Genomic DNA, 119,130 nt, shown 5'->3' with positions numbered 1-119,130 from the left:
TGTTGTTTTTTCGATCTTTCTTTTTTTGCGCTATAACCTTAACACCACATTTGGAAGCGCTGTTCCCATGGCAAACAACAAATCTTCATGTTTTCATAGATTTACATGTATGTTTGTATGATTTTATGGGGAGGGGGTATGGCAATGTGGTTATTTTCCAATCTTTCTGCAAATCTCCGAACCCCAACCACCACTAACCTACCAGTCCTAGAAACAGGAAGGAAATGCTTGCGCATGGTATACTCCAGACGTTTAGATATTGGCAGAATATCCTGTTTTATTTGGGAATTTTTAAATGTATTTTTCACGATTTCCCTCTGTAACCGTATGCTCTATTGGCTCCATGACCCACTTGTAGCATGTTTATATCTGTTAAATAATGCTCGTTTTCAGCTGTTCGCAGACAAATTGCCGGAGATAACACGGTTAATGTTTTTCGAAAAGAAATAAGCCCAGAGAAATTCGCGCTGCCCGGCACATTAAAAATGTAGTAGAGGTCTAATTGTGAATGGTGCCGCCATCAGACGCGGAGATTCACAGTCGTTTAATGTCTCGTAAAGTCACTCTATCGAATTAGATGCGAACTTTGGGCAGGAATATAATTCGAAACGATGTTAATTCCTCGGATGAGCAGGTGATGATGAGGATAAGACGGAGGAAGAGCCCGTGCGTTGATGGTGTATGTGTGACAAGCCTTTCACAACGAAGCACCCGCCCTCAAACATTGTGATTAATTTAGGCCCGATGCAGAGATGCCCCCGTAATTTGACACGAGGACCAAGCTCTGATTAATGGGGTAGAGTGAGGCGCCATTATCCTCTAACTCTGGTGCACTTTGGAATCTCGGCAGTTGATGAATATTGACCCCACGACGTGCTCCGCGAAAGCGAACTGCCCATTCGGATACCCCTTAAGGGCATCGGCCCCTATAAAGCACTGGCAGCAAGCATCAAGAATCCGGCATATACATCTTGTCGTCATGGAAACGACCAGGGAGGCTCCCATCATCTCTATTTCATGCCAGACTTTGAATATTATAATATCATGTGGATGGAGTGTGCGAGTGGTGAATTTGTGCTGTAGCTTTGCATTTTTGAAAGGGGATTAAATTTGCACTGGCAAAGGAGTAGATTGGAATGCTTCTTCCCTCGTGGATGATCGAACGAGGCGTCTCCAAGTGACTTTAAAAGATGATATTGCCTGGAGAAGCACATGTCTTATCAAGTTTGTCGATATATAATGCATAGCCGATAGTTGTGGTGATAAACCTTGTGAAACAGATTTACTGAAACTTGAACTCGCAGCGAGTCAAGCTCGGGAGGAAAGCCACACAAGCTTGTATCAGTACCGTTTTCCTCATTATCAGTTCGCTTTGTCATGATCAGGCACGTTTATTATTGTGCCTCCGGTTTTATCCCCCCCCCCCCCCCCCCCGATATGATTTAATGTGATTGATGGAATCTCATGAAATGACATATTTAACCGTTAGAAGCAAACGTTAAGCGCTTTAAGAATAGCAAAAAAAAAAATCTTTGGAGAAAAAAGTTGTCATAATAAATGAAGCTTTGTTAAAATGACTCTTCATTTTCTTTATCTCTGTCAATCTGTTAAGTGTTAAAATGACGTATACATCTTTCCGTGAGTACAGAAACATGTCAATTATTTATACTATGCAATACGCATATAATTAAACATATACCATATGCCACTTATACTTGTATCATTTTGTGTAGAGGCATTGCATGCGATTTTGCTCTTTGAGTGTTTTCTTTTCTGGGTTTACTTTCGGGTTCGGTTTGTTTGTTGTCGGTAGTTCTTGTTGTTACTTTGTAGGGCTGAAAACTTCAGATGAATTCAACCGCCAGACCTTCTGTATCTTGCAGCATGTATAATCAACCACATTTTTATTTGAATGAACTGCTATCGAGTCGCCGCTATTTCCATGAATAATAAATGTTCTTTTTGTGCGGCAGGCCTTTTCCGATGCAAATGACAATATGAAATGATTGGTGTGGTTTATGTAGCTGACCAGAATGCGACCAAAATTACAGCATGCAGATTTGATTCTACAAGTACACGCTGTTACGGCCCCCGCACACCCAGCACGGTAGCGGTAACGGTCCAATTTCTTCTTTTATGTTTGTTTGTTCGTTTTTGTTTGTTTGTTTGTTTGTTTGTTTATTTATTTATTTGTTTGCTTTGGCGCGCCAAAACGAACCATGTCTAGTTCTATTAAAAAATACTCTTATGTCAAAAAATCAAGAGCAGCAAAATTATCAGTTTGAATAATTATTTTGTAACAAAATTATTAGTGGTGAAGTGAAATGAACCAAACATGTTTCCCGTTTGGTGCATCATAGCAAAAAACCTGACCGTTGCTGTGATCCGTGTGCGGATGCCTTTACTCTCACTAGCGTTCTGTTTTGGTGGATTGTTTGCTTGTTTTCAGGTTCCATTCATTGTTTTTAACAGGCGTTTTGCATTTATTGACCTCTGTCAATTGGGGTTTTGTGCATGTAAAAATGTAGCATTACAACACCAACAACACGTGCTCCTGACAAGACTAGTGTCGGTTGTGCTGTAATGGTATACAGTTCGTTCTTCCGAAGGTTCGTTAATCCGAAATGAAATAAGGTTCGTTATCCCAAAGGTTCGTTTAACCAAAAACGGAACACGATTCTTAATTCTAAAGGTTCGTTAGTATGCACCGTCGGAGTATCTATATTCTCTCGGGACCCCATGGAGGAACTGCAGTATCCTTGTCCATACAGCCTTAGGCAATCAAGTGGACAATCTCCGGAATAAAATGCTCATTTTGGGAATAACGACCCACTAGGTATATGGAAATAGTGTGTTTCGAAATAACGAGCCTCCAGAAGAACAAAGCTTATTTCACTCTTTTATTAACGAATCTTCTTAATGACGAACATCATCCGGTTTTAACAATACAATGCCTTTTGTAAAAACCCACGTTGTTTCTTGCTCTGTCACCACTATTCTGGTTGATTTAAATACTTCGAGCCTACCATGCATAAAGTCGATTCACTTTCTACTGTGTAGTAGAGCTCATGTCGAGACGGAGTCACAACAGTCTTGTTCCCTTCGAACCTACATTATGTTTGATGCCGCCATCCAAAAATTTTGAAGTAGGCCTACAATGTATACGCCAAACTCGATTGCCCAGCTCCACAGATAGGAAGACAATGGATTCACGTCTCTTTAAGGAAGGCGTATAATATGATGGTAATTACTTTTCGCAAATCACCTATTATACCTATAAAAGATGAGCGGTACACAGCGGTAAAACACGGGGATGCGCGAACAGAAATTGGACACTAATCTGACGTATTAATTCACAAAGAACTATACTTGATTTTTTTTCCATATCAGTTCCATTTGCCTGAATCGGGTTCAATAATGATTAAAATAAGCTTTTCATGAGGGTACAGTTTTAAACACTTTCACAACGTACAGCTCAAATTGACACTCTGGCAGATACTTTTGGATGGGATGGACTATTGTATTATATGCTTTATCATGAGGTAACATTCAGTTTCATTTTACAAATAAACAAGAAAAATATACTTGGAATTATGGTAGCGTTCAAAATAAATTGTCAGATTGCTCAGCAAGATAGCGGCATCGAACCTCGGTCGTCAAAATCACAAATGCTCCTGTGGAATTCTTTTGTGCATTCATAGAAAACTGACGGCTGCTTGAATGGCCTAAACCAATCACTATAACACACCGCAAACATGCAAATGCAATAAGCACCAGACAAAACAACGAATAATCATCGACCCCCTTATGAGCAGCAGAATTCATGCTTGCGGCCGAGAAACAAACTATGAATTAGTAATACCCGGATATATGAATTCATACACATCTACATCTAACAATACAATTTATGCTTTTTTTCGTCTTTGTTGTACACCATATTCACATGTAGCACTTTTACATACACAAACAGCGAGACTGTAGATTTCGATTTTGAGCCAGACAGTAAACACTACGGATTGCCGGATGCGGCATCTTCTAAGCTGGACTAGTTCTCTGGTGTTTCCTGGGGCAATGTAATTTGCATGAAATCCCAGCGGCATCGTAAGATGGAGGTCGTACGAGAGTTAATGTCATATTCAGTGAGGCTGGTTACACGGTGTTTCGCCTGCCTGTCAGTCGGAGCAGAAGAAGCGACCTCAATGAGCGGTGAACACTCGCTACACTTGCTCTGTGGTTTTCCACATGTATTCATCTGACCACACTGTTTCAAATTATCAGACGATGAGGAAAAAACAAACACAACAAAAACAAGTGAACAGTGCAGAAAAGAGTGAAGGGAGTTGAAATGCAATTGTACTTCTGTGCAGGTCAATAAATTTAGTTCAGTTTGAATTGGTCCCTTTGACACAAGTTAACACTGACTTTTGCTAGTTTGATCTCTAGCTTGAAACTGACTAAACATGAAGTTTACCCTTCTGATGCATAAAAGGGAATAGTACAACTTTATGTTCAAGACAGCATAACAACATTTGAACAAAAGCGAAAAAGGCCGTAAAACACTTACCCGTTATGGGAAAGTATACAGTAATTTTACTCCATCAGTCAAGACTACCACACACTAAAAGCGTTCCAAATTTAGACCAGACATTCAAACTCACAGTGATGATTATAGTAACGAGCAGTAGGAGGTTTTGCGCCAAATGCTGCCATGGTAGAAGTCCCCGCGTGGTCGGAATGTATGCCCCTTGAGTGCAATCATGAAAATGGCGCCCTGTAACAGTCGCTCGTACATGTCGTAAACCGAACGCGGATGTGCTTAGCAGCTAGCACGTGATCTTCAACCCATGTGTCGTTCGCAGGGACATGTTGACTGATAGCCATCTACTAGTACATGTCCCCACGAAATCATGAATATGGCGATTTTCCTGATAGGTTTGGTCTCGCCATCGTACCCAAATCTGGGGTTTTGATGGCTATCATGATATATATAATTATGGTATTTGGGGATAGTACATAATGTAGGTGCCTATGATTTTTTTCAAGGTTACATATAATTTTTTTTTTTACTTTTCATGCTTTCATAAATAATAATAATAATAATAATAATCTGCTGCCATCAATAGTCCAGCAATCAAAACTTTAAGGATAAATTCATGGGTTTCTTCTTTCTCTCCGTCCTTTTGCGAGATGTTTTTTTTTTTTTTTTTTTTTTGGTCTTTTAAATTTTGCTAATTTTTAACTCTGTGCGTGTGCCCTTAGTACCGATCGGCAACCCTATAACGATATGCACACTGTCCACAGTCTCCGGCGCTTGGCACAGAAAGGGGTGTTGTAGTATAATACACAGTATAGTACATAATTCCTTGCACATATATGTCTGAAATTTCTGATTTTCTCACTGGCCTTTCGACGATGTTCTTCTACGCTGATCTTTGTGACGTCACTGCAATGTCACTGCATGTCTTGAAGAAAGTGCGCAAACAACTCCGCAGTAGTCACGTATACCAATTTCTGTAGGATTACTCGAAGTCTTGGGACCAAAATGAAAAGGGGAAAAAGTAGCTGTCTGGAAAGCTATTTGCCAACTTTGGCAGTGTTTACGAATGAATGTCAATCCCACTCAGCAAACTTACTTTTAAGAGAGCCAACCTGAACTAGAAGAATTACTCAAAAGCTGGGGCCGGTATCAAAGTCTTGCCACATAATTATGAACTTTAATGATGTATAAGCTTCAAACTATAGTCTTATTCTGCAAGACATTCGACTCCATTTAGTATAAGTCCCCCTCCCCCCCCCCCCCCCCCCACTGCGGTTTGGTAGAAGTCCACAAGCCATTATTTCAAGTTTAAAACGAATGTTTTAAATAGACAAATGAAAAACGTGACAGTGCAAACAGGTCCGTAACTAGGATTTTTATGGGGGAGGGGGTTCAGAATTGGAAAAAAAAGTAGACCTTTTTGGTTCAAGTTTATGTTCATTTCCATTATTTAAACATGTACCGATCAACAGCAAGGAGGAAACGGGGGGGGGGGGGGCGTCCGCGGAACCCCCTGGATACCCCTTCCCCCAAAGAGCCTGGTGCAAAGACAGCGTTTCCAATGCATCTTCTGCTATAAAATAGCATATACCGGCCGGTCTCTTACTGGTCTTCACTGAGCCTGAGGTTCCCGGAATCGTCATTCGCAGCGCGGTCGTTAATTACTTGTCGATTTTCGAGGGCTTTTATCTTATGAAGATTGCGCACGCACGAAGGATAAACTTTCGGCTTGCTCCGGGTGGATGTTTCTCCCCGGCAAACATGGCTGCGGACTCCGGATTTAATGGAACTCTCCAATCTCCCGAATTCCCACCTCGAGGCTCGTGTGTGTATTGGTAAAGCAAGCGGACTTCCTGCAATGTTAACACACTCATCATATCATCGACGTAGTCGCTCAAATTAGGAGACAGTTTGGTCACACAGAGTGCGTTTCGAGGAATAAATGTGTGCATTTGTTTTGCCTCGACATTAATGACAGCTTATATAGTAGCTGTCTTGATTTTCTGCACTTTGAATCACTCTTCGACGCATTATAAAAGCAACCGATAATGTGTGACGTGTTGACCGGGGAACAACTGACAAAATCAATGACGGTGTATTTATCATCTGTCAGTACGGGGATGTACAAATTCTCTTTTTTGCATACTACGGGATTTGTACGCATCTGAGATGCTTCCGTGCATGTATAATGTGTGTCCGTGAGCGCTATGGGTATATAAGACGGCGTCACGTTCTCCCGAAATTGACACAGGATGGTCATACGAATATGGAATTCTCAATTTCACCCAAAGTTGGCCCCAAACTTGGTTAAAAGCTAGTCAACAGCCGAAGCAAATACGATGCCTGTACAAGATGACATGAACATGTGAATCTCTATTGTAAAAATGTACCTTCGCAAGATGGTATGGCTATTTTTTTTCCTTGCCTTTGCCAAAGATTTTGAAGCCACTCATAATTTTGCCGCCAGATCCTGAGAAAATCCAATGGCAGTTATACATTAGCTTAATAAGATGCCCTCACAAAAGGCTAATTTTATACGATTAGAGCCGAATTTGAACTTTTCCTTACCATGTGCCCATCTTTGCTCAATTCCGGGACATTGTGTATAGTGCAAGTTGATCTGTATTTCAGATTGCGTTTAGTTCCTTCTCTCTCTTTGATACCGTCATTTCTCACCACGTTGCAAGGGAAATAAAAGTATCATGTAAATAATTTAAATGCTTTAATCAATATTAACACGTCATTATTACTCCTCAGTACCTTATCATCAACCTATCCTAGTGTCACCATCTTTCTATATATGGATTTTCAAAGCAATAAATGTAACCAAACAATTCACGTATATTCTGTCAATGCTTTTGATTTTAATGTAGAATGTAAAATAAAAAGCTGTGTATATATTACTATGTCTTATGTACCTGTGCCATAGAGCTCTGATTAGGATATTATGTAGATTGTTAATAAGTCTGATGCGTTGTCTACAACGGCATTCCTGTTAAGACACTTTTCCTGAAGAAATTTTCCATTGACAAAAATGTTCGCAAAATATACAAACAAATGAATGTTGTATGGTCAGCAGCATCTCACAATAGTGCTTTAACAACGTCCTTATTTTTTTTTTCAAGATATCAAATATGTAGATTCGTCACTATTGATTCCAATTGGCATTAAATTTGTAAACACATTTCTTGCAGATTCCGTGTCTTCGTCCGAATTCTTTTGGAGTTTCAAATGAAGGGTTTGTTTGCAAAAACCGATAAGTCCATTTTTGAAGATTTTGAAGTACGATCTCTGTCATAAAGTACAAAATAATACCTTTTAAATGATATATTAGTCACTACATATAAAGGTATATTTTTCAAGTTATGGTCAAAAGAAGCAAAAATTTTCTTATTATTCTCTTTATTTTTCTCGACCTTTAATCGCAAATATCTCCATTTGGCAAATATGGACTTATCGGTTTTTGCAAAGAAACTCTTCAAATATTGTTCATAAAACTGATTCGCATGTCCGACAGTCACCAACCGTTCGGGCACCATGAAAACGCACACAAACACAAACACACACACGCACAAAATAACCCTGCCACTTAGCTTTCTCCTGTCTTCTCACTATTCGTTTTATTTCCCTATGACGTCGAATATACAAAAATCTATGTAAATATCACAACATTTCTAATTTGTACTGTACAAACATTTTACGTCGATGTAGGGCAATTTGTCAATCAGTTGCAATGAAATTACGTATATTTATTGTTATGTAGGCCTATCATGCACAGGATACATGAAAATATTTACATGAATGAATAATGTAAGGGAGCAAACACATGAACATAATATTATCATCCGTCTCACCAGGAAATACTGCGAACCATTTATATTTTTTCATCAAGAACATTCATAAGTATGTCACATTATTGAAGAAAATGAAACAAAATTTGGGTTAAAAGTGCAAATCTTCTCAGAGTTGTTTCTGATGAAAAGAACAACCCAAGCACACAAGGTAACACAGAACACAGTATGCTCGGTAATTTAAACCACATCTGATACCAGGGGGCTGTTTCATAAAGCTGTTCGTAAAGTTACGAACAACGTACGAGCGACTGGTGATCAGTTCTGATGTGCTATACTTATCAGAATTTCCAAAATTCAGCACAAGAACTGATCACCAGTCGTTCGTAAGTTCTTGGTAACTTTACGAACAGCTTTATGGAACAGGGCCCAGGTACAATCATATGAGGTAATCATCCCATCCGGATTTAATAACATATACTCATTATAAAGCCATCATAAACCGACCCTTTTTTGATCGTTTAAAAAAAATTGTGAGATGAACACATTTTCGCTTAGCTGTATAGTAAACACTGCATTAATATCACTAGGAAATTGTTTGCAGTAGTAACATTGTCTCACGTGACATAGTCCCAATCAGTGTCACTTTAATCCGTGGCTGTGGGGGGCTCGTAGGTTGTTCAATGACCCTATAGAACAGCTTACAGCCTATAGAAAAGCTGAAAGGTTTTCTTGTTTCAGTAAACCCCAAATGACGACAAATCGAACTTCGCTTTTCCTTTTAACCCAGAACTTATTCATTTTAGAGCAGTGTCTTATAACCATCAGGAAAAACAAAATAGCCAAAGTTAGCATTCATATATTGATCAATCGTGCGAAAAGAGGATAAAAGCAATTATTGCACAAAGAATCAACTTCGGAGCTAAGAATTCTATTGTCAAAATGAAACCTCTTTGGTGAGGAGTGCGAGAAAATGCAATCAAATAAATGAGTAATAATTTAAAATTCTATTCGCTGTCCTTAGATTAATTCAATTCATCGAATCGATCCAGGGGTTCATCTACAGTGGCTCCTTATCTATTGCGCAACGTGTATTCTTTGTCAATACTGGAGGCGAGCTTTAAAACACGGGTTTATAAATGCAGAGTACGATTTCCGAATGGTTGGAGAATCTACGGTGACGCACTGTCGTGACTGTCCTGTGCTTGGTAGCGAGGGGAAGGTCAAGATCCCAGGACTGAATTTTCAAGTATCCTCTTTCACCACGAGGTGGAAACGCAGAATTGCTTTGCGGAATGCATAATGATAGGAGTTTGAGTGTGAAGGAAGAGGAATCTGAGAGGCCACTAGCTGAGCGTCTTCTTTTGTTTCGGTACAACCACGACAACGCATTCTCATGGCTATTACTGGACTCGGATTTTCATTTCGTTTGCGTCCGTCGGTGTGGAATATTAAGTTATCCGCGTGAAAGTAGGACAAGATTATTAAAACGGATCCGATTGAGCAGAGGCTGATCATTCCCCCTTTCATCCTCTCAGTTATTCATTCTGGCGTACGAAGGCATCCCACTCTTCTTTACTCGCCGCGCGAAACCGTCGTCGACACGTGACGCTGTTCTTGAGACTCGTATATGTCTGGATGAGGTATCCAGCTTCGACGGCCGCCATGTTGGACCACTTCGGCGATCCTTCCACTTCTGTCTCGACGGCTCGAACCACCAGCGTGTCGTCGACAATTTCGGGTATCTTGACCTCTTTAAAGCCATGGGCACTAGAAAGAATCAGGGAGGAAGAGAGAGGGGAGATGTCTCTGTGAGAAAAAAAAGAAGAGATACAGATATATAAAGTCATGTTGTGTGTGTGTGTGTGTGTGTGTGTGTGTGCGTGTGTGTGTGTGTGTGTGTGTGCGTGTGTGTGTGTGTGTGTGTGTGTGTGTGTGTGTGTGTGGTGTGGTGTGTGTGAGGGTGACGGGGGAAATATTTCAATCACTTTATATCCCACAAAGGAATGTTATAACACAAGCTTCGTCGGAGAACTCGTATACGGAAAATCGATAAACAGACAGAAGGACAGACAGAAAGACAGGAAGAGAGAAATAGAGAGGGAGAGAGAGAGAGAGAGAATATGTGTGTGTGTGTGTGTGTGTGTGTGTGTGTGTGTGTGTGTGTGTGTGTGTGTGTGTGTGTGTTTGTGAATGTGTTTGCTTTACGCCTGTAAGGAAGACATCGAAATACACAAAGTAGGGCCTTTTTAGTATCCAGATAATGACTACTCAACTCGGGACGCCTCCAGCGATTGGAAGCGACGTTTTAAATTTTTTTCTGCCACTCTGTCTTTTCCTCGCTAATAAGTAGGACCCAATTAGGCAGCGTATCAGGCCGATCAAACTAGTACAAATAACATGTATCTCATAAATATCAAAACTTTCCCCAAGGGCTCCGTCTCTCGGCCAACTTAAGCCTTCTTCATAATGATACTGGAAGGCAAAATACATCGATGGTCGAGGCAGTTATTTTGTCGATTTGTATTTTGAAAATGACAATCTTTGACAGTTTGAGATACAAAAAAAAAAAAAAAAATCAGTCTCGAAAGGAGCTCGTTCCTAAATTTCCAGGTTTTTTAGACTGCCCAATAAAAGGTTTACTACATTTTGGCAATGCAAATTTATATTCGCAGTGTTGGTATATATCACATGGTACAGTTTTTGTCACAAGAGCTAAGATTATGTGTAGCACCGTATAGAAACGTATTCTAAAAAATATACGCATTTTTGGATCTTTATTATTATTCGTCACGTGAAGTACAATAGCCCTCTATGATACCCAAACATTATTATTATTATTATTATTATTATTATTATTATTATTATTATTATTATTATTATTATTATTATTATCATTATTATTATTGATTATTATTATTATTATTATTATTATTATTATTATTATTATTATTATTATTATTATTATTATTATTATTATTATTATCATTATTATCATCATCATCATTATTACTATTATTTGGATTCCGTTCAAATAGGAGAATAGCAAATTCTTTTGGGGTTTCCCTATTTGACAATAAATGGAAACGAGAATACTGTAGTAAATCATTAGAGGGGAATTTCCCTCTTTAGAGCAGACGATTAGTTGAGTATCAAACTAACAGTTAAGTGAAAGTTTGCGGGCAATCGGATATTTTATGACGTCATCAGGAATATTGCTAAGTAAGTATTGTCCCGACATCAGCTCTTTGCACGAGTGGCCTTCACCGTCACGCCGCTAGCGAGCGATCCTCGGTAGCCAAGTGTGCGCAACGGACCACATTGAGTAACCCCCCCCCCCCCCCGCTCTTAATTCAGATAGAGGAATCAAATTTCGTCTGATTTCGAGGATGAGACAAAATATCCCTTTAATAATAATGATAACCAATATTTATATAGCGCTTTTTCTAAACAGACACAAAGCGCTTCAACAATTGTAACAAAATACAAAAGTATTTTGTATTTACAAAACAAAACAGTATTTACGAAACAGTATTTACAAAACAAAACAGTATTTACAAAACAAAACAGAGAAAGAACAAGCAAAACAAATAAAAAATGACTTTACACTTGTCAGATCACTAGCAGTGGAGGCCTTACTTCTGGAACAAATAAGTTTTCACTTTCCACTCAGGATATTGAGCAGAGGCATTGAAATGCATGTCTCTCTCTCTCTCTCAAAAAAAAAAAAAAAATCTAAGATTAAGAATCATTTCGATCACTTTACAATGAAGCGATTTGCGTGAGCTGCGTCTCAGTCCTGTGTATGCAATTTCGCGTGACATACTAATTCTCCAATGGTCATGTCTTCTTCGACAGTCCTCCGAGTTTTTAGCTGCTGACGTATTGCTATTTTTTCCATTTTATTTTACAGTAAACATGAATGCTTGTTTGGTGTTGCCGTTTATTTTCTCTCCAGGTCCTGATAGCTTACGGGGAGAGCAAAGAAATAGATCTATGCAAATTTGAGCGCACTACAGCAATGAACGTAATGACATGTAAAAGGACAACTAAAGAAAATCTGGTCGCATTATCTTTGTACGCGTTACATTCATGCCTCTTTGTGTTATAGTAACTTAGACATCGAGATTGAAAAACAAAACAAACACAAGCAATTAAACAGAATAGTAAAGTTTCATTTAAGATCGGACATGAAATAAGATTGAAATGATTGATTTGATTGAGCAATATAGTCATGATAGTCATCTTCAGAACTGCCCAAATTTGAATTGAATTGAATTGAATTGAACAGGTTTTATTAGAAATCATGTCTGGCAGCCAAAGGCTGAATTGCACATGTTTTACAATCATAGTTATAAAAATAGACAGATTATTTCGGTGCTCTGTACAAACAATGATATAAGGACATGACATAAAAAAGAACATATATTACAGTGGTCACATGTGGTAAATCACAAGAAGTGATCAATCTATGAGGGTACCAGCCCAATCAATTCTGAAATTGCTTTTACAAAAACGAGAAGAAAAAGGAGATAAAAAAATATCCTGTCAACATGGCAACACTGCTCAACACTGAATAAAAAAAAAAAATCATTACTATTACAACTGATAATAAAATCAGTGAGGGTACCAGCCCATCAATACTCAGATTACTTTTTCAAAAAGAAAAGAAAAAAAAATGAGGAAAAGGGAAAAAATTCACTGTCAACATATCATTACACAACTAGTCATTAAAAAATTTCCATTACTATTTCATCTACATATATTGATTTTGATTTTTTAAAAAAAAAAAATCACACCTACACATCACATTAATCACGTGTGCCAAATTTCAATAAAATAAACAATATTTCTTTCTTTTCTTTTAAACAATTGTTATCATCATGACAGCTCATCCTTCAACGTAAATAAAACATGTATATCTTTTAGGCCTACATATCAAAAAACTACATCCATCAGAAAAAAAAAAACTATATCTCAAATCAAAATCTGAAATGAAAAAGAGATCAACTCAATCCACACTCATTGTTTTTCTTTATAACAAAACAATATCCGAAATTAAAAGAAAAGAAAAGCGAAATCTACCCGTCTCTGCTATAACAATCATAAAAATTATGGCTCAAAAACTGATAAGATCAGTGAAATTCTCACTATTACTTGGTCATTATCAGAAATAAAATTGGCCCAAGTTTAGTGCCCTGGGGGACACCTGCATTTATGTTTTTCCAGTCCGATAGCTTTCCATGGTACTTAACACACTGAGAACGAAATTCAAGAAAACTCACGATCCAAGAAACAAGGCAGGGTCTTACACTCATGTCAAGCAACTTCTGTACGAGGATGTTATGGTCTATGTTATCGAATGCTTTAGAAAAATCGGTCAAAACAATCGTTGATATCGCCTTTGAATTTTCAGCATTTGTCAGTATTTGGTGAAGCAACTGGATGAGGTAGTGATTTGTTGACAGGCCTTTCCGATTTCCGTACTGGTTGGGATCAATATGCTGAGCTATGTCTTCAACTAACCATTTAGCAATGAACGATTCCGCAGTTTTTGCAAAGTAACTCGTGAGAGCTATCGGGCGCAAATCCTGTACAGTGGGGGATACACACTTGGGGATCGGAACTATTTCAGCACATTTCCACTGATATGGTACTACACCCTTTCGGAAAGAAGCATTCAAAATATCAGCAAGGGGAGAAGCTAATTCACAAGCGAATTCTCTCAGGATCCGTACAGGTAGGTCTCCTGTAATGCTCGCCTTTCCCTGGTTTAATGTGCTCAAGATTTTATACACCTCCCAAGGCCGTACTATAGGACACTGATGTTGGGCTGGAAGGAAGGCTGGTAACCTGCTTCTGTCCAGTGAAGGTAAGTCAGCTGCTATCGAACAGAAATATTCATTGATATAATTGGCAATTGACACGTCATCAGCTGTATCATTGTCTGGAATGTGGATGGTAGTATCATTTTGCGCACCATGTGTGATGAGTTTTATTTGTCTATACCATGATGCAGGATCTCTTGCCTTCAGATCGCGAATTCTGGTGTTGTAATAACGATTTTTTGCTTTTGTTATTTCTCGTAGTGTTTTGTTTCTTAGATGGCGCCACAGAGATAATTGTTTACTAGCAAAAGCTATCTGCCTGCGACGTATAAGAGTTTTGACTTTAGCGGTAACCCATGGTTTATCTAATTTGTGCAGCCGGATGGTCTTTGTTGGAAGGTAAGTGTCAAGACGAGAGCGAATGTTTTCCAAGAGCACATCACACTTTTTGGAAAGATCATTAATCTGCGCAAGTTCTTCCCAAGTATGGTGAGTAATCCAATCTCCAAAAGACCTCAATCCACTATCTTTTAGGGGACGTACGACTCTTTTCTTTGTTGTATTTTGTGGACGTGATCGGTTGGCTGGGATCCAAAGGACACAATTATGATCGCTGGCAGCAATAGGAGAGATAACTTGAACATGAGAGTAAAGATTGGCATGATTAGTCACGATCTTATCCAAAACATTGTTTCCTCTGGTGGGTTCCATCACTACTTGGGTAAATTTGTTATTAGCGAGGATCATTTCAAGATTCAAATCGTTGAAATCCCCCATGAATGATATTCCCGCTTCAGGATACTGTAACATCAGTGCATCACTTGTAGATATCAAATGATCAATATATTGTTCAGCATACGGGTGGCGAGGGGGGTAGTATACGACACAGACGATGAGACTAGATAACTGCCGAGGTAAACGTGGCGGTCTCAGATGTAACCATATAGTTTCAATGTTATCTGGTATTTTGACAGACAGAAGACTTGGTTTAAGATGGTGCTTAGCGTATATTGCTACTCCACCTCCAGGTCGTCCACTCCGGTGATTAGAGAAGAGAGAGCAGTCAGGTAAGGAATATTGCTCAAGAGGTGTCAGTGGGTCAAACCATGTCTCTGTCAGGGCGATAACATCTGCATTATTATATGTGGCCACAATCGTGAGATCATCCAACTTATTATGTAGAGACCGCACATTTGACAGTAACACTGTAGGCAGATCATATCCTTTTACACAAAACTGATGATGAGAGTGGTGAGTATCAATATTAGTGAGGAATTGTTTCCTTTTGCGGTGTTGTTGAGGGGGATAGCTCTTTCCTCCTCTCGGTCTATGGATCACTGGAATCTTTTGGCCAACATCGAGACTTGTGTACGAGATTGCGCACAAAAATATCAAACTCATATGTTTTATGGGGCTTTTCTTTTTTTTTTTTGGGGGGGGGATGATTGAGGGAAAACCTCTTTCCCTAGTAAGTTATTATCACCAGGTTATCACAACGAAACGTAGGTTCACTACTAAGATTTGTTGTGAAAGATTGTTGTTGTTTGTTTTCTTCCCGGTATAACTAGAAATATCACTAACGGTGATTAAAAGACCCGCTCCCGCAACCCAGATTCCTATGAAAAAGAATTGAACCAGGGTTTGATTGTGTGTGTGTGTGTGTGTGTGTGTGTGTGTGTGTGTGTGTGTAGTACCTTGTTAGTATCTTTTGAGTTTGACTTCTTCACAATTGTGGAAGCAGTTCACTCCGCAAGATTTTCAAGAAGATATACTGTTACCATGGCAACGCCTTGTCGGTACAAACACAAAGTATGTCTTGCATAACTACACCTGTAGATCATTATACATACCAAATTTGAAATAAATTGCTTGAACACTGTGGAAGTAGTTCGCTTCACAAGGTTATTTTTTTTGGAAAATTATGGTTACCATGGCAACGCTTTCTCCGACAAACACATACACACACAAAAACATGTCTTGCTCATTTACACCTCAATGTCATTATGTACACCAGATTTGAGTTCAATTGCTTCAGTTCTTTCAAATTCATGAAATTCTTCGTCTAGATGTTTGGTTTTTTTTTTTTTCATTGCAACTGCATGGCAAATTGCCCTATATCGACGTAAATAATCACGAACTGAAATTATTTACGTCGATGTAGGGCAATTTGTCAATCAGTTACAATGAAAAAACATCTCGACGGAAGAATTTCATGAATTTGAATAATTACGCAGTACCCGCTGCATGTTATAAGGATTAGAACCAACACTTGCTGTCGGACAAAGGCTCGGTGGTCTATAGTGGAGATGACGCCTGTCCGGTGATCAGGAGGTCGTAGGTTCGAATCTACTATTAACCCTATAAAGGCCCAAGGGGGGCACTAATGTGCCCCCCACCATATTTTCGTTTGCCACTCCCACACCCTTTACCCGATTTCAACCAAAAGTTTCCTAAAATCTTATTGCAAACATTTTGATGTATAATTTAGCTATGTCCGATATTGCTGGTTGCCATGGCAACCGTAAACTGACAACCATGTTCGTCGGATTTTGCATGATTTTCTGTTTCAATTTCAGTTAACAACATAATAATGGATGAAATGGGGGTTTTCTTGGCTGTAATTTGCTGAAGGACCAAAATGTGAAGTAATTATGGTTGTGAATTACCCTGAAACGGTCTTCTTATTATTTCCTCCATTTATTATATGACATTGGTATTAAACAAAATATGATAGAAATAATCGAAAATACAGCATTTTTCAAAGACTAACCTTTTATTTTGTGTTATCGTGACACAAACTTTGCCTCTAATATCATTTGTTTATCATATTATCAATTTGCAAACACAAAATTCAATATTTTGGAAATATGAAATGTGATACCATTATATGTACCCGTTCCAAGCAATACATCATAGGTTGTATTTCTTTATAATTGTAATGAATAGCGCCCCCACATGTTGACTTGAGAAATTTCATTCATAACTAATAGTGAAGGTTGACTTCCTTTTCCTTTGTGGAGAATATGAAAATGATTGATATAAAATTAAAACATATATACCGGGGATAAATAAGTAAAAAGAAAAAACATGATTTTAGCGTATTTCCTAAGTATTTCTTTATATTTTGGTAAATAGCGCCCTCAATGGATGACCTTGAGAAATTTCAATTGTTGGTTCATGTAGGGTATGAGTTGCTCTACCCATGTGCCAACTATGACTGTCATAAATCATTAATAAAGAGGTTATATAGGGGGCACAATGTGCCCCCCCCCCCCCCCCTTTGCGCCTGGAAGGGGTCAAATAGCTTGGTCTTTATAGGATTAAACACTGATCAATTCAGTGCTTATTTACGTCGATGTAGGGCAATTTGTCATTCAGTTGCACTGCTTCAGTTCACTCCACAGGGTTTGGGGAAAATTGTGGTTACCATGGCCACGCTTTCTCCGACAAACATAAGAAAGAAGGTCTACACATTTACACCTCAATGTCATCATGTACACCAAATCTGAGTTCAATTGCTTCAAAATTGTGAGAGTAGTTCACTCCACAAGATTTTCAAGAAAATATGCCGTTACCATGGCAACGCCTTGTCGGGTACAAACACAAAGCGTGTCTTCCATAACTACACGTATATAGATCAGTATACATACCAAATTTGAAATAAAGTGCTTAAATACTGTGGAAGTGGTTCACCCCATTAGCTTTTGGGAAAATTGTGGTTACCATGATAACACTTTTTCCGACAAACATATAAAACATGTCTTGCACATCTACACCTCAATGTCATCATGTACCCCAAGTTTCATCAAAATTGCTTCAAAACTGTAGTAGTTCGCGACGCAAGATTTGCAACGGACCGTCCGACCGACCGACCGACCGACCACACGCTGATTCCTATATACCCCCTTGTACACTTCGTGTATCATGCGGGGGTATAATTACTTTAAGAGAAAAGTTTGACAGGTTAATGTTAAATTTGTAAAGCTGACATTCTCACGTACCTTCGTATTCTTTCATACACATGGTTGTGACAAAAATGACACGGAAAATAATTATACGAAACCCTATACAGTCCGATAGCTTTCTTTCTAGGTTTAGTTCTAGTGACAGTTTTACCACTTTTCCTTCATAATTTTACTCTGTTTATTACACTCAACTGGAAAGGGGAGAATGGGAGTCTTTCATAAGGAAAAGCTAAGGCACAACTTCTTTTCCCTGAAATGTGTATAACCGCGCGGAATCACGTACAAAATGTATCTATCTGGGGCCCGTTTCATAAAACTTGTCATCAGTGATAACTGCTACATTTCTATGACAAATTTGCTCTCAGCTAATTAGATGCAAGGACTTCAGAAGCTTGTCACATATATGACAATTTGTCACTGATGACAAGTTTTATGAAACGGGCCCCTGGGCTTGCTTCCTTGAGCTCAATGAGGTTTGCACATTATTAGAAGCCATCGGCATGATTTTTAACCGGTAATATGGAACTATGGGGGAGAAATAATTATTCAAGGCGACAGCAAAAACGTGAGTCCCCAATGTCGTTTATTTCTGGTCTGCCATACCGGAAACTTACAGAACTTTGATCATGTCGAACAGTGTTTGGTGTTTTTCTTCTACAGTCAAGGTGTGTTTTTTGCTCCCTTGTCGAATCCAGAGCAAGAGTGTGTGCTTCAACATGTGACTAGATAGCTCTGCCCACACACAAACAATCCTTGGCGAAAGAAATGAGAATGGCGCAGTTACTTCCTCCTGCATTTTAACTCAGCCAACCCTTTGCGGAATCTCCACATATCTCAATATATACCCCTTGGACAGTCTGAATTCTGGTCCCCGGATAACAACGATCAAAGATGCAAGATACCATCAGGAGTCGAAACGACTAACATTAAATCTCTCGGAGCTTGCCACAGCGTATGCGCGTGTGACGACTCATCTTGTGCATGTTTTACTGTGTTTGTTTCATTATGGTACCATTATATCATTATATCATACCATTTTATATCATTATATCATTATGTCATTATCAGATCATTATATTATACCAAGCATCAATATACAAACAAGAGTACTTACGGAGTATTTAAAAGAAATAAATATATATAGTTACGCGAATATTCATACAAACATAGGTTATGCATTTCATATTATTTTTAGAGTACAGGTGGAGGGGACCGTTATCAATAAGCAGTTTGTTTGACTGGTATAATGACCTCGAGGATATCATTATGGTTTCTTATAATTCTGCATATGTTTTCTTTACTGAAGGAACATTGCCCCCACAAACAAACAAACAAACACACACACACACACACACACATTCACTCACAATAAACCACTCGAATCTTAGGAACCTCGAGTCTTGCTGTTGTCATTCTTGCGGTTGTTAAGGTTACGATCTTTAAAATCTCACAAATCATACCTGTACAAGAATGGCTGACCAATGGTAAAATTCATCTCTTTTGGTTCTGTCCCTTCCTTCCAAGATCGTACCGTCACGTTCTTCCCGCTGGTCTCAATGAGCAGGTAAGGCGGGTGGCTGGTGTACACGGCTATCATGCTTGGAGACACACTAAGATCCTGCAGGTATTCCTCGTAGTTCTCTCCGTCCACAAAAATCCATCTGCCTTCAAACGAGGATGCACTTTGACCCATAATACCGTCTAAATCTATCAAAGCACGACGACGAAGAGAAAGAGAAGAACTAGGTAACACTATATAGCACTGTATTGGCCTAAATGAATTTCTAGCTGGTGTTGTAGAGCACTGGAAGTTTGTGCTGATCCTTTTTTCCCCTTCACACGTCGCATTTAACACTAAACTTGTTTGCGACACATTCTATGATTCTCTGTTAGAGGTATAGCTCAGGCATGTTCATATCAGTATAGGAAGTCGTAATGCTATGTATGAGATACTGGTAGATCATGCCGTAGTTATAACTGAGGCAGTTTCTTTCTTATGACATGGACATATTTATACGGGTATGCGTTTCTTTGTTAGATCATGCAGCTACACAAAAAAAAGAGAGAAAAAAAAAAGAGGTAGTACTTTCCACTTCTAAATAGCAGCACCTTCTACACGGAAGGGCGGTCATTTTTTTTTTTTTGTCTTCTTTTTTTTTTACTCAGTCGGCAGCGCGTCTGCTTCCCAATCCAAACGACTCGGCTCTGATTCCATTCGATTCTATAGGTGAGCAATGTTGTGTGTAATTATCCCGTCCCCTTTCTGTAAGAGGCAAACTTATACTCTCTCTTTCTCTCTCGGATAGGACATTGATATGTAACTTACTCACGACTCACTCACGTAAAAGACCCTACTTTATTTATTCATCGCAAAGAACAGGGTGCCAGCCTGGTGAAGTGGTCCCCCCCCCCCCCACACACACACACACAAAAAAAAAAAGGCGAATCATGCCAATCCCTCTTGGTTCGCCCCAGGTGACTGGCAATAGTCAGCAAGTGGTAGCTATATACTCGGCACATTGTGACATACGAAAACAAGAAGTGAAAAGTTTAATCGTAAAACGAGTTAACTCAATTTTTGGTTAAAATGAGATATTGATGATTAAAGCTGATTTGACAAGAAAAAAAATCAAGAAAATGATAAGAAAATATGGAACATCTTTAATCATAACTTCAGAAATGTTCCTTGTGATGTCATTCGTGAGGCATCATTGGAAATGTTTTATCTTGCTTTATCTGATGATGAAATTATTTTGAAATGTTTTCAGTGGAACACTGTTTTCCATCGTTGTGATTATTTACCATTTTTGTTGCCATAGCAAAGTGCATTGTTTCTTTTTTTATGACATCATTCGTGCATATACTTTATATTGTATTTGGAAAAAATGCCCTTATCAGACGAATGTAAGACAAACTGAAAAATTGTACCACTTTGGATCATGTTCTCCTTTTCTTTTCTTTTTTGATGATGGAAATAGATAAACTATTGAATTGAATTGAATTGAAAAATGTTTAAAAATGGCGCTTAACCCGTTTGCGATAAAACTCTTCAATTATACAGTCATATTACAATGTCATGTATCACCAATAGTGCTAACCAGTCGGACTCTGTCGATTAATAAGGTCAGGATGAAGCACTCCATCACACCTAGTACAGTCTGACAGTATGTTTAATAAAAAAAATGCAATCGGATTTTCGCACTGATAACTCAAATGCTACTTCGTGGTCTTAAAATATAACATCTCAGCTATATTTTTGCAGAAAACGCCAGCCAATTTGGTTAAGTGTTCACAGAGAAATGTGGATCGTTGTAAAGCATGCCAAGGGTCTGATTCTTCCAAGTTTAGCACTTGGATGCTCTTGGAACATAATGTGTGATGACAATCTATAGACAGAACTTGGAGGGAAGGGATTCTTGACATGCTCTATAAAACTCATCACTTCTCTTTAACCACTGAAGCAAATCGGACGGGATTTTCTGCAAGATGTGGGTAGTAAGTTCTAGAGTCATACCCTGAAATTTTAATTGGATTGATTCCCCATTTTCAAAGTTGTCATTGCGGAGGGTCCCGTTATATAGTTATATTATATACATTTTTTTAGACATACGATACAGAATGATGTTTTGCAAGACTCACGTAACACGATAGCTATATAGAGATATTCCCATGCTAATGACATAATTATGATAGTAATATAATTCTTATGAATTACAAGTAAAAAGAAAAGTATCATGAGTAATAGTATTAGCGATATTGATATTAACAATGCTGATTATATTGATAATGATAAAAATTGTAAAATTATCACCATCATCATAATTGTCGATTGTAAAGATTGTGATATTGATTGTGATCATAATTATGATAATGTGACTTATATTGCACGGAATTCATTCTGTAGGCTGTACATAATTATTATGATGATAATAATAATGTCAATAATAACATCAATGATGGTCGACTTTTTAAACTGGTTTATATTTTTGGCATGTCTGATCTTAGCAGATGAATAGCTTAGATAATAATTAATCCATTGATATATCTATGGCCTGCCTGCCACTATACAATGCAATTGTATATGTTTCCCGATGGGAACAAATCATAAAGGGAGAGTTTCTTATGCTAGCATTGCTTTAGGCTCAACAGTGCAGCTAATTTAACATCAATGGCTGGACGTGCACGAAGAACCTTGGAAATCATTTGAATTCTTTTCATAACTTTCCTGTTCGATGGAAAGTGAACAGGAAAAAAAAATAAAAACAATTTGCATGTCACTCAAAAGCAAGAGGATCGAAATCCAACAACATGAAGACTGCTTTGCTGTCATGTACAGCATGTATAATACATTATCAGAAATAGAAAATTACCTCATAACAATGAATAAACTGAGCAATGAACTCTTTCCATTATAATTTGTAACTCTAAGCAGATAACAACCTGCAAACACGCAAAAACAGTGCGAGAAAAAAACCCGACTTTTGATTTTGTAAAGAAAGAAAAGTTAGACAAAATGAAATAAAAAGAAATTACTAAACGAAATCTGGTAACACCGTAGAATATGGAGCCCATCACCATGATTACCGTGGGATCACGTGCTCCAAAGCCACGCACACGTTTATTGGGACAGATGTGAAAAGATAACCTAGCTCACCTATGACAATGGCTGACGTCAGTACAAAAGAGGGTGTTTCTGTTTTTGTTTTGTTTCTTTATTTCTTTCTTTCTTGGCTGGGTTGGTGTTCTTCTCTGAGGCCAACTGTGTACCGTTTACTAATGCGCTCAAATTTATGGACAATTATTTTCCACGCCCTAGTAAACATTGTTCTGTTCTTCGTTACCATGGTTTAATGCCTCATTCATTAATCATTCATTACCTGTTGTCTTGCATCAGGTAGGATATTTTTACGAGTTCTTCATTTGCCAGAAACATGAAATTTCAACCTCGATAACTCTTGGTGCGATTATTCTGGGCCAGTGTCCCCACTTTAAAGAAAAAAAAAGCAAGAGAGAGAGAGAAGAATTGGGGTCCTAAACAAATAATTTGCCCCAGACAATACTACATAACACAAACATTATACATTTAAGAGATATTAAACAACGATATTAAATATACCATGTCTCCACGAGGGAGCTCATAATGGACGTCTCCACAAAGGAGCTCATAATGGATAACCCTAGTTTGGAGACGGCGCTTCTCCACAGCTGTTAAAATATCCTCGAGAAACAGTGTCGAAATCCACATTGTCTTCTACAATGCGACAATTCTTCGCTTCAATTCGATTAGTCATTAAGATCCACAAAAGTGTAAATATACAATTTGTGTACAGAAATATAATACGCTAATGATTAATTATCATTAATCGTGCAGGGGTAAAGAAACCTTTGATAAAGGGTTTTTCCAACATTTCACTGAAAACCAACATCCTCGTTAGAATATGGCATTAACTTTGTCCAAAGATTTAGACATTGAAATCGTTTATGCAGAAACGTGACGGACCTGTCCGATATTGTTATTGTTGCTTTTTTTTTGTATTTTGTTTGTGTTTTTGATTTTACTTTTGTGTGTGTGTTTGTTTGTTTGTTTGTTTATTTGCTGTTGTTGGGATTATTTCTTGGGGGTGCATCAATTGCATATCACGTTTTCCGGTGCAGAGGATCCTTAAAAGCAATACAACTTTCAAGCTTTCCAAATTTGTCTCAGATTACAAAATCGAGGCGCTCCCAAGGGTGTGAAACATTAAGATAAATGAATTCAGTCTCTTATCGTGATCAGCTACATATTTATTTTCAAACTACAGATAACTATCAAAGTTCGGGGCTGGAGCATGAAACTCTGATCGTTTTGTTATTGTTGTTAAAAGCTCTAGTTTAATGGCTTTGTTATTGTTGCTGTTAGAAGCACTCAGGTTTTGTTATTGTTGTCGTTATGATCGTAATCATTGTTGTCGCTGTTATTATTTCGATGGTGTGATTTCTGTCTGTCCCTACTTCTAGAATCGCCTACGCCTACACCACTGGGGGGGGGGGGGCAACTGCATGGCCTCGGCGCTCAAACATGTGATCTCATGGTCACATGCGAAGTGGAGATCGTTATACGGAGTCGGATTCCGTCATCTAATCTAATACCGCACTCACTGCTTTGGTGTCTACAGATAGAACGGAGATGCTATCTCGTGAAGTGACCGGCGAAATTGAAGTGCTCCTCCCGATATTTCCGGAATAACGCATTCTGCGACTCGCGCTGATCACACTAGTTTAAAAGCAATAGCAAAACAACTCGACAACATTAGCAGGAAACACAACAGGGCAAAATATTGACACAGAAGTACCTAAATAGCCACACAAATCTACATCATTGTATTTATAAAGATCTTTGGAACTCTAATTGAGAGAAACACCTTGATATGAATCTGAACTGCTTCAATTTGGAGGTATCATTCACAAACCAGTTCAACTGAAGGTTTGGATCAATTTTCAGCTGAAAAAAAAAGAATGAGTGTCAAGGTTTCATTGTCCAAATAAAGAAATGTTTGGGGGTAATCTGAACTCAAATCTGTTCGACAATTCCTTACAGACTTATTCGGTCAAAAAAAAAACACGCTGTAACTTTATGTCGGCCATTACTGAGGGGCTTCCAAAATAAGAAGCAAGTAATCATTGTTTATGAGAAGACTGGAGACTACAAACCCTGCTTTTTAGCAGTCCCCTCTATTTCCAATAATTATTGTGACTCGCCCTCCCCCCTTCCCAGTTGAAAGGTCCCTGCTGTCCAAATGTATGTTGACCCGATGTCTTTTGGTCTGTACATAACCACACTACTAAATACTTCATTAAAATATGCATCGTAACATCATTATTATACTTTTAACATTTTTTTTCAATTTCCTTCTCCAACCTGTTAAACCCCACCTTTAAAAAAATGTTCTATCAGAACAACTTCATTGATATTCCCGCTAGAACATTATTCTCCTGAAACAACCTGGGCTGAACAGTATGTGCCTTACTTTCATTGCTTTATATGTTAATAGATTTGTCAGAAATATTTGCATACAAAAAACAAACAAACTGATGTGGTATTGTTGTGAATAAAATGCAGATAGTAATACCGATGAATGGTAAGGCTCATGACTGTGCATGTTGTTCAGCGCAAGCGTTACATTAGGATGCAGAAAACATAGGGAAAATATCTGTACAGCGTGAAATTTTGCGCTCACGTGCAAGCAGCTCGAGTGGAACGTGTTTTATATCTCCAGTGATTATGAGTGCGCGACTTCGAAGATGAGGCGAACAAAAAAGCCTTGCCTTCTAAACTGAGGCTCCGAAATATGAAAAATGAATACCTATCTCGTGACGTATTTAGAAAGACCCCGTGTGGTTGAATAGGGTGCATCCTATGTCTTACGTCAACGTTTAGCTCTTTGTTGTCTCACTTCTCTCCGGAACGCAGATCGAAGTGATAATGGATCGAAGACGATATAGCGTTATCATTGAAACCACTTTTTCTATTTTATCCCCATCATCAATAACTCTCCGCATCTCTTCTCCAGTTTTCTTGTCCTCGATATCTTGATAGTTCCTGGTTCATGGTGCTACAAAGATTCCCTGTTTTTAGCGTTCAAGACAACTTGAAGGCTCGATACATACACGTGACGTCAACTTGCTAAATAGAATTAACCGATAAGGAAGCAATTCACTTACATTAGGATCCAAGGAGGAAGAAAATAGTAGTCTTCAGCTCGGTGAAGAATTATTTGCTTTTTGCTCAAGGATTTTTCGATATTAATTGTTTGTCTCTTTTTAGAGAGCTTGCTTTCACCATGAAATGCAAAAACGTGATCTGTCATAGTAAATTGTTGTAATGGGGAATATATTCTCATTGTGTAAACAAAATGCCCAGATCTCCTCAATTTAGGGCGTAAAACTTTGAACTCAGACACAGTTCTAAGTTAACATTTTACCGACCATACCAAAGTAACCTTATCGAAGCCAAAGGCAGGAAAACCATGTGCAAAATGCATTGTATTTCATACGTTGGTCAGTAAGGGGTTTAGGTGCCAGTGCTGCGGGGCAGCACTTTTGGGTCACGAGTCTATATCAGTTTATAGGCCTGGGCTCAATGGGAGCCCAATGGCTAAATCAATTTTGATCAATTTCCAGCTGTTGCGCAAAAATACAATACAAGTGGGTAGACGCAACAGCACACACAAACATAACGATATGTATATATATATATATATATATATATATATATATATATATATATATATATATATATACAGATATATACAGATATTAAAAACAGGTGTGTAAGATCAAAGCATGTTTTTTTTTTTCATATGACACGTTAAACTTAAAAAAAAAGTTTAGAAATCTGAGTTTGATCAATTGTTTCTCACTCATCTCAGAAATTATCCATGCATGTTTGGTAATCACGGGGAGATTGTTAAATTGTTTATAAATTATACCCTATTTACTTTTTTATTACGGCTTACATAGAGGTGCAGTGCTTTGAAATGTGTGGTAAAGTAAAAAAAAAAAAAAAAAAAAAAAAAAGTTGCAAAATGACCCAAATTTGGTAAGTCATTCAATTTTCCCCTTGCTGATGAGTGAGCTTCCCCAATGTCGCTATAACATCAACACTAAAACTGATTCAAGCAAAAGTGTGTAAAAGCAAACAAACTGCTTCTGTTGAGCAGTCATTGCCACGGCCGCGCCACGTTTTCAAAGGTGGGGACCCAGTTTATATTTCTGTGCCATTTCCGGGTTTTATTAGATTAAAACAATGCCCTTCAGCGCAACTTCTGGTGCCACTTTCGGGTGTCATCAGAAGAGAGAGAGAGAGAGAGAGAGAGAGAGAGAGAAAAGGTCTTCAGCGGAATTTTCTGTGCCACTTCCGAGCTTCTTCTGCTTACAAGAACAAAAAAAAAAGCCTTACCCACGCTTCCACTTCAAGGTTTCATCGGCTGACGAAAAAAAAAAAAAAAAAATCCTGTGGTACAACTTGCAATCGGCAAAAGATTAACCACATTCTATTTTTTATGGTGCCACTTCCGGGATAAAAAAAGTTGGATCCAAAGTGGTTAAATCCTATGCATTCGTATGAATTTTGCAAAAAAAAAAAAAATGATAATAATAACTATGGGAGCCCATACATTCCTCCCCCGCCCTCCGATTTAGGCTCTTGCTCGGAAGTGGACAGCATGGAGGCGGTTTCTCACAGTCTGATCAGATACCCTTCTGTTGTACCTTTTTCACAACATTTCATTGGTTATACTCTGTGACATTCGCCTGTGATCCTTCGGAGCAGACACCCTGATTTAATGGTTTTGCTGTTTCATTGTGATCTTCGCACCATACACGCGCCGCTCCTGGGTCGGTCGTTGACATCTCCTATTGCTCGGAATTTTTGTTTCCATTTAGCGATGGTCCCAAGGCTAAGTCTTACACATGGTATCTCAGAAACACCTTTTTGAAGCATTTAAACTTCGATTCCCATATGTCGTGGACCTTTTTTTAAACATTGTTTACACCTGGCATGATGAACAACCAAATACAAAAATATGAGCTATGAATCTTGCCGGACATGGCACCACAATGAGCTTGAACGGTGAATTTAGAATTCAGTTGTAACTGGCATTCATGCCTGACCATGAGTTAATAACAAAGACATATCTTCACACACACACAAAAAAAATGGCTTTCATTGACTCTTCATGACCACTGGTGTTTGCAACTTTTTAATTTAGACCTTATCAAATGTTTTAGAATACTGCCCCATCCCCCGATGATCATAGGATATCATATTAAAGGGAATTAAATGATATTTTTGATGGTACCAAGCACGCATTGAAATTCATAAGAAAAGGTAGAAATTATCGATCAAACTCAGATTTCCAGACTTTTCTACGGAGTTTATAATAACACAGTTCTTCTTGATTAGAGCAGTTTACAGAACTCACCTTCAGAACTTTAAGCCATCAGCGGGAAAGTGGTGGAATTTTCAGCTCTCTTTCAGAAAAGAGAGATAAAAAAAAAACAACAACTATGACCTAGTAACCATCCACAAAGATGAAATTGACAAAATAAAGTCTTACTGGTTTATACGTTCCAGTATGTGAAAGATATACGCCCATCTAGGCTCGATTTCTTCGCAGGTCAGTTGCCCAAGAGAACTAAACGTACACATCAGCGTAAGATAATACACTCACGCATGGACTTGAGTTAATCCGCGCGTCTGTCTGTGCGTCGACTACACTTTTCTATCTGCGCACTGTGATCTTGTACGGCGCCACTCGCTCTTCTATCCGCCAAGAAAGCATTTAGTCAGTGATCAGTTCGACCGTGCTGCTCCGCTGCTGGTTCGTCGTGTACACTGACAGGGAGCGAGAATGCGGATGGCATTGTGATTTAGGATCACTTCAGCTTTGTTTTAACAGTCGATGACTTCTCAAAAAATACTTCCTCAAAATGTTGAGATGAGGAAAGCGATATCGAGAGAGGATGATGTTGACAAGGCCAGTAATTCATGGAAGACGGACGTATAGACTTGAATATCTGCACAACCGCCACCTGTTTGATTGCGATTGGATATAACGGGCATCCGAGTAGAGCTCAACTGCTCTAAAAGAAGCGGTGAGTACATTATCTTCAGGATTTTCTACGAAGAGCTTGCTTTTACTTTTTATTTTTCCTTTTTCCCCAGATTTATTTTCTGCGAACAATGAGCAAACTAAATTTTCTTTTCAACTGAGGAAAGCACGGTAGGTCAATTTTCATTAGATAAGTAATGAGCAATTGTCAATCCCTTCTTAACTTAAGATAAGACTAAATGCAGATTTTCAAGGTCACTTCGGAACTGATTTCGTTTTCCTTTTTTTTTTTTTTTTTTGGCTATAGAACATTTACGCGTTTCTGATTCAACTGAAATTGATTGCTTATACTACCAAACTTCACCCCGAACCTGACTATTACTTGCCGGTGAAAGCAGTTGCAATCATGGTTTTTATCAGCTTCGCTTTAAGCTAACATGTCAACGACATAGTTTACTGGTACAGCTAGTGTTAGCAATGTCCATATCAATATAACCCCTCATTATTAAATCTGACTTATGAAAGTGTTAGTGTTAGTGTAAGCATGGGTTAAAGTAGTCTTGGTGTTGATATTGTTGTCAAAATATTGGCTGTTTGTTATTGTTAGAATAATACGCCGAAAATCTCAAATGCATTCTGTTTTCTTCCACTATCGTCAATGAACGTTTTCATGTCTCTTTATATGTCGTGTAGGACAACTTTCAAGTTTGCTGCTAATTAAGTGTTTACATGTTTAGGCATCCACGTTCAAATAAGTCAGTATTGACACACCCTTGTAAGATATAAAGGACGGGACAAAAAAAAAATCATTAAGTAACACGAAGCTACCTTGGAGAAATGTCGAGCCAGCACTCTAATCGCATTTCCTTTTGGTGTAATTATTCGATCGACCATGATAATCTCTAACTTTGAAATTCACACACATAAACAATCACACACTTACACACACGCACACACTTACACACAGACACTCATCGATTATATGAGATAGATAGACAGACAAACAAACAAACAGACAGATACATAGATAGATAGATAGATAGATGCATGGATGCATGGATGAACAATGTCAAAAACGATGCCCCTTTCACAGACTTGTTATGTTTATCAAAAAGACGCATTATTACAAATACAGAACTCGGAGTTCTAAAATCGGCAATATCGTGATGACATCAACGATAAGTAACCCCATTCGTAAAAGGTACAGGACATCATCTTTTATTGCCGTCGTCCAGAAACTGAAGAATGGCGCTTTCTTGCGGCTTCGGAAAATTGTCCTTCTTCGAGCGGTTGGGGAAAAAAAAAAAAAAAAGGTCTGCATGAGTTACCCGTTGACGTCCGCGGCGATCTCCATAACTACTGGAAAACTGAAAGTTGAGACGGAGATATCATCAATAAATCGACGGCAGGAAATGGACATTTTATGCCCAGTTCGGCATTGAAGGAATCGACAGAATGTTTAATGATACGTCGAGTTTGCCAATGGGAACTATGCGCGTGTTCTCTCGCGGAGGAGTAAGATCAATACATAGACCTGCATAAATAGTTGGGCTTAGGGGGGAAAGAAGCACTGACATTAAAGCCATTACGGTTCGCCAAACGATCGACAACATCTGGGTAAACTTTGCTGGATTCCCACCACCATCCGAAGTGTTTGTTTTGGGGTTTTTTTTTTCCACTACGAAGGAGCTAATATTCGAATCATCTGCTTACATGCCATCGATGGCTCTGCGTACCTTGTTGTCCTTTATATATTGTATAGCAACTCCCGAGAAAAAGATCTGCAACCTTTTCCGTGAATTTAAAAGTGTGCAATAATCATAGACTGCATTAACTTCAGGCCTAGTTACCTTTATTATAAATGACCTAAATGTTAACAGTTGATCGGCCGGTTCCTGGCTTTTCTCATATTAACTGTTCTTGCCATAAAGTATTGTAAAGTGTGCAATGAAATCTCCTCCCATCCCAAACTCCCGTCCCGGTCCATTCTACACCGTCCTTTGGGGGTAGATTTTTTTTTTCTGTCACGTGATTGGTTGCTATGGAAGTCGCACTCACTCACACAGGTGCCACTATATTCACTCCAAGTTTCTCATTCCAATACACAAATACACCTGCACACACACACACACACACACACACACACACCACGCACCACACACACAAGCACACACGTGCAGATACGCGCTAGCGCTTTAAAGTGAAAGATAATAAAATAGACTTGTTTTAGGAAATATTCGTAATCTAGCCATAAGATAGTTCATACAAAGTGCAGGACAATTTACAAATTTTGTATCATTTTCTAGGTGGCTCTGATTTTTCTTATTACACGACAGCAAATCCTAAGTGTAGGTCCAGGAATATACGAAAAACCGGAACGGAAATTTGTTTATCAGTGTATAGAGGAGGGCCTAGAATTACAGTGGACTGAATTTAGAAAAAAAAAATCCTTTACAAGTGGTATTTGAATGAGTCTTCCAACTTGTCAGTGAAAATTGACTGACGAGATATCTGATATTCCATGGACTTTGCACACAGTCCTAAGCTACATGGATTATTTAAACTGCATAGAAACCACAATTTCCATGTAAATGGTAATTTAGGACGTTTTCTTTGTACGCATCAATGATGATGATACAATGATGGACGTTTTCATCATTAGCAATTAAGAAAAAATATGGCTATCATATAATTTAAGAGATTTTTCTGGCCGATTATATGACTTCACATCACACAGCTCTGAAAATGTTCGTTTTCTTTCGAAATCCACAAATAAGATATTCCAATACAGGGAAGCCATACAAGTTTGGAGGGAAAGGCGCGTTGGAGGAGGCTTTATGGACAATATATGTCATGAACGCCGATCGTAGTTTCATAACTAATCTTTTTTTTTCTTTTTTTCTTTTTTTTTGGGTACAAACCACAGTGAGACTTAGCAACATGTGGTTTTTCCAGTAAAGTATCAGCAATTTCGTCGCGGAAAGAGCTATGCAAATGCGGATTTATTGTGGTTTTCCATTCCTGGGCGTGCATCGACAAATGTCAGGACTCTCGCAATACGCATTGCTTAAGCCCCCAAATCTATCAGCAGATTTTAGAATGCGTGTGTTGATGTGCATTTCGTATTCATAGTAGACATGATAGAAGGTACCTATTAGTTTGAACCATAGTGTTTATTGACAAGGGAAAGGGGAAAATATGCGATGACAACAATTGACTGTACTTCTCAACAAGACCCGTGCTACTTTTTTTAAAGAGTGAGGGGGCCTAGTGAATGGGAACAGAGACGTCGATTCATTTTGAGGACGGAGGGGGAGAAATTTTGGATGACAATGTTCTAAAAAACCGCTGAAAAGTAAAAAAAAAAAAAAAAAAAAAGGGGGGGGGGGAGCCTAACATTTTTGATGCCACTTCCGGTGTTAATCGGCCGACAAGCAAAATAAATAAATAAATAGATAAATAAATAAATAAGATAGACACGCAATTATCTTGTGAAACATGTGGGTAGAAGAGTCCAGAGAATTGTAGCGACTAATTTGAAGCTTTTTTTTTTCACTTCTAACATGTTTAAGAATCATCCAGAACAATGCTGCTTAGCATCAAAATTCCATTATGTCGAATTGAAAACGAAAAATCAGACTCTTTTTTTTTTTCTGGTTGAGCATTTATAAGTACCGGTAAGTGGTAAGTAAATTTAATTAACGGTGAAATTGGTGGGTTTTTTTTTTCTTCTTCTTCTTCTTCTTCTGCTTTGAGATGCATGGGTAAAAAGTTATCAGCCAGATCTTTGGTCATGACCTTGACATCGTGACCGCTTTGTTTTATCTTTTTTAACCTTTTTATATCCAACAAATGAAAGCGCCGGGGCTCGCTCTCCTACGTATCACATTTAAGTTTCCTTGTATCACGGAGCCATAATGGGATGCATTCTTTCTGATCACTAATGTAGATTATAAGTGAATTATTTCTAATCGGGACTACACGCACACACACATAAACAAACACACATTCACACACACAGCTTGAAGAAACCTGTATCTGTGTATGCGATGTGATGCCTTACACGTATCACATCTATCGTTATAAACAGACAACAGTGTGTGACGCACGTATGCATGAATTGCGTATCTCTTTTATTTGGGAGTAATCGTCATCAATATACGCCGAAATGACCAGCATAGTTAATCCGGTTATTGTGCCTTTATTTTTGTATCTATATATTGCTGTGTCTGTTTATCCGGTTGTCTTGTTTGTCTCTGACACTACTTGTAAGTCACGCTTCTTTCTCTTTTTCGTATTACTTTCTTTTGCAGGTACACTTGAAGTCCATATTTTTGCAAGAAGGGATATACACCAGAAACACTAAGTGAGAAAGTGACACGTTTTCTTCTGACATTTACTGGTGATCTACTGTTCGAAGTGATGTAGCTGAATGCAGTTTTGATTCCCAACGTTAATCAGAAAGATGGAGTTATGATCGACAAGGGAATCATTTTCACTGTCAAACATCGACGACCTATGCGAGAAACACGTCGACATGACCTCAATTTCCCTGTGGAGAAAGAACGATGCCGCCTTGAAAACGTCCTGAAACGCCACGCTATGACTGGGCGCCGTGAATTCTACGCCATTATGTCAGCAACACGCTGCTTACTCGGTAGCTATCATGCCATCTTCGCATGGATGCAGAAGGAGTAAACCTACAAATTCCGATTCTCAGGGAAGCGAATGACCTACCTTACCTCAGTCTTCCCTTCGTCCCTATGACCACTGCATAACGAAAGAGAAAGAGGAAAACCAAAAATGTTGACAAGTGGTTCACTATTTCTGCCGGCGGAGCGCTGATTCGGAGCTAAACGGTAATGTCCTCCTCAGGCGGAGGGATCGCACTCTCCAACCTCACGTCAACAGCTTCCCCCGGCCCGTCCGGGGTGGCCGTAATTCAAGCAGTCGGGGCCATTTTCATCATGCTCACCGGCGTCTTGGGAAATGGCACCATTATTGCAGTCATTGTGCGCACACGGTCACTGCGCAACATCACAGGTTAGTTGGGAAACTGTCAAAAGGCTCCCTAGAAACAGAGTAAGGACAAATCGTGTCTTTTTCCCCTTTCTTTTTCCATTTTTTTTTTCGTGCATTTTCATTTGACTCAATCTAGCAGTCTCAGCTTTCCATAGCACATATCTAACAAAAGGTGAGAGCGAGGTACAAGTCGTAGATGGAAGTAAAGTGTTACAGACGAGTTTCAGTTTAGTTCAGTTCAAATTTATTTCGCTTAGACACTATTAAGATTTAAAAGCCCCCGCAGATATAGTCCTGGCTGTATTCTTTTTTCTTTTGAGTTGTTTTATGCCTTTTTTCAGTATTTGCAACTTTCAGGATAATTGCATTAATTAGTCGGACTTACAGGATTGTTGTTTTCTTCTGGGGGCATTTCATGAAGTATTTGTCCGACAAAAAAAAATAAATAAAATGTCTGACCCAACGCTTCATGAAATGCCCCCTGAACTGTTTCTTTCTTTTCCTGTAACCTTTAGTATTTAGAATGATCTGTTGACGAAATCGAAAGAGAGAGGATGATTTATCGGAATAGTTTGTGATTTTTAATGACAATATTATACAGGTGGAGGTGGGCGTTTAGATAATACTCACGCGCCCATACACGCTTGTTCTGTGTTTGTTTGCAACATACCGCTATAAACACGTGAATTTACGTATAAATTTTTCAAATAAATATTTATATTTATATACACGTATAATATATATATATATATATATAATACAAATATATATATATATATATATATATATATATATGTTACATATATATTCAAACGAACAAATTGCAGTAAAGCCCTTGAGTCCTTACATCTAGTTCTTTCGTCTGACCATGATACGGTATTGTCTGTAAGACTCAATAGAATATTAGTGTATAAGCATGCCACTATGGAGACTCTTGCCTTCTTAAATGTATGTGTTTTTTCGGTAGTATAGTTTTCTTGTTTGTATTCCATCAATGTAATTATCTTATTTGTAATACTTGGGATCAGCCATAGAAAGACCAAACGGTCTATGTTGATCCCCCCACAAACTGAACGAATTGCTTTTATGTTGTGTTTGTATGGTGTGGAATTGTTATAAGTTGAACATTTTTCTGTATTGTTCCAATGTTCTACTGTGTATGTGTTTGTTCTAGTATTACTTGTATGTTTTTTATCAGGATGTGGAAATAAATGAAATGAAAAAATGAAATATTCGAGTGTGTGTGTGTGTGTGTGTGTGTGTGTGTGTGGGTGTGTGTGTGTGTGAATTTATATGCATATATATATATATATATATATATAATCATACATATATAACGTTGTTTCAGATGTCAGTTGGAGCGCCTGCCAGTGATTTCTAACTGACTTTACGCGGGCTGACGAAAAAGCAATCATATACCTCCAATATATATATAGGCATTATTGTAGGCGGGGAATGTTTGTTCTTACGTTTCTCTTAACAGAAGACGTACTCGACCAAGACTTTACATAATAAGTTCTCCGCTTACATCTTCGTCTAACATACAAAGATCGATTTCTTTTTCTGTGTTTGGCTGACTACTTTTTTGTTTGTTTATTTGTTTGTTTGATTGCTTTTTTGACATAACGTATCCTGTGACTGGAAGTATAAAGTTTGCAATTGCATTTTGTATTTCTCACTTGTATTCTGTTCTTTTACGGTTGACTTTTAATGCAAGCCCTGAAATTGAATAAGAAGACAGAATTCATGATTAAATCAAGGCGATAGGATTGAGATTATCAGCAAAATAAAAGTAAAATGTCAGACTGGAGAAGTTTGCATGGTTATCGCAAGATTTGATCAACATTAAAGCAAACGAGTTTTGTAGATAATCAAATTTCACATTGCAGGATTTTGTTACTTTTGTTTTGTCTCGTGAAAATGTATTGTTTTTAGTTGTACATTTAACTTTCATTTGAGAATACAATATTCTTTCTCATTTGAAGGCATTTTCATATAAATGCCTGTAGAGAAAAAAGCAACATTCCATGACAGGAATAGTAGAGATTTATGTTGTTTGCGGTTGAGAGTTCCCCAGGAGGATTTGTTGTTCCAGAAAAAAAAAAAAATGCCGGAAGCAAATAAGATAACTGCATGAGATAATCTTCGTAGCAGCTTCAATATTCCTACAAGCGTTTTTGCACCTTTTGCTAGAAACTGGGTTGTGTTTACGTTTTCAGCTCATACGTTGAACCTCAGTAGCGCGAAATCAACCCTCCGTTGACAATAACAGCGCGGGATTGCCGTTTCGAATACTTACAGTCTGTCATATTACTTCCAACTTGGGAGATTTGTGAAAAGATTCGAGCCGAAATATGATCACTGTGGTACAAGATGCACGCACACACACACACACATACATATAAACACACACAAATCCTCTCTTTTTCACACACACGCTCACACATGCTAATATAAATTTATCCTTGCACATGTAAATACATAGCTACACTCTAGAAGCGAGGAATATGACTTGAAAATTAAGTTGTCGTCTGTAAGCAGCAAAAAAAAAAAAACAAGCAAACAAACAAACAAACAAAAAACAAACACTCCCTGAGCACTGAGAAATACATGTAGAGGAAGAGGCGAGAAAAGAAAAGGACTCAATTGTCCACGAAAAGTTAGCATAACAATCCTCAGATATGTGGAATAAAGACATGACAGCTAATATAAGTGACATCGTATCTGAATATAGTTTATTCATGTCTACACGCTGTCAGAACCTGTACTAATCTGTTCTGTCAGACGCCATACGCATCTAAATTAAAAGTGATGAAATTTGATGAATACTGTCATTGCTCGTTATCACAGGCGAGGAAGAAGTATCTCTTATCTCGACGTTGTAACATGGCACTTGAAATAAGAGTTGAAATCAGAGGAAGGAATTTTGTGAAAAGTGAACTTGACCGGAAAAGGAGGTCACTTTGCTCGAAGTTATTGCCCCCCCCCCCCCATATTGCGTCTTGGTTGAGGGTAAATGCTTCGATTAGAGATGAGTGCGTTGCGCTTTGGACAAGAGTACACAAAAATACACTGCATTTCACTTAAAGGGGCCCTGAAATCCAAATGCATGTTGATTTGTGTTGATTTATGATACCCTGAACATCACTTTTGCGGTGAAAAGAATATCTAGAAACATTCCATATATTTTTAATGATTTTTTTCTTCTATTTTTCTTCAGATTACTTGGGAACGCCCACAAAAAATCCTCCCAAACGAATCAATATTCATATTCTTGAGATGACATCATCTGTCAATCATTGCTAAAGTGCTGAAATGTTTAACAAAAGACATTGGAATGCACCTTCCCCTTGACTCAGCATAACTTGCATGTTTCTGTCATATTAATGTGACTAACAAAAGACATGGCGAGGGAACATGCAAGTTATGCTGAGTCGAGGGGAAGGTGCATTCCAATGTCTTTTGTTAAACATTTCAGCACTTTAGCAATGATTGACAGATGATGTCATCTCAAGAATATGAATATTGATTGGTTTGGAAGGATTTTTTGTGGGCGTTCCCAAGCAATCTGAAGAAAAATAAAAGAAAAAATCATTAAAAATATATGGAATGTTTCTAGATATTCTTTTCACCGCAAAAGTGATGTTGAAGGTATTATAAATCAACACAGATCAACATGCATTTGGATTTCAGGGCCCCTTTAAATTTAGTTACGAAACTCTTGCATAGGAAATCGATTGTATTCCTTTCGGGGGCAAACAGGAAAAGCGATAAAGTGTTAGAAAATTATTCATGATTCATTCTCGATTCCGAAAAAATGTCGAATACAAAAATGTCATACATAAACCATCTTGCGTGGAATATGCAAAAGGCTATCAACTTACTGCCCCTGCCTGGGATACCGCGACAACAGGCAGGATACAAGGTAGAATCTATAGAAGATAGGAAGTCAGCGGATTTTATCTTATCTCTAATGAGCTTTTGTAACACACGCCGTTCTTTTCCGATGTCTTGTTGCAATTTATACAAGAAAAACATTCTGAGGAGGTACTTCAAATTGATATGCAGCTACTATCTTTAGATAGTTCTCAGAGCCCGCTGGCTAAGCTCATCTAGGCATTATGCTATTGTTTTATCATCATATTCCTTGGATAAAGACAAAAAAAATGACTAGCTCAAGGCGTTGTGGCTAATAATATCCATTCCTGTCCATGTCCATCATCTGGCTTCTAGGCTCTCCTTATTTTCATTCTCTATGTGGCATCAGCGTAATGATCATTATATGTAAGATAAATGGTAATGAGCTGGACAGAATGCATAATGGCTATGAATACACCAACTGAGAGTAGGAAAGGAATAAATGATGTATATGGAGCAAACGCTCTAGCTAAAGATGAGACGAGGTTTTACCTTCTAATTACCTTCGCACGCAATCCCCTATATATAAAACACCTGCATGTGCATACACATTTTTTTTTTCTTCAAAAATATTCTTAGTTTCTTTTTTTTTTTGGGGGGGGGTGAAACATATGTCGTTTATAAAAGAATATAAATGTACAAAATATATTATGCAAAGATGTAGTAATCATATCGTTCATAATTATTTTATATCGAAATATCATAAAAACTCTTAATGAACACATGAATTATAAAGTTAAGATACATGATAGTCAACATTATACTGTTGAAAATGGACGGGAAGCTAAAAGGCAAAACTTGCAATATGCATTCCCCTCAAGAACCATCAAACCATTTAACCATCGCCTGTTTAACCGTTGCCTGGATACTCTTACGTACACTAGGCTTACGTATACCACTCCACTGAAATGAACCCTGCAGATTTTGTTTCCCAAACTATATGATAGTGATTTACTGATATCACAGGAGAAAGTTTCTCAAAATTGGTCGCATGATGCGGACACCAAGGTTTATCTCCCACGTCACAGGCCATGTCTACAAATCCTCCTCTCACCAACTTTCTCTCTCAAATCTCAAACAGCCTCATGAAAGAGCTTTGATATACCAATAACGTACGTGATAATATCGATATAATAGAGCTATAGATAGATAGATAGATAGATAGATAGATAGATAGATAAATAGATTGATTGATAGATAGATAGATATATAGATAGATAGATAGATAGATAGATTGGTAGATAGATAGATAGATAGATAGATAGATAGATTGATAGATAGATAGATAGATAGATAGATAGATAGATAGATAGATAGATAGATAGAGATCTTTATATGTCAAAGTATTTGTGCATATAATGTGATCACTAAGTTTGAGACATGCTGTCAGATACAAATGCGTAGTCATATTTTGGGGGGAATATGACTATAATGATTTCGATTTTTGATGGTGTGTGTGTGTTTTTTGCTTTTTGTTTTTTGAAAGGCGTGTTCCTGGTTAACCTGGCCGTAGCTGACCTGTCGGTGGCGCTGTGGACTCTTCCTTTCATCGTGGACACCGCTGTCACAGGGTGGTGGCGCTTCGGCGAGGCGTGGTGTCAGGCGTGTGGCTTCCTCGAGGTACTCTTCACATCAGCCTCCGTCTCAACACTCGCTCTCATTAGCTACGACAGGTAAGAAAGAGGACATTAGTCTTAAAAGCACCGGTAGGCAGAATTTTTTCTCTTTTCTTTGTTTTGCTTCTTTTATTACATGATGGACCGTACGCGCTTTCATCAACTTTGTTGTGAGATACAGTATCACTCAGAACATTAAGAAGCTTATAAACACCATCGAAAAGACGAAATTGTTCCTTGTATTTTCGACCTTTTCGGGAAAACGAAATGGCGAGATCCACTACGATCTCATCTTCTCGGCATCTCGCGAGATTCGAAATTGTGAGATTTGAGATCTCGTCTTCTCGGCATTTCGCGAGATTCGAGATGGCGAGATCCGAGATCTCGTCTTCTTGATTTCTCTGGTCAGAGAAGGCATAAATGAGTGATGTGAAATCTCGTCTGCTCGCTTCTCGAGTCCGAAAAGGCGGTAAGACGACATATCACAGTTATAACTCACCTTCTCGCCTTCTTACTAAAAGGGATTATCTCATATTCTCGGTGGCACTTCGATACATTAGATCAAAAGGGAGCTTCTCCTATTAGTACTTTTGTGCGACTGTCTGCATTCGGTTTTCTTGTCTACTGATTGGTCAAAACAAGGTCACCAGGGTACTCTTCTCTTGATGGAATTCTCCGAATCAATTTACATATCATTTTTGGTTGGGTTGATCTCGTATTGACTGCACTGGGTTTCACCAGCTGCTGCAGATGAAAAGAGGTCATTTGGGTATTACATTAAAAAAGGAGCTTCAAAGATGCGCACTTTATTGACCTCGTCATCAATATCTTTATTGCCAGCAATAAGACGTGAGAAAAAATAATTTTGGTTGAGAACACTTTGTTTGAATAGTTATTACTGCTACCATTGTCCTTGTACACGTTGGCACCTGCTTAGTTGGTAACACGCTTGATTACTGCATCTTTAAAATATATTTTTTGTAATGTAGCAAGTACCAATATGATACCCCGTTTCTTCTAAAGCCCTCTGGAATACAGTGTCAACGCTTTGACGTTGTCTTCATTACGCAGTCCCATCTGCCCTTTTCTCCGCATTTTATTCTTTATTCGTAAAATTTGGCCTTTCCAAGATCAAAGCTGGTAATGTAGGGTAAGATCTTACACGTTTTGCACCATAGAGTGGTTTCTTGGTGATGACTCTGGGAAATAATCACTTTTTCAAAGGCAGAAATGGAAGACGTCGTATTAGATTCCTCCCTTCAATTGCCCCCCCCCCCCTTTTTCTTTTCTTTTATGGTCAAAAGTTTTCACCTCACGTGAAGGTGCATGCAGTCCGCTTACAGACAAGGCTCTTAATTTTCATCTCACATACGCGCCGTGCACGTTGCCTCAACTCCCCGATCTTTTGGTTCACCGATGTTCGTTGAGAAAGTTGATGACGTAAGGGGTATCATGGGTGAATATGACACCCAATTGGGTACTGTTACGTGATTGAGTTCTAACAGTTGCCGAGTACATAGGAAAGGATTACAAAATATGGCGGACGAGGTTCAACCCAGGGACTAATAGGTGTGGGAGGACGGAGATTGATTACACAGAATCTTACCAGGGATACCTTTAACATCATCCTCTGCCTAATGAGCATAATTCACAATTGTGAACGTACAGGCGGTAAGTGGTCAATTCTTTGGCCCCAATTCCACAAGCATTTAACTTATTGTTTCGTCACATGACTCGCCAGGCACGTAGCACGTGGGTTTACTACGCGTATACCAGAGTCAAGAAAGTACAGCCTCTATTTTAATGTCGGTTCATGATATGATTGAGATTCGTGATCCTCAGCTTTTCAAAATTCCACAATGTACAATATATCCTTTGCCAAACGTATGTTATAAAGTGAGACTCTGTATATACACATACAATGAGTATGCCTCTACGATATACTTGTCTATGATAAGTTCCGCTTTAATACGTCATAATGACGTTTAAAAAGGTTTAAAAACTTACTGTTAAAATACAGGTTTCACTGAGTTCGTTATTCGGAAGGGTCGTTACTCCGAAGGTTCGTTAATACGAAAATCAAAGGTTTGTTCATCCGAAAATGAAATAAACTTCATTTGGTGACAAAATGCGATGCTGTGTAAACACACACACACACACACACGCACACACACACACACACAAACATGTATATGAACACACACATTATACATACTTGTTGACAGACTGGAGTACAATCGTAATCTTTAATTGCGTTACGGAAGAAAAAAAAATCTCCTCCTCCTCCGCATGCCACCTTTCCCCCTCTTCTACATCATCGTCGGGATTAGCCATTCTCCGCAACAGATTACTCAGTTTTCGGAATAACGAATCCTGTTTCATTTTCGGATTAACGAACCATCGTTCACTTTCCAACTAAAGAACCTTGTTGCATTTTCAAATTGAATAATTTTCGGAATAGCGAACCTTTTTTTCTTTTTTCAGATTAACGAAACTTCTGAATGACGAGCCTTATTTCATTTTCGGATCATGAACATAATTTAATTTTCACATTAACAAACTTTGTTACATTTTTGGATTAACGAACCTTTGGATTAACAAACCTTGGGAAGAACGACCCTTCGGAATAACAACCCATACTTCTTTTTCGGATTAACGAACCTGATTACATTTATTTTTTTATTTTTTATTTTTTATTTCTTTTTTTTTTTTGGATAGACGAATCTTCGGAATAACATATCTTATTTCGTTCTCGGATTGACCAACTTCGCAATAGATAACTTTTAGAATAACAACCCATATTTCTTTTTCGGATTAACGACCATTCGGAATAACGCCACAACTGTCTGGATTAACGAACCCTTTTCATTTTCGGATTAACGAACCTCTACGTGTAGGGAATTCGTGTGCTTCGGCATAACGAACTTTCAGATTTCATTTTTGGATTAGCCAAACGAACCCTTCGAATAGCGAACATCGCCCAAATCCAAATGGAAAGGGCCAATGTGTCAACTTGTCCAGGTTAGCACTATTTGCTACACACACACACTGACACACACACACACACACACACGCACACACGCACACACGCACACACGCACACACACACACACACATACCCACACAGACACACACACACACAGACACACACACACACGTGTACACGGGACAGTCAGTGTGGTTGCAGGAGCCACTCAATAAATATGCACATGCATTACAACGATCGCACTTGCACACAGACAGACAGACAAACACACACAAATAAACAAACAACCACTCACATATGGAAAAAAATGGAAAAAACACGGGCTTGTGATTTCTAGAAGACAATTTCATATCAGATGAGACTTCGATTGACCTATAATCAAATTTAAGAATGAAGGTTATAATATCAACAGCACTGATATCTCGTCTCGCAGATAGCATTAGCTGCGTGCTTTAGGCCGCTATTGGTGTATCTCGTGGGATATGAGAAGAAAGTGATCGTAACAAAAAAAAAAAAATAATAGATATACGAATGAAATGATAATAAATCTTCTATCAGTGTACCGTGATTCGTCAAAACAATGACTTTGGTAAAGCGAGGTCGTGCCTGTAAATATAGTTATTTCTGTCATGATGACAACACCACCTACGTGCCACTCTGTAACCGCTGGACTCCTCAATTTCATCGTCAGATCGTACGCCGAGGTTAATAGAGTTCTTGCTTCATTTAGAGGTTGAACGTTAGGATGCAGTCATCAAGGTTCTGATATTCATTAAGAAAAGCAGAAGACGTGGTACTCTCACATTCTCTCCTGTTCTTATCGCTTTCATGGCGTGTTGCATTTTCCTCAACATTCTATCTTCTCACGGCCGAAAAGATGTTCTATATTTATGGTAGAATGCGGTAAAGATTCAGCGATAACCAGCCATTGCGGAATCTTTCAATGGGGCGAGAGGGGGTTGAAGATAAGGAGATATCAACAAGATGGAGCAAAAAAAAAAAAGAAAAAAAAGAGAAGAGAAAATAAACATTCTATCGAAAAGTATATCATGATTGCGTAGTGTATGTTATTCACCAATGTTATTCCAATTAATATTTTTGCCGACCTTCACCTTTTCGTTATCACGCAGAATATTGCAAGTATTCTTCGAAAAGTAATCATTGAGAATGAAGAAGGGAAGAGAAAATAAAGCAGAGAGAGCCTCCTCCACGATCTTTACCCCCCCCCCCCCAAAAAAAAAAAAAAAAAAGATTAAAAGTACATAGACTGAAAAAGCAAACACTGTAACCAGGGACAAGAATAGTAACATCTTCGGAAACAATATAGGCCAGAGATAACCTTTTTATCAGTATGGATGTAGAATCGAATGTTTTGGCTAGAGGGAGAGCTAATGTAAAGCCAGGCTAGCGCAGAGCAAATAACCACGAAGGAGGTATAATTAGAGTCATATAAAGGCACACAGGGTAAGACTTGTCGGCTCTCACCTTCCCGATACCATCGAACGGGAGGCTAGAGTCAACAAGGCGGGGAAATTCAGGGAGGAGTGGGATGAAGGAGGATGCTATCGATCGAACCACGCCGAACAATTAACCGTCGAAGATTTTGAGATGCGCCCTGCGGGGAGACTGATATGTTTGCTGCTCCGGTCTTTCCCCCTCTGGATAAGAAAACACTAACTTCCGCTCTTTCAACATTATTATGTCCTCTTGATTTTTTTTTTTTCATATCCCCCTCAAGCGAGACTGATCGATTCACATTAGATTTTTTCTCTGCAGAGGTCTCTCCCATCCCGGATTTCTTCGTCTCCGCAATGGGCATAAATCCCTTCGGGCAAGATTTCCCACAACTGCCGCAGTAACTCTAAAATCTAAATACCTTTAATGCTCAGTCTCCTTCCTCTTAGGCAACTATTCACTAGACTGCAAGTCACGTAGCCCTTAAGATCTTTTTCCATTTCGATCTTTCCATGTTCTGGTCGACCTTCCTCCTTTTTTACGATAAACAAGGCAGAGAATTCATCAGATTTCATTCAAACCGCCAGCTTTCCCTGCATCAGCGAGAGGGGGAAAGCACCTAGGTCAATTCATTTATTTCTCGTATCAAAGACCCGCTCGCCGTGATCACAGACACCGCCATCATTCCCCCCCCCCCCCACCTTCCCTCCACCTATGGCGAGAGATTTTCATGTTTGCCGTGTATCTCGAGTGTCAATCTTCATCATAAATTACCTCCCATATCGGTTTGATACTCGGAGACGAATAGTCCCGGCAAAACTCGGCGAATGTTGAAGATGCATGCGACGACCAGGGAAGTGTGAGAGAAAGGAGGTACTGTACTCGCTTAGTATTGTCTACAGTGTTCTAGAGAGAGAGAGAAGAAGTCTGCATCCTACCTATCTGCACGCACATCGCTCCTTAATGCATCGTCGGAAATGAGTCGTGACTCGGTAAATCAAGTATGCAACACAGGCACCTTGTTAACATGCTCTATACCTATTCGTTCACGCGGAGAAAGGTGGGAACATTCATTTACATCGATACAAAAGATGTAATCATATTTTGAATAAAAAATAATAACCCTCCAGTGATTGGTTGAAAGAGCATTATTTGAGCATTAATCATTTGTATTTCAGAATGTTTGACATTCCATGGTATGATTTTTGGAAAACGACGTCACTGTTTATGACATTAACATTCCATATATATGTGAAATGATGTCACAAAGCAATTCTGACATCGCCCGCTGCTTTGTACAGCCACTTTGTGATATGCAACAAAGCTTTTGTTGACATCACAAAGCATTTCAGACGACGCGCGTAGTTTCAGACGGTCACTCTGTGAAATGTAACAAAGCAATTGTGACATCACAAAGCAATTCTGACATCGCGCTCTTCTTACGTCGTACGATCACGACATGACACAAAGCAGTTTTGACAATTGTGCTTTTGTGCAATTTGTGCAAAAGTGTTCTCTTTTTTGTTTCCTTGTTTCTTTTTTCGCAAAGACAATAATTGTACTTAATTTTTGTTCTATGAGGAACGTACATTAAATATAATGTATGCTGCTTGATGTACAAGTAGGAGTAATTTTTTTAGCTAAATACCAAATGCATGCAAAATGTGGAGCAGTAATTAAGAGTATTTAAATCTCACTTAACTCTACCCTCCCGCCCTCCCCGTATGACTTCCACATGACTGTCTACAAGGAATGACAACATTCAGTAATTGAAAGAATCGGCCTTTTGAAAGACGAAAGACGGGTTATGGTCACCTTGAATGTTTTTGAGACTGAAGTCGCCCTGGAGAGCTCTATTAGAAATGGCTGAGTGAGTGTTCGACGTGGCGCCTTGACCTTTGAGAGAGAGAGAGAGAGAGGGAGAGAGAGCTGAGAGAATGACTATAACATTCTACATGACAGTGAGTGTTCACAAAGTGTCATGAGGTAGCGTGCGTAATACCAGAAGGCCAATAAATTCCTCATAGACGAGGGGGAGGTGATTCTATTCTGCCGGTGTTACCTGGGAAAATGACCTATGGAGAATGAGATATGATAAAGATATTTGACGATTCCAAGTATAAAAGAAAAAGAATTGGAAAAACTATAAAAGAACATGAAAAAGAATACAAATCTGGCCAACAATAAAGACGAGCGAGGCGTGATAATATAGGTTTTCCCGTCCATTTTCGCACTTTTATCATTCAGTTTCAAAGATTTTTCATTCAAATTCGTCCCGAGAAACTCACAGAATGAAAACCTTAACTTCAATTTAGTCAATCGTCATCGTAATTCGTTTTTCGTCAACCATTTCCAAATTAAAAATCATTTAATCAACCATTTCCACATTAAAAATCGTCGATTGTCATTGAAATTCGTCCCCGCAGCCCATCGACTGGAGAATGTAAGAATCAAATTCGTCTACAATTTCATGATTTTTTCAAACAAATTCGTCGGATAGCATTGGTCTTTCAGTGTGAGGGTGAACTATTATTCTAAGCCTGCATTACCTCACTTTCTCCCGGTATTTGGATCAGAAGACATTATTCGTAAACCGTTTGCTTGACAATATATATTATAATATATATACACACACACAGGAGACTGAAGGATTAAACGGCAGTCAGAGAACATTAAAAACAGTAAAGGCAATATTTAATTACGTTGTGAAAACTTTTGGACTTGAGATCTTTTACTTCCTGGTTTTATGTTATTGCATGAAACAAACTTTATTCAAAACGACTAAGGGCAAAAAATTGATGTCTTTATATATATATATATATATATATATATATATATATATATATATATATATATATACCTATTCGAAAATTCGAAAAATGATAACAGTGTGCGTCGTCTGTTTGATGTTGTTGAGACTATAGACGAGACTTCTATAAAGAGAAAAGAAGACGCATATGAAGAAAAATAAAACTACATGAGTAAAGTAAAGAAAACAAAGAATCCAGAATTGCACAAAAAGTATAAGAGAGATTAACAGCAAATTAAAAAAAAAAAGAATTTCGCCACATACGAACAAAATTTGCCAGATTATCATGCAAGCATGCATGTTAAGATTCCCTAGCTCCCCCCCCCCCCCTACCACGGCTACCATTTCTCCCCATATTTGGATCTTTTCGGTTCTCCGTCTAATGGGATTAGATTATTGAACAAGAACCCGCCGTAGATATAAACACCGCTAACCTAATTCCAAATGGCGGAGTCCTACAAACAGAACGACCGCTCGTTCGATCTTGCAAACCGTTCAAGCACGTCTGTAAAGTGTGACACCCAGTGTTGTTTTTTTTTCTTTCACTCCTGCTGTTTCTTTTCCTGCCTACGCAAGCAAAACAAACAGTAGACATCCAGCATTGCTCGCATCTTATCAAGAAGCTGCACAAAACAAGAACCTGCACGACCAAAAAAAGCAATAATTGTAAAAATGATATTTCAACGTATTCAAGGGACAAAGAATATACCAGATACTTTAATGGAATTGGGATTTTTTGCGATGTTGCCAGTGTCTTCGCAGTTTTTATATCAAGATTATCGTTAGAAGGCAGTCTTTTTTAATTCACCACCAAACGCGTAAAAGAACAAAATACTTAAAAAAAAACCAATAATGATAATAACTACTTGAAACTGTTTGAAAGTCCGTCCATTGAAAGTGAAGAACACCATCACATAGGCACTAATAGAATACTAAGTATAAGTGGAGGCGTTAAAGTGGGTGCGTGGGGTAGCGGGAAGACGGAGCTAGAATCCTCGGACGAGAAAATTGAGTTACATCTTGTTTAGACCACATCACTGATTTACAGCACAATTTATGGCCAACACCGTGATTATTGACCTGCGTAGAACCAATTATTCACCACAGGTGCTGCATTTTATTAGAATTTATAAGTTTCTGGCGATATTTTGGTTGTGTGAGCAGTAAACTTCAGGGGTCACACATGCAAGCTCATGCACATATAAAATGTATACACAGACACACACACACACACACACACACACACACACACACACACACACACAATCACATACACCGGCGAGCATATGTATGTATTTGTATACAAATATGCATACATACATATGGCATGTAATTCATATCTCTCTGCGAAAAAGGCGCATTAGTCCATAAACATCATAAAATACAATTACGTGTAGGCGCCTATGGCATTTCAACAGTCACATTCGAAATATCGTTAGCTAACGTGAACAGAGAGAGAGAGAAGACAGAGGTAAATATATAGTGTTGTCATTGTTATAGTTTTCTCTTTAAACTTTATTGAAGCGAATAGTTATATCATTAAGGTGCCTCCCCCCCCCAAAAAAAAAAAAGTCCCTCCCAACCCCACCCTTATCGTACCTCAAATTTCGATAAGGGGGTATGGGAGAGAAAGAAGATAAGGAGAAGTAGAGTCTATACAAGTATATCATCAAACTAGTTTGAGAGTTGCTCTAGGAGACGATGTTTCTTGGCGCAAAAAAAAAAAAAAAAAATGAGGGAAAAATAATCACTCGATTAAATTCACTAGATAACGATGATCGTTTTAATACGTCACTACTATCCCGAGAGGGTAGAGAAGCCTGCCGATAGATTCGGAAAAATCTTTGATCGTTTGAAGCTTGTCGGTTACCCTAATTCCAGGATAATTGCATAATTGCATTTCTCCTGATGCCAGCGGCGTAGAAGCATCTCTCAAGAACAATTTGACTAAGGAAAAGTGAAAAATGGTGCTTTGCGCAAAGAGATGTCATACATGATAATACATACTTACAATTACTCCCCTTCTCTCTGTCTGTCTGTCTCTCTCTCTCTCTCTCTCTCTCTCTCTCTTTCTTAGAATGCAGATAGATAGATAGATAGGAAGAGTATATAGATTTCATTCATTTTTTATTTCATTTCCGGCCAAACCATATAATATGACATTGCATATACACAGAGTCAGTACAAAGTAACTTTTACATGTCCAAATGAAATTTAAATACACGTCTTTTGTTTACATGAAACAAAAAACATATTTTGGTAGAAGAAGTACAAGGACAAAATGTGACTGAATCATAACAAAGAAAAGGTCGGAAATGGAGGGGACTGCTAAAAAGCCAAGCTTGTAGAATGCAGTCACCTCGGAGTCGCTTTATGATAGTAATACACGAGACATTTTAACATAATCCACGGGAACCAGAACACAAAAACGAGTACGCACTCAAACGCACACACATATAACACAGTAACAAAGCAGCTCTCTTACATACACGTGGAAAGGATAAAAAGGAGATAGAAAGGGACAGGAAGACAGAGGGAAGGGCGAAGGAGGAGAGTATTGGGGGTCGATGCACGACACAGGAAGTTGTCTTCATATGAATGATATAACATAATGGTTATGAAATAAAGTAAACAAAATAAAGGCGTTAGCAGCAAGAGAAATCAGTTAGGAGCTTTCAGAATGCAAATCCCCAGTAATAAAAGAATTAACAAGCATTTTCTTTAATTTTAAAGTAAAAGTGTTGAAACTTAGAGATTTTTTTATATTGCTGTCAAGGGAATTCCAGAGTTTAGGTCCAGCGAAGGAGAATATAGACTCTGCAAAAATTGTCCTAAACAGTGGTAAATGGAATTCATTGGTTTGTCTAGTGGGGTATGAATGTACAGCTTTATTTTGGATAAACATAGAATCAAACACCAAAGGAAGGGAGTGATTTATTAGTTTGTACATAAACTGACCTAAATTCAAACAATATAAATCCTTAATTTTTAAAATATTATTTTGATGAAACAAGTCATTAGTATGACATCTCCACGATTCTCTACAAATGATACGAAGAGCTTTTTTCTGCAATAATAATATTCTTTCTAAATATGAGGAGTAAGTGTTGCCCCAGGCGAGAATGCCATAGTTCAGATAGGGTAAGATCAAAGATGAATATAACATTAACAAAACATTTTTCGGAAAATAGAATTTAACTTTATTGATAACACCCACATTTCTAGAAATTGTGCGGCAAATTGAATCGATATGCAAATTCCAGGTGAGCTTATTATCAAGAGTCAAACCTAAAAAATTTAATTGAAGAAACTTCTTCTATGGCTATATTGTCCAAATAAATATTCTGAGATAACTTTTCTAAAGAATTACTGAAAAGCATACATTTAGTTTTTTGAAGATTGATTGACAATTTGTTAGCTCTAGTCCAATGAAGTAACTTTTTTATCTCGATGTTCATAGTATCGATCAAATACACTGGATCAGAGCTAGAAAGGAACACATTATTTTGTATCATCAGCAAATAATAAAAAGGAAAGAATACTTGATGAATTTATGATATCATTGATGTAAATAGATAGATAGATAGATAGATAGATAGATAGATAGTGTTTCTGTCTGTTGTATCTCTCTATTAGAATGTAGACAGACAGATAGATAGATAGATAGATAGATAAGTAGATACATGAATGAAAGATACATTATATCTCTTTGAGGTACACTTTGTACTTCTTTAACAATGTGTGATAGACTACTTGGTTTTTGGTGATAATTCAGTCAGGTTAATGCGATCGTGCAACTTGTAAGTAATTATGCTACATGTGTAATATGGTTTGGCAGTACATTTAAAGTTTCTTCAGTTTATTCCTGACATGGAGTTCTACCACTTGATGTCTTGGTTTATTTACAAACTGGGCTATTTGCGGCCGACATGTACTCAAACTTTTGTACGTGGCAGTGCTATTATCACCACAGGTTGGCGCCTTTTAGAAGACACGCATTTTCAAATAATCGGATGATGTAGAGATAGTGGCTCTCTTCTAAGAAAGAAACATTTTAGGCAAATTTTAAAGTCACTGCATTTACGTCATGCAACTTACACGAAATTGTAAACTTCACTATTTTCAGAAATGTTCAGTACTGTAGAGTCAATGCTTAAACTAGATCTACACACTGGTTTCTCTTCCCCAAATTGTATAATCAGATGAACATTGAACATGGACTTTCTGGATCCATGCGTAAAAAAATAAGTGGGGCGAGTTTTTAGCAGCAAGTGTCGGCAGAAGAGTATTTATTCTTGGTGGATGCAAACACACATAAACGCTAAACACACACGCGCAAACACACACACACACACACACACACACACACACACGCACACACGCACACACGCACGTACACACCTATTGTTGACATGACCGAAAACGAATATCAGTGCGCACGGACAATTCCGATCAATCTGGGAAATGAAGGAAGCAAATGGAAGAGACAAACAAAGAGACTGAAGGATTTGAATTGGACGAAGATCAGTGTTGACATTTCTAGAAATAAACCAGACAACGTAATCTGAAAACAGCGTGCAAATTCCCAGTTTGCTCTACTTTCGTTTGCGGAGCATTTGCAGGACTGTTTGAGCAATATATACATATGTATATATATATATATATATATATATATATATATATATATATATATATATATATATATATATATATATACATATATATATATATATATATATACATATATATATATATATATATACATATATATATATATATATATATATATATATATATATATATCGAAAATTTGTGTGCCAAAATAAACTGTTGGTAATGACAGCATAAACTAGGTTTCTGTTTATATATATATATATATATATATATATATATATATATATATATATATATATATGTGTGTGTGTGTGTGTGTGTGTGTGTGTGTGTGTGTGTGTGTGTGTGTGTGTGTGTGTCTTTACGTGCCACGTTCGCACGTCCGACTCAGTTGACGGCGTGCCAACTTCGCATATTCTGCTCAAACACACGAACCCGCCCAAACCGATCGATAAATCGCCAAACGCCGCAGTACGATCATTGATTGTGTCGATGGAATTATTTCAGGTGCTTCCATTTCTGCCACATGTAGATTGCATTTTATGTAATGATTGACCAGCAAGCAGTGTCCCTTGCTGGATTTGAGTGTAAATTCTAAGTTCTGTCACCGTTTTGTGTGCAAAAGTCATGACTTTACTACTAATGTAGCAACTGGTCATTTGAAAGAAAAATAATCATTCATAAAAATATGTCATACATTTACATCAAAGCAAAGCTTGGCATTTTCTATAGAACTTTGCTCATGATATGTCAAGCTTTACAGAAATCTGTAGAAGTTACATAAATAAAAAAAAAATGTTTTCAGAAAGCATGACTACGTTAATGTCTCAGAATAATGTGGCACACAGGAGTTTCCACTATGGCACGTATCCAAAGAGATACTGAGTAAGTTGTCCACGTGTTGGTGGAATAATAACATCAAAAATAAAACGAAACCAAGTTCATGCTGTAATCACCAACAGTTTATTTCGGCTCATAAATTTTCGAGCAATTCGCTGTTTCTCAGGTGTTTTTTATATATATATATATATATATATATATATATATATGACCCAGTTTGTCTTTTTAACACATCTTTCCTTCCCCTTCAATCCACTAGTTGCTTTGAGATGACCGCACACAGATCCTTCTTAAAACAAAGGAGGATTCTCCTCAACTTTGCCAAAATCAGTCATATCCAATGTTTGTACATAATAATTATGTTCAGATAAACACTTTTTACCTTGTGTCGCAATAAACATGATTACAAAAATTTTGATTCCTTGATGAGCGTAAGGAGGGAAAAACACTAGAATGCAGTAAGTGTAATATAGATGTCATATTTCATATCCTGTTAAGTCTTTAACAAGGTATAGTGACAACTAATATCAGGCTAAGAAGAAGAAGAAGAAGAAAAGAAGAAGAAGAGTCTCTTAAACATGATTGTTTCCTTTGTATGTCTGTCACACTGTAAAATTCCTTATGAGATGCTGATTTGTGAGAGTTTTTAAATGAATAAGACAGTGGTGCATTTCCTTAAACTTCTTGTGTGCTAGTAGTGTGTTCGACACTACGCCGAGTGCACAGAAACACAACTGTGATCAACTACTCGCCGGTTGTAGTATTTCTTATCCGCGTGCGTGCGTACATGCATACTATATACACAAAACACAAATAAAAATTGTGCTAATGCAACCTTGACACGCTGAGTTCAACAAGATATGACGCGCTTCTTTTATTTGTCGCTGTAACGTTCTATTCAAGCCAGTTCAATTCAATTCAATTTGCCTTTATCTAGCAGAGTTTCACCATACTCTATCGCGTGGTTAGCGGTATAGTAGGCATGTTGGAATCGTTACCGTTTTATGTCGTTTAGCAGAGCAGCTAAATCACAGCTATTATAGGTTTCCGCCCAATAAAACACGCATATGCAACCTCAGAATCACCGGTCGCAATATTTTATGCTTCTTTCCATGTCTAAAGATGCTCCGTAGAGTCAATCAAGAATTGTATTTGGATTCGGTTCCTCTCTAATGAATCCCCCCCCCCCACATATTTACAATAATACAAAATGTAAGAAATAAAGAAATAAAAAATATAAATAAGAACGATATCCTGAAGGGCTAATATCTTCTTTGAAAGTTGAACCTTGTGAACCATTAGCCATATGATTGAAATAATGACTTCTATGACATTTCCTTTCTCTCGACTTTTTACTTTGTCTGGATTTTTCCAAGAGGATATAATCATTCCTTGAATTTCCATTTTCGTAATTTAGATTGTCGGTTCGGAAAACAGGTGGCAGAAGGCAATCTGAAGAGTTTTGCTTGAAAGGATGTGAAAGATACAGACACATCATCGTGTTAATAAGTAACGGAATGAAAGCTTTGCATTCATAGACGTGAAAACACCTATCCCCGCACTGTTGACTTACCACTTGACGTTTAACGAGCCGAAATATTCACATTCGTATTCACTTTTATTTTTCAACAATGCCAAAAAGCCATGTGCCCAATTCTGAGAAGTTTGACTGTCAAATATGTGTGTGTGAGAGTTCTGTTTGAGATTAAACAAAACACCAACGCTTAACGCACTGCTCTTCATTATCAGGATAAAATCTGCCTCCTCGTTTTTATCTTTCACTCTTTTTTTTTTTTTTTTGCATCTGACGCAAAAATAGATTTTATTTGCTATCGTTCATACATAACATACTTAAAATCGTCTGGCTTTGTAGAAACGCTTGAATCTACAGACTTCGCATGCCTAAACAGATGATCAGCCGATTGTAAGACCCTGGTGTAATGAGTTGCATTATGGGTGTTGTTGTTTTTTTTTAAGACAAAAAAGGTCGATTTTCTCTTTGCGCGCTATACACACGAACCACGTAAGGAAAATCGTCAGCGCGACGGTTTTTGAAAAGAAAAGAAAATAGTCTGGATTGACTTTCGTATTTCGCATTAACAATTTTTGGTGTCCTCACACAAGAACTGACGGTTTTCACATCACGTTTCCAAAATCGATTTTCAAAAACCGATGATATCGGGTGTGCGTTCTTTGTCTACGTACGTGTAATCTTAGTGAACGCTCCCTCTCTCTCTCTCTCTCTCTCTCTCTCTCCTCTCCTCTCCTTTCCCTTATCCTTCTCCTCCTCTTCCTCCTCCTTCTTTTTTTTCTTCTTCTTCTTCTTCTTCTTCTTCTTCTTCTTTATCTCCATCTCTATCTCAGCGAGATGCACAGTGTCTGACGAAAATGGGGACAGTTTTTAGACTAAAAACTCAATGGAAAAAGCATTTAGTAATCTAATTGACATTCATTTCCAAAATTACTGGATACTTAGGCGGAATTTCTGTGATTACTGAGAGAGATGAATGCCGGTATGCAGGGGAGGAAAGGGAATGCGAGTATAGGAGGAACTGTGTGTATGTTTCTCTTTCTTTTCTTTTTGAGCATGTCAGTATGCTTTACCGTAGGTTTGTGCACAGATGTATGCCTGTGTTATCTTTAATGACAGTATTCCATTATACTTGTGTTTCTTTGTGTCTTGGCCCTATACATGTGTGTGAATGAACCGCTGAGCTCCAAAAATACCTTTTTGGCTGGGAAAAAGGGGTGGACGGGGGTGGAAGGAGGAAGAGAATTTGTTGAGTGGCGTGCGAAGGAGGTCGTCTAAATTAGATGTCAAACTCGTTTTCCGGTCTGTAAAACTCTACTGCCTCGAGGTAACAGGATTGTGGGGTAAGGAGGTCTCGGGCAAGCATGGGAAAAACATGAGAAAGAAGAAAGAAAGGGAAGGATGGTACTTCATTTGACAAATGTAATGGATGTCAGCATCACATCTAGTATATATTACCTCTAGGAGCGCCTTTATCTTAATATATTCAATCGACTACAAAATACAAACAGTTCTATATAATACAGTACAGTACAATACAATACAATTAAATACAAAACCATGTAATACAATACAATGCAATATGGATTTGATAAATAATAGATTCATTGGTAGAGAGATAGATAGACATATGAGAGAATTCGATCTAGCGGAACACGAAATGTCTTGAGAGCAATATCACACGTAGATATGATAGTAGGCCTTTTCGTATCATAATGATGCTATGCATAAATAAAGACAGACAGCATTACACCCTTGGAGTGATAACTGAGAACAAAACATGTTTATACTAAAGAAAGCTTCTTTGAATAAAAGATTTACTTTTTGTCTTTTTTCTGTAACTTGTTGGTTTAATCGACGAAACTCAAGGCATTATAGGAAGATTAGTTTGTAGGTTTCGAGCTGTCGCTTCCAATATTTTTTTTTTTCGATTTGTCTGTGGTACCGTTTCGAATAGTCCCTCACAAATATATAATTATCTAGCAAGGTTACACTATGGAACTTAGAAGAAATTAAAGTCCTTACTTCGTCGTTCTGTTTGCTTCTTAATAAATTATTTCTGGCAACAAGATTTCCCTGTGATATGAAATTCTAAATTCCTTTTAACACGTTTCTCGAAATCAGGAAAACAAAAGACAATAACTCCGTTTAAATCATCTGCACGAATGATTTACAGCATTCGCTGGCTTTCTTTGTGGTTATTAGCTGTACCATGTTAAGATTGGGAAAAATGGTTGCCATAGCAATGGTGGACGTGATTTGGCAATTTTTAGCTAAAGCAACGTGCGATTTCATATAGTACTTGTAGTGGGTTCAAAATGTATACTTCCACACAAATATCATGGGAAAGCTTGTAGACCGTGTATTCACAGAATGGCTCAGAGTTTCTGCAGCTTTGTGTGTGAATATAAGTAGGGAAAGCGGAAACTACTAATTTTCATCAAAGATGCTGCGTTTTTGTAATACGTGTAATGTAATTTTACTCATACCTTATTTACATGCCCAGGTGATTTAAAACCAAATTAGAGATATTTATGAAACCTCTCTTTTTCTCCCTTTTTCTCGTTATCTAAAGAACCATCATTCTCATTCGCACTCACCCACACACACACACACAAACACACACACACACACACACACACACACTGGACCCCATGGAAGACCAGCTTAGTGTAGCTGAATATGGGCTATCCAGCCATCTTCACAGATGGAAAATGAACAACAACAACAACACACACACACACACACACACAAATGGATACTAAACTGACGTCAGAAAAGCACAATGACGCTACCGTTTTTTCTTTCTCTTAGGTAAGTTATGTTTAAGCCGGAGCTTGCCATTACAAGATGAATGATTTTAGCTTTCTTCTTCGTTTTTTTTTTTCCTGGGCGGAGACGGAACATTACCACGATCCTCCGAGACCCTTCCATCCAAATACCCACGCATACCAGCGTTTTTATAAGATTTTGCACGAGTGACTTGCCTCAGATGTCTAGAAGACATAACACCGACATGAATAACCGCTTATTGATTCATCCGTATGCAGGACTGACTGCGTAAGTCACCCTTTGAATCGATCGGGCGGCAGCATCAGCGCGCTGTAGACGTTCAAGCGCTTTGTGACTCGTGTGTTGCAGCCAAGTTCACGCCGCTTTGCACAATTTCTACCGGTTTACGGCATAATGACATCTGTCCAGGCAAGCGCAAACCCCACAAGATTATGGCTTTCGTTTACGCAATTTGCAAATACACCGCGGCAACGAAACGTTAAAACAACAGCCGACAGAATTGCAGTGCACTCAGGGATCTCTCCCTCAGATCAACAAGTCTGGTAATCGTCAATATTCTAGCTAATTCTCTTGCAACGGGCAAAGTATAGATATATGAAATTAAAGGTTGTGTACAGTACTGGTTGAGGTGAGGATTTAGCTTTTAACATTTTGCAAGATATTCAGAAACCGCTCTATGAGATGTTACAGAGCATGCAATTCCAAGGGGTATCAAAAGTTTATTTGATGAAAATCGGTTTTGAAATGGCTGAGATAGCCAAAAACAAGGTGAAACAAAGAGATCCTAATAAAAGGCGTGGCCTGTTGCCTTTTATTATTATCACCTTTTTGGATATCTCAGCCATTTGAAAACCAATTTTCATCAAATAAACGTTGAATCCTACTTAAAATTACATGCTCTGTTATATTTCATAAGAGGTTTCTCATTATTTCACTTAGGAATGTTCAAAACATGAATCCCCACCTCAACCAGTACTGTACAGTCCCTTTAAATCAATTCTTTTAGTAGTTTCCCCCAACTTGAACTGTGTATACACATTTACAATCATAATATTATGTGAGTACATATTATAATAAAAGTCTAAAATGACATGCAAACGCTTCATCTTGCATAATACATTTACATCATGATCATAGGTAATATATACGACTATGACCTGAAAACGTATGGAACATAAGAGATTACTACCAAATTGAAGTTTATTGCAATAAGATGAGTGTGCAGTGGCGGAAAAGAGCTGTGGATTTTTGTAGAGAAGTTTCCCGGTTCGAGTCCAAGCTATGCATACATCGTCACGAGGCCAGTATGTTCCTGCAGGAAATAAAATAATGTAATGATGATTTAAATAATTGTGATCACAATTATTTTCATCGTCTTAAGGTTTTTTTAACGGCCATAGGAACAGTTTTTTTACAAACAAAGTTTCAATTATCGGTGATTTTTCACTTGTGTTGTCGCTTGTCTTGTGTCTGCAAAAATATATTGGGTACAACTACCAAAAGTCACTAAAATTTATGTTTCAAAAATATTTCTCAAACATTAACTGAACCCTGGTATGATACGTTCACATTGTTTGAAACATTTACCGATGGAGATGATGTTAATAATTCACTAATTTGTTCATCTCATTGTTCATTTTTTAGACTCACTGTCTATTGATTCAATGTTATTTCTCATTCATGTTTGAATCTATCATTTCTCTTTCCATGAATTATTACATCATCATAATTATACTACATTATTGTTATTGTGTATGCTTAAGAATAATTTGAGGGATAAATAAAGCAGTAAGTAAAAGCAGGTGAAAATAGAGGGATGGTATTGCGTCTTTTGACTTGTCAGAAGTGGAACGGTATCAGACAAATGGTTCTCTTCTATCATAATTGCGGAAATATATATCGACCTGCGTATTCTTATTATTATTATTATTATCATATATATATATATATATATATCCGCAATAAAAGAAGAACAATATCTCTCCGATGCATATATATATATATATATATATATATATATATATATATATATATATATATATATATATATTCCATTCTCCTGAAGATCCCACAAAATGCGGCAGCGTGAAACCGCCGGAGCGGACTGATCGGTATTGGTCCCCATGGAAGAACAGAATCATGATATTGAATATAAAATGGGCAATCCATCTATTCTGTAATCTTTGTTTGATTCATGTATGATTCATGTGTTCTGTGCATTTCAATGTGAAATGGGGAATAAATAAACGAACAACAAACAAACCAAGTGAGGTATATATAGATATATAGAGAATGTAGCCCACAAAGAGATTAGGAAGAAAAGACGAATCAATTATTATGAAAAGATCATTTAGAGTAAAATGGCCAGCATTCCCTTGGCATTGGCGATTTTTTGGTTACATGATTCATTTTAACAGCATGATACCCTTAGTGTCCATGTTCATACCGTTTCCCAGGTGTGCAGAATCTTATCATTAACTTATTCACCGTCTTATTCCCTTCTCTTTCCTTCTCTCAGCGTCCACTGTTGAATCTGCATTTCTTTATACCATTGATATGATAATGAATCCTGTCGCTTTCTACCGTCGCCCAAGTTTCATGCATAATGATCCCGCATGTCTTGTTAGCGAGGAGTATAGGTTTCATCTCTTTCAGTGATTACGTATCCCAGTGGCTGGTGTAGCTTGGAGTGATAAAACTCCAACGATGAATAACATGGAAAGACGCCCCGGGGGCGTGAAGGTCATTGTAAATACTGGTTATTTAGGAATAAAAATCTGAGACGAGAGAGAGAGTATTATCTTTGTTAAGATGGAGTGGAACACTTCAGTTGAGAGATCCACTCGGAGAAAATTTTCCCGGTTATAACTTATTGCGAAGCTGAAATTTAAATTTCAGTTTAGGAGGAAGAACGTCCGCAAATAGATTTGTGGTGAGGTTTGTAAGGTGCTATGTTATCGTTGTTACATTTTGTTGCCATTATTATCTGCAAGTCATAATATTTCATCAATTCTTATTATTGTTATAATTATAGTCATCATTATTGACACTATAACCACTATTGCCATCATTGTCACCAAACTAATTGTCGTTGATCACGTTTTGTTGTTATTTTTTTTTGTATTTGCACAAGTGGACAAAGAAAACAAACTGAAAAGAAAATGAAAAGAAAATTAGTAGTGTGTGTGCTTTACATCACAATTTAGATTATGATCAGATGATAGCTTTAGTGAAAATGAAGCATATAATCCATTTTATCTTCCTTTCCAAATTGCGAAGAACTCCAGAAGATTTCCCGTAAATGAAATGAGGAATACACAGATTTATGTTTCTATCATTTTGTATGTCGCAAATTCTACATCCACAAGTCGACTGAGCTGTGCTGTATTACCTTTGCACGTACGTATGTATGCATGTCACGACCAATACTGCGAATAATATTCATGACTCATTCGGTCGACGCTATAGGTGTATAGCTTCATACAGAAGAAAAAAAAAACAGGCTAAAACCATAATAACACCTTATATCCGCAAAATGCATTTTATTATTCCCTGATTGTTGTGCTCGTATACATCTTTATGATGTAACGTTTAAATTCATCTCATGCGTAGATCTCGTCTCCTCAACAATACATTGATACATCGACATGCTCTTGGCACCACAGTACTTACAGACAATCATGGAATATTTCCCAGGGAGACGGTATTAATCTACTTGCGTTGCGTTCGTCATCAAAAGCTTGACGATGCTGTCTATCCATTGTTGCGTAAGTTTGAGACCTCCCCGCTCCTTGACCGAACTAGAAAATAGAGAGAATGATGTGGAAAAAGGTTGTTAAATATCTCCAAGTTGTTAACTCAAACAAAGATAAACTGTAACAAAGGAAGTGGACACCGCCTAAAATATTTCAGATTGCTTGAGCTGAGAAACAATAACACGCAAGAGACAAAAACCTTATAACCAGAGGACGATCGAGACATTCACTGACATATAGAAATAGATTGAACACGCCTCCGGTGAGGTTATATCTTCTTGTCGAGTGTACTTAATATGGGTTTTCCTGCTTCAAGATATTTTATTCTATGATGCTTCACGTTAATGAGGGAAAAAGTGAAGAACTGTCCTATTCTTAGTCCCTTGATATCCTGGAGGATTTAAACTTTCTAAATTGAGAATATCTGGCAATTTTCGTCTTGATGGTAATCTGTTCCATAAATTCAGGACTTTCGATATTTGCAACTCTTTCTGTCATGAAATATCCCAGTTTTCTTCCGTTACCAAGGAAAATATGACTTGTTCTCATCCATAAAGTAGTCATATTTGTATGTATGTTCAAATAAGTATATATATATATATATATATATATATATATATATATACATATACCATATGATATACACGATAATGAGGGAAAAGTGAAAAAAAGATATCATATACCATATGATATCCAGTGGATTTTGTCTATATATATATATATATATACATGCAAACATAATAATACACATAAACTGAAATAAAGATCTTAAGAATCCTCATCAAATCCATATTATGTTATAACTGTACATCGTCGTTGCATTTACAGTTCAGTTTGTAACCTAGTCTTCCAGCAATCAAATTCCATTGGATTCCCATCATGTCTGACTGCTTCAAGTTTGTTAATTCTCTCCAGTATAACGTACGCGGGCACACACACACACACACACACACACACACACACACACAAACCCACAAAACCCACGCATATCGTTTATGCACCAACTGACCAGAGGATTTTGGAGCTGGGGACCTTAGTATCGGAAGCCATAGAACATTGTGGACGAACAAAATAAGAGACGAAAATAGACTGAAATACTGAAGCAGAAGTGAATCAACAACTCAACAGAAGACAAAAATTAACTAGAAGTAAAGTCACCTAAATTTAGGTCGGCATTTCGCGAACCATGAGTGAAATCAGAGTAGTCATCTACTCGCAAAAAAAAAAAAAAAAAAATGTATTATTTCTAACACTAAGATTTGGTTTGTTTGTGTCTCAGTGTGTGTGTGTGTGTGTGTACATATAATATTATGTGTGTGTTGAGTGATTCGTAGTCCACGTGTTGGTAGACAAAAACAGAAAAAAGAAGTCAATCTTATGCTGTCAATGCCAACAATTTGAGTATTTTTGACACAAGTTTTCGGGCTCCATGCTCTTTGTCAGGTGATCACTTGTGTCAAGTGTCAAAAAAGAAACTGCTGGTATTTACAGCATGAGCTCGAGTTATGTTAGACATAAATATACATAATGTGCGTGTGTGTGTGTGTGTGTGTGTGCATGGAGGGTATCTCACGTCAGATTTCCTGAGGTATTTATTCATAATCCGTTGAAGCCACCGAGGGGAATAATCAAAAACAAATAAGTCTGCTTGCCATTGAATCTGCTGCTCACCAGGTGTTTTCTTTCTGCGCGGAAATCAAATTGCTATCAATTATTTCCAGACAGAGCTTCTTTCTCACGTAGCCGTGTGGAGACATGTTAGCTGGTCACTTCATTCATTTTGTTTGCCAACTCGTCTGGCTCACGAGTCTCGTGAAATATAAATGTTTGGATGTTGACGAGATTTCTCGCTATGCGTAAAGTGTTCGTTCGGAAGTTGACTGTAAGTGTAAATGTATGCCTTGACGATACCAGAAAAAGATATTTCCAAAACTACATTTACATAGACTTAGATTTACATTTTTATATTTACATACATATATGCCATTTGACACAATGGTCATAACGTTTGCTTTTTTAAAGAGAAGGTTCAACATCAGATGTGTTGTCTACTTCTACTTGATACGCATTTTATTCAAAGTCAACCAATAATGAATTAAATTGATAACACCATAGTACACCGTTAAGTAAGTTGAAAAAAAAAATGCTAATTATATAGAAGTATACAAATAAATAGTGCCCCCGGGTATTCTTGGGCGCATTTACTGTTTGTTACCTCGCCTGTTTCATTGCAAGACACTCCTTCGTGCCGTATTTCTCTCCCTGTCTTTAACTTATTGTTATCCTTCATGCCATTTCATAATATCAAGAATACTTTATCTTTTCGAATTGTGTTTGTTTTTTTTCAAGTTATAGCTTTCTACCTCAATAGAAACTACTAACAGTAATCCGCTACTGTCCGTCCTTGTCTTTCCTTCCTTAGCCGTAAAGGTAATATAGTTTCTATAAGAATACAGTGACCTGTCAAAATGATAGTTATTCATGTCACCTTGGTAACATATCTTCTATCCCCACCCCTGCCACCTTTCTTCCATCACTATTCATACAGCATACTTGCTCTGTCTTGTTTTCCCCCATTTGCAAAGAGTGAGAAAAAGCTATGCAAGATGCCTACAGGTATTATAGTCATGGTATTTCCTTACGTGTTGTTGAGCATTCACCTTTTTTTTTCGCGGTTGCGTCGCTCGCACTGATTGGTTAATGCGGATGTTACGCTCCCTCCCTCTCGGTCTGCCTGTCGATTCTCGCACGCTCGGTAAAACCAAGCTTCGCGGCGTCAAGCGACACTTTGAGCCCCCTCCCCCCCCCCCCCCGCCTCTTCCATCTTCTTCCTTCTGTCGCACTTTCCACACGTTATTGTTCCTTCAGTTCCTCAGAGCACACAAGCACATGTATGGAACATACGTACTTTTGCATGCCAGTGTGGGAGGGGGGGTCTTTGAAAAAGATACATAGAGAAGAGAAAAAAAATCAAGGATTGAAAATACTCTGATTCAATACAGGCGGAGACTTACTTGACTTAATTGAAAGAAAACCAAACAAGCTTTACAATCAGTAGCCACATTTCTAATGTACCAGCCGGCCGCTGACCGGAAGAAAAAAGTTTTACCACTCCGGCGCGATGTTCAGGATTCTTTTCTTATAGCTGAAATCAATGAGATGCTAAGCAATCCTCAAACAAAGAAGACGAAAAAAAATCAATGTTTCCAAGGGTGGCTTTGTCGAGAAAGTCGAGAAAAGTCTACGTCTCGGTATAATGTGTGACGGAGGAAAATGTAGCGTCAATGTGTCAATTTGCTAGGCAAACTCACGGCAGTATACCGCGAGCGATCTTGCCAATATTAATGAATCTCTCTTTTTTTTCTGCCTTTCTTCTTCACGCTCTCTAAGAATTAATGAGTATGTATGTATGTATGTATGTATGATTGTTTGTTTGTTTGTATGTACGAGAACATGATAAAATTGTTTTAAAAGCATACACAAATATATATGCAAATATATAACTATATGTATATGGATATGTATATGTATGTTGTATGTATTATGTAATATGATAATATATATCAAAAATGATAATCATATACGATAATTACATTATGATATATTTCTTAAACATATATATATATATTCATATGTGCAAACATACATAGTCATCAATTGTTTGGTAGAATGAGGAACAAAGACAGAAAACATAAATGATTATCACATATTATATATTTCTATGTGTACATAAATACGTATGAATACAAGGTACTAAGCTTGAAGATATGAATACAGACAGAAAGATTAAGGTATATGCAAATATCGCACATACGCGTGCGTCTGCTGATACATTTGCGAAAGTGAAAAACTTCTTGTTCGACTACCTTTAGAAAGTGTTTGCTTGTCTCATGCAACTATATAAACTCATCGATGAGTATCATTTTACAAAAGCAGCACTCGGTTTTTTTTTTTGTTTTTTTTTTTTCTGCAGCGGAACATAATTTGCTCCTACAAAATATATGGCTATAGATTAAAACGACCAGAATAAAAGCGCTTCACATTATATGCGTGTTTCAAAATGCCACAGCTTCTAGGAATAACCCTGAGGAGTAGATTGATGCTGCTTTTGTTGATGTTGTTTCTGTCGTTATCATCAGGGTTGGTGTTTTTCCCCTTGTTTTTGTACGTATATATGTATATATATATATATATATATATATATATATATATATATATATATATATGTATATATATATATATATATATATATATATATATATAATATATATATATATTCATGTTTCTGTGTATAATGTTTTTACCGTTTCTTGAGGTGTTTTCGTGGTTGTTTACCTCTAGCCTTCAATTCATTACATTGATGGAGGCGAACGATTCGAGCCCAACGTGTCATTTTACCCCATCAGGATGTGCAGACGAGTATTATAGCGACTCTTTGAAAGCGGGTCTACTCGTCACGCTCCCCGGCACGCGTTCGCCCGTGGCTCTATTACACGGGCGATCCCGGAGAAAGTCACCAGTGCCTGGAGATAGGGGATTATCTCGTGTCTTGCATGCATCGTCCTCTCATCTTCTATCCAGTCGAGCCTGGTTTCTCTGCTTCAAGACATGACATCAGATATTTGCTAGTTTCTTTTCCCTCTAAGTTTCATGCGGAGATATGGAGAAATAAGACCGCCGAGCGTACTGCCAAATTCTTCGTATAGTATTGGGACTATACATGACGCAATCTGATGCTGTATAAGTATATGTCAGGCTCGTATCACGCTCCTAGGACCAACCGGAGGACATCGGCATTGCCAAGGCAGGACATGAATGATACACCATAGACAGTATCAACGTCATTTCTAGATTTACGGTTTATAACCGGGATTAACGTTGTCTCATGGTGCAGCATTGAAGCCGTCTGGCGTCAAGCTGTCACGTGTGTCCTACTGTTAACGAGGAGACTGTGGTAGGGTGTGGATGACGCTAAAGATTCTTCTGGGTGCATTAAAATTGGGTATAGCTGACAATGATGGGTGGTCATAATGGAAGGGCCTAAAAAAGAGCTACCTTGGATAAAAAGAACTGTTGATGCAGGTCCAAGTTCGTTTTCAATATGTGAAGGGCCTATATACTATTATGACATTTGTCCAGCATCTAAGTAAGATGTGAACTCAGTATAAACGCAAAGAGGAAAATGTCCTCAAAACAGTGACTCTACCATCACGTGGTATCTGGTCATGTGATCGAATGCACGACTCTCAGAAACTCTCCAGTGCATGCTTTGAGAGAGAAAGAAAAAAGGAATAAAAAAGAGGAAGAAGTGTGTGACTAACATTCCGACACATGGCACAGCCGTACATGCAAACACACAATATGCGAAAAATAATATGAAAGTTAAAGCACGTCCTACAGTGTGTGCAATTTCAAGAGAGCAAACCTCAGACTTCATTGTGGTTTCGCCTCCACTATGCAAATGCCTTGATATTGTCTCACTTTTCCCCTTTAGCACATTGTACTTTTTTTTTTCTTACATTCGTCAGACAGACGGAACGGTTCAACAAGTACTCGATGACACACAGATGTCAGCTGCGCATGCGCCATAAAACAGTCTGATTGTTCATGAGTTCTACTGGAAGAGTCTACTAGTGACTACGCTGAATATCAAAGGCTACTTATGAATTTATGTATACATACCAAAAAAAGACACTTGTTCCATTCTTTACTACATTTGAATAAATAAGCGATAATATACGAGCGGGAATACTTAGTACGCCATTATGATTTATGTAAGGATCATAATAATCATGTCACTTAGGCTGTTGACGGAATCCTCACCAAAGTCCGGCGGACATCTAATAATAATTATTCAAACAAAGGCAGGCTCCTTTGATAAAGGGCAAGAACAGGTGAAACAATCCTTGTCTTCCTGGAAAGGGGTCTATAAAAACCGGCGCAGAGTTGTTGCTTTAAAAAGTAAGACGTTATGCCTACGAAGAGAGGGAAAGGGAGGGAGATATAAAGTTAAAAAGAGTGCGGATTTGAGGATACGTGCAGGAAGAGAGTAAAAGGAGAAGAGAGAGGTGGGGGAAAAAAACAGCTGCTGGAAAAGAAAAGAACTTCGATGGAGAAAGAAGAATACCTGGATTACTTACACCTTTACGAGCTAGCATTCATTTATGCGTCTGAGCACGCACGGCGCTGTAGGTCGGGGGAATGAAAATGAGGCGAATTCTGGCATTAGCGTCGAGTTTGGGAGACGGTCTTCGCAGCGCTGGATCAAATCCCCCGAGAGTAGCCCAGCTTCTGTGTACAAATTGCTGGGATGTGTTATCGCGCTATTCCCTCAACGCTCAAGTTGTCGACATGCATTATCATTCATCAGTCATACATCTGAGGAATATTTCGTCGTAAATTTTACTCTATTTCTCTTGAGAGGATTATGCGTTATAGTTAGTCACATGCGCACATTTCGCGTTTTGTAAATTATGAGCACGAAGTGTTAAAACACGCAGCCTCCCGGGAATAAGAATATCCTATTGAACATGATTTGTAGCTAAGTAGCTTTACATTTGATTGTGGGTGATTGGTGGAAAAGGTTATGTATCGCCGGCATTCTCATCTTAAGCACAGTTATGAATTAGGTCAGGCGTGTTAAAGAATAAGAATCGTATCGTACGCAGTGACAAAATCACCGAGGGATTTAAAAAGAAATCTAGTTCTCACATGTACAAATTGTAGCCAAGATTCCAAGAAAATTGTGTAATGTTCTAGATGAGCCTTATTATCACATCGCGACCCTCAGGAAATTTTCAGGAGGAGAAAATGGGAAAGTGTGGTCTCTAGGCGAAATATAATCTAGCGAGAAAGTCCGCCTGTTTTTGTGACACGAAAGGTGATAACCGCACACTTGCAAAAGCGTTAATGCTCACTGAAAGCTATATACATCTCGCACAAAAACACTATTGAGAACTCGGTCATTGAGGGCGCTATATCGCTCACGTCTGACATTTATACACGGGCTATTCAACAGATAAACACAGGCATGCCATTAAGACACACACAATTATTCTCCGCCTATAGGCAATCACAGAAATATAAAAGAAGACAAAATCCAAAGTATTGAAAACTGACTTTTATCACAAAACAAGAATGCACAATTGGAATATTCCCACAGACATGGTGTGCACAAAAGCATAAAAAGAGGGAGACAGGAATAGAAAAGAGGTGACACTTTGATCGTAAAAGTGGATGAAAAGGAAAGGATTGCTGAGGGAAGGTAGATAATTTCAATGCGTTATCTGGCGATCGATCAACAATGTTTTATTCAAGCTTGGTTTTGGGGGCCTTAAAAAAGCGAAACAATGCATGATTTGACTGTACAAGTAAGAGCAGGTGCGAACCGCAACTGTAACCGCATCAAACTCTTTCAGAGTAATTCCATGCTTTTATTATACATGAAGCGAAGGCTGGACCAATACAGCAGAGCAATAAATCGCATGTCTTTCCTGCTGTTACCATCCTTGGTATTGATAAATTGGCATTTAGACATTTTTGTCCACATTTAGTGACGTTGGGTGACTAGCTGTTCTAGATTAAACTCACGGTTCCATGGCGATACCTGGAATGTGATTACGCGATTTGCAAAGTTGCCTACCTTCTTACATAAATTTCAGTATCTCATTTGGAATCGATGTCCACCCGGTCAAATGTATACTGTTCTGTAAATGAAATTGTGATCATTGAGAAATGTAAATGATTTCAGAGTTCACTGGCATATTCATATGATTTTTATGTGTACAAGTGATAGTCAACTCAAACCAGGTGTCTAGTATAATTTGTTGGTTTCTGCATTCTGGTCTCTTCCTCACAGATACGTGGCAATCGTCAAACCCCTTCACTACCAGCAATGTATGACTGCAACCCGGGCCACCGTCTACCTCGTCTGCATTTGGGGAGTGTCTGTCACCTGCGCCTGTTTGCCGATGACGAGTATGGCTTCGTACGTCTACATCGAGGACATTGGAGCCTGTACCGTGGACTGGGAGAAATCCAACTGGGGCTATACCGTCGCCAAGTACTTCGTCGGCTTCTGTCTCCCGCTTGCGATGATTTTGTTTTGTTACGCCAAAATCTACATCGTCGCTCGCCGCGTAAAACGGCAGATCAGACCAGCCCCGGCGAATTTAGGCGGCCCCGAGCACACGAGCAGATGGGCGAACGAGAAAAGTCAGTGTGACGCGCTCACAGGAGAAGTCTCGCAAGCATCCCCGCGCAAGAGACAGCCCGGAGCACGCGTGGATAGGCCTTCAACATCTCTACCAGACAACATGAGGTACCATGGTAACAGTGATCAGGTTTACCGCGCCAAAATCACAGACACAAACGGCAGCACTCTGTCTGAAGGGCAGAGGGAGCCGAGAGCAGCGAAAGCTGACATCAAGCGAAGCAAGTCGGCCCAGCATGTGTGGCGGGGAGACTTGGTGAATGGGACACACAGTGACAAGGGCTTGGCAAATGTCAAATGCTCTGTTCCTGCGGGTCTGGCTATTGTGCCCAGTATCTTTCAGAACGACGCCAACGTGCCTACAATTCGGACAGACGACTACGTCCCGCTAAAACACAAAACAGTCCAAAAGAGGTTTTCCCTCAACGAGGGCACTTTGAGGAACAAACGAGAGAAAGGCAAACATAAATCGTCCACAAGCGGAGAATCGGGGGAATGGAAAACATTTACATCCAAGCAAACGGCGAGAAAAGTGGCAAAGTTGAAGAAAATGCAGTCAATTCGAGACACAAAAGCGGCAACAACTTTACTGATCCTTCTTGGAGTGTTTCTTCTATGCTGGATTCCCTACGTTGCTGTCTGCTTTCTGTTAAACGCGCAAGTACACGTAAATGCGCGCGTACACTGCGCAGCGTTCATGGTCGCTCTGACGAACAGCGTTCTTAACGTCTTCGTGTACGGAGTCCTCAACACCAAATTCAGGATGGGTTTCCGGAAACTATGGAAGCCTTGCTGCCTTTGGATAAGCTGCAGGTGCCTCAAGAGAAGGAACACAGACCCTGGTCTACGGATCAGAAGTATAAGTCACTCGCTGAGAAACAATGGCGTTATATCAGAACGGGCAGTTAATGGAAAGTGAAAAAAAAAAAAGATTGTTATACAGAGCTGCTATGGATACATGCGAAATACCTTTTGATACACAGTATTTATCATTCTGAAATTTTGACTTGTATATGTTTAAACAAATTTAAAGTTATATTGTTTAGTAATTATTTGATATGATGTGGTTACAAGCCTTTCGAAAACTTTAGAGCAGTGTATATTGATTTTACAAGCAATGTAATGGATTGTAATCTGCGAAAAAAAAAACACTCTTGATGGTCTCTTTAAAACGTCGACATCTCTTGATTGGTCTTAGTTCCTTATGTGAATTGAATTCAGGTATTGATTACTACGTCAACGCTTACAAGAGCTGTAACATCTAACGTTTTGAACAAGTGTCAGTACAGCTGCCATAGGCGTGGGAATTTAAAACAGTTTTTAGCCTATCGTGTTCATTCGCTTAACCATTATGTTATCCATAAGAGTCTTTTTTTGTCTTTTTTTTAAGATGACTTCCTAGTACTGCTGGTATGACAGAAAAAGTGTCATTTAAACAGTTGTGTCAACTCCAGTAGAAACAAGCCTATTTCTAGCTGATTCAGAGAAGAAGAGGAGAGAAAGGATGTGTATTTTGATAATTTGATTATTTATATATCAAAGCTCAACAAGCAAGTACTTACAACTATGATGCCAATGTTGAATTTGAAGGAAAAAAAAATGATATAATCACTCGCCGATTTTTTTTTTTCAAAGCCTAGTGATTCATGGCTGAAATTTCATTATCAAAATGTCCTGTCTTTTTTTTTCTTGGAATTTCGATGTTTCCAGATTGATTTATTTGATGTGTATATAAGCTTCAAAAATTGATATAATAAAATGGATCTCCATAATTAGTACCTATAAAAATTCAAGTACACATGCGCAGGTTCGAAATTCGCGACTCCGATGAATCCTTTTCTTAAATGAAATACATGTATTCAATTAAGAAAGGAAAAAGTATGAAGGGTTCTAACAATGGTAATGATAAAATCTTCGAAATAATGTGATTCATGCAAAAATGTAATCAAGACAGTATTACACATCTTTATCGCAATTGCAAAATATTTTGTGCTTAACTAAGAATGACAATAAATCATTTGAATGAGTGAAAGAATGTTTGATAAAGTACTTGTAGAAATATTTGACACTGTTTGATGGGGGATCTGGTAGCTGGCTAATGTGTAGTGAGCTCCTCGTCTGGTTCATTGTTAACAATTGAGGCTCTAACATATTTTAACACTAAATAAAGCATAATAGCACTTGTTCCCGTATAGCTTTTGTAATTGTTCGCTGCGACCACACGGCTGTCGACATCGGCTACGGGTAGAGCCAACTCTATCGATGAGTTGGAAGAACGATTTACACTTTTGGACGAACTTCGACAGTTTTATTTGTCTATTCATTCTATCAATTCTTGATGATATAGTTATTTTACTACCGTATTTATTTGACATGAGAAATGAAATAAAGGTTATACTCCTAATAGCAATCGTGTGCTCGTGTCTGAAACTTTTTCATTAGCAGATTTACAATCACACCAAGTTCATAAATTTATATAATATATACACACACACGCATACATATATATATATATATATATATATATATATATATATAAAAGCCCCTACATTACACACAGTGCGTATATGTATGTAGATGTATCTACATGAGCAGATTGATTGCTAAACGGGCTAAGCGTCATTCTCAAGCATTTTAAAGTAAGTTTTTTCATGAAAAATAAGACCTTTCTTGTGTACCTCACTTTAGAAATACCAAGGGATATTTTTAAAGTTATGATGAAAAATATCCCTTATCATCATTGTCTGTTTTTAGCACCTTTAATCACAAATATCTCAACTTAAACTCGAATGGAATAATCTCATTCAAACTCTTCAGATATATATATATATGTACAATAATTTACATTATATATAATTATATATATATATATATATATATATATATATATATATATATATATTATATATATATATATATATATATATAATCATTATATATATAATATATGCTTATATATATATATATATATATATATATATATATATATATATACATAATACTTATATTATACATACTTACTGTATACATAAAACGAATGTTTGTTTGTGTGTATGTGTGTGTGTGTGTGTGTGTGTGTGTGTGTGTGTGTGCGTGTGTGTGTGTGTGTGTGTGCATTCATTGCAGGAAAATACATATCATGGTAATGTAATACCAGTTGTTTGGCATGTTGGTCAGGTACCGGGACGTAGTGAGTGAATAAAAATCCATTCCGGCGATTTAGACTCCGGGGAAAGAATCGAACACAGGAACTGTTCCTAGAATACCCAGATGTCACCGTGACAGTGCTCCCCCCACCCCTCCCCCCCCCCCCACCACCACGAGAGTGAGCGAATCCTTACCTAATATCTTCCATGAGAAATGTGAAATTATTGCGTCCTCATACATGTCATGCAGTATGTGGCTAAGCTTAGTCTGCTCCGTGAATCGCATTTTTGTTTCACCCTTTGAATCGGTAACGATCCAGGCACCGAACAAAATTCGCCCCCGTTCGAATTTAAGGGGCGGGGGAGGGGGGCCGGGGTCACTAGCTGCTCACGCACAATAAATTGAGCCTTCGGAAGACACTTGGCGCTTCACTGCTTAGACGGTTACTTCAGTCACGATATAAGATGACAAATCCTGAATCCCGAATGAATGATTGTATGAATGTAAAACATATATATGCTACTGTGGTTGCCCAAGCAGTACTGATGTCGTTTCCCTATCCTGTGATCTAAAATAAGATCGCACAGACTCTTGTACGAACATGACCGGGTGTTACAAAGAACTTTAATGGTAAATATTTTGTATTTGTAAAAAGGGGGTAAATGAATCCTTATCTTTTCATCCCATATGGGTGTACTGATAGATGTGAGGCAAATTTTACAAGACAGTTCAGGTCAATTTATATTCCTTGAAGACAAGGCCGGGAGACAGGGAAAGCAGCATGTTGGGATTGATTTGCTTCAGATAGCGGTGATTTGGCTCAGTCGGCAGCGCGTCTGCCTCCAGATTCAAAGGACCCGGGTTCGATTCCCAAGTCTAATGTTATGTGTAATCATGCTGTCCCCTCTAGGCTTAACTCTCTGTCCCTCAGATAGGACATTAGAGGTCCCGTGAGTGAGAGAGCCATACCTCATGAATGTAAAAGATCCCGCTTCATTCATTCATCGCAAAGAGCAGGGTGTTTAACCAAGTGAAGGCCCTGCCTTACATCTAACTGGACCCCATGGAAGACCAGCTATGTGTAGCTGAATATAAATAATGGGCTATCCAGCCATCTTCTCGGATGGAAAATGAAACAAACAGTTTACAAGGCAATCGTGAGTGCATTATGTTCATATGCGTGTTTGTTTGTGTGTATGTGTATTCACACTACTGTCACAGCCTTCAGAAGGCATCCTGCCCTACAACGTGTTTGTGTAATATCTCTTAAAGGGGAAGGCTAGTAACTGATCAGTGGGAATCAGTGGAAATGCTGGGAGATGATTGTTCCAATCCTTATGGGATTCATTCAAGAGTCCATTGTATATCTATTGTTGTGTGAAAATGATTTGCTTCAGAACGGTCTCATATTCAAGTAATGTGCAGATTAATGCCCCGTCACTGACCAGGGACGCTAACCTGGAAGCATTAAACTGCACATTACTTGAATATGAGACCATTCTGAAGCAAATCATTTTCACACAACATTAGATATACAATGAACTCTTGAATGAATCCCATAAGGATTGGAACAATCATCTCCCAGCATTTCCACTGATTCCCACTGATCAGTTACTAGCCTTTCCCTTTAAACGTGTTAAAACATTCAGAATGTGAAGAGCAAGCAACAGTGATTGGCTCAGTTGTCCACTGGATTCGTCATATGAGAATGTGTCCTTTTCCGTGTTTGTGTGTAACGTTAAATGTGTCTGCGTTGTGCCTTTGCATCAGATTACACGAGTATGAAATTCGGAGAGAGACAGAAAATAGTCCATCTCAAGAGAGCGGTAGAGATGTATTACAAAACGCGATAGTATCATAATAATCCTCGACTCGCAGTCCAACAAGCTTACAGTAAATTATCGTAGAGGGCACCCTTCTAAATACGCGATAGGTATGCTTTGCATGGAGCAACATTTTGGTGTGGATAGACAGCTCTCGCGAAACCGCGAAACCGCGAATAGTTACAAGCTATTTCTGTTCAGATTACATCCAAGTTCCAGCAATATTAAACTTTTCTAAGATTATACGTGGATTTTAGGTATTCCATAGTTTCTGTTTCATCTTTTCACGTTTCACTATTAATGTATGGTTTTGTAAGTTACGACACTACGCAATAAGCATCCTTTTGGCCATCGCATTATGGTTAATAATCAGTGAAAATCGTCTTCTACAGAATAATTCTCAACATAAAACATAATTCCCCATTGACTTTCTCAGATAAAAAAGTATCTCGTCAGGACCTAATTATATGTATGTTTATACGTATATGATATATATATAGATATATATATATGAAGAGTTTGTTCGCAAAAACCGATAAGTCCATATTTGCCAAATGGAGATATTTGCGACAAAAGGTCAAGAAAAGTAAAGACAATAATAGGAAAATTTTTACTTCTTTTGTCAATAACTTCAAAAGTGTATTTTTGTATGTAGTGACCAATATATCATTTAAAAGGTATCATTTTGTACTTTATGACAGAGACCGTACTTCAAAATCTTCAAAAATGGACTTATCGGTTTTGGCAAACAAACTCTTCATATATAACATATACGCACACACACACACACACACGAGACAATGAAAGGTTTGAAAATAAAATTTGTGTTGTTTCTGAAAATCAGATGAACTGTAGTGTCATGACAGTACGTGTTTGTGTAGAATGTTCAAGTTGCATTTCAACACAGATTTGAAGGAGGTAAATGTACAAATAGAAAAAATATATATCATGTTCTGTAATAAGCTCTCACGTATGCTGAGTGAAATTAAGAGGGATTTAAATTCAGAAATTAAGTAGATTGAGTAAATGCAGTAATACTAGCAGCAGTGGCGGATCCAGGGGGAGTGCACAGCCCCCCCCCCCCCCCCATTTTTGTTAAATAAAAAATAAAAAGAAAAGGAAAAAAGCAGAGGAGGGCGCGTGACCCCCCCCCCCACCCTTTAATCTTTGTAAAGGTGCCCCTCTGACACCACATCCGAGTCTAAAATTCAGCCTTCCTTTCCTACGCTATGTTTTTGTCATTGGAAATACAGTGGAACCTCTTTATCTTGAGGTCGATCATAACAAAACCCTCTTATAAAAGGGTGGTTCAGCAGGTCCAAAAGTTTATAATCGTTACCGGTACTGTACATTTGTACACTGATATAGTGAGAAACATGATATAAGAAGGTAAATGTCATGGTTTTTAGGTCCTCAATATAACGAGGTTCCATTGTACATGCAATACATGTATATGCCTCTCCTTATCAGTCACTGTAGAGTAGACAATAATCATGAATCTTTCCATTTTACATACATTGTTAACGAAACACGGTTGATGCAAAGAAATCCACTTGAGTCCCTCATGAACTTGCTTTTTATGTATTTTGTTTTATTCTTCCATGCAAGCACATACACTAGCGTCTCCATAGAGAGAAGAAGAAAAGAAAGCAAATCGTAGTATTGATTATCATGATATTAAATACCTACAATAGCGGTGTCACGATACGACATGTGTTTACACGCACATTAAAATACTTACAATTACTGCCTTTACATGATTTCAAATTCATTTGCATTACAAAATGTCTCAAAACTCTTGATCATGAATTTTAGTGGTTTACACTTAATTACTACTGTTTTCTTGTGCATTTGTAAATTCGCCATTAATAGTTACGGAATCCATCTTACAATTACAGAACAAGCCAAAAAGTATATCACGCACTTGGTCCATTCATGTCCACAGCTTCATTTCATTGACACACAGTGCAGTATGCATTAAAATCTCGATTTATCCATATTGTCATGTTTTTGAAATGCTCAGTTTAAAGATATAATTTCATTATCAACAGAATAGGAGCTATTTTTTTTTTCTTGTTTACAAGCATGTGATTATTAACTAGCATTTCCATGCCAACACATCAAAAGTCATTAAAATTTTAATCAAAGATTTATCAAATTTTCGACCCCCAATAGCAGATCTTTTTCTTACTATTAACTGTGCATTCACATCAATTTCATCACAATGAAATCAAAACTCTTCTTATAAATACAGATCACAAGCATAGTTTTCCTTCTACACATCATAACATATTCTGAAAAATGCTTCATTGCTTTCAGCAAAACATGCTATGACTTTACTTGATGGAATTGTATTTTGATCGCAATAGTTTTAATTTATCATTTCAAAAATTAAGCACTGCATCATGTCCAACTTGGTTTTTCATGTACTTTTTTGTTTGCAACAGAATACTTTCCAAATAAATGAGATAGTTCTTTTTAGATTGTGATCTGCATAACATCAACATAATTATATTCACTACCAAGGTATACAATGTATACAAAGATATTGAAAGTTTGATCATCAAGCTAGCAGATGTTAGACATTATTTTAGACATTGAGCCATCGGTTGTAACATTGGGATAGAAATAAGCAATCAATTCCTTGTAACTTGTAAGATGAAAGCATGCATGTGTGTTACTAACTAACTACAGTACTTCAAGCTACGACAGCTTTTTTCAGTGCATTTGCTCATGATATGAACATAGGAGCATAATGTGGCTACCCATCGTTTTCTGTACACTACGAAGCGCATGTGAGAGTGACTTTTTTTTTTTTTGAAAGCAAGTTTACAACTTGAAAAGGCAATGCATATCTGGCATCACCTAACACATCTTAAAATCCCTCTTTAGAACTAAGCTTGTCTGCATGTCTACAAATCATCATGAAAATTACCTCTGTTGATTCCTCATACACATGACGATTGGACGTACAATACACGATCCACACGGATTCAACGGCATCATATTACAGCTGTGTACTTTAAATCACTTTCAATTCTATGCTAACAGGCTACTCAACTGCTACTCCTTGGTTATTATGTATCATAACATTGTTCATCAAAGAAATTAGGCACACGTAAAATATACACTGAACAATATTTGATATAATGGTCACCATTACTGTGCTAAAAACTACTCAGAACTGACAACTACATCTTTATGTTTGGTTCTACGGAAGCACGTAAATCAGGAGTAGTACAGTAGAAAGAAACCTTCGACAAGACACGAAATGAAAGTTTGTGATGCACATGGCACAGCGAGAAGAATGTAACAATAATGTCTCAAACCATCATAGATGTCATCACATAACAAGAGATCCTGCATCGGCATAAATTTTGTCAGCAATTAGTAGAACTCAACCTCCATGACTTAACTTCACTGTTCTCGCATAAATCTTTTCTTCTCTTCTTTTTGTTTTTGTCATAAGCTCACATGACACACACAGCAAATATTTACAGGCACAAATGATCATGGACGCTGAGATTCAATTTTCATCAGTCAAGAATATGCTGTCCGCTTTTAAATTCTTGCAAACAAAAAAGACTCGGGAAAACTGGAATGATCTCTATTCTGTACTTGTCCAATGAGACTGAAAATGAACCTCACAACAAAAGACTGAGAAATTACTAACAGGCTTTGACAGTAAGAAGAGCAAACTTGATTTGCTATGAAGGAATTTGTTCGTAGGCTAAACTCAAGAATTAGACCTCTGTGCTGCTTTTTAGCACTGCTTTCTTAACACTCCACACCATCAGGATGCAAACATGAAAATCAAGCATGTAATTTTTCTCCCATCGCACGGACAGGCGGGCACAAGATAATACTTGTCTCCTACATCAATGCTCTAACACTTCCATCTATCTCACTACAACCATGAACGACTGAGTGGTATTTCACGAGTTGCTTTCACTCACACACACACACACACACACACACACACATACACACACACACAAACAAACACCGTTCACCCAAGTACTCTCGATGCTTGCATGAAACCAGGCTACTATCTGCCCAAAACTGCCACAGAATATAAGGACAGGTGACAGAGATGTATAGTTATTAGGACAGGAATACACTGATAAATCTGACTGGAAGTCTATTCCACAGTAATGTTGGTGTCACCGGCACATGACTTACAGCCCACGTCTCTTTATGAATGGACTAATCAATTCACCACAGTTCACGTCGGGTCTCGTTAACATTACAATTCCACCATGCTCAGGTGTTAATGTGTTCTTCCTACATGATCTTTAACACCAAATCTTTGTGCTCCTACAATCAAGATCGAGTCTGAGTACGTAGCTTGTATAAAACATTTTTTTTTTGATGCCATGTCATTAACAAATATCCTCATGTCATACATTCTTAAAGAACAAAAATGGGTCCCACAAGGACCAATACCAAAGCCTCACAGCAAATGTGTATGATTTTAAAATATCACAACAGTATCAAAGAAGGAATGAAGAGATCTTGATGCTATGTGATACACAGAGATAATATATGAACGCAATATAAAGTGACTTTTCCTTTCAGACATTTCATCGTCATCCTCCACATTGTACATTACCAGGAGGGCTCAAAAAGTACAATGAGCCTGGCATTACAACATGCATACATCTAAATCACAGGACCTTTCCAGTGGGGTGCACATGAAAAAGAAATTGAACCTTAGCTCAATCAAAAGCAAACATAAAAAAACCCAAAATAATAGTGATTAATATAAAGCTCAAAAGATCTTCACTTTGCAATTACTTTTTAAGAACAATTAGTCATGAAAGCAACTTCTTAAGAAATACATTTCCATCAGTCTTGAAAAAAAAAGAGTAAATGAAATGGGCAAGCAAGGGCAAAAGAAAATAAAAATAAAAAGCATCGTATCTAATAGGCAAAAAAGAACATTACACTCCATACACATAGACATCTTCATGGAACACAGATAAACTATACATAGGCTCATCTACAACAGGCACACAATGCTAGGAAACGTCACCTATTTTTCTTCAAAGTATACGGGGCATGGAATCTACAATGGCTCATTGATTTGACAGCATTACTAATACCTTCCACAAGATTCAAAAAAGAGAACAAAATTATATATTTTCACATTACACAGGCCATACAGCCATTTACAACTGATTTTGATTCCACTGTGCATCCATAAAACTGCAATACATGCAAGATTATTACAATATTACCATGGCCAGACCAAGAAGACAAAGCCCAACCGGTTTTTTTTTCTAACATACTTGGGGATTAATTAGGTTAATCTAATCACAGAAAAACTTGGGTAAGATTTTAAATATACCATCTCCCTCCTCAACATTGCACAATTTCTTGCCTCTGTAAGAATAATTGCAGCTGAATCCATTTTGATACACAAACTACTTGAGGCTTTCATGATATGGTCTATCTCTGTACAAGGAGGATTACTGTGAAATTTGAAAACATCCAAAACATAAGGAAACGAATGCACAATTTCACTTTTATTCCTAGGATTATGAGGGTTGTGGAAGTTAAAATGGATGTAAAGATTTAGACTTGCATGGCTTAGACTTTGGGTGAATTGAGCAACTTAAGATACAGGACATAATTGATTCACCATGCCTAATACATCACAATATTCTCATGGGGGAAAGCAATAATTATGCAGTTGCTAATGCTGTAGTTGTTGCTTTTTTTTGTCTCTTGCATATACTCTTCATTCTATCTACAAAATCTGCTCACTAAATAAAATTATTTAAACAAAAAACTGAGCAATGACTGTGGGTAGCAGTAAAATGGGGCAGACTCCATGATGTGATAAAGTTTAATGGCCTCCTTCAAAGCCACCTTAAGAATGAGAAGAAAAAAAAAAACAACATTCCAGTTACATCTTGGGTAACTTGAGGCTCCAAATGGAAAAAAAAAAAATATGTTGGAAATCAACAAGATTCACAAGAACTGACTGGAAAAAAAAGAAGAGAAAAGGAAGGAGAGCAAAAAAGAAAAAAAAAAGGGAGGAAGGAAAGAAGGGAAAAAGAAGGAAGAGCTCTCACTGTTCAAACTTTACTGTCAAACTAGTATTTTTATAGTTATCTGTAGGTGAGATGTCAAAATTTTGTTGATAATACTGTCTATGTATTGTTTCAGAATAGAGCCATATTCTTTTTAAGAGGACTGCACTACTGAAAAAAGGCAAGTAATACTTGACTACACTGCTTTTACACAAGCAATGATTCTAATGTGGAAATGGTCATTTTCTCCATTGTTAACCTCATGTTGCACTTTGACTTTAACTCTGTTGCATTATTCTTCGCAAGGTACGGTCAAAAGGTCACAACCTTTGACACAGCCATACATTGATATCACAGGTTTAATCACCTACTCAAAGCTACACATTAGTGCTAACAACTAATTACAGCTTGAAATACAAAGACACTGTAATCTCTGTCGCAATACATAACGCATTACTTCTAGCTTTTGCTGGCAAATAATAATGTACACCTCACACCAAACAATTGTAATCTTTAGATTAGATTACTTTTACTAATTCCATCCTATCTGATGGCACAAATACTGTACAAAACACACAAGTTGGCATTTCATGCCTAATTAATTTACCATATTTCTGTTTTTTCTTATTGTACACTTCTTTATCTTACATTTACAGTAGCTTCTTAAAATAGTCGTAAAGCACAAAAGAAGATCGTTTTCATTGCATACATTCAAATAGGACACTTTTTCCTCATTATAGAAATCATTTTGGAGCAGGAATTACAGTAATATTACAAGAGGCCCCTTATATTTAAGATACAAGTCTACAACTCCACCTTGTACATAAAGAAGTTTTCATCCTTCATTTGGACTATGCTCCTACATGCAGGCTGTGAGATTTCAATTTTCGCCTTTGACAGCTCTTCATGTTTGGTGAGCTCCCAGTCACGCAGCGACAAGTAGTCATAGGTTGGGATGACGGTCACTTCTGCCTCAAGGTCCTCCCATTTCATCTTGCCCTCAAGGAGGGCATCCAAGACGGACACTGCCGGTTGACCGCGGGACCTATCATTAGCACTAATGACGTAGTTCTTGGCTTGCACACGCCTGAAGAACTCTGAGTTGATGGACTCTCCACTGGCATGGTTGGGTATGTACGCCAGGTCGATGTGCACCGCTGGCCCACTGACTGGAATGCTGGCTGCTTTAGTTGCTTGGCCTGTCTTTCCACAAGCTATAGCTCCCTTCTTCGCACCATTTGACTTGCCGTCCCCTCGAGATGGTGGGGCCGACCTTGTTGGTCTGTCAGAGGACTTCTTTGAGTCTGTTGTCTTCTTGGTGCCTGTTGATGGCCGCCCAGAAGATGAAGGACGCTGAGTCTCTGGCCGATTTAATCCTCTACTTGTAGGTGTCGATGCGCCATTAAGTTTCTTTGAGGCACCATCTGTGCTGGTTGAGGAGCCTTGTTGACTGCTTTTTGATGCTGAAGACACACTGTGTGACACTTTTGTCCCAGTAGTTTTGCTAGCTGATGATGGTGTTGATTTTGCAGGAGATGGCTTCTTTTCAGGTGACAACTTCCTTTCTGCTGGCTTCTTTTCAGCTGCTTTCTTCTCCCCTACAGGCTTCTTTGCAGTTGGTTTGCTGAGAGGTGTTTTTGTGTCAGGGATTGACTTCTTTTCAGTGAGAGGTTTCTTTTCAGCTACTGGCTTCTTTTCAGCTACTGGCTTCTTTTCAGCTACTGGCTTCTTTTCAGCTGCTGGCTTCTTTTCAGCTGCTGGCTTCTTTTCAGCTGCAGGCTTCTTTTCAGGTGCTGCCTTCTTTTCAGTAGTATCCTTCTTTACAGCTGCAGACTTCTTTTCACTACCCAACTTCTTCTCAGCAGGTGACTTCTTGTCAGATGAAACCTTCCTTTCAAGGGCAGACTTCTTTGACACAGGTGTGCTTGGTGATGCCTTTGGTGTCTTTGGTTTGGAAGACAACTCGGTCTTGGTTCCATTCTTGCTTTTGACATCAGTGGCCTTAGGCTTGTCAGTTGGTTTCTTTGTCTTATCTTTGTCCTTTGCTTTAGTGGGTGTCTTTGATGGTGATGGCGGGCGTTTTTTCGTCTCTTTGGTAGCACTTTCTGAAGTCCCCGCTACAACAACTGGTGCTACAACAACTGGAGCTACATTTACTGCTCCACTCTCCTCAGTTGGCTCTTTTGGAGATCCTGTTTTCTCGGGCGCACCTTGTTCAACCTCTGATGTCTCAACACGTACTTCTGGAGATTGTGGAGGTTCTGCTTCCACTTGTTTTGGAAGCTCCTCTCCATTAAGCTCCCTTGAGATTTCTGATGTTGCTGAGGCAGAAACATCCTCATGGGGCTCTTCCTGGACTGGAGTGGGCTGATCAATACCTGAAGGTTCCTGAAAGCAGACTGGTTCTGCAGCAGGCTCAACTTTCACTTCTGGTTCATCTGCTGGTACAGCTATTAACTCATCTACTTGAGGATCATTGGGCTGAGAAGGAAGTGCTGCTTCTACTGGTGGTACGGTTGATGCTTCCATTACCTCATGGGAATCGGGTAGTAGTTCCTCCTGCTGCTCTACTTTCATGCTGAACTCTTCCTCAACCACAGGAGGAATTTCAATGTCAGATGCTTCTTCATTACGAATGTCCTCTAAAGAATCAGTAGCATTCTGTTCTAGTGAGTCAGATATGGTTGGTTCTGTTATGGAAATTGCTTCCTCTTTGACTTCTTCTTCTTGTGCAGACAGATTTGCTACCTCAGCATTCTGTTCCAATGAGTCAGATATGGTTGGCTCTGTGACAGGAGCTGCTTCTTCTCTGACTTCTTCTTCCTGTAAAGACATATTTGCTACCTCAGCATCAGTTGACTGGTCATCTCTGCCTGTATCGACATCAGTTCCAGCAGATACTTCGGGCTCTGGCTCTACAAGGTCTGGACTGACATTCACTTCCACTTGGATTTCACCCTCTTGCACTTCCCCTTGAATTTCAGCTGGTTCTTCCTCTTGACTATCATCACGACCCTCATCTTGCACATCCTTTTCTTCCTGGAGTTCAGCAGTCACAGGGTCAGCATGCACTTCCTCAGACAACAGATTTGGCTCTTCTTCTGTCACCTCAATTTCTGTTTTTTCCTCTCTTGCCTCAACTTCCACCTCATCTTGTTTCACCTCTGTCCCTCCTACAGGATAGGTTTCGCTTTGGGTCTCTTCTATCTGAGACTCACCTTCCTGAACCTCAGGGATCTCAGAGACTTTTACCTCAGACAAGAGGTCTGACTCTCCCACTCTCACCTCAGAGTCTGGCATTTCAGCACTGTCATCATCACTACTCTCCTGCTTTTCACCCTCAGCATGTACTTCCGTGGTGGTCACTTTGTCTTTTTCAACAAACTCTACAGCAGCATCAACTGCATCTTGTACAATCTCATGTGCAGATTCCTGGATGAGAGATTCATCTACTTCATCTTCAGGCTCATGAGGTGCCTCAGTTACCAAATTAGTATTTTGACCCTCTTCCATGTCATCCACAGCTACATCATCAAGATTGGTCTCCTGTACTATTTCTTCCTTTTGAGCACATGTCTGATCTTCTGGCCTGGTTTCACACAAAACTTCATCCAGATTTGTTTCTTGGATAACTTGTTCTTCTTCCTGGAGTAATTCAGCTTCATCATCAGCTGCCATTATGTCTGCTTTAGATGCAACTACTTCATCTAGATTTGTTTCTTTTACATCTTCCAGTTCATCCAGATTGGTTTCCTTTACTGGGATATTGTCATCTCCTTGAGGTTCTGCAGCTGCTGGTGTTTCTTCATCATTGATATTACTTTCTACAAGTACTGTGGGCATTGATGCTACTGCTGCAGTTGGTTCATCATCTGCAGAATCATATTCTGCTGGTGGTGGTGGTACCATTTGACTTTCTGCAAGGACTGGTTGAGCAAGCTCTTTCTCTTCATTGTCATCAGCAAAATCTGGTGGTTCAGCAAATCCTGGTGGTACTGCAAATCCTGGTGGTTCATCAAATCCTGGTGGTACTCCAAATCCTGGTGGTACTCCAAACCCTTGTTCGGATTCTGGTGCATAATCCTGCTGGGGCTCTCCAACTCTCTCCTCTGTCTCATTTGCTACTTCATCTGCTTCTGGCAAAGTGGACTCTTCCCTTCTTTCAACACCAGAAGAATCCTCTGGAAGGGCATCATCTTGTGGTGTACCCGCAAGCTCATCCTCAGGCAGGGTTGGCTTAACCTCAATCTCTGATGCTTGGGATATTTCTTCAGATGACTCATCAAGCTCACAGTTTGCATCAAGTGCACCTTGTTTATCGGCAAAAATTTCTTCATCCCGAGCCTCTGAAATGACCTCGGCAGGCTCTGTGACCTGAATCTCTGGAGAATTCATAAGGACATCTTCATTTTGACCACTGACATCAGAAGTCTGTGATGACAGTTCTATCTTGGGCTCCCAAGGATGAGATTGTTCACCTGGTGAGGAAACATCCTCCATATCTACACCAGATGATGGTTCAGGAGGCATTTCTGGAAAAGAGGTCCTATGGGCATCGTCAATATCTTGACTTTTTACTGGCTCTCCACCAACAGCAGCAAATGTGTCAACAGACTCAGTTGGAGGCTCAGGTTGGTCAGGAGTGTTGTCAACTGTACCATGTCCAGAAGATATTCCATCTGATTCTTCATCCATACCATACTCCACAAGGTCTGAGGGGGTTATTTCACCAGATGCTAGTCTCTCAGGTGAATCTCTACCATGACGTGTGTTTGTATCAATTGTCTTTAGTGCTGGGCTGGTAGGGTTAGAGTTAACATCACTGCTAAGTCCTTGTTGACTCTCTGGTAGCTGGTTATCTCCAGAAGCTCCAAACACATTGTCATGCCCAGCAGCCAGTTTGACACTATCGAAGTTGCCATTCACACCATTTTCTTCACACTCTTCTTCTGGAGGTGGAGTATTGCAATGGATACCATCATCACAGCGATTGTCTTCTCTATGGTCGCCAAAGCCTACTTTCACTGGCAGTTGACCAAGGTTGGAATTCAGAGTGTCGGCACTGTCAATTTCACTTTCAGGAGGAGGTGTGTTGCAATGAATTCCATCTGGGCAACCATTGTCTGGAGGTGGGGTGTTGCAGTGGATTCCATCTGGGCAGCTGTTGTCTGGAGGAGGGGTGTTGCAGTGAATTCCATCTGAGCAACCATTTTCTGGAGGAGGTGTGTTGCAGTGGATTCCATCTGAACAGCCTTTGTCTGGAGGAGGGGTGTTGCAATGGATTCCATCTGGGCAACCATTATCTGGAGGAGGTGTGTTGCAGTGGATTCCATCTGGGCAGCTGTTATCTGGAGGAGGCGTGTTGCAGTGGATTCCATCCGCGCAAGTTTTGCCTGGAGGAGGGGTATTGCAGTGGATTCCATCTGCGCAACCATTATCTGCAGGAGGGGTGTTGCAATGGATTCCATCAGTGCACACTCCAGTAGGGGATGGTGGAGGGGTATTACAGTGAATGCCATCTGTGCATGCATTGACCTCCTTAGGTGGTGATGATTTCCCATTTACTGTACCATTGACTGCCGCATTGCCATTGCCGGTAATCTTTTTCAGGGCAGTGATATCCTTCTTCTTCATGGCTACTATCTTTCCTGAACTTGACTGGCATGCATCAGCAAACTTGAGGAATTCCAGGTGCTTGACGCGGTCAAGTCCCTCAAGGATCTTATTCTGTGGTGCATTACCAGGAAAGAGTACTCGGACAATGTTCTCTTGTGGGCTTGCAGGCTGCCACACTATCAATGCACAAATTGAGCAAGCATTCGGTAAGGGCACCTCAGTTTCTTTGCCATTCACTTTGACCCCAGTCTTGACCTTGCTGAATGCCTTTCCAGAACTCCACTGGGACAGGAAGTCCTTCAGCTCCTTACTGTCCTGTGTGGGAGACAAAATGTACATGTCTAATTTCCCTATTCCAACCTTAAGATACAGAGTTATGGGCTTGATCTCTTTGCCCCCATTGGCGGTACAGGGAAATGGTTTGATGGAGAGCTCCTTCAGAAGGCTTGTCGTCTCGTTGCCCTGGCTCACCGTCTTGAGGGTCAGGCTCTTTGCCGAGTGCTTGTTGTCGGGGGCGTTCATGTAGACCACACCCACCTCTGGAGAGTTGCACTTGATCTGCCAGTCCTCATAGCCCTCACCCCCAATTTCTGGGGCCGCGAGCTGCCGCTCAGCAATCTTCCGCTTCAGCAGGCTGTTGATACCAGTGACGGTGTCTGGACGGGTGTGGGGCAGAATGATAGCATCCACGCGGTGCAGGTGCTTGGCAAATTTCCAGAAGCAGCTCTTCACGCTGTACCCTCCCCCAACAAACAGGCTGAAGTCGCTGACAGCAAAGAAGGCACAGTCTCCTTTGGCGGCCGGAAAGATGAGGACAGTCGGCTTGGTGATCTTGCACTTGATGCCTACACCCATTGTGGGCGGCTCCATCAGATCAAATGGTGATGGCACCTGAATCCTTGATCGAATGGTGTCCAGGAGGATGGAAACACCGTCTGTGTCATTCTTCACTTCCTGCAAAATAAAACAAACAGTTCTTTCAAACCTTGCAAACATTTTCCTACATCTGTGGACTTTGCATATAATGATCAAAACACTACATGAAATTCTCCAATGCAGGATGACTGAAACAATACTCATATCAACAAGGCAAGTGCCACAATGTGTCTCGCCCATTCGCGTACAAGAAATGGTACGCGAATGGGATATAACAGATTTTAAAAAAAGAGATATAACAGATAAAAAGAGATATAAAAGGGTAAAAATTTATGGCAAAAAAGAAACGTGCCATAAAAACTAAACATTTTAAAATTCATTGACCATTGCCTGTGACCTTTGACCTTGTGGTGACCATCCACTCCCAAAGGGACATCTGCCATCCAAGTTTGGTCAGAATCATGGGTCAACAAACTTTTAGAGCCCAATGTTATGTTTTTATGGCGCGTTTCTATTATGGGTCATAACTTTTGATCCATAGATCAAAAGTTATGACCCATAATAGAAATGGGCCATAAAAACTTAACACTGGGCTCTAAAAGTTTGTTGACCCATGCTTGTGACCATTGACCTTGTGGTGACCATCCACTCCCCAAGGGACACCTATCATCCAAGTTTGGTCAAAAATGGAGTTATGGATCAAAAGTTATGACCCATAATAGAAACGCGCCATAAAAACTTAACATTGGGCCCTAAAGTTCATTGACCCCTGCCTGTGAGCTTTGACCTTGAGGTGACCTTCATATATAATGAAATGTGAAACTTTGTATAACCCCTCTTCCCTCGAAGTTTGATTGCAATTGAAGCCCAGATTAAGGAGTTATTGAAGTTTTTGCAGCGTTACGGACAGACGACGGACGGACAGATGCCGCAGGCGATCCCTTAGTCTCCTCCCCTCACATCCGGTGGGCTTGACAAAAATGGTTACCAACATCAATGCCAAATTATCATGTTAAGGAATGTAAACATTCTACAGTCATTCACCAACACTCAGATCATATCTCATGAGTTTTGGATGAAAAATACTATTGGAATTATTATACCCTGGTTACATCTAAGAAATGTCCACACGTTCACAGTATGCCACAGAAGTTGAGATATTTTCTCTCTAATGTTGAAATTCAAAGTCAAGATTCTCCTACCTCACCAGAGGCTGAAAAAGATTTGGCTGTGATACATGGATAAAAAAAGAAGAAATTAGATATATACATGTCTTCATGAGTGCTAGAGTGTGTGTGCATGTGCATGTGCGTGCTAATTTTGCTATAACACACATTTCCCATAGAAACCTGTCAGAGCATCCTCGGGACTAGTCTTTAACAGGTTAAGGGAACTTGAGTCCCTAAAGCCCAAGCTTATTTTCGATCCTCATTTCATCAGTTTATTTATTTGGTGTCTTAAGATGTCAACTGCATTTTCCGCCAATCAGTCAGAGCTGCATGCCAACCCACATGGGGAAAAAAGAAAGAAGAAGAAAAAATGTGAAACCAAATCATGCAAGCACCTGCCTGTCAACCAGAAGAGTGAGTCAACATTTTTGCTGAATGATGGTAAACTTTTCAAACAAGTAGCCTTGTTGCCTTTGTCAGGTAGCCAACCCTTTTTCCCACCTGTCATCCAGCGAGCCAAACTCGCTCACTTCCCTCATATCATGTTATGAGAAGACTTACAGATTGGGCAACAATGTTACACTGCCCAGAATAAAGTTCACATGTATTGAAAAGAAAATTGACTCCCTGTTCACGTTCACATATAATCTGCCTCCTTCTCCTTCTTTCTCTCTTTCTCTCATTTATTATATTAAATGTGTAAAAATAGGTGTGTATATAAGTAGATACACAAATCTAAAATCAAATACATACAATATATTATAAAATATATAACTTATATATAACATGGATTATATAACACATGGTTGTGTTATATAATCGCGGGGAAGTTTGTGGTAAATGGAAATGCGGTCTGTTCTTGTTGCGTCAATGCGTTGAGGCGCGTTGTGTCCATGCCACCGGCGCAGTGTGCGTGTGGTTGGCATGGGCACAACGCAACTTTTATTTTTCATGGGATAAGATGACGCACATTTAATTGATTCTTGACTTTGACTTTGACTTATGAGACAAGGGGACATGGACATAGTCTCTGCGAGCTCTTTGATGTTGAATAATCAAAATAGAATATTTGTTATTCTGTATAGGTACGCATGAGGATGATACATGCATGGGCAGACTGAGACTGTTTGATTTGTTCAATAAAATCTATGCAACGTCAACTGGAGACTGTCAGTGTCATCATTAATCCAGCTTACAACAGTAATCTCTAATCATTTGGCAATTAAGCTTCCAGACATTTGTGCCAAGTTGCCGACGAAGCTCGTAAGGGTTCCCTTTTAGTCCATGGGCCAAGACCCGAAAAATGGGTTATTGGTACCACCTGAGGTGGCAAAACCTTTTTGGTGTCATTTTGTTTGTCGGGCATAGATATGCTTATCAAGCTATGATAGCATTTCCAAATGAGTAGCTTAGTCATAATATATGAATTTTTAACCAATTTGGTCTCGTTTTTATATCCCTATACTTCTGAACTTACCGCTATACAAAGAAGAGCACTGTCTTCTGTATGTCCACAGGTGTTCTGTTGTAAACGCGGTGCGCTTAGTCTTTATTCAAGGCAGCGAAGGGAATATCCAAAGGGTTATGATGTCCACAGCTGTCACGCGGTGCGCTTAGTCTTTATGTAGAACAATGTACCGTTATCATATCTAAAGCTCCTAATAAAAGGGATTATCTATACTGTTTTTATACTACCCTCTCAATAAATACATCAGTTTTAAACAAAAATCACTCTGTTCATTTACAATATTATTTATTATAATGTATTGTAGTGTACCGGGACATTGTTTTTGCATTATCTTTCATTGTTGGATGGAAATAAAGCGACATTGGCGTGGTGTTAGCGTTTTCACCATGGCGTTTTTACTGGAAAATGATAAATAATTGAAAAATACGGTAAAATTCACGAGGAATTGCTTTTGTTGTTGTTGCTGTTTTTAGATAAAGGGATATACACTGTATCATAAGCTTTGGATATTTCCTTCGCCGTCTTGAATAAAGACTAAGCGCTGTGGACATCATATCCTTTAGATATTCCCCTCGCTGCCTTGAATGAAGACTAAGCGCACCACGTTTACAACAGAACACCTGTGAACATACAGAAGACAGTGCTCTTCTTTGTATAGCGGTTAGTCTCGATTCAGAAGTATAGGGCTTTAACAACGAGACCATATTGGTTAAAAATTCATTTATTATGACTAAGCTACTCATTTGGAAATGCTATCATAGCTTGATAAGCATATCTATGTCCGACAAACAAAATGACACCAAAAAGGTTTTGCCACCTCAGGTGGTACCAATATCTGGCCTGGCCCATGGACTATTTAGGTGTGTTCAGGAGGGCAGTGTTTTAAATTGATTCTTTTTCTCAGTTTCTCTTAGTCAAAATTTAGAGGGTGAATTGCAGTAGCACAAGCACTGACGGATTTTCTGCACAATTGTTTTCATTTTATGTCTGCATGTGTGTAATGTTCCAGAACCATATTGTGGCACTTCTTTAACTCATTGAGGGCGGGCTGATTTTGCTACAACACGCATTTTCCATAGACACTTGCCGGAATATACCCGGGACTTGTCTTCAACAGGTTAAAGTGAATCTGTACGGACATGCACACAACTCAGCAAATTAACACTTTATTCATCTTTATAATATACAAAAGGGAAATGTGTGTTTATACTGTAGGCTAGCCGATGACCTCACCTGTGGATTGATGGCAAGATTGAGACTCTTGCTGAAGGGTTGCTTGGTAACCGCAGCTGCGGACCAGTGGCATCCAGACAGGCACAGTGTCTGCTTCTCATCCTGCGAGACCTGCATCGAGGAGGAGGAACAAATGTGACATTTAGTGCACTTAATTCAGTCGGCATTCACATTACTCAATACACACAGACTCTTTGAAAGTAGCAGAACTCTTTCAGTAGAATCTCGCAGACAATCAACAAGAAAATCTGAAGGATTGCACCACTGATAAACATCTCCTGACTAACTGCATCTTGACTATACTGCAAGATTTGAGTGAGTTAAATCACAAATATTGAGCACTTGTAAATTCATTCAAAATGCACTGAATTCTTTCATAGCTCCTATTTCAGTAAAGGAGTCATTTGTGACCCGCTACAACAAAAGGATCCTAAAATCGCTGACGGCTGAGCGGAGAAAAACAAGTTAGAAGTCACATCACCAAAATTGGTCAAAATTATCGGATTTCTGTTTTTGGCATAATTTTGTAGTCTAATGTTTTGTCTATCATCTGCCAAAATTTCGAAGCTAAATGATCAAAGGAAAGGCAAAAAATCAGAGTTTTTCTGGGCCTTGATTTTCTGACTTTCAACGTAAACAGAAACGTGTCCGAAGATTTGGGTGTAGCGCTGCAGCTAGACTCCGCCCCTAGCAACGAGGGAGTGATCTTGTTGGTCAGTGCGTGGCATCCTGATTACTGATTGGTCATGCGTAGACTGCTGGCGCTAAGCTTGAATGAACATCGTGGAGGTTACTAAGAGCATACCTTCTATTGTCAAGCGGTGAAAACTGTCTCCTCCCCTTGATCATAATAGCATTGGAAGGAAACCTTTGAAGGCGTTTTTCTCGAAACTCTGATTTCCTCAACCACTTGAAATGCGCTAATAAAATCATCGATATCTCCGCAACTGAGTACTTTCATGAGTTGTGTTATATATGAAATTAAAGTAGAAGAGTAGGGGAATTATGTCATGCCATTTTCAGAAAATTGTCCTCCCCCGAATTAAGGATCCTTTTGTTGTAGCGGGTCACATTTGGTCTAACATTTGGCAGATGTCATTTTGTTGCTGGCTTGTTTTGGGTGGTACAGGGGAAGAGTTGTTTTTTTCCATGTCACATGCAAGAATGAAACCACTGAACACTACTTGAGCTTATGCCACACATCTCAATTTCAAGAAGCGTTTTGATCACTTCAAGTTGAAACAGAGGTGCAAATGTGATTGTTTTCAGGACACCTTGTGCCATCAAGGTGCGCCACAATGTCAGGTGGTGGTGTCATCACATAGTGAGCATCGTTTTCACCCCCGTGCCAAGAACACTGTGACAGTCACTTCCTTACGGGGGGGGGGGGGGGGGGGGGGGGGGGAAGGGAAATCTCCCCTCAATACCTGACATCAACTCCCAATCTCCCCACCCAACCCCACCCCTCCACCTCTTGTTTGGTCCCTGGTCCCTACAGGCAGCTGCCAAAGCCTCAAAAACTTCACACCTGCTGAAGCTGCCAGCTCTTTTGCTCAATAGACTCGTAAAATGTTGGAGCCATGCATCAACATTTGAGCACCTACTCTCTGTTAGTCTAATTCAATGAATCTGGGGGGGGAAAAAAATCTTCACTTTTGTTTTCTTTTGAGGAAGTGATTATGTTTTGCATTTTCAAATAAAAGGCCTCAAAGTTTGTATTCTCCCTTTTTGTGTTGAATCTGTGTTTTGACACAAATGGCTGCACACCATGTAATTGCTGACTTGAGTTCTCCTTGACATGAATCAGAGTAATTAACAGATTTCTCTCAAGCTTTCCTGTTTGCCGCTACACTCCCTGCTCAAAACAAGTGCAAGGACACTATTCCTTCCAAAGTTGATTCAATTTCCCATAGCTGCATATTTTGCTTTCTGAATGTATTGTTTGTCGTTCTACTGTAAAAGTGGATATTTCTGTGTCAGTAATTTTTTGTTCCACATCGCCAAAATTTCCACTTTTAAAGTATCACATTTCAAATACAGACTTCACAATGCACAGTTTAAAACTTTACATGCATCTTTTCCATTTTAGCAAACACAATCAACAGAATTCTTTAGATAATGCAACGTATATTTTGGCAGAATAATACTTCTAAATTGTCAACCAAAAGAGACAATGATGACAACATTTTCTTTTTCATGTGAAGTGTTATCAAAGACTAAAGTGAATGGATGTTTTTCTCAATGTGTTTGATCAAAATCCTGGTAACTTTCTTGGCAGGCAGTGAGCATTTTGTATCAGCTCTACTCTGAAGACTTTATGGCCCGAATTCACAAAGGTGGTACAATCTTTATTCATGGTTTAAACCATGGACAAACGTATGGGGCGCCAAGTGTCGCATGGCTTATTTCATTATAAAATAAGTCATTTCGTCGACGAAATGACTAATTTTGTTTATTTCGTAACGAAATAGGCCATGCGACACTTGGCGCCCCATACAAAACTACAGTCTTTGTCCATGGTTTAAACCAAGGACAAAGATTGTACCACCTTTGTGAATTCGGGCCTATGAGTTAACCATGTACACATTTATGCATGTTTATAATACAGTTGTAGTATGAAGGTATCCTATGTATGTATAAATATATAAACATATTTGGAGGCATCCCTCAAAAAAAAAAAAAAAAAAAGTAGTGGCTCAAAATAACAGGAAACATAACAATCCATCTTTAATTCTAAGTGCCCAATCATGCCACCAAAAGACAGCCTTTGTATGGAAATCTGGTGGCCCGACATCAATTTTTACTGGCCCTGGGCCCGGGCCACTGCTAATGTAGAACCCTGTATATACAGATGTAAGTAGTTTGTGAAAGGACATTTCCCAGTCAATGTAGTAATACATCTCTCTGTGCCCAATCACCTAGATCTGTGCAAGTGATTGACAAATTGCCCTACATCGACATAAATAAGCACTGAATTGATCAGTGTTTTAGTAGTAGCCATGATACAAGAAATCATGGGCGTACATACTCGAGCAGGATTCGAACCTACAACCTCCTGATCTTTTGGACAGGCGTCATCTTCACTAGACCACCGAGCTTCTGCCTGACAGCTAGTGTTGGTTCTAATTCTAATAGCATGCAGCGGGTACTGCATAATTCAGGGGTCACACTTAACTTTTTTTTAACTAGCCAGGCGGACTACTTAGAATCAATTTTGACACTGAAGCAATATTTGGGCTAGCCAGACGGACTAGTAACTTCAGAATTTTACAATTTTCAGCTAGTCCGACGTGATTTTGGGTGGCCATTGGCCAGTGGACCATCGCCAATTTCGAACCCTGTAATTATTCAAATTCATGAAATTCTTCCGTCAAGATGCATTTCATGAATTCGAACACCTAGATCTAATTGCCCAGTATTTTCATCAGCATTTATTCATCCATTCTAACTTGACGTTGTTCAAAGGTTTGTTAGCCCACTCAGGTGCTGTAATACTCCTCAGTCCAACAGGAAGGCCATAATGACTTGATAGAATTAATGGGATTATATAATCTCTATCAACTGACAATTAGTTTTCAGACATCTTCACCAAACCACAAAGAAAGCACTCCAGTGCGCCTGCCATGGCAAACAAAGCACAAAGTGTTAATCTTTGATCCCCATGAGCCATCTCTTGTCAAGAAAAGGAATGAAAAAGATAAATACTCCCACATCCACTATCAGAGCAAACATAGACATATAATTTCTTTCTTTTTTTTTATCATACAATCTTCGGCATGCCTAGACCGCCACTCACCTACGTGGGGTTACTGGGTGTCCCCAAGCTCACCATAGACAAAGACAGAGATGAAAAGATGAGCCCTTAGCGTGAATGCGGGATGGATTTCAAATATTGAATTTAGATCCACAATCACGCCATCCAGCTAAGACTGTGTCAAAGTCTACACCAATATGACCATCTTTGGCCCCCTCCCTCCCCCTAACCAAAGAGCTTCTGGACCTAAAAGCAAACAACCAACATGAGTCAACACTCTGATAGTGGGGGAGGGGGGGGGGAGGGGTGGCTTTGTATGAATAAAACCTGTCATTTCTATTTACTGGTGTATAATATCTCAACAGAATACACATAGATAGCTGTCTTAATCAAGGGTTAATCGTTACTGTGCCAGGTAAGTTTTCAGCAAGTGTCAAGGTGGCAAGCCTCCAGTGCCAGAGTTACATTCACTTAAAACCCGTTGAGGATGGACCGATTCTGCAACAACACACATTTCCCATAGACATTTGCCCGTGTATACTCGGGACTCGTCCTCAACGAGTTAAGAATGAAAGAATTTGGATTCCAGTATAAATCATATGCAGGTGAGGGGTTAATGTGCACATGCAGTGCAAATATAGAATCAAAGTCTATATGTATACTTTGTGTGGCTAGTGGCTGTTCCTTGTCAAGATACAATAGCCCCTTAACCCCTTTTGTGCCAAGGCACTTGGATAACTTACCAAGCCTTTTCACCAGCATCAAGTAACACAGTGGACTCCCAGTATAACAAAGTCCTCGGGACCGGCGGTTTTCTTTCGTTATATCGAAATTTCCATTATAACCGAACAAATACGCAATAAAAATACATTGAGTGGATAATCTTGCGACCTGAATTTTTACTTTGTTGTAACCGGAATTTTGTTGTAATCATGTTCGTTATAACGGGAGTGCACTGTACATCCGAACTTGACCGAGTTGTAAAGTTAGCAAGCCTACTCAGATGCGGCAATGTTCTTCAATTCAGCTAAGGTGACATAATACTGATAGAGATTAGGGGGATTATGTAATCTCTATTCATTGACATTTAGTCTCCAGACATCTGTTCCAATCCATGAAGAAAGGAACTCCATCAATCCCGCCAGTCAGGCGAGCAAAGCAGAGTAAGGGTTATGAGGGTTATCATTGGCCAAAAATAAAAAAGCAATGCCAGACATTAAACAGACCTTATCTCTGGATTTTTTTCAAACCTCCGCTTCAACCCAACCGTTCATTTTAGCCCCATATTTGTGGCATGACTCATGTCTGTACATGGCCTTGATTCCTTCAAACACAGCATGATTTTGGAAGGTGTAACAAGTAGCAAGCATGGATGGTGTCTTATATCATGCAGTAGTTTGGGATATCTTGTCTGTCATGACAAAGGTAGGTGCAAAAACTAAAAAATCAGATTAGACCAAGTTTATGGCTTTCTACTAATGTCATAACAGAAAAAAAATTGAAATGATCTCAGCATTTTTCTCATACACCATAAAATACAATAGGCACTAGCTAAAAGTTTACAAGGTAGTGATTATCACTGCACTTTTTTGTGTGTTTTTTTTTCCGTGAAAAGTTGTTTGCAAGACATCAAGTACCCACACTTTACTGATATCAAAACTCACAATGTTCAATGATTGCAATTTGCATCTGTGCATCTTTGGGGATGGAATAGACTGTGTATGTCAGTTCAAGCTAACTATAGTTCCAGCACTGTAAAAGTTAAAAGGTTATTCCTGTTTTGTTTTGGTGTTCTTATTTACTTTTGTTTTCAAACATGCCTAAATTGAAGGCATTAAGGATTAAAAAAAAAAATGGTATCAATTGCCTAAGTGCTAAGGGATGCAAGCTAGAAAGTATTGTACTTCAGCTGAAATTTTTGCATAGATACTTTTGCAAATTGCTACTTGTCAGACAGTTTTGCATGTTATCATGTTTGCAATGGGGAGGGTCTAGATATTGTGACATTACCTTTCATGTTATAAATTAGAATAAGTAACAAGTAATGATAGTAGAACTGAAATGTTTTTCCTTGTAAATTCCTTGTATATAAACCAGTAGTGTGTTCTGCATTCAAAGTACTGTAATAGCGTGTTGTTATATGCCAGATATCACCACATCGTGGTCCACACAGCATGCTAGACCTATAGTAATTAACCCATTGAAGACGGTTTAATTTTGCTGCAACACGCATTTCCCATACACGCTTGCCCATTACACTTGGGACTCATCCTCAACGGGTTAATAGCTGCACACGATCCAGCTCTGACATTGCTTGATTTCATTTTTCTTTGAAGATATGCTATTCATGCACATTGTTGTTTTTGCATGATTTTCGTATTTGTGCCTTGTCATTTTCACTGTTCAAAGGCAATTCATGAAATTCATGAAAGTAAAACCACTGCAAAAATGTCAGCTTGGACAGTAGTCAGAATTATTCCTGGAAGCTGGAAGACATGCTGTTTGTGGCATCCGTAACCCCCCCTTCTTTGAGCTGTTGCGGTGGTGTTTGGGCTGTGTGTTTGATGTCCTGCAGATGTGGATCACTTTGTTGCAGTCTAGTTTAGTGGTGTACATTTGTACCTGGTTATAAAACTATACAGACATTAAACTCTCTGTTCATTGCTTTTAATATCACTCTAGTTTTTTAATAGAATGTAAATGTTGGATGGACAAATTTACATTCTAACTGATTCTTTGCTGTCAACGGCTCTTCTTTCATTTCCCTCCTACATCATCTCCTAACCAAACCCTGACCTGGCTACATTTCCAACTTAATGTACCTTACATTAACCCATTGCGGACAGACTGATTTTGCTACAACACGCATTTCCCATAGACGCCTGTCTGAGTATACTTGGGACTCGTCCTCAACGGGTTAAAGTGAGTGACTATAAGGGTGGTGAAATTTGAGAGTGGTTCTGCTCTCAGCAAACAATAAGGACAAAAATATCTCTGTTTTCTTCCAAGTCTGTCTCTTTCAAGACTGCCGAAAAGTCAAAGTACTATAAGAACGGATGTTTTCGTGCAGGCCATTTTTCACGCTAGGCAGGGAAAGAGGAATTTCATTTTACCCTGCCCAGCGATTCCTCAGAATCAAGACAGTTATCAACACTGGTACATCGAACATGCCAAAATATCTGCGTGCTTTTATTTTTGAGCTGGTTTCTGGTGGCACAAGGTGCACAAAAATTTCAACTTCCACAGTATCTCCTCCTTTGCTCTTGCATCAGCAGACAATCTCCTGCAGCAGATGGTTGACCTCCTTCCCTAAAAGATGTACCTTGAGCAGGGCGGCATCCACATCGGACTCGCTGAAGACTTCGGATATGTCGTGCAGGGTGTAGGTGTCGTCGTTGAGGACCCAGTCCCCCGTCCCCTCCATGGAATGACCGCCGAAGACCACATGCTTGTTGGCTGCAGAGTGCAGGAGGACGCTGCGCAGCTCCTGAGACAACTGCTCCGTCGACGGGTTGATCAGCACGACAACACCCAGGTGTGTCCCAGAATGAGCAAAGCTAACATGAACTGGAAAGAGACGGAGGGAAAAAAGAAAAAGCAAAAAAAAAAAAAAATTAATTTAATTCTGAAGTGAGATTTATATTCTTAGCCAGTGACATGAATTGTTTGTTTAAAAAGAAAGATATCTGCAAATTGACTTCACTACAGTGGACTCCCGTTATTGAACAAAGTCCTCAGAACAGGCAGTTTTCTTTCGATATATCACAATTTTTTTTTATAACCGAACGTATGAATAATAAAAATACATAGAGTGGATAATGTTGTGGCCTGAATTCTTATTTCGGTGTAACCAGTATTTCATTATAACTGTGTTCATTATAATGGGAGTGCACATGTATATTGCCATCACATTTACATACCTTCTTAATCTGTGTTCTGTTGATAAATTAACAACATTTGAGCAAGTGAGTCACATGACTGTGCACATATTTCACACTGCACATACTTTATAGCGGTAATAAATAAATGTGGCATAGAGAGTTCTAGATAAATTCTGAATTCAATGGAATTGAAATTTGGTTAGATTAATACATTTTAAAGGGATGGTACAGTATTGGTGGAGATGAGAATTGGGCTTTTAACTTTTTGCGAGATACCAAGAAAACACTGATGATATAGTACAGAGCATACCATTTTAAGAGGAATTCAAACTTTATTTGATGAAAATCGGGTTTGGAATGACTGAAACATCCGAAAACAAAGTAAGACAAAGCGATCGTAATGAAGTGTGGGTCCCACACTTTATTAGAATCGCTCTTTTTTGGATATCTCAGCCATTTAAAAACCAATTTTCATCAAATAAATGTTGAATTCCTCATAGAATTATATGCTCCTTCATATTTCATAAGAGGTTTCTCATTATTTCTCAAAAAAAAAAAATGTTAGAAACCTGAAGTTAGGTCTCAACCAAAACTGTATGATCCCTTTAACTAATTGTGCTTGCTAGTGAATTTTCATTTTGTTGCAGGGGGGGGGGGGGAACAGGGATGAGCTCCATGATGAGTGAGGCACAAAGTGAAATTGGCTCATCAAATTTAAGGAGAAACACTCGACTTTACAGTTTAAAATATTGTGCAAACATCGAATCTTGATAGCAATGAACTGAATACTTTCAAGACGATTCACTCCTGTTCTCCAACCATCACCCATTTGAATGGCATTGCAGTAAAAAGCAATAATGTACATCCTTTCCTTTACGACAGATGTGAAGGCTACATAATCGGCACACTATCTGATGACATATGTTCTGACTATACACGATGGCCGATGCACATTCCAACGAGGCATCATCGGCACGACCGTTGTGTTATCACTTCCGGTTTCTTTTGCTACTCAAGGGTTGCCCTGCGTCACATATACAGTAAACATGCACATAATATCAATGCAATGATTGGGACTCTTTTCTATTTCTCTCTGTGTGACTACATTGCAGCTTTCATAGGCTAAAACTGTGATGGCTCCCTTCATCTTTCGTTCAAAAGCGCTATCTCACCGCCCCCCCCCCCCCAAGGGAATACGCACATCGATCACACCTACACATTCTTGCTAAAGAGCTGTGCACGAGACAAGACAGAAAAGAGAAAATTTCTCCGCCCAGACTCAGTGTAGGGAATAGCAACAGACGAGCCAGCCGCAGAGCAGGAGGGAAAAAAAAAACCTGATAATGCCCCCCCCCCCCCCACCTCATTATGAGGAAGGCCGCACTCATCTCATCCAGCATCCGTCACACACGTACAGCATTAATGCTACCAGTTATATTCTGTATATAATATACGCCGCATGTGTGGTCACATTGCCCATTGAGGGGCGGGTCGAAATGTTATGCAGCAGGCTTCACTGTCCCCTCATCCTATTCTTTATAGCAGCGTGGTTCGCCATTCAGAAGGACGTGTGCAATTACACACATATTTATTGTGGACACAATACTTCAATGTCACCCATACTGTATGTGCCATTCATATTTTCCAAATCTATGTACAAATTCACTGGATATGTACACATGAGACATAGACAGATGTATGAAACAAACATATCATTCTGGACAATAGTGACTCACACCTCATCTATCTTGTCAATACCACTGGTGATGTGTCTGTAATATACATGGTAACACTAATTTTGGCAGCTTGAAACGGCAGTCATAGGAGAGTTATAGTGCAGAATGTATAATTTGAAGGTTTTATCGCATATGAAAAGTTTAATTGCTAAATGACTTAACTCCCTTTTCGTTAATATGAGATATTTGCAATTATTAAGTGCTATGAAATAAACAAAATGATGAAAAATACAGGATTTTTTAATCATAGCATCAAGAATATTCCTTGTTATGTATCAAGTGATGACTCACTAGGAAGGTTATATTTTGCTCTTTCTGATGATGGATTTACTTTAAGCTGTTGAGGCTGAACATATTTTGCTACAAGATGCATTTCTCATGGTTGCCTGTCTGAGTATACACAGGACTAGTCTTCAACGTGTTAAAATGTTTGAAAATGGTGCTTAACCCATTTTGTGATCAATCTGTTCATATTGTAAATCCACTTCTGTGCAACTCTGATGTAAGTCCTAAAATTTCCACGTGCCATGCTAGAGTTACAAAAAATGCTCCCTTCTACCATCTATAAGTCAAATGTCAATGTGCTTCAACTGCCCTTGAGATTAGTTCTATTCCAATCCCTCTTTGAATGCTCCCTTTATTGGACCATGCCCTTTTCCACCACATTACCCATAATATCCACTTTGACAAGTTCTTCCGTCGCCACTGGTGGTGGCGCATTATCTCATGCATTGCCACTGAATACGTAATAACGATGCAGTCCGCCAGCTTGTCAACGCCTCGGAAGACAATTCATCAGAAAAAATTCATCAAGTCCAATTGACCTTGCGATTACACTCTCAAAGGTCAAATATACTGTTAGCCTTGTCGACCAGAATTTTCCTTCCATCGAGCTCATAATATTGCAAAATGAAATTTCAAATCAAATCCATCACATGACTTGTGACAGTGACTGACAAAAATGTAAAACTTGAAATAAAATGACATCCTCTTGTGTTCACCTAATTAATGCAAAACCATTTTATTATGAAAAATATGCACTGAATCTATTCATATTTCTCTACAACTTATCTACCACTCGATACTGAACCTCCTGCATGGAATCTATATTCTCATTTAAAACTGCAATGGAAAAAAAATGATTAGGTTTATTGCTTTTCAACTATGCCAGCATCTTTGATCACAAGAACCTAAATGAAGTCTGAAAATATTGGCACTTCTTTCCTGCCATGCTCGTATCCAGGCATTCAATGGGTGAATATGCCAGAGTCATAGAAAGCTTTTGTGGCACACTTTTACCACAAATTTGCCTCCCCCCAACCCCCCCCCCCCCCCCCAGCTAATGTAATACCTAACTACCCAGCTTCACAAAACAGTCCCGGAGCTCACAACAGTTTCTAGGCCAATGGAGAGATGCGATGTGCTACAATCAATAAAATTCCTTTAATATGATTCATCGTGTCATATGGGCTGGAAACTCCCCTCCACGCCACTATCCTCCCCCCCCCCCCCCCCTTAACATCTGGTACTCTGTTAAAACATTTGATTGATTTTATGGACAGTCGGGAGCTCTTGGTATGGGAAATCATCATCTATAAGATGCTTAGTATATGTGAAACAGGACATAATGAATTACAGACAATTAAATTTGAAAGAGGCTGCATAATTTCGATTCAAAGTAGGTGTTGCTTTTAACGTCGTACTTGATATCATAATATGGACAATTTGAACCATTAATGTGGTAGTTGACTATATGATTACTGTTCTTGCTTTTGGTTTTCAGCACATGCCTGACTCTGTAGTGAACACAGCAATTGTCACTGAGTAATAAATTTGTTGTAGTCTATTACAGCAGTGTGAAGACTACTCAAGATGGCTTTACTTATCCACCATAGGAGATCCATTGTGAGTTTGAAGTCAGAGCATTAAAATTGGTCAAAACTTACGAATTTCTGATTTTGATATATTATTGGAGTCTAACATGTCTTCTATCATCTGTCGAAATTTTGAAGCAAAATGATCAAAGGAAAGATTTAGAAAATAATGTTTTTCTGAGCCATGTTTTTTTGCGTTTCAACGAAGCAGAAACTGGTTCCAAAATTTGGATTGAGCGCCACAGATAGGTTCCGCCCCTAACAACGACCAGAGTGATCTCATTGGTCAGTTTGCTGCTTGCTGCTAACCGGAGCGTGAAGCTCGCACACTGACCAGTCGACTGGTGCGTGCGGGCGGGGTGCGCTATGCTCAGCCGCTTCTCACATCCTGGTCACTGATTGGTTGGTGAGGAGACCGCCGACGCTGACGTGCTTGAATTAACTCTTCTGGGGTTGCTAGGGCTTACCTTCTATTGCCCAGAGGTGAAAACTGACTTGCGTGTCCCTTGATCGCGATTGCGTCGAAAGGAAGACTTTAAGGGCGCTTTTCTCAAAACAGTGATTTTCCAGACGTCTCGACATGCTCTCTTTTAAACATTGATATCTCCACAGCCGATTATTTTTATAAAATGTGTTATATATCAATTTAAAGCAGAAAGATTAGCGGATTATATCATGCAATTTTCAAATAATCAACCTCGCGCGACTTTAGGATCATTTTGTTGTAGCGGGTCACCATTTAGAAATGCCATTGGCATTGCGTGTAAATGGATAGTGATGTTTTTTCTTAAGACCTAGAAGAGCACTTAAACATGAGACTTTCTCTGGTCTGTAGAGTAAATACTTAGTAAAAGGTATGGTAACATCACGTAGTATCATTCCTAAATGGTTTCCAGACATAAGATTTCCATCTTCATGATGACCTATACTGATGTGAAGAGGGCTGCAAATCACAAATTCTGGAAGTATTTGCTCAAAATTTGTCTTATGGATATAGGACACATTTGTCTAAAACCAAAGAGGCCCTAGTAAAAGGTGAGACATGACTTTTATTAGGACCACTTTGTTTTACTTTGTATTTTGATATCTCAGTTTCAAAACCAATTTTCATCAAATAAACTTTGAATACGTCATAGAATTGTATGCTCTTTAATATTTCATAAGTGGTTTTAATTATCTCGCAAAAAGTTAAAAACTGAATCCCCATCTCAACCAAAACAATACCATCCCTTTAACTTTCTCGCCTTTTGTGACGACATCCACAGTAAAGTCACGGGATATAAGCATCACAATGCCAAGTGTTTAATGCACCTTAACTTGAATAATGCACAAACTCATAACACAGCCAGACAGGTCTCACAGAAGAACGCCTCGGAACCTGTCTACCATGACAATCATTGCTGCGCAGAAAATGTCCTAAAATTGCAAGTACAGCAAGACAATTGCGGAATTGTATTGTATAAAACCTGCCCTGCTATTGTATAATGGTGCATCTTGTAATAGCAAGATGTATGCCATTAGGTATTGTTCTGCTTAATCCAGCTAGCTCTACTGTTGATGACATCACAACAGGAAGGGAAGATGTCCTAGGGTTGGAGCCTAGTGGGTGCAGAGAAAAAAAAGTAAAATTTAAATGACTATTAAGCATTTGAAACATGCTTGGGTCAAACAATTCCCGAATTTGTGATTTGTGCAGACCTATTCATTTCAGCAAATTCATTGTCAAGGGGCCTTTAACCCGTTGAGGATGGGCTGATTTTGCTACAACACACATTTCCCATAGACACCTGCCTGAGTATACTTAGGACTCATCCTCATTGGGTTAAAAGGACTGTTGAGATGGAAGGAAGGAAAGAAAGAAACTCAGCCATCCCTTGTCTATTACACAAAGCACTTCAAACTCCTCCCAAGTCTCAGTGTAATTTTGATGGCAATGCAAAAGGCGATAAAAGTCTAAGCGCAACTTGGACTGTACAGAGCATGATTAATATTAGAGAGAAAATCTTCATAACTGATGTTCTCTATCTGCCTAGAACCTACTGTAATATGAGGAATGTTTACGTGCATTTTAATTTCACAAATTTCGTGAGTGCAAACATTCGCAATATTAAACTGCCTACACAATATGCATTGGATGCTAGTGGTAATTCACAAAAATTTCATGCTGCGAGAAAGACCATTGGCTCCAATTCGCGAAATTTCCATGCCACGAATATATCATGTTTTACAGTATCTCTCACAGAGCACCTCTATTTTAGAAGATATGTTCTGAGGCAGGTGGGTATAACATCTTTAGTTGAGAATTAACTACTCCATGATCTTTGGAATGTGAATCCATTTGGAATAAGGATCAAGAGACATTTTTTTTTTATTTGATATCAGGGAGAGTACAAGATTTAACTTGATGTGGTTTGAGTGAAGTAGCCATTCCTATCAACAGTCCTAGACTAGAACCAGTCCTTCTCTTGGCCGCTAATATTTTATCCAAAGATACTTTTACTATCCTCTCTTCAAACTGTTCTGATCAACAATAATTCCACAAACTAACAAACAAACAAACAAAAAAGGCCTAACCGCTCTACCGTATCGTTTTGCTAAACTATCCTACTTTTTCTTTTCACCTGCAGTGTGGTTTCCACGGAGATTGCTCACAACTTCTTCTTTTTTCTTTCATTTTTTTTTTTTTTTTTTTTTTTGGGGGGGGGGGGGGGGGGGCCTGCACCGCTTGGTGATACCGCAAACTTATGATTTCTGACAGGATAGCGATGATGCTGGTCTCTGTCACAGCAGTTTAGTTCTGTGCCAAGGAGCACGTAACCTGTTTCCCCGCACTACCCATGGGACCAAATACATCTAGGTTCACCCCCAGTCTACCTACAGTTCACCTTCTGACTAACTATGGTGACTCTCAACAGCAACTTCACCGCACAGGGGGAATAGCGCAGCGTCATTTACACAGACAAAAATAGTGGGATGTTGATTGCAATCCAAATACTGAGATTTTTTTAGCCCATTCAGATGGGATAGAAATATCCTGTTATTTCGAACCAGATGATTTGTCGACCAAACTGCACATGCCTGAAATATAAAGAAATAATGACTTTTGCCCTTGTGTTCATACCCTGTTGTGACGTGTGTTTTAAATGGCGAGATAAAAAAAAACAAAAACTCAAGATTATTTGCTGCAGTGTTCAGATACATGTACTCACTGCAGCAGAAATTATTGCGATTTTTCTCAAATAATCGTGATAATTCTGAAGTAATCACAAGATTCCTAGGGATTTGGATCACACTATTCAGTGATATCTTTATGCCTGCACCAACAAAAATCTCAAGATGTGGCTCTCGATGCAAATCTTGAGATTTAGATCCCGCCAATTTGCCTAAGGGACAAATGCCAATACAGTAACATTGTCTGGTACATCCTGAGGAGGGTTTATACACAAGAATGTCCTTTCTGTGGTCTCCATTCACTGGAGTCTCTACCAGGTATAGTCTGAGTGTAATAAAAAGCGAAATATAATAATGATGAAGTACATAATTCTTGAATGCTGAATCAATGCAAAATGACAGGTTGAAGAATTCAGGAAAGTTAAAAACTCAAAACCGTTGGAGTGCACACACCACGCCCACTTCAAGCCAGTGGCAGTACCTGTCAGCCTTGCTTTAGTGTCGTAGATGTCACGATGCCAATAAAACACCTGAACTGGTACCTCTTTTAATCTTCAGACCCCCTGAATTGCTGACATACCGATGCCAATGACACTGCAACCTCAGTCTTCTGACACAAAGTGCAGACCACGGTTTCGCCACTGTGCCTGCTTGACCGCATTTTTGGGCTTTTTTCATCTGCAGAATTCCAACCAAATTCAGAACACTGAAACTTATATCATGTACACAGTATCCTAAATGACTTACATTGAAGTGCATTTCACAAAAATTATGACATAAATGTGAAGAGCGGCTCAAGTTAGCTGTGCAAAATATATATTTTTTCAGCAAACTTATGCTTTGACACTTAATATCAAAATCTGAAGTTTCTGAAGTTTTATTTCCTCAATCGATGAATGGTTCTTCTTACTTTCAATGTTATTGTTTCGATCACACTACACGATGACTCACACCTTCGTACACAGACTTAGTCTACAGAAATTGAGAGGTATGCAGCCATTGATTTTATTCTTTAGTGAGGCATTTTCTACAATTTTGTGCTGTGTGTATCAAATTTGGGGATATGAAATATATCCACCATACTAATGACATCTTTTGGGACTGAAGTCATAGTGAAGATTGTTAACCCGTTGAGGACGAGTCCCGAGTATACTCGGGCAAGTGTCTATGGGAAATGCGTGTTGTAGCAAAATCAAACCGTCCTCAACGGGTTAAGAAACTAAATTTGGTAAATCATAAGTCATGACATGATCATCAGACACAAATCATGGTAAAATGCATGTTCAGACATTAAATTTGTTGATGTTGCCTACATTTTGAATGTCTAGGTGTGGATTCCTTTCACATGGCTGCTGATGAAGCAAGAGAGCCCTGCCATTACAGCTAGACAATGCCTTGCTGAGGTGCAACACTGTTGCTGCCAATGGACTTACACCAAGGATCCAAAGATTAAATATTTATTGTCTTATCCATGAAGGCCCAATAGCTCCTTGGATCAACAAAATCAGCTCCTGACTCCATACTGAACAAATAGATCATCACATTTATCACCATTGCTATTCTATCTAAACATGAAATTACAATGGTATAGTGCTAGGGTGTTCCTAGTAATGCATACACTGACTGACTTCATATCAAGACAAAAACAGCACGGCTCCCCAAAAATGTGCAATATCTAAACACCAACAAACATTCCCCTATCCTGGAAAAGTAGATATAAAGTCTATTGTTCAATCCATGCAACATACCATATCTGTTGTGCAAATAAACAAATGCTGCGTGAGACAGGAAATATCCTTGGATAAAATGAGATTAATACGGAAAGTCACTTATCCCATCATAGAAAATGACCCTCAACTTATAACTAAATAGGAAAGGCAGTTTCAAGTTAAATTCTACCAAACATGTAATGACATATTAACCCGTTGAGGACGAGTCCCGAGTATACTCGGGCAGGTGTCTATGGGAAATGCGTGTTGTAGCAAAATCAGTCCGTCCTCAACGGGTTAAGGTATAGCACACACACTTCCATTTCCACATCAATTTGCACAAAATGCAGCCAATGTGAGAAACAAAAATAATCCTCACAATTTCTGTGATTTCAACAGAAATCCTAAGCCATCTTCATACCTTCACGTGACAAGTGTTGGTCTCACAAAAATACCAAGCCAAGTTTGACAGAAAATCACACCTTAGTAACCAATCCTATTCTGGAAAAGCAGTTTATTATTATCCATCATGACATAATTTCAGCATGAAGTAGTTGGTTCCTTGCCGGGATTGTTTGAACAAAAGCTTCCCAGAGATTTCTTCTGAGGAAGAAATCGAGATGATAAGTCATGAAATTACACTTTCCTGTCATGACTTTCAAATGAGGGGCAAAAAAAAATTACTACTAGTATTCACTATTTTATCTGGAAATGTTCCATGTGCCTAGTCCACACTATGTAAAATTCCAGATTGAATACCCAAAATTATAACCACCTGGGGGGCATAAGTACTGCAAATTTTAACAAAATCTAGGCCTCTCATGAAAGGGACTGGTGGAGTTCATTTATGGCACCTTGCAGAAATCATTTGCAATTATTAACAACTGCGGGACTTGCCAAGTTACACCCAAAAATATACTTAGAAACAAAAACAGAAGACAAACACCCATAGTCCCAGTGGCTGCCACTGAATGTAGCACATTTGGGTGGTGTCGATGGGTTGACATCTGGGCGTATTTCCCAGGGAACAACCGCACGAGTTCAAATCCAGGTCAGTTTTTGGGTCTTCCCTGGTTTGGTCTGTATGAAGTATGTGTGCGTGTGTACTTGATGGAGACTTTTGGGCGGAACTCTCATTGCATACCACATCCAGTCAGCCAACAAGTTGCAAAGCTGCAAACTGCCTTTTTCAAACTTTTTGAATACTTATTTATATCATATTCTCTGCAAGGAAAAAAAAAGGTTTTAGTTCACTGCAATAAGGCATGGGTTTCTATGCAATCCAGACAAATTTATGGTGTGTTTTTTTTTTTCATACTTTATAACTCATTCTATTATCTCCCTCTATTTGTTGTTTTAATAAAATCAAAGTATTCATTGACAGACTTCAAGAATAAGAGCCAATGGCTGACGTAAGTTCTTTGTGAAGGACAGTGAAATGACAAGAAACTAAATGAAGTAGGTAGGACAGGTGTTTTCATGAATCAAAGTGTCACACACAAGGGAAAAAAAACCCATGAAATCCCTCTATAAATGCCACACCCTAGCAAACCCCTATTCCTCGCGAGTACAATGTGAATCAGAGGCAGAAGAGCGTAACTCTGTGAAGCTAGAACAAACTTTACGCCCCTTGGCTTCTTTATGTGTCACCGGCTCGTGCATAATGTCTGATATTCTTTGATGTAACTTTGCTCCTAGTCACTTGACAGTTCCAAAGCCCTCTGTGTCATTTCACGACCTGCTGCATCCAACTTGTGGTAAAAAAATTGGGGGGGGGGGGGGAGGAAAGGTGGGGTTGCGCCAAGCATTATGTTTTAATTGCATGCTCTCACTGTACAGGCACAAAATATTGATGTGCCTGATTTGTGAATTACAGGTGGGAATTTCTTTACTTATGTGACTTTCATTTTTCTACATACAGGTATGCATACATCAGATATAGATATAGATATATATATATATAGATAGATAGATAGATAGATAGATAGATAGATAGATAGATAGATAGATAGATAGATAGATAGATTGATTGGTAGATAGATAGATAGATAGATAGATAGATAGATAGATAGATTGATTGGTAGATAGATAGATAGATAGCCAGATAGATAGATAGACAGACAGACAGATAGATAGATATATAGATGGATAGATAGATAGATAAATAGACATAGATAAATACATAGATGGATAGACAGATAGATAGATAGATAGATAGATAGATAAATAGATTGATAGAGATGTCAATATATATCAAAGTTTGTTGAGGAACTCCCCCATGTGGCAAGTGATATACCAGTCAATTTCATCTGCTCTTCGCAATCCAGCTTTCACACAACAAAGTTACCAGTATCAGCTGTTGCTATGCCAGGTAAGCCACAGGTAGGCTATAAGGCAAGCTCCTGTGGTTATTGCATTGGATAATCATTGCAAGGCGAATTATGCATATCATTAGGTCAAGTGGTCAATTGCCACTCACTCAAGAAGTCCAACCCTGTACAGTTTCATGATTCTAATCGTTCCCAAGATGGCATATTTCAATCCCTTTCCTGTGACAATCTGAAGTTATTTGGAGATATATTTGCAGAACCTTCGATATTCCCACTAAATATGTGCTGGGAACAGATTATAAAAAAAAAAAAAAAAATGCACAAAATCATCATCCCTTTCTTTAGTATTGTGTGGAAGGGAATGCTTGCAAATGTCTTTTTAAGTTGCAGATTAGCTGTTTTGCATGTGCTTTGGTTTTCGTGAAGTACATTTTTTTTTCCAGGTTATTGACTGCATTTGAAATGTGTGCTGTATTCCCATTACCTGCATCAATTCAGGCCCTAAACTGCAATGATTTTTTAAGATACATCTACATGTATGTGTAATATCCCATGAACTTGTCATTTAGAAGGCCCTGTAGGCTACATAACATACGGGTATATGTAGACATGAGGCATTAAAACACATACATCCTAAGTACCTGTGTATAACGTGTGTATACACAGTCTCCTCTTCATGCCAGCCAGCATTATGTATCCATTCACTGGGTGAGACCACCGACAGCTACAGCCTTCTCACACTCAAAATCGCTGGGATGAGCTATTTATAGCTCATGATGTCACCCGCCCAGACAAACAAGAGCTGCTGCAGCCAAAAGCCGCAACCTCCATCGTCGCGGAGACGGGGAACACTCTTCTCCAGAGCCAAGACTCGCTGAGATACACTTGTCTGCATACACAAGGAGATATGTGATGCAATTTATTTTGCACCCAACAAGGAAAAAAGGGGGATAGGTTGCAAGTTGGAGGCCCAAGACAAGGTACAACTTCAAAAATATCTTCCTAAAACCTCAGCACCCCCCTCCCACTTGATTATTCTTGTTACCGTGCAAATAATCCTGTACTCGCAATTAACCCGCTGAGGACGGTTTGATTTTACTACAACACGCATTTCCCATAGACACCTGCCCGAGTATACTCGAGACTCGTCCTCAACGGGTTAAGGATATCTCACAGGCCTCCACAGGAGCTCTACAGATTCAATTACTGATGAATTCACTGTCAGAGGTCGACAAATTTTAGCTAGTGAGATGCAGGAGGTCGTATCTCATGAATAGTAGGAGGGATTTCTACCTCGTATGCCATCAGGATGAGGCAGCTGAGGAGACAGGATTCATTCTATCATGGTTTCCTCATATATTTGTTCCTCATTGAATATTCTATATTGATTTGTATGTGAGTGTGTTTTTTTCTTCTTGTTTATTTTAACACATTTCACAGCTACAACATAGACAGTGCACATATGTCTTTCTCTTTTACAAATATTGTACACAGTTTCACTTGCCAAATGCTACATCTGGATACTGTAAAACACAACATATTCGCGGCATGAAAATTTCGCGAATTGGAGCCAACAACCTTTCTCGCGGCGTGAAATTTTCGCGAATTGCCACTGGCGTCCCATGCATATTATGTGGGCAAGAACTTTTGCATGCATTTTAATTTCACGAAAGTTGGCGCTCATGAAATTCTTTAAATCAAAATGCACACAAACATTCCTCATTTTACAGTAAATGCCTTGCAAACAGCCTTACGAAATGGCATTTTGAGACGGTAGTACTGAAAGGGTTGAACTCTGTCCCATACTGTATGAGCTGAAATTTTTATATACAGATATTTTAGCAAACTGCTCCCTCTGGGATATTTTTGTGTGATGTTAATTCTGCAGTTGCAAGGGTCTAGTAATGGACACTTCACCTTTCTCAACATAAATAACATCTAGTAACAAGTGAAAATACCAGCATTATGTATTTTTACTCGGTGATTCCTACTAGTACGTAAACAATTACTTTGTACTGTGTTCTGCAGTCGAAGTGCTGTACTCGTGTGTTTTTATGTCTCAGATATTGTTACATCATGGCCCATGCAGCACGGTGGCCCTAAATGTTTTTATCAGTTGCTTGTAATCCGGCACGGGTATGGCTTGATCTTTTAATTTCTTTATTAATTTCTTTTAAAAGAAATGATATGTTTTCACATTGTCGTTTGCAAGTGTTTTATATTTGTGCATTGTTATTTTCACAGTTCAAAGATGATTCACAAAATTTGCGAAAATAAAACCTTTAGGTTTACTGTATGAGCTGAAAATTGCATTTCTAAATGAAATTTTCAGCTCATACAGTATTTCCTCTGATTTCATGATGTATCTGTGCTGTGTTGTTGGATAAAGTTACCTAAAATAACTCCATGTTTTTGTAAACTTTGTCTCCACTAATAGTGGGCAGAGTCTGCTCTTTCTTGAAATCCTCATTTTAAAACTCCATATTCATTCCATCTGATGACAACAATACTAAGTCAAAATGTTTAGCTTCCGGAAATTATTTGGTGTCAATCATGTGGACTAAACCTGGAAAAAGCTGAAGAATGTCTCAGTGACTTTCCAGAAGGGCTAGAAGAAAAAATTGCAAAAATATTACAAAGCTAATGCATTGTGAGCAAAGCCTGTAACACGCTAATCTGTTGGTGCCTGAGGTGTCACCTACTGTATACGCCATAAACATGTATTTAGCGAGTTTAAATTTTCGCGAACCGAGACTTCCCGACGATTTCGCGGGTGGTTAAATTTGTGATCATAGAGTCCTGCACTGAATGGAGAAATGTATACGCGTACGTCATATTCATATCGGGATCAAAGTCAATATTTTTGCGTGTCTTTAATTTCGCGAATAGCAGCTGACTTGCGAATTTCGCGAAAATAAAAACCTCGCGAAACATTCGGCGTATACAGTATTTCTGCTGCTGCTGTGGTCTACCACTCTAGTAACCCTCCACAACACTTGCAACACGTGTTGCTGTTGCTGTAGTTGCTACTTCTGGGGGAATAACTATGGCACGGGAATAGACCCACATGCTATACAAGACATGCCAAACTCTACAATCACAGCAATAATGACGGCTCATCACTCAATCAATTCGTCCGTGAATGGAAAAGTGAGACAGCCCCTCATCCATGCACCACAGGGGAACAAAGGTTACCGAGTCACAGAGACATGGCACGGTGATTCATCTTCATCCCCCCAGTCCCCCTGTTACCCCCCCCCCCCCCCCCATGGCATATCAGAAAGGTGACCTTTCAGATGGTTATCTACTGCAGAGGTCAGTAAAGAAAAGAAGCATCCCAGGGGGATGTTTCATAAAGCTGTTCTTAAAGTTACAAACGACTTCATACGAGCAACTGGTGATCAGCTCTTGTGCTGAATTATTAAAATTCTGGTAAGTATAGCACATTTCTACTGATCATCAGTCGCTCATAAGTTGTTCGTAACTTTAAGAACAGCTTTATGAAACACCCCCACCCTCCCCCCCCCCCTTCTACAAGGTACACTGTAGAGAACAGAGACGAGCACCATCATACCCAGATAGCATTTCAATGCAGCAATCTTGACCCCTCTATCCACACCCCACGAGATTGAGGGCATGTGATGCAAGGTATAAAATCAATGCTCTCTTGTGTATATCTCTGTACATCCACATGTGCAAATATTGTGCAATGTGTACTATTCCTCTGAACAACAAGTTCATCAACTCGGAGCTGCCTAAAGACTTTTCTGTGCCAGGGACTTTCAGACACCTTTTCACAAAGGTCTGAATTTTAAACTTAGTGTAGGTTTATGCAAATTTCTTTTGTGGAAATGTGTGAAAGATATCATGTTTAGTCCCAAAGACTTTTACCCAGTAAAAAGAACTGAAAGAAAAAAAAAAAACCTCCAGGAACCAATCTGAATTCCTTTTTTATGTTAATTCTACACTTTCTCAATACCATGTGCTTAATCAAATAATGCCCCCTAAAGCATGTTTTTCACGTATTTCATGTTTAAAGGCACACTGACCCTTCCATGGTTTCAAGATTTTCAAGATATCACATTTGATGCTAATAAGTAGGTTTGTTGCACCACAAAACATCCTACCATATAAAATTTTCGCAATAGAGCCTAAAATATAAGGAGATATCGGTATTTTTCTTAATAAACCAAAACTGTAGATGGTTTAGTCTGGAAACATTTTGATTATATCTACTGTTCACATCTTGTATATCTAACATTACTTAACATCAATTTTACTGATTGAAATTTTTACAGTGGTTGTATCTATCCCTAACTCATATATTAGAACTATATTAAAGCATTAATGTTTGGTTTTTGTTTTATCAGCAAATGGTAAATTATGGCTTTAACTGCCTAAGGCTCAACCCTACACCCTTAAAAAGGACAATACAACGCCCAGACCATCTTTCCTGTGAGGACAGTTTCATGCACCACAGGGAAGTTTTCAGTTAACCCGTTGAGGACGGACTGATTTTGCTAAATCACGCATTTCCCATAGACCCCTGCCCAAGTATACTCTGGACTCGTTCTCAACAGGTTAATCAACAATTATAAAACACAATCTTTCTGAATTTCCCTGGTGATTTCCATCTTACAGAATGCAAAAAGAGCAAAATGTGGTTTGAAATAGTGAGGAGCGATCCGTGGATCAATGATTTATCCTATGAATTTGAAATCAACAGCCTATGGCTTTTCCACATACAGAGTAGTGGACACAATGAAATCAATTTTTCAATGACCCATGCCCGATTGAATTACGGACACACGCATTGCACCGATTCAACCACCGTGAAATTTTCCATGATTAACTCAAGGACAACCAATTACATCAGGGAGCAGAGAGAATCCTCTGGTTCTAAACCAACTAAACCAAAGACAATTTAAAGGCGTAATTTACCATTTGCAGATGAGACAAAAACCCAGCATTAGTGCTTTAGATAGTTCTAAAATATGAGTTAGGGATAGAAACAACCACTGAAAAAAAAAATTGAATCCGTATAATCAATGTCAAGTATTGTTAATACACAAAATGTGAACAATAGTTATAATAGAAATGTTTCCAAACTAAACCATCTACAGTTATGGTTTATTGAGAAAAATACTGATATCTCTTTATATTTTAGGCTTTATTGCGAAAATTTTGTATGGTAGTATGTTTTGTGATACAACAGACCTATAATGCATCATATGTGATATCTTGAATTTTTTTTTTAATCACTGCTCCTGAAGGTAAACTGGACATTTAAAGGGAAGATAAACCCTAAGAGCAATGTGGATTGAGTGAAAGCAGCAACATTAGTAGAACGCATCAGTGAAAGTTTGAAGAAAATCGGACAATCGATGCAAAAGTTATGAATTTTTAAAGTTTTAGTGTTGGAACCGCTGGATGAGGAGACTACTAGAAGTTATGACGTATGAGTGGACAACAATACAAAGAAAATGTAAAGAAAATGCTACAAAAATCAATTTTTCATGAAAATTACAAATTCCGTCAACTTGATACTGACATATGTTAAGGGTAGCAATTATTCCCCCTGCTTTCTGAAAGCGGTTAGTCAAGTGTTCTTTCATAATGCTAAAAAAATGAATTTTTGTTGAATTTCCTTTATATTTTCTTTGTATTGTTGTCCTCTCATACGTCATAACCTCTAGTAGTCTCCTCATCCAGCGGTTCCAACACTAAAACTTTAAAAATTCATAACTTTTGCAACGATTGTCTGATTTTCTTCAAACTTTCACTGATGTGTTCTACTAATGTTGCTGCTTTCACTCAATCCACATTGCTCTTTTGGTTTATCTTCCCTTTAAGCAAAATCACACATTCAGTAGGGGGGAATAACATATGCATGAATGCACCTAACCCTTTGTATGCTTTGAGTGCTAGTTAATACAGAAAGTTTTAGTATTGTACACACTGCTCAAAGTCCCCAGTACAGAAAGGGTTAAATGTATGTGTGTGTTGTGTATGTGTAAATATATACATATAAATATATGTATGTTATGTGTGTGTGTGTGTGTGTGTGTGTGTGTGTGTATGAATGTATATATAAATATATCATTATATTTATATATCATATAACTACTAACGAACATATACATACATGAGATATATGTTTTGATCACTATCAGCATTAGATGATAACATGTTGAAATGATTGGAAGAGAATATGTGACCCCCTACAGTAAAAGGATCTGAAAGTCGGAAGAGGACAATTTTCTAAAAATGGCATGACATTATTCCCTTTCTCTTCTCCTTTAATTTCATATATAGCACAACTCATGAAAGTACTTGTTTGCAGAGATATCAATGATTTTATTAGCGCATGTCAAGTGGCTGAGGAAATAAGAGTTTCGAGAAAAACGCCTTCAAAGTTTTGTTCTGACGCTATCATGATCAAGGGGAGGCGAGCCAGTTTTCACCGCGTGACATTAGAAGGCATGCTCCTAGCGACCTCCGCGATGTTCATTCAAGCTTAGCGCCAGCAGTCTACGCCCGACCAATCAATAATCAGGATGCCATGCACTGACGAATAAGATCACTCCCTCGTTGCTAGGGGCGGAGTCTAGCTGTGGCGCTAAATCCAAATCTTTGGACACGTTTCTGTTACGTTGAAAGTCGGAAAATCATTTCTTGCCTTTCCTTTGATCATTTCTAAAAAAAACTTTAAAATTTTGGCAGATGATGGAAAAAACATCAGACTACAAAATTATGCCAAAAACAGAAATCCGATTGTTTTGACCAGTTTTGATGATGTGACTTCAAACTCAATTTTCTCAGCTTAGCCATCAGCGACTTTAGGATCCTTTTGTTGTAGCGGGTCACATACATGTATATCTCTGGCCCACATCCTAGATTCTATCATCAGATTGCTCTTCAATGACCAGGATGCTTTCATCACTCACTCATTTAAATCCAAATCGCCATAAACTACCATTTGTGGTGGGATATTGTAGGGCACACTGAGATCGCCTGAAATGTGAGATCACTCCATGGGCTTAACAGCAAAAAGGCATTAACTCCACTGACTTGGCAGTGTGTGAATAACCCTCTGGTTCTAAACCAACTATTCAGTGATAATAAAAGTTTGAGACTCTAGAAAAAACTCTCCAAAGGAGAAGGTTGGACTTGCCTTTCAGCATTTTTATTTACAACCACTTCTAAAAACTACCATCTCTATGTTGTTCCTTTAGCACATGAGATGTGTATAAATGAGGATTGGTCTTTGGTGGGGGGGGGGGGGGGGGGCATTCCATCCAAAGTTAGACCTTTTACAAACCTAGGCCAGACTTTCGCTGCTCAGCTTCAGCCAGCGACTTCAGAACCTCGTTGTATTCAACAGCATCACCGTCAATGTTCCAGTTCTTGAGACCTACGCAGAGAAAAGAAAAGACGAGAGAGAAAACAAATTAACTTCTTTTTCCAGTCTGTGGTATTATCAGGTAGAAAAAAAACAACAACAAAAATGCATAATATTCAGATGTGATGAATTGAAATGAGACAGTATAATGCCTTATCAATCATGCAGAAAACATGTATCATATAACATCATAAATTTTCGCACTTAAGACTGCATATCAAAGACAAAAGTGCAAATTCAGGATTTAAACAAAATAAAAATTTCATCAGGTTACCTATTTACTTAGTTTTCACCCTGGAATTAGTAGTTCTATTAACTCTTTATGTGCCACTTTCGCACGTCCGACTCAGTCGACGGCGTGCCAACTTCGCATATTCTGCTCAACAAACAAAGCCGCCAAAACCGATCGATAAATCGCTAATCCCGCGGTACAATGAAAGCGTTTCTCGCGCTTTTGTTCCTCTCACAGACGGCTTGCACCCTATGTGGTGATTCACTACCAAGCGGTGTTTCAAACTAGATTTGCATGTGCATTCTAAGTTTCTGCCACGGTTTTATGTGCAAAAGTCATGCCTTCACAGTAGTGTAGCAAACTGGTCATTCAAAAGAAAAATTGAAATAGATTTGTCATACAATCTAAATCGAAGCAAAGTTTGGCATTCCTCTAAACTTTGCTCACCATTATGTCCAGCTCAACAGAAATTTGTAGAAGTTATACAAATTGGGAAAACAGAATTCTTTCTCAAAGCATGTCTACCTCGGTGTCCCAGAATAACGTGGCACGCAGGGGGTTTCCACCATGGCACATAAAGAGTTAACTGCTCTTCTCCTATTCATATGTTTTATACGTGATCATAATATCATTAATACATTGAAAGTTACTTACTGGTCACACATACGATCAGCTAAGTTCAGTGGCACTTTAAAGTAAAAGATATGTCACAACAAAGCTGAACACAGAGAGTGCATTCCTATCAAAAAGTGAAAGTGAACAATGGGACTGCCCTGGCCTTGTGCAATTCACCGGTGAGGTTACCTTCCGATTCCAAAAGGAACCAACAACCTCCCTTCCTGAGAAAGGTAGTCCAGAATATTGATGCTGATAACCTTGAATGATTACTCCATTTCTCAACAAGCTCAAGAAAGGGGAAAAGATCCCTGTATCTAAAAACAACACAAAGCAAAGGCCACCTCATTCTTGGGTGTCAGGCAAAAGGGCAGTGTGTGTGGGTATTTCTAAACCCATGCATTAGTTCCCTCCTGTTGGGAACAAACCATTTACTGTATGAGCTCTGATATCTTGGTTAAAACACAACCTAGAAAAAAAAGGATGTGAGACTGCACACACACACACACACACACACACACACACACAAATACTAAACTATATAAAAACATTCTCTTTGAGGCAACAACTGCTGGTATATTCTTGATGTAATATTTCCTTTTGATGTCAACATTAAACTGAAAAGCATGATAATGTTTCTCAGAAACAGAGAGGTCTGAAAAAAAAAATTCAAATGATGCTTCCTGCAATAAACCATGCTTGCATTACATGAGATAACTACCGGTATTGCTTACATCACATAAGATAACTACTGATACTTAAAGGGACATTCCAGGCTATTTACACAATTTCACATCACATGGTACATTAATCGATAGTGCCACGTATAGAAATGTGGAATTTATCATGGTCCTTGAGCAGATAAACCAATACTCTGCAAAAACCCATAACATAATACACTATAAAAGGATGATGACATAGGAGACTCACATGCATGTTCCAGTAATGAAGCAACATCGTTCACTTACAATACCACTTGCTATATTAGTTCACCTGTGTAGAATTCATGCATATTTTCTTTTGTTCTGCATCCATGGAAGGATTAACCCGTTGAGGATGGACTGATTTTGTTACAACACACATTTCCCATAGATACTTGCGCGAGTATACTGGAAGTGCCTTCAATAGCAGTCACTCATTTCCCTAATAAAAGCAGCCCTCTTTCTCCCTCTAATGTGTTTGACATTGCTTACAAACAGATGGGGAAGTATTCCTTTTCAGTATTTGCACGATGCTTTATTATATCTTCATACATGTAGGCCCCCGTAAGTGAATGTACAAATTGTACTATAAAGCAAGTAATATTCTCAGCATGAGATTTTTGTGAATTGGAGCCAACAGTCTTTTCTGCGGCTTGAAATATACGTGAATTGCCACTGGCATTCAATTCATATATAGTGTGCACAAGAACTTTCATGTGCATTTTAATTTCGCGAATCTCGGCTCTCGCCAAATTCACAAAATTTAAATGCACATGAACATTTCTGGTTTTACAGTATTGCAAAAAACATTTTACGCATTCATTTTCAGTTATCAGGTAAGAAAGAACAGCTGCCTACAACTAGCAGGACTTTTTCCCTGCAGACGATCACACTGTACAACGCATCATGCCACATTTAAATACATCGGCACAAGACAACACACCCCCTCCTTCACACACAGCTCAGCTCATAATTCACACTGAGTACTCCCAATCCCAATACAAGTCATCTTTTCACACACGAGAGAAGGGAAACGAGGCAGGTTTGCATGCGTATTCAAAGGAAGGAAGTGGTTTTTTGGTCTGGGCATATTGTGGAAGATACCTCAGCAAAACTATAGTTGGAATCGAGGAAATACATGCAACATGATTTGAGAACAACTTTGCACACCAAACAGAAGGAAGTGGTCGCCGCCTGGTCATATCATTTTGCCGAAATAACACCAGAAAATCTGTCTGCGGAATGCAGGAGTGTATAGGCTGTAAATGTCATCAATATGTGATCCAATGAAGCCCCTTGTCTAGAAAACATTCTTTGGAGCTGTTCATAGAAATGAACTAATTCAAACCGAGGATGCATAGTCAGCATAGACATCCTACATGATTCCATGGCCAGGGACATGTAATTGGCAGAGTTTAAAAATGGCATTTTCAACACACACAAACAAGATGTTCAAAATATTTAGAAACAAAAATACTGTAAAAATTAAAAAAAAAATGTGCAATTAGTATATTACACTGGCCTAATTTGGCAGAGCATTTCATCTGTTTATAAATTTTCAACATTTACCCCCCCCCCAAAAAAAAAAAAAAAAAAAAAACAGTATCCTTATTTTCAAGCACTTCAGGCAAACACAAAACTTACTCTAATTTCGAAACCAGAAATTGTGTCACATTTCATGTTTTGACATTCATTTATCAATGTCACAACTAGGGATAGAATGATGTGACCTTTGAACAAGCCATTTTGATATGAATTGCCACCAATAATTGTGGTGGGTAATAGGGGATATGAAAGAAGGGCTACTGTTTCTGACTGTGGGGAACACAACAAAGGGGTGGACTAATTTCAGATGGATCTCATTTCATGTTAAGGAACATGGTAGGGAGGGGAGAAGGGTGGGGAGGGGAGAAGGGTGGGGAAGGGAGAGGGGCGGGGCAACTGGTATCTTCTTCGATCTGTAGGCACATTCACAAGCGGGATGGAATGGTTAAAAGCAGCTAGCTTTTTGTCTTCCTCAACAGGGCTCTCTGCCAACTCATTCACCCGTCTTTTATCGCCGTCAGCATAAAAACCCCTTCGGATTCTTCC

General features: G+C 38.7%; 3 protein-coding genes across 3 annotated transcripts; 1 reads left to right on the top strand and 2 right to left on the bottom strand.

The window, feature by feature from the left end:
• Positions 1-9,866: 9,866 nt before the first annotated feature.
• Positions 9,867-19,814, bottom strand: LOC140230578 (fatty acid-binding protein 12-like). Its single transcript, XM_072310720.1, has 2 exons — positions 19,582-19,814; positions 9,867-10,098 (listed from the first exon to the last, which is right to left on the bottom strand). Exons 1-2 carry the CDS (start codon positions 19,812-19,814, stop codon positions 9,867-9,869), a joined length of 465 nt encoding a protein of 154 aa, XP_072166821.1.
• A 19,451-nt stretch (positions 19,815-39,265) lies between these two features.
• LOC140230577 (uncharacterized) lies at positions 39,266-69,183 on the top strand. The gene is made up of 2 exons (XM_072310718.1): positions 39,266-39,326; positions 67,911-69,183. Exon 2 carries the CDS (start codon positions 67,951-67,953, stop codon positions 69,181-69,183), a length of 1,233 nt encoding a protein of 410 aa, XP_072166819.1. The 5' UTR covers positions 39,266-39,326; positions 67,911-67,950.
• Positions 69,184-79,279: 10,096 nt separating this feature from the next.
• Positions 79,280-96,904, bottom strand: LOC140231340 (uncharacterized). Its single transcript, XM_072311496.1, has 3 exons — positions 96,711-96,904; positions 89,635-89,745; positions 79,280-85,842 (listed from the first exon to the last, which is right to left on the bottom strand). The coding sequence occupies exons 1-3, from the start codon at positions 96,810-96,812 to the stop codon at positions 80,077-80,079; spliced, it is 5,979 nt and encodes a 1,992-aa protein (XP_072167597.1). The 5' UTR covers positions 96,813-96,904; the 3' UTR covers positions 79,280-80,076.
• Positions 96,905-119,130: the final 22,226 nt, after the last annotated feature.

Source organism: Diadema setosum, chromosome 7 (genome assembly GCF_964275005.1).
Source record: "Diadema setosum chromosome 7, eeDiaSeto1, whole genome shotgun sequence".
In the NCBI taxonomy this organism is placed as follows: domain Eukaryota; kingdom Metazoa; phylum Echinodermata; class Echinoidea; order Diadematoida; family Diadematidae; genus Diadema; species Diadema setosum.
This window is presented reverse-complemented; position numbering and strand designations above follow the sequence as displayed.

What these genes read in the sequence shown, in the direction of transcription:
- LOC140230578 (XM_072310720.1), bottom strand. Translation starts at nt 19,814, where the DNA reads ATGGGTCAAAGTGCATCCTCGTTTGAAGGCAGATGGATTTTTGTGGAC. An exon ending in GGTCAGCCATTCTTGTACAG is followed by an intron (nt 10,099 to 19,581) that starts GTATGATTTGTG and finishes GATTCTTTCTAG; the next exon opens with TGCCCATGGCTTTAAAGAGG.
- LOC140230577 (XM_072310718.1), top strand. Translation starts at nt 67,951, where the DNA reads ATGACTGCAACCCGGGCCACCGTCTACCTCGTCTGCATTTGGGGAGTG.
- LOC140231340 (XM_072311496.1), bottom strand. Translation starts at nt 96,812, where the DNA reads ATGGAGGGGACGGGGGACTGGGTCCTCAACGACGACACCTACACCCTG. An exon ending in TGGATGCCGCCCTGCTCAAG is followed by an intron (nt 89,746 to 96,710) that starts GTACATCTTTTA and finishes TCCTCGATGCAG; the next exon opens with GTCTCGCAGGATGAGAAGCA. An exon ending in ATCTTGCCATCAATCCACAG is followed by an intron (nt 85,843 to 89,634) that starts GTGAGGTCATCG and finishes TTTATTTTGCAG; the next exon opens with GAAGTGAAGAATGACACAGA.